This window comes from Heterodontus francisci, chromosome 7, assembly GCF_036365525.1.
Source record: "Heterodontus francisci isolate sHetFra1 chromosome 7, sHetFra1.hap1, whole genome shotgun sequence".
In the NCBI taxonomy this organism is placed as follows: domain Eukaryota; kingdom Metazoa; phylum Chordata; class Chondrichthyes; order Heterodontiformes; family Heterodontidae; genus Heterodontus; species Heterodontus francisci.
This window is the reverse complement of record NC_090377.1, coordinates 20676215-20820393: the sequence shown is the minus strand read 5'-3', so window position 1 is coordinate 20820393 and position 144179 is coordinate 20676215.

The window sequence follows — 144179 nt, the reverse complement described above, 5'->3', positions numbered from 1 at the left end:
TAGGAACAAATTGATCATACAAAGGATGATTAGAATGTGGATTGCTCCACTGCTAACTGCTGTTGAAACAGAGTCCATAAATTCTTCAAAGAGAATTAAATATTTTGCTGAAAATATTAAAGTGTGCGAGGAGTGACCAGGAGAATGTGATGACAATTGTGGGGAAAAAATAACTGCGAGGATTTGAAGGGCAGTGTGGCCTGTCTCTGCATGTTGAAATGTTCTATGATTTCTCTAAGACAGAACAGAAAGCCACCGTCAACTCGTGGTAGAAGCTGACTAGGAGCTGAATGAGATGGCTCCTGAATTACTCACCCAGTCATGAACAGACTTAAGGCAGACTTCAATAGGAAACACTTTCAATTTAGTACCTTATTATCTGATGAATAAACACAATCCCACATGTGCCTTTTACACTATAAAAAGATTTCCTGCCATTTACCCCAGTCTTATGTGAAGACTGATGGCAGTGTGCTGGATGGGTGTGGTTGGGGTCATTTTGAATGACACTGACTGGGTGGTAACCTGGAGGAGCAGATCATCTGCCATCGATAGAACCCGGTCGAGTTTTGTTCTGTTGATTTCAGGCCTTGTGTCACAGTCTCAAATGGGTTCTTGAAATGCTGATACTACGTGATCAAGAAACATTGGCTGGCAGACCATGTAAAGACCGAATGCGTAGGAGGGCAATGCTGTGGCTGAAGGAGCCTTGGCACTGGTCCTGCAGATTGCGGCTCCTCCATTGACTTGCTCGTCCGCACTTGCACAATTCACGAAGTGAGCCCTCCTCCGACTCAGTAACTGAACACTCCACAGTGCTGAACCTCCTGGAGAGCTGTATGCTGGATATCTTGGAGAGTTAAGGGTCAATAACCAAACTTCCTTGTATCTTGGAACAACAGGCTTTGCTAGATAAACAAGATAGCAGCAGGGTGCCAGGAGAAGACAGCTGGCTTATCTTCAGTTTCCAAGAGCTGAGTATTATCCATAAGAAATGTTTGAGCAAGGAAGTAAGTGACTGGGATGACAACAACTATAAGGGAATAAAGTATAACTTTAGTGGGTAGTGTAATAAACATAGGCAATGGGATCCATTAACTCTAGCATAGGAAGGATGCATAGAAGGATACGCTGTTAACAAAACTCAAAGGATTTTGAGAACAGTTAAGTAGGGACGCCTTGTTTCAGAGAAGCATCTTTGAAGTAAAAAAACATGACTGTTTATGTAAATAGAGACTGTTTTCAAACGATTCAAGATCAGACACATCAAAAGGTCTTATCTGTGACATGTGCTTTTGATGTAGGCAAAATTAGATGGAGAAGGAGAATAGTTTTCAACAGTCATTTGGATCACTCGAAAGATAGATACAGAAAGCTACTCTCTGTATACAGTTAGGCTGATCACCTGCGCTGTATATGAATAAAATCTGTTACATATACTCCAATACCATGTGTCTTATGCTTATTTGAAGTGTGTCATTGTGAGCCATAGAAGCAATGAGGTTGGCTAACCATTGAATGTTAATATATGGCTTATATTTTTGTGATGTGGCTTGTGCTGTTGAAGTGTGATGCAGGCATTTTTAGGTGGGCGGACCACTAGTGTGACTCACAACAATCGCATGTACTTTAATGTAGTAATACATCCCAAGGCACTTCACAGGAGCATTACCAGACAAAATTTGACACTGATTCACATAAGGAGATATTAGGTCAGAAGATCAAAATATTGTTCAAAGAGGTAGGTTTAAAGGAGCGTCTTAAAGGAAGAGATAGAGGTAGACAGGCAAAGAGGTTCAGGGAGGGAATTCAAGAGCTTAGGGCTTTGGCAGCTGAAGGCACAGTCTCCAATGGTGGTATAATTAAAATCAGGGATGCTCAAAAGACCAGAATTGGAGGAGAGCAGATACCTTGGAGATTTGGAGGGCTGAAAGAGGTTACAGAGACAGGAAGGGGCAAGGCTATGGAGGGATTTAAATACATGGATGAGAACTTTAACATTGAGGCACTGCCAGACCAGGAGCCAATGCGAGTTGTGACATAGACAGCAGAGTTCTGGATGAGCTAAAGTTTACAAAGGGTAGAAGATGGAAGGCTGACCAGAAGAGCATTGGAATAGTCAAGTCTAGAGGTAACACAGGTTTGCTGAGGGTTTGAGCAGCAGATAAGTGGAGGAGCAGAGTCAGCTGGAGATGCAAGTTATCCTTTAATGGGAGGTCCAGTGGATTGTCTTCAATCTGGCTTCTATCTTTGTTAATTGCCTGGCTTCAGTGGCACTACAAGCACTTATACTCCTGCCAGCATAGCTCTCAGGGACATAGGACATGTGAGTCTTGGCAACATGTCAGGGTGCAATTCCTAGCGAAGGGATACATTGGCTCTGATATTTATTCAGGACCATTAGTTGGGGGGAGTGAAGAATTTCCAGAAGGGAAACCCGGAAGTGAGGGTTTGTCAGGCGTCCTGCTAAAATTAACCACAGGACAGCTTTTAGATGTTTTTAGTCGGCTCCAATCAACACATCCTTGGGGTTAATGTTCTATTATAATTCAAAAGTAGGTAGTGTCACCACACTCAACTTAGTAACCTTTTAGAGATCAGCAAATTCCATTCCTTTCTACTCCCAGAATCAGTGAACGTGCGGCACTGCACTGACTCTGCAAATTCTGTCCAATCTACACTGCTGTTGTTTTTGGTGAGCAGGTATCTATCTCTGATCCAAACAGGAGCATCCTTATTTGGAGGACATCCAAAGTTGTATCTGGAATGTTTGGTGGAGCCATTCCTCTCTCTCTCCAGCATCAGGACACCTTTAAGACTAGCAGCTCTTTAACAGTTCCTGCTTTTGGATATGGCATCCATTGATCCTGGTGTGAACTTATGCAATTAGCCAACATTACTTCAAAAGGAAAAGCCAGCTTACTATGTTGAAAGAGTTTTGTTCCTACCATCGTGTCTGGAGCACTAATGGGCCCATCATGTAAATATTTTAACTACACGGACTCTCCATGATCCACCATAATGAAGGTCACCCCATGGATAAAGGAATCGAGCAAAACATTGAGAGTAGCTAAATTCTGTTCTTACTTACATGATATAATCACACCCCAGAGATGTGAATGAAGACAAGAACAATCTTAAAAATGACATGAATACATTTTATTTTAATCTTCCTTTTTCTGCAAAGTTGATTTATGTCGGAGAGGAATGAAATTGGTATTTGCGAGCTATGCAACACGCTTGGACCTTGTGCAAGACTTTGTCCCATGAAAATTCTGATGGATAATCAGGTTGGCAGAACATTGGAGTGTGGATAATGGAGGTTAGACTGCAGCAGTAATCTGTACAAGCTCAAATATACTTGTATTGCTCTGTGGCTTTCAGTCTGTTAGGTCTAGTCAGCTGTAGAATAACATGATTTGCTTTAATGAGTCTTTTACCCAAAAGAGATACCTCAATGCCATGCTGTGCTGTCAGATTATGCACATGGCCTGTGAATATACATGTACAAATAGGAAAAGAGTACACCATCAATAAAAGTCTTGTCTTCATGCAAAAGAATGTGTGATCTAATACTGTGAACAATTCAATTAAATTTAATGTTAAAATAACCAATCTAATTAATTCTCAAACGAATGCCCATCATTTGTTGTGGCAAATTATATACCTCGTCAGTTGAGTTTCCATTGTGTGGGGGAGTCGAAAACTAGGTGCCATAAATATAAGGCAGTCACTAATAAATCCAATCAGGAATTCAGGCAAAGCTCAGAGAGTGGTAAGAATGTGGAACTCGCTACCACAAAGTGTGGTTGTGGCGACTAGCATGGATGTATTTCAGGAGAAACTATATAAGTACTTGAGGGAGAAAGGAATAGAAGAATACATTGATAGGGTGAGATCAATTAAGGTGGAAGGAGACTTTTGTGGAGCATAAATACTGGCATGGACCAGTTGGGCTGACTGACCTGTTTCTGTGCTGTAAAATTCTACGTAATGCAATAATGTAAGTTTATTTCATACCAAAATATTTGGAGCTCTGGATGGATGTGGTGGATGTTGTCTATATGGATTTCAAGAAAGCATTTAATAAAGTACCACATAAAAGGCTGGTTAATAAAATTGAAGCTCATAAAATAGGAGGGTTAGTGTCCAATTGGCTAAAAATTGGCTGAAGGGCAGAAAACAGAAAGTTGTGGTAAATGGTTGTTTTTCAGACTGGACAATGCTAGACAGTGGTGTTCCCCAAGGGTCAGTGCTAGGACCACAGCTTTTTTTTTGCTATGTATAAATGATTTGGATCTTGGAATACAGCGTAGAATTTCAAAATTTGCCAATGATACCAAACTTGGAGGAGCAGGAAACAGTGGGGATGATACAAACCACCCTCACGAGGATATTGATAGGCGAGCAGAATAGACAGGTGGAAGTTGGAATTTAATACTGACAAGTGTGAGGTGATATAAGTAAAAGCAAAATACTGCGGATGCTGGAAATCTGAAATAAAAACAAGAAATGCTGGAATCACTCAGCAGGTCTGGCAGCATCTGTGAAAAGAGAAGCAGAGTTAACGTTTCGGGTCAGTGACCCTTCTTCGGAACTGACAAATATTAGAAAAGTCACAGGTTATAAGCAAGTGAGGTGGGGGTGGGGCAAGAGATAACAAAGGAGGTCTAGATTGGACCAGGCCATATAGCTGACCAAAAGGTCACGGAGCAAAGGCAAACAATATGTTAATGGTGTGTTGAAAGACAAAGCATTAGTACAGATTAGGTGTTAATACACTGAATATTGAACAGCAGCAAGTGCAAACCTGAAAAAAAACAGTGGGTAAGCAAACTGAACAAACTAAGATGAAATGAGATAAATGCAAAAAAAAAAAGATTGTAAAAAATGTAAAAAAGAATGTAAAAGAAAGGAAGAAACAATAACTAAAAATGAAAGTAAAATGGGGTGTTGTCATGCTCTGAAATTATTGAACTCAATGTTCAGTCCGGCAATCTGTAGTGTGCCTAATCGGTAAATGAGATGCTGTTCCTCGAGCTTGCGTTGATGTTCACTGGAACACTGTAGCAATCCCAGGACAGAGATGTGAGCATGAGAGCAGGGGGGAGTGTTGAAATGGCAAGGAACCGGAAGCTCAGGGTCCTGCTAGCGGACTGAGCGGAGATGTTCCGCAAAGCGGAGGTGATGCATTTCGGCAGAAGGGATAGGGAGAGGAATATAGTCTTAATGGCACAATTCTAAAGAGTGTGCAGGAACAGAGGAACCTGGGGACGGATATGCATTGATCTTTGAAGGTGACAGGACATATTGAGAGAGTGGTTAGCAAAGCATATGGGATCTTGGGCTTCATAGATAAATGTATTGAATACAAAAGTAGGGAGGTCATTCTAAAGCTTTTTAAAGCTAGGCCCCAACTGGAGCATTGCATCCAAATCTGGTCACCACACCTTAGGAAGGATGTGAGGGTCCTTGAGACGGTGCAGAGGAGGTTTACCAGAATGGTTCCAGGGATGGAGAATTTTAGTTACAAGATTAAGTTGGAAAACGGGTTGTTCTCCCTGTAGCAAAAAAGTTCGTGGGGAGATTTGATAGAGGTGTACAAGATTATGACAGGTTTACACAAGTTAGACAAGGAAATACCGTTCCCATTAACTGATGGTTCAAGGACTAAGGGACACAGATTGAAGGTTTTGGGCAAAAGATGCAGGGGGAAAGTGAGGAAAAACGTTTTTACACAGCGAGTGGTAATGACCTGGAACTCGCAGCCCATGAGGGTGGTAGAAGCAGAGACAATCAATGATTTCGAAAGGAAATTGGACGGTCACTTGAAGGAAATAAACTTGCAGAGCTACAGGGATCGAGTGGAGGAGTGGGACTGACTGGATTGCTCTGCAGAGAGCCAGCATGGACTCATTGGAGTCATAGCTGGCCATTGTAGTGTGTTGTTTATTTAATATTTAATATATTGTTTATTTGAGGACACCATACATGCTTGTGTGCCACGAGTGGGAGCTGATAATAAAGGTTCAGCTTACAGTAGCAATCCAGAAGGTCATGCGATGTATTTCTTCCAGAGATCTACAATTTGAGATTTTACAGCCATTGTAAAGGTATGGGTGGAGAAAATTAATACAGCCTTGGGGTAAGGGATTAAAGTGCTTTTTGCACTTCTACTGAAGCTCGGGAGGCATCTGATATCCATCTCTGCCCGGTCCCTGATCAGTTAGGTGAAACTAAGCTGATCTACCTCGATCTGAAGGTCTTACTCCTTTATTGTCTTAATGGGACAAATAAGGATGAAAAGATTGAGTGAGTGTGCATATTCTTCTTGGGCAGAATTTGCTGTGTAATGATGCAGTTCAACTTAATGCTATCAAAAAGTGATGGACAGTGAAGAGCGGGCAGCCGATCCGCACCTGGGCCCACTTCCAGCCCACTTCCTCGCCGGCAGGACAGTGTCAAGGAGCCCCATGCCCACCTCCTCCCCCACCCGTGTTTGCACCACATGATGGCCAGTAAAATTCAGCAACATTTCAAGTCGATGACCTATCGTGAGAACTCAGGCTTCCAGCATCCGCAGTGTTTTGCTTTTGCACAAGACATGCTTGACTGGTTTCGACAGAAATTACTGCCAAGTATTATTCCTCCTTCCCAAAGATTAACCCCCACCTTTCAAAAAAGGCTTAAGTACAAATATCAATTAGAAGGGAACATTCAGAATATTCATACTGCTACCATTAGTTAATAAAACACTTTCATTTCAATATTTCCAGGATAGAAAAGTTATCTGCATTCTCTAAGAAAAATCAAATGTTCTTTTATTGCTGCAGGAATGTAACTCTCATCCTGAAGGGCACATCTCCAGCAATGTCTTCTCCTCATGCACTTGCAGTGTGTCCCACGGTACCATTCATGGCCCCTCCTATCCTTGAACTACTCACTGTGTGTTTCTCAAAAGTTAATTTCATAGCAACATGATATCATGTAGGTGCTTCCATTGTTGGTATTTTTTTGAGGACTCATGTTTAAAGGATTGTGAAAATTGATTCATTTGAAAGACTGAGGAGAATGCTGGATTTGTTTTTTTAACGTTACTGGATAGACACTTTTGATTTTTTCTTTTAAAACACTTAATGGAAGAGACAACAAAGTGCTAAATAAACATAAGTAGCCTTGCTGGCTATTGGAGTTGTTTATGGAGAAGTCGCATGTCCAAGTTTATGGTTGTCAGGAGTTTTGGCTTTCTGATTTGGGCTTGGACTGTTTGAATGCTCAGTTGGTGTCCAGCTCGCGAAGACAGAAGCCACCCAACTCATCCTTTTCCTCCTGTTTTGAAAAATCTTTTGAGAATCCAGTGTGATAGCTGAACCCACTTGATGCAGTAATTCTTCTGAAAAGCCTGCAAGACTACTCCTTGACATCTCCTGAACAGAAATTCTCCAGAAAGTGACAGTGGTCTAAGTGTACCCGGATGCCAGAATAAAGGCCATCTGGAACATCCCATATCTTATCCTTTTTCTTCAAGAATTGACAATAACTTGGCCAAAGCTTTTTTTGAAGCTGATCTCTGCAGAACCAGTTTTTCATTTTTCTTCATTTCTTTCCCTTTAACTGATGTGTGTGTTAGATTATTTTAGAAGGACATATATTTATACTTTCATATTTCAAAATGTGTATTAATAAGCTTTGCATCTTTATTGAATAAGTGCTGTTTTATAATAAACCAATAATTTTGTTGTTATTAAAGAGACCTGGTTGGCGGATTTCTTTATTCTGAAACTCATATAAAGTATATAATTGGCAGTAACTGGGTAAAACATTTAAACATACGTTGTGACCAGTGGAGTAGTGGGACTAGAGAAAGACAATGCATTCCACCAACCTCGGTCGTAACAATTGGCAAAAAATCTAAGGCACTGCCCATACTGTCAGCTGTGCAAGGTGCAGGAGCCAACAGAAATTACGGAATGCAGAAAATACCCTCGAAACAGAATACCACAGCCAAAAAAAGATGAAAATGTTTTATAGTTTTGAAATATAGCCCAGCATTTATAGGCCAATAAAAAGAAAAAGAGCATTGCTGTCTCTTTAATTGCTTCACATTATTGAAGAGTTAATTTTACTTGTCCAGTAAAAATCTTTATATTGCTTCAAATCCTTTCAGCAATAAGAACCACTGGATGAAGAGGCCCAGTCGGCAAGAACTTGCAGATATAAAATAATATATATAAAGCATGACTTCTTTTTTGCTATGCAAAGTGCATCTGCGATAATTCAGATAAGGGTCTATCGGCTTAATTTATTTATTTTTTATTTTAGAGATACAGCACTGAAACAGGCCCTTTGGCCTACTGAGTCTGTGCTGACCAACAACCACCCATTTATACTAACCCTACATTAATCCCATATTAATTACCACATCCCCACCCATTCTCCGACCACCTACCTACACTAGGGACAATTTACGCCAATTTACCTCTCAACCTGCAAGTCTTTGGCTGTGGGAGGAAACCGGAGCACCCAGCGGAAACCCACATGGTCACAGGGAGAGCTTGCAAACTCCACACAGGCAGTACCCAGAACTGAACCTGGGTCGCTGGAGATGTGAGGCTGCGGTGCTAACCACTGCGCCACTGTGCCGCCCTCTATTTGCAATAGGACTCAATGTTTTGCCCTAATATGGACATTGCTAATGTCCATAAATTGGTAAAAATTACACTGACACCAGTTACTGCAATGCAAGCCAATACAAATTCAAAAAAATATTCCTTTTGCTGGAAAGGTTTGAGTCCACCTCTTTATAATGCTACAAAAGGCAAAATACTGTGGATGCTGCAAATCTGAAATATAAATAGAAAATGCTGGAAATACTCAGCAGGTTAGGCAGCATCTGTGGAGTGAGAAACAGAGTTAACATTTCAAGTCAGTGACCTTTCATCAGAACATTCTATGGCCTACAATTATCCCGTACAGTGTTTTTTGCTTAATACAACTCCCTGTCAGTATTTTTAGGAATTAGCTTCTTTAAGTCCCTCCGAGATCACTGTGTTCCTCCAATTCTGGCCTCATCCACACCCCTGATTTTGAAGGCTCCACCATTGGCATCTGTGCCTTCAGCTGCCTCAGCCCTAAGCTCTACATAGGAAGATAAGAACATAAGAAATAGGAGCAGGAGTAGGCCATTCAGCTCTTCGAACCTGCTCCACCATTCAATAAGATTATGGCTGATCTGATTGTGGCCTTGACTCCACTTTCCTGCCTGTTCCCCCACCCTCCCTCCCATTACCCTTGAGTCCCTTGTATATCAAAAATCTACCTAACTCAGCCTTGAATATATACAATGAGCCAGCCGTAACTGCTCTCTGGGAAAGGGAATTTCAAAGATTTGTGACCCTCTGAGAGAAGAAATTCCTTATCAGCTCTGTCTTAAGTGGGATGCCCCTTATTTTGAAACTGTGCCCCCTAGTTCTAGATTCCCCCACAAGGGGAAACATCCTCTCAGCATCTACTCTGTCAAGCCCCCTCAGAATCTTATATGTTTCAATGAGATCACCTCTCATTCTTCTAAACTCCAATGAGTATAGGCCCAGCCTGCTCAACCTTTCCTCATAAGACAATCCCTTCATCCCAGGAATCAGCCTAGTGAACCGTCTCTGAACTGCTTCCAATGCAAGTATATCCCTCCCTAAGTAAAGAGACCAAAACTGTATGCAGTACTCTGGATGCGGTCTTACCAATGCTCTGTAATTGCCTCCCTAAACTTCTTTGCCTCTCTTCCTCTCTCCTCTTCTAAGTTGCTCCTTCAAATCTTTGACCAAGTTTTTGGTCACTTGTTGTAATATTTCTTTATGTGGCTCAGTGTCAAATTTCATCTGATTAAGCTCCAGTGAACTGCCTTGGGCTGTTTTTGCTACATTAAAGATGCTATATAAATGCAGGTTGTTGTTTTGTTACATGAACTTGGAAGTTCAAATCAATAAGCTATAAAGATATTCAATGTCACAAATATATCATTCAAAGTAAGATCACCCTGGGAAAGGTTCAATAAGATTCTAGCTTGCCTGAATAACTTCTTCTCTATTCATAACTTGGACAGTTAAAGAAGGCAAAAGCAATTATGATGTAGGCTAGTTCAGTTTCATGACCACAGACAGCAGAAAAAGTGTTTCTATTATTCAGAAATACAAACCTTAATCTATAAACTGTTAGAAGATAATGCTTTGTGTGACAGCCAATTTGCGTGATGCGTGTGTGAAAAGTTAGGTATCATATTGCACAAAAATAATTTTATGCTTACCATTCTATTATTTTTATTGTGGGCTTTAGGGTAAATTATGATTGTGTGTCTCCTTTTGGGCAAAATGGAAAAAGTAAAAATCAATAATGTCATTTCATCACTGTTCATTGCAAGTAGCAAAATGCCTTTAGTTCTGTTCAGTTCAATAAAAAGGATATTAGTTACTTCCAATTCGATGTTCAACTGCCGTGTTTTAAATATAGGTCAAATGACCTGAGATATTTCTGTGTCAAGGCAGTTGTTCTGTCAGTGTTTGAGAGGGAATTGTAAGAACCTTTAGGAACAAATAAGATCCATTGGGAGTGGAAGGTGTATTGGTTCTTGTCCTATTTTTCAGGTGTGAAACAGGGACAACAGGGACAAATTTTGGGAAGCAGTACCCTGTACTTGCTCTGCATCTGGTGTCATAATGTTGCTGGAAACAGTTTTCCAGCTTTCAGTAGTGGCTCCCTGAATTAGGCTGCTACTTGTGTACATACATGTGCCAATAATCCCTGCATAATGGTCAATTTGTAGCCTAACTAGTGGTTCTGAAACTGGTACCAAAAATGTAATTTTGTTTTCATATATTTATCTTTTTGTGAGCCAGAAGGAGCAGGCTGATCACTGACAGCCCATGCTTGGCCTCCCCACTCCTGTTCTCCTGTCCTCTGTACCCAAACCCCTCACCCCCAGGACTTAGCTGAGAATCACTGCTGGGGAGGCAGATGACGCAAATTGTATCCTGGCAAATGAAACAGCTGCCTCTGGAGGCACGACAGGCACCGGTCACCCAAGGGCACCCAAGGCCCAATTTCTCTCAACACCCTCCCAGTTCAGGCATAGCCTGGACGCCCACCGCTGGCTTACTGGCTGAAAATGGGCCATGGTGAATTTCTAGCCCACAGGTTCATCAAGTACTTTGCTTTTTGATAGATCAAACACTCTGCCTCACACCGCACCATATTTATCAATCCCTTGTGTCGAATTGCCTCCTGGACCTATTTATACTATTTGTTTCAATACAACTTCCATGGAGTTCATTCACATTTCTAATAACCTCTGAGTAAGAAAATTCTGCTTGACTTCCCTTCTTGTACTTAACATTTTAATCTTAACTCATGTTAACTCATGTTAACACTCCGGTAGTAACTTGATTATTTTTAGAATTGTTGATGGTTCATTTTATGATGGTTCCTTTAATGGACATTCAAAACAATGGATTGCACATGGAGAGATTCATATGTTGACACAGTAGCTCGGGTTCAATTATTGTGAAGGGGTCCTGCAGTGGGCCGGAAGGCGGGGGAAGACCCCACCTCGGCCTTCCTTCAGGCCCCCATTGCTATCACACAGCGGGTAGCCAATTAACTGCCTTCTGTCGGGGACAACATCCCTTTAAAAAATGAGCTCCTGCCTCCAGAGCTGCTGCCAGTCGGAAGGCCAGCAGTTCTGAAATACTGGCAGTGCCACCGGGGTTGGTCAGGAACATGGGGGGTCGTCCAGGAGGAAGGGGTGTGGCCATTGCTGCAGCGGGGTGGGGGGGGGGATCCCTCCAGGGGCCCTGGATTGCCCCCAAAGGAGGGACCACACCCGACCCTGTTAGGAATGCCGCCAGGCTTTACCTGGCAGCTTTTCCCCACTATGGCAGGCTCCTCTGCCTTCAACAAAATTGAAGTGGAGGTAGGAAGGGGCCTTTAAGTGGCCATTAATTGGCTACTTGATGCCCTCAATTGGCCATTTTGTTTGCCCCCCCCCACACCTCTCGCCTCCAGGCCCGTCTCCAAGAGCAGCACAAAATCCTGATATTTGTTATGAGATCTGGGGAATCAGATTCAATAGGACTTGCATTTATGTAACATCTTTCATGACAACAGGATGGCCCAAATCACTTTACAGTAAATAACACTCTTTTCAAGAGTCTTCATTGTTGTAATGTGGCACACAGCAAGCTCCCACATGTGATAATGACCAGCTAACCTGATTTTGTAATGTCAGTTGCGGGGAGAGCTCCCCTGTTCTTCGAAATATTGCATTAAGATCTTTTACATCTATCTGAGACAGCAAACAGGGCCTTGATTTAACGTCTCATCTTAAAGACAGTATCTCCAAGAGTACAAGACTCCCCCAGTATTGCACTGGAGTGTTAGCTTTGAATTTTGTGCCCGGAGTATGACTTGAATCCACAACCTTCTTAGGCTGGGGCAAAGGGCTGCTAACTGAGCTACAGCTGGCACCTGACTTGACATCCCTGCAGTATTGAGGGCATACTGCATTGTTGGAGTTGCTGTCTTTCAGCTGAGACATGAAACTGAGTCAGAGATTAGCTGGTTGGCCTGATTTCTCTTTGTGGAATTCTGCTATGTGCAAATGGCTGGCATGTTTGCTATGCCAGAGAAGTAACTGCACTTCTAAGTAATTAGTAGTATGTGAAGTGCTCTGGGGCATTTTTTCTTTCTTTTTAAATTGTGTTGCTGAACAGTATCTGTGGTCCATATGAGCTGGTTGATCCACATCCACTATAATAATTGGGACAGAAAAATCGATGATTTTGAGAGAGTGTCATCAAGGAAACAAATGTCAGCAAATAATAGGTGATCCTAAAACCTTTCTTTAGAACACTTGATGACTAAGGAGAGTTTACAAAATGCAATATTCACTTATTGATCTGCAGCTTTTCAAATGAACTATTATATTTTTCCCATGAATTGATACTATCACAATCTCAGTCAAGGATAGTAGAAGACTTGTACGGGAATAGCAAGGACACCAATATAGAAACTCAAATGGAAAAATCTAACAAACAAGCAAATAAATCAAAATTTATGTTTCGAATGAAGAATCAAAATGCTTCAGAATGGGTTTGTTACAGACAGTTGGTAAGCGGTGTGGGTGGTTCTCATTGTTCACCTCCCAACTGACCGCAATCAGGCTTGCTTAAATTATGCTTTAGCCCCTGAGTGTCTTTAGGGGCAAGTAAACAGAAAAATGACAGGTTCTCTCGAAAGTAAAAAAAAAATCTATTTACTTTTAAACAAATCCTGAAATTATTGCAACCTCACTCACCCATACATTCACAGACACGTACATCCACATGAATAGAGAGATAGAGAGAAAGGGTAACAGACAGTTTAAAGTCCCAAGTGAGGTAAGTGTTTGTGGTTTACGGAAGAAGTCTTCTCGGGAGGAAAAGTCATTTTTTAAAAGGTTGTAGGCCTGATTATTCGCAGTCTTGAACTTGTTGAGGTATTGTAGAGCTCTAAGGTTGTAATACAGTGGTATATAGTTTGTTACCTTCACAGGGGGTTAATCCCAATCATTTGTGATGTCTCTGCTGTGGTGTCTGTTCTTGGTCAGCAGAGTTCTTCTCTTCTGCTGGATCCTTCTCACAGGCTTTCTGTGATGTTGGATTGATCTCCACCTCTCTCTCACCAAAGAGCTACTTTTTAAGGTAAACATATCTCACATTAGCTTCTGTTAGGAGATGCATGGCCCTCTCCCCTTTTGTGACCACATAATGGGCCAAGATATGATAACCATGGCCATCATTTGATGTTTGAATGGGAATAATTCTGTCATGATGTTGGTTCTTCACAGTTTATTCAACTTGGTTTGGCTATGAGTCAGACTGTCTCCAGCATCCTTTGTTAATCCATTCATGCTGATCAGAGTTATTAATATGCAATAGTTCCTTTCAATTTCAAAGGGGTTCTCCCCAGAGCTATTTCAGATGAGGTTAATGAGCCTCTTCTGTGCAGATGAGTTTGTGGATTTCCAGTACAGGAGGGGTCATGTGGCCGCTATTCTATTTTTATTGTGTATAAGTGTCCATGTTCATAAGATTTTGTTTAGCAGTTGATTGTTTAAAAAAAATCATAATTCTTTCATTTCATTGTTTATTTCATCATGGCTCCTTCCGGCATGATAGGTTCAAGGCTGTAAAATGTAATAATCTGTTATTGTCTATATAATAAAAAGATCAATATTTAAGATTTCTTCATTGTCTCCTCAGCTATTTCCAGTTTATTGGGTGTAAAACGACTTCAGGTATTTATTTATCATTGAGCCATTGATGATGAATGCTGCACTCCTCTATATTTAATTACTGCCAGTGAGAAGTTGCCATCTAATAAGATGCTAGATGTAAATGGCTCCAATTCTGTTTTTCAGCGAGCCTGTGAAAATAGAAAGACATGGATCATTGCTCTTAAAAATAAATATCATGGAACTCCTTTGAAAGCTGATGGGTAAATGTACCATCTGGCATGGCACTGAAGTGAAATGTGTGAGGTTTGATTCTTGGTCTATGCCAGTTAATCTCAGCCAGGTAAAGATTCAGCTCAGGTTCTTGCTGCAAATTGCCATCCAGTTAAGTCTGCTGGACAGCACATGTCAGGTAAGGGCAGAACTAGACTCATCTGTGGTAACACCCACAGCTTGGCAGTACTCACTGCATAGCTCACACTTGAATGGTCACTTGGTAACTCACATCTCCTGGTGAATAGCTAGGTCTTGGCAGAGACCTTGGAACAGATTGCCTGTCCAAGCTCTTGGCTGCATGTCTTGGCAGAAGCAGAGCAAGAATTTATTGATCTTTTAACTTGCCAAAGCAGGAACATTTTTTGAACATGTCTCCCAGATGAAGAGAGAAGGATTTAATTAATATTAATGAAACATAAGGGCTGTGTAAAACAAAACAATAAAGTGTTATGTCTTGTTATAAGGAAGAACATTACATTTGAGGGAGGCATTCCATTTTCATGGAGAGAATGGTGATGCAACCTAGTTTGGACAAGTAGTTTTGCCATTAAGCTACAGGTTAATTACTTGTTATTTGTTAAAGATTGCCATATAAGGTTGCACTTGTTATTTGTGTTCTAAAATGAAAATGCCTTGACTACTTGTTTTCTCAAAAAGGATCACAGTTCAGCACAATACCAAAAGAGAGCGCAACAGACAGTGAGATAAAGCAAGAAGTGATGGTTTAGTTTTGCCATTAAATGAATTTTAAATGAGGGTAGGATTGAGGGATATGAAGAGTTTCACCGTTTTGAGATCCTGGGAAAGTTTGAGTAAGAGAGGTCAATGAGCCTCAATTATAACAGTCAGAATACAGGAAGAAGGAAGAGCTTATAAGATGGTATAAGAACAAGAGATGAAATATGAGAGTTTACTAATTAGAAAAATAATGTTGGCAGAAGGAACACCAAGAGATGATATCATCAATTTACCAATTAGAACACATATACAGTAGTTGAAAGCAGAAAGGATATATGTTGACATTCTCATGGTAATAAAGCATAAGTGATCCTGAGCTTTATAAAATAGAGGCATTGAGTACAAAAACAAGGAAGTTATGGTGAACCTTTATAAATCTCTGGTTCAGCCTCAACTGGAGTACTGTGCCCAGATCTGGTCGTCTCACAACCAATGAATAACTTTTGAAATGCAGCAATTTGTGCATAGCAATGTCCCACAAACAGCTGTGAGATTAATGACCAGATGATTTATTTTGATGGTGTTGGTAAAAGATATAATGTTGTCCAGGATGCCAGAAGATCTCCTTGCTTTAAAAATAAATGAGACCTTTGATATTCACCTGAGGGGGGAGGCAGAGCCTGAAGTTAACATCTCATCCAAAGGAGAGATTCTATGACAACATAGCACACCCTCCGCACTAGCCTCAGTATCCACTCTGATTATATTACAACCTTCTTATGTTACAAAATTGAATACACTTCAAAAGTACTTCACTGGCTGTAAACCGCTTTGAGATGTCCTGAGGTTGTGAACGGCATGATATAAATTCAAGTCTTTCTTCATGGATTATCCAATAAACTGAGCCCACTTTGTGAATGGGTAGTATAGTGTTCAATGGTTTAATTGATCTGTGTTTGATTGTGTTAGTCTGTTCACTGATCAATGCTTACTGTGCTTAATTTCTTAAGCCTGTAGGTGGAGCCTAAGAGTGAAGGAACTAAAAACCTTTGAGAAGGTACCAGACAATGAGACCTGAGTTCTGGTAGGGGTAGAAATCTTGTAAGTGCTGAGATATTGTAAAGTACTGTAAATAAACATGTTGTTGGCTTAGAACTAGAGTCATCTTTGCATTCCTGTGAGATAAATCAGATATATAAAATATCCAGTAAACCAGTGAATACATAACAGAAGTGGCTACGAGGATGGTTGAGAAAAGTTTAACATTATGAGCTCCACAACCATTTCTTTCATTGCCGGGGGATCCTCCCATGTCTTGGGAGCAATGGATTTTGGGGTTCAAGACCTACTTGTTTGATATGGGGATGGACAGTCCACATGTAGTAGTGATCTGCAAGAAAGTGATACTTGTACATTGTCTCGGAGCAGAAGGCCAGCAAATATTCGAACAGCTCACAGAAGTTACGTCTACATTTGACACACCAGTAAGTGTTCTCAAAAAATACTTTGGGCCAAAGAAAAGTGTGATGATCGAATGATATATAATCCGCCAGAGATCTCAGGGACAAGGTGAGCCCATCAAACAATATGTGACAGTGTTGTGGCAATTGGCTTCTACATGTAAATTCGACACTGTTACGAGCAGATGAGAATTAGGTCGCGGGAACAGACAGGAGAGACTTCTCAGTCCAGGAGCAAACAGCTTTCTGCCCAAACCGTTTGTACAAATTCAATAAACTCAGGTTGCCCAACAGATTAGTCATGTGACCAGCTGGTTTGATCATGTCTGTTTGTGTATTCAGCCGTCTTAGCAGTCAACCTGGAATGCGAGCTCCCCACCTTCGATGTCTGGTGATCAAAAGTCCATTGTGGGTTGAATGTCAGGGAATGGCTGCTTTGTCCTTCCAAACACCATCTGTTAATATGCAAATATCTTCTCCAGTCACGGCTGATCTGTTCAACAAGTCCTCCCTTCACTTCAGTAGCAGTTTAAAATCAATGTTCATGATAAAATTAATGTGCCTCATTCTTGGCAGGTGGGGGCCTAGCATGACACCTTCACACCCAGCAGAATGAAATGCGACTTCAGAAAAGGCGCATTTCATTAAAAAGGTTGAGAAAAATGTAAGATACAGAAAAAACATGCATTTCTCTCACTCATTCCCATTCATTCATAAATCCTAAAACTTATTACAGCCTGTCTTCTCTTGTTGCTTTAATTGCCCTCTTTTTGGCATCTCAATAAGCATGTGCTTTTTTTGTGGGGGGGGGGGGGTAGTTTCCCTTCCGTTTGCCCATTTCCATGGCTGCCTAGGGTGTTTGTTCCTGCTGAGGTAATTTTTTTTTACAACAGTCATTAATGGACGGCACTATCCTGAACTCTCTTTCAGTGCTTTGCTGAGTCATGCAAAGGTTTTTGACTTCAGGGGATGGGTGGTTCGCTTATTTTCTGACCCGGGATTCCTCCCGGGCTTCCTTTAACGTGCCCTCTTGGTCACTTTTTCCCTTTTCCTGTCTAACCTTTTGCCAGCCTTGTGCCTGCCTGTCCCCTTTTGCTCTTGATGGGCTCCCTTACAGTTCACCAGCCCTCTGCTGGAGGGTCCTCCAAACACTGATACGGGACTTAGGGGTGCAGGCTCAACTGTAGCTTGGGGTTCCCCTCAACCTGGCACATATGGCAACTCCTGCAGTACTCAACCACATCTTTGCGCAATTTTGGCCACTTAACCTGCTGTCTTATGCGGGCTTTGGTCTTTTGTATACCAGCATGTACAGGCACTGTAGTCTCATGGGCCCTTCTTAATATTTCTCTCCGGTCCTCTGTGGCACCACTAACTGGAGAACTACTGTCCACTCCTTGCCCTCAGGTCTGTGAGGAGAACTCCATTTCCTCATCAGTACCTCATTCTTTAAAAGACTCCCTCTGCTTCACTTTCAAACTGGGCAGCCTGGGCTAACTTGCAATACTGGGTCAGCTCACTGAGCCTCAGCTAGGCAAAATCCATTTAATTCATTCCCTGGGTCTCCCAACTTTCCAAAGAAAGTCTCGGACAGGCAGATCTCATGGTCATCAGCCTGCAGTGCCAATGCAATCTCCTCTGGGGAAGCTGGTTTGATCATGGCCTGATCCACTACACATTCAGGGAAACTGCAGGGTCCATCTCCCACCACGGCCCTGTCTCTCTGACCTCCTGCAGTCTTTCTTTCACTACTGGTGGGGGGGGGGGGGCAACCACCTTCACCCCTACCAGATCATTACCTAGGAGCAGGTCAACCCCATCCACGGACCCGAAACTGGGTCACACTCCAGGTGCACCTGGTGTACAGGTACAGACATACACTGCTCTCCAATACCATTCACCACCATTCAGGTGTTCACTGCACTCTCTGGGGGAAAGGTCAGGCCATTTCCCAGTGAAAGGGATCTAGTGGCCCCTGTGTCCCTGAGAATTACTATGGGCTTGCTTGCCCCACTCGAGGGGTACAGGGTTACTTTCCATTCAGAGACAAAACCCTGATGACTTTCAGGAATCCTATTAAATCTTACTGCACCTGCAGCTGTAAGCTTCCTGAGTCTCACTCTTACTGCAGTTAAAGCCACAGTTTCTTCTGCTGTGCTTTCCATCAGGTTCCTGTCTTCACTGAGTGGGTGCGCATTGATTAACCCTACCAGTTTTCCCTTTAGTTTCCAGCAGTCAGCTTTTAAGTGCCCTGCTTTATTACAATGGAAGCACACAGGTCTCTGGGTCACACTCTTTCTCATAGCACCTTCCTTTTTGGTTAGAGGAGGGCCCTCTGTGTCTCCTGCTTTCCTTTCTCTCCCAGGACTGCTTCGGCTCCTATTACCTTCCCACCCTTTGTCCTTTTCGGATTTTTGGGGTGACTAGGAAAAGTTCTTCCCTGGGAAATTGATTTATAAATTAAAGCAAGCTCATTGGCCAGGACGGTCGCTTGTCGGGCTCTCTGGCCCCCCGGTCCTCTACATGGGTCTTTATAGAGAGTGGGAGAGAGTGTTTAAATTCCTCTAATGGAATTACTTCTCTGAGATTTTCATAGCTGAGCTGTACTTTAAGAGCCCTCAGCCACTGGTCAAGAGCCAGCTGCTTACTTTTTTCAAACTCCATGTAAGTTTGATTAGCTTGCTTCTTGAGGTGAGGGTTCTAAACTTTTGGCGATAGGCTTCGGGTACTAATTCATATGCCCCAAAGATAGCATTTTTGGTCGGTTCATAATTTGATGAACTCTCATCTGGCAACAGGGAATAAATCTCATGGGCTTTCCAGTTAGCTTGCTTTGTAATAATGGAGGCCAGATCTCAACTGGCCATTTTAGCTGCCTTGCCAGTTTTTCAAAAGACACAAAAAATGTTTCCACATCTTCCTCATTGAATTTTGGAATTAGAAGAGCTAGTTTTAACAATTCTGCACCCAGCCCTGAATTATGCTCCTGCATATTGGCTATGTTTTCACTGGGATTACTCTGTTGCCCCCAGTTAACTCAAGCTGTTTCAACTTTCTTTCTTTGCATTCTTTCTGTATTATTCTTTCTCTCTCTCTCTCTCTTTCTCTCCTGCCTTTCATTTGCTTTACGTTCCTTCTAGAAGGCTCTTTCTCTCTCCCTCTCCTGTCTCTCTTTTTCTTTCTCTTTCCTGTCTTCTAATTCAAGTTTCCTTTGTTCCAATTGTATCTTTGCTACCAATACCCTGTCGGAGTCTGCTTCTAACCCTGTTTGTGCTTCTTCAGATTCAAGGGGAAAATGGTTGGCTACTAGTCTTAGGAGTTCAGACTTCCTAGCCTTTCCATGTACAGTGATCCCACACTGCTCATCCATTTTCCTCAACTCCTCCATAGACAGTGCTTTTAACTTATCCCAATTTACTTCACCCTGGTTTGGGGAGCTACTAGCTTCAGTTGCAGACATGTTAGTATTCAAGCTCACAAAACCACAAGAAAACCTGGAATAAAAACAAGAAACGCTGGAAATACTCAGCAGGTCTGGCAGCATCTGTGGAGAGAGAAGCAGAGTTAATGTTTTAGGTCAGTGACCCTTCTTCAGAACCCTGGATTTAAATCTTGCTCTTTTTAATTGGGAACAATTTGGCTTCGGACTTCCAAATTCTCTTGTTTGTCTGTGGGTAAAATTCCAAATGCGAACCTCCAAATTTCTGTTACGAGCAGGTGAGAAAGAGATCTCGGGTTCCCTTTCAGCCTTCACCTGGTCTTACTGTAACAGGGTTTAATTTTAAACACACTGTGTTTTAGCTCCCCCTTGGTGAATCCTTGTTGACTTCTTTCCAATTATAAGGCAAAGAAACCAGCACAAACAGGCTTTCTTAGGTTTAAAGAAGAAAAATTGAAATTTATTAAACTTAAACTCTAATTCAGTTAATGCCTACGGATACGTGCCACGCCCTATGCTAGCATGCATACACGATACACACATGCAAATAGAGACAGAAAAGAGCAGAAGAAAAATAAAGTGGAAAGGTTTGAGCCGATATCTGAAGAGTTGTTGCGATGGTTGTCAGGCAGACCCCTACACGTCAAGACTGAGGAACACATTATTTCGCCATATGAACATTAAAACTTTAAAAATTACAATCTCTGATTGGAAAGACATTTCCAAAGTAACAGACAATGTTGAAACAATGGAGACTCTGCAGTTGCTCTCCAATACACAGAAGTGGCCAGACTAGTTTTAGTCACATGGCTAGCTGGCTGGGGCAGAGAAATCTCCAACAAGGGATGTGAAGAGACTGTTCCAAATAAGGAACGAGTCCCATGACTAACCTGCTGAGCACCCTGGGATTTTTTTTGAATTTGAACCCCCAAACAAAGGAATTGCCAGGCAGAATGCCATGTGCTTTCCTGGAACTAAGAACACCTCTTGCCTGCCTGCTGTCTGTCTGCCTGCCTATCTCTCAGGGAACTGAAACCATTGAAGACACATGAAACGCAAAGAGAGAAAGTTTTGCCACGTGAACAAAGTTTTAAGATTACTGGGCCCCAACAAAACGCAAGGATATAACTTCAGTCAAGGACTACAGTGAGCTCGAGAAACAGTAACAAAATATTGCCTCAAACAGTTCTACTTATCTCTGCTACTCTTTTCTGTCCCTATCTTGCATGTTTATATCGCGTATGCATGCTAGCGTGAACGCGTTATATATCCGCAGGTGTGAACCGTATTCGAGTTAAGTAAGGTTTAATAAATTTCATCTTTCTGCTTTAAACCAAAGAAAGCTTGTTAGTGCTCAGTTATTTGCCTGATAATTGGAAACTGTGAACACGGATTCACAAAAAGGGGAGCTAAAAACACAGTTTGTTTAAAATTAAACCCTGTTAAAATAAGACCAGGTGAAGACAGCATAAGACTCCAAGACATCGCTCACCTGGTCGTAACACAATTCTTTCAGCTCACTGTAGAGTTCTTGATTGTAAGTAGATCTTGCTTTTCGTTGGGACCCAGTATTCTTCTTAAACCTTGTTCGCTGCAGGAGACTTTTCTCTCTTGTTGTTCATGTGTCTTCAGTGGATTCACAGGCTTGTGAGAAAGAGATGTGAGCAGACATGAAAGAGATCTTCTCAGTCCAGGAGCATTCTGCTTTCTGCCCATACTATTTGTACAACTTCAAAAAACTCAGGTTGCCCAGCAGATTAGTCATGTGACGAGCTGGTTTGACCACGTCCATTTGTGTATTCAGCCATCTTAGCAGTCAACCTGGAATGCGAGCTCCCCCACCTTCAATATCTGGTGATCAAAAGTCCATTGTGGGTTGGATGCCAGGGAATGGCTGCTTTGTCCTTCCAAACACTGTCAGTTAATATGCAAATGTCTTTTTCAGCCATGGCTGATCTGTTCAACAAGTCCTCCCCTCACTTCAGTAACAGTTTAGAATCAATGTTCATGACAAAATTAATGTGCCTTGTTCTCGACAGGTGGGGGCCTAGCATGACAGGCACACGAACCAACAAATTAATTCCTGGTCAATTAATTGAAAAGACTTCAAATCCTCATGGAGGATGATGATTTAACCTCGGAAAAAACCACAACCTTGGCAGTCCAAATCGAATCTGCAATATTAGTTTCGAAGAGGTTCCACACACATGCACCCTGAGACTCAGGGTTGCAGATACAGCTTGCCCAATCAGCTTCAATGCAAAGGTTACAGACAAGGAGACCTCAGCAACCTCATCAACACCTTCCAAACTGCGCCTACATTGTAGAAATGCTCATCAAGTCACAACACCATGTCCAGCTTGAGGGAAAAAGTGCAACACATGCTTAAAGTGGAGCCATTTTGCAAAATGTACATGTCATTGAAGAAAAAGACTTCACTGGTTCATCACATGGGGGAATCTCTTCCTGAGAGTGAGGTAGAACATGTATATACCATCACAAAAGGTAAAACACCAGGTCATTTTAAGGACTGCTCAGTCGAGAGCGCAGGCATCTCAGTGTCATTTCTTATCAATGTTGGCGCAAAAGTATCAATTTTGAATGACAAATTCTACCATCTTTATTTTTCACAATTCTCTCTCACTCCTGTGACACACTTCAAGCTTATGACAACTCTATCATTCCAGTTTTGGGGACGATCACAGTTTCAGTACGCGACAAAAATGTCACCCTGGACAGGTTCAATTTCTATGCAGCCAAAGGCTGAAGCTTTATGGGGGTAAACATTTTGATTGATTTGGATTCAAACTTGCAGACACCACTGGAGCACACATAAACGAGATTGATAATGCAGATTATACACGCCAGTATCCTCCCTTATTTACTGGATTTGGGGAGATCAAAGGGTATTGTCATTCTCCTTGTGTTGACACATCAATTCACCCAGTTGCACAAAATTTGAGATGCCGTTCGCAATTCATGCTGAAGTGTCACAGGAGCTGAAACGACGAGAAGCAGGCTGTATCATTGCGAGAATCAACTCATCAGCATGGATACAAAATCTAGTCATTGCCCGATGGAAAAATGGCAAACTTAGTCTATGTATTGACATTAAGGCAGTCAACAAAGCTATCATACCAGACAAATAACCGCTTTCTACAATACAAAGAACAAAGAACAAAGAAAATTACAGCACAGGAACAGGCCCTTCGGCCCTCCAAGCCTGCGCCGATCCAGATCCTCTATCTAAACCTGTCGCCTATTTTCTAAGGGTCTGTATCTCTTTGCTTCCTGCCCATTCATGTATCTGTCTAGATATATCTTAAAAGACGCTATCGTGCCCGCGTCTACCACCTCCGCTGGCAACGCGTTCCAGGCACCCACCACCCTCTGCGTAAAGAACTTTCCACGCATATCCCCCCTAAACATTTCTCCTCTCACTTTGAACTCGTGACCCCGAGTAATTGAATCCCCCACTCTGGGAAAAAGCTTCTTGCTATCCACCCTGTCGATACCTCTCATGATTTTGTACACCTCAATCAGGTCCCCCCTCAACCTCCGTCTTTCTAATGAAAATAATCCTAATCTACTCAACCTCTCTTCATAGCTAGCGCCCTCCATACCAGGCAACATCCTGGTGAACCTGCTCTGCACCCTCTCCAAAGCATCTACATCCTTTTGGTAATGTGGCGACCAGAACTGCACGCAGTATTCCAAATGTGGCCCAACCAAAGTCTTATACAACTGTAACATGACCTGCCAACTCTTGTACTCAATACCCCGGCCGATGAAGGAAAGCATGCCGTATGCCTTCTTGACCACTCTATTGACCTGCGTTGCCACCTTCAGGGAACAATGGACCTGAACACCCAAATCTCTCTGGACATCAATTTTCCCCAGGACTTTTCCATTTATTGTATAGTTCACTCTTGAATTGGATCTTCCAAAATGCATCACCTCGCATTTGCCCGGATTGAACTCCATCTGCCATTTCTCTGCCCAACTCTCCAATCTATCTATATTCTGCTGTATTCTCTGACAGTGCCCTTCACTATCTGCTACTCCACCAATCTTAGTGTCGTCTGCAAACCTGCTAATCAGACCACCTATACTTTCCTCCAAATCATTTATGTATATCACAAACAACAGTGGTCCCAGCACGGATCCCTGTGGAACACCACTGGTCACACGTCTCCATTTTGAGAAACTCCCTTCCACTGCTACCCTCTGTCTCCTGTTGCCCAGCCAGTTCTTAATCCATCTAGCTAGTACACCCTGGACCCCATGCGACTTCACTTTCTCCATCAACCTACCATGGGGAACCTTATCAAACGCCTTACTGAAGTCCATGTATATGACATCTACAGCCCTTCACTCATCAATCAACTTTGTCACTTCCTCAAAGAATTCTATTAAGTTGGTAAGACATGACCTTCCCTGCACAAAACCATGTTGCCTATCACTGATAAGCCCATTTTCTTCCAAATGGGAATAGATCCTATCCCTCAGTATCTTCTCCAGCAGCTTCCCTACCACTGACGTCAGGCTCACCGGTCTATAATTACCTGGATTATCCCTGCTACCCTTCTTAAACAAGGGGACAACATTAGCAATTCTCCAGTCCTCCGGGACCTCACCCGTGTTTAAGGATGCTGCAAAGATATCTGTTAAGGCCCCAGCTATTTCCTCTCTCGCTTCCCTCAGTAACCTGGGATAGATCCCATCCGGACCTGGGGACTTGTCCACCTTAATGCCTTTTAGAATACCCAACACTTCCTCCCTCCTTATGCCGACTTGACCTAGAGTAATCAAACATCTATCCCTAACCTCAACATCCATCATGTCCCTCTCCTCGGTGAATACCGATGCAAAGTACTCGTTTAGAATCTCACCCATTTTCTCTGACTCCACGCATCATTTTCCTCCTTTGTCCTTGAGTGGGCCAATCCTTTCTCTAGTTACCCTCTTGCTCCTTATATATGAATAAAAGGCTTTGGGATTTTCCTTAACCCTGTTTGCTAAAGATATTTCATGACCCCTTTTAGCCCTCTTAATTCCTCGTTTCAGATTGGTCCTACATTCCCGATATTCTTCCAAAGCTTCGTCTTTCTTCAGCCACCTAGGCCTTATGTATGCTTCCTTTTTCCTCTTAGCTAGTTTCACAATTTCACCTGTCATCCATGGTTCCCTACTCTTGCCATTTCTATCCCTCATTTTCACAGGAACGCTAATCAACCTCTCTTTAAAAGCCTCCCACATATCAAATGCGGATTTATCTTCAAACAGCTGCTCCCAATCTACATTCCTCAGCTCCTGCCGAATTTTGGTATAGTTGGCCATCCCCCAATTTAGCAATCTTCCTTTAGGACCACTCTCGTCTTTGTCCATGAGTATTCTAAAACTTATGGAATTGTGATCACTATTCCCAAAGTAGTCCCCTACTGAAACTTCAACCACCTGGCTGGGCTCATTCCCCAACACCAGGTCCAGTATGGCTCCTTCCCGAGTTGGACTATTTACATACTGCTCTAGAAAACCCTCCTGGATGCTCCTTAAAAATTCCGCTCCATCTAGACCTCTAACAGTAAGTGAACCCCAGTCAATGTTGGGAAAATTAAAATCTCCTATCACCACCACCCTGTTGCTCCTACATCTTTCCATAATCTGTTTACATATTTGTACCTCTATCTCACGCTCGCTGTTGGGAGGCCATCTAGTACAGCCCCAACATTGTTACCGCACCCTTCCTATTTCTGGGTTCTGCCCATATTGCCTCACTGCTCGAGTCCTCCATAGTGCCCTCCTTCAGCACAGCTGTGATATCCTCTTTGACCAGTAATGCAACTCCTCCACCCCTTTTACCTCCCTCTCTATCCCGCCTGAAGCATCGATATCCTGGGATATTTAGTTGCCAATCATGCCCTTCCCTCAACCAAGTCTCAGTAATAGCAATAACATCATACTCCCAGGTACTAATCCAAGCCCGAAGAGGGCCGAAGGGCCTGTACTGCGCTGTAATGTTCTATGTTCTATAATAGTTTAGGTCAGATGGTTTCACAGGTCGGCGCAACATCGAGGGCCGAAGGGCCTGTACTGTGCTGTAATGTTCTATGTTCTATGTACTATACTTCTTGCATTAAAACAAATGCACCTCAGACCACCAGTCCCTTTGCGTTCATCATCTACTCCCTGCCTACTCTTCCCTTTAGTCACGCTGACTTCATTATCTAGTTCCTTACAGGCTTTAGTTACTACCTCCTTACTGTCCACTGACCTCCTCATTTGGTTCCCATCCCTCTGCCACATTAGTTTAAACCCTCCCCAACAGCGTTAGCAAAAGCACCCCCAAGGACATTGGTTCCAGTCCGGCCCAGGTGTAGACCATCCAATTTGTAATAGTCCCACCTCCCCCAGAACCGGTCCCAATACAACAACTGTTAGCATCATTTCATGACTCCTGCTCTGCACATTGGAAGTGAGATGATACAACATTCACAACCTAACTCAGAAGAGTTATGAAAGAATGGACTGTGTCTTAAAGAAATGAACCTTTATTTTAAAAAGTGAACAATGATCCAAAATGGCCACTGAAGAAAAAGAGGATTAGCCCATTGTGAATCCAGTCTGACAAAGACAAAGGACAAATTTTGAAAGCCAAAACGTGTTAATGAAACCCATCTTAAACCTATCCTAAAAACATTCCAGAACTGAAGTCTTCTTCCAAAATAAAGGAGGCCAAATTCTGACCATTGTGTGATCACCATGGGGATGAAACCAGAATGTCTCCTAACAAGAGGTGAGAAGTGACATAGTTTTACCTTAAAAAAGACAGACAGAGAGAGAGAGAGAGACTGAAGTAGAAGGTAATACTGCCATTCCAATAAGCCAGAAAGCACATGTCCAGCTGGAAAAAATATATGACATTTACATGATACAGCAGAGAGAGAGCTAGAAGTGACCCACCATCTTTAACTGAATCAAGAGAGAAATCTACAATTATCTCAGGCCTGCAACCAGCTAAAACTTGAGTCTCAAGCGTATTCAACAGTTTTATCGTAAGCTTTCTGCCCCACTAAAAAACACGTTTCTCCTTCTCCAGCTGTTTCTTCTTGTGTGTTTGTGCAAGTGAATGCATAAGTGAATGCAGTTGCGACAATTTCAGGGCAAGGCCTATTGATCAATAAACAAGTGACTTACTGTTTTTTAAAACCTGCAAGAAAACCTGTCACTGTCTGGTTATTTGAAAAATAAAACACCAAGGGACTAAACTCTAATACAAGTGCAATTGTTGTGGTCAGGTTGGGAGGTGATGAGGTGAGAGTGACTGCCCTTGACATCAAGGCAGCATTTGACCGAGTATGACATCAAGGTGCCCTAGCAAAACTGGAGTCAATGGGAATCGGGGAAAACTCTCCGATGATTAGAGTCATACCTAGCACAAAGAAAGATGGTTGTTGTTGTTGAAGTCAATCATCTCAGTCCCAGTACTTTACTGCAGGAGTTCCTCAGGGTAGTGTCCTGGGCCAAACCATCTTCAGCTGCTTCATCAATGACCTTCCCTCCATCATAAGGTCAGAAGTGGGGATGTTCACTGATAATTGCACAATGTTCAGCAGCATTCGCAACTCCTCAGACACTGAAGCAGCCTGTGCTCAGATGCAAGACCTGGACAATATCCAGCTTGGGCTGATAAGTGGCAAGTAACATTCGGGCTGCACAAGTGCCAGGTAATGACCATCTCAAACAAGGGAGAATCTAACCATCTCCCCTTGACGTTCAATGGCATTATCATCACTGAATCCCTCACTAGCAACTTCCTGAAAGTTACGATTGACCAAGAACTGAACTGGACCAACCACATAAATACTGTGGCTTGAAGAGCAGGTCAGATGCTGGGAATTCTGCAGTGAGTAACTCACCTCCTGACTCCTCAAAGCCTGTCCACCATCTACAAGGCACAAGTCAGGACTGTGATGGAATACTCTCCACTTGCCTGGATGGGTGCAGCTCCAACACTCAAGAAGCTCGACACCATCCAGGACAAAGCAGCCTGTTTGATTGGCACATCATCCACCAGATTCAACATACACACCCTTCACCACTGACGAACAGTGGCACCAATGTGTACAAGATGCACTGCAGCAACTCACCAAGGCTCCTTCAACAGCACCTTCCAAGAATGTAACATCTACCACCGAGAAGGGCAGTAGATGCATGGGAAAACCACCACCTGCAAGTTCCCCTCCAAGCCACACACCATCCTGACTTGGAACTCTATCGCTGTTCCTTCACTGTCACTAGATCAAAATCCTGGAACTCCCTTCATAACAGCACTGTTGGTGTAGCTACACCCCAAGAACTGCAGCGGTTCCGGAAGGCAGCTCACCACCACCTTTTCTAGGGCAATTAGGGATGGGAAATAAATGCTGGCTCAGCTAGCAATGCCTACATCCTATGAGCAAATAAAAAAAAAGTTGAAAAGTGGGAACCACCCACGTCACACATGGCCGTAACACACCCCAATCTTCACAAAGCTCGATATTTGAGGGAATTATGTTCAGATACCTCTAAAACAACAAAGCTGATATCTGACAGCTTGTGTTACCTATGAAAGATAAGGCTGAAGCATTTGCAACAATCTTCAGCCAGACGTGCCGAGTGGATGATCCATCTCGGCCTCCTCCTGAAGTCCCCAGCATCACAGATGCCAGACTTCAGCCAATTCGATTCATTCCGAGTGATATCAAGAAACAACTGAAGACACTGGATACTGCAAAAGCTATGGGCCCTGACAATATTCCGGCAATAGTACTGAAGACCTGTGCTCCAGAACTTGTCGCGCCCCTAGCCAAGCTGTTACAGTACAGCTACAACACTGGCATCTACCCTGCAATGTGGAAAATTGCCCAGGTATGTCCTGTACACAAAAAGCAGGACAAGTCCAACCCGGACAATTACCGCCACATCAGCCTACTCTCAATCATCAGTAAAGTGATGGAAGGTGTCATCAACAGTGCCATCAAGCGGCACTTGCTTAGCAATAACCTGCTCAGTGACACTCAGTTTGGGTTCCGCCAGGGCCACTCAGCTCCTGACCTCATTACAGCCTTGGTTCATACATGGACAAAAGAGCTGAACTCAAGAGATGAGGTGAGAGGGACTGCCCTTGACATCAAGGCAGCATTTGACCGAATATGGCATCAAGGAGCCCTAGCAAAACTGAGGTCAATGGGAATCAGGGGGAAAACCCTCCGTTGGCTGGAGTCATACCTAGCGCAAAGGAAGATGGTTGTGGTTGTTGGAGGTCAATCATCTGAGCTCCAGGACATCACTGCAGGAGTTCCTCAGGGTTGTGTCCTAAGCCCAACCATCTTCCGCTGCTTCATCAATGACCTTCCTTCAAACATAAGGTCAGAAGTGGGGATGTTCGCTGATGATTGCACAATGTTTGGCACCATTCATGACTCCTCAAATACTGAAGCAGTCCGTGTAGAAATGCAGCAAGACCTGGACAATATCCAGGCTTGGATTGATAAGTGGCAAGTAACATTCGCACCACACAAGTGCCAGGCAATGACCATCTCCAACAAGAGAGAATCTAACCATCTCCCCTTGACATTCAACGGCATTACCATTACTGAATCTCCCACTATCAACATCCTAGGGACTACCATTGACCAGAAACTGAACTGGAGTAACCATATAAATACTGTGGCTACAAGAGCAGGTCAGAGGCTAGGAATCCTGAGGGGAGTAACTCATCTCCTGACTCCCCAAAGCCTGTCCACCATCTACAAGGCACAAGTCAGGAGTGTGATGGAATACTCTCCACTTGCCTGGATGCGTGCAGCTCCAACAACACTCAAGACGCTCGACACCTTCCAGGACAAAGCAGCCTGCTTGATTGGCACCCCATCTGCAAACATTCACTCCCTCCAGCACCGACGCACAGTAGCAGCAGTGTGTACCATCTACAAGATGCACTGCAGCAATGCACCAAGGCTCCTTAGACAGCACCTTCCAAACCCACGACCTCTACCAATTAGAAGGACAAGGGCAGCAAATACATGGGAACACCACCACCTGCAAGTTCCCCTCCAAGTCGCAACATCCTGACTTGGAACTGTCGCTGAGTCAAAATCTTGCAACTCCCTTCCTAACAGCACTGTGGGTATACCTACCCCAAATGGACTGCAGCGGTTCAAGAAGGCAGCTCACCACCACCTTCTCACGGGCAATTAGGGATGGGCAATAAATGCTGGCCTGGCCAGTGATGCCCACATCCTATGAATGAATTAAAAAAAAGGTGTGTTTCAGTACCGCAGAATGCCATGTGGACTAAGTTCAGCACCTAGCACATTCCAAAAGATCATTTCTTCAGTCTGATTGGATGTTGAGGGGAGGCTCAAGCTACTGGATGATGTCATTCTCCACGGAAGGGACAAAGCTGAACATGATCAACAATTCTCAGTGGTACTCACTCGGCTTGCAGAACACAATTTGAAGCTCCACCAGGACAAATGCACATTCGCAGCACCCAAGATTGATTTTTTAGGTTACAGAGTGAGAGCAGCTGGAGTAAAGCTTACACACGACAACGCCAAAGCCCTTCATGCTCTTCTAACAGAGTCTAATGTGAAAGAGTTGGCATTGTTCCTCAGTACTATCCACTTTTATAATAAATTTGTTCCTAAGTATGCAGAGGTCGCGGAGTCTCTTCGGAAGCTACTGCGCAAAGATGCACACTGGGAATGGACAATCGCACAGCAAACAGCATTTGAAGCATTAAAGGCGATGAGAGCATCTCCACCAGTCCTCGCACATTTCAGCCCATATAAAGAAACGTATGTCACAACAGATGCTTCCGGAACTGCAATTGGAGCTGTACTCTCACAGTCCATTGAAGGAAGCGAACGATCAATTGCTTATGCATCACGCTTGTTGTCGGAAACTGAACGTAAATACTCTGCTGGAGAGCGGGAAGTACTAGCATGTGAACATTGACACATGTCCCTTTTTGTTAGCAGGTTCACTCTCCGCACCAATCAGCAAGTGTTGGCTACATTGTTAGCTATTTCAGGATCAGGTCATTGACCTCTAGGCATCTACAGATGGTCTGATTGTCTACATCAGTATAAATTTGAGGTCAAGTATCTTGCAGATTCACACAAGCAAGCAGCTGATATGTTTAGCAAACATACAAAAGCGAGGGTAGCACAATTTAAAGTTGAAGATTGGGTTCAAATCAAATGGCCAAATCGCGCCCACAAACTTGCTTCATCAGTATCAGGTCCGAAGCAGATCAAGCGTTTACTAGGTACCAATTCTTACTTGTTGGAAGACAACAACAAGTGGAATGCAAGACGCTTGATAAGGAGTAGACCAGGATATTTTGAGGATGGTGGTTATGTGGATACATTTCCTTTTCCTATGAGTGATATTGATCATCCAACTCATCAAGCAGATCAAACAGGATCTGAACCTTAAATGCTTAAATCTAATCACAGACCTAAGAGACCTTTGTATCTTGAAGACTATTTCTGTACTTATAGCAAACAGACAAGTTGAACACTAAGAAATTATTGATGTATATCTGTTTGTTGTTCAGAATGCTTTAATTCAAAATGTCCTGAGTCAAAAGAGGGAAAAGATATAGTGTTTAATGTTTTAATTGAGCTGTGTTTGATTGTATGAGTCCATTCACTGATCAATGTTCACTGTGCTTAATTGCTTAAACCTGTGGGTAGAGCTTAAGAGTGAAGGAACTAAAAACCTTTGAGAAGGTTCTGGATAAAGAAATCTGAATTCTGGTGGAGACAATGGGCTGGATTCTATGTTGCTGCCGCCAAACCCGGCAGCAGCCGTAAAAGATGGTGGACCGCACGCGTGGGTTTCACTCCACACTGCCGCTGTGATCTTATACGCGTTGGCTCAGTAACATGGCCGGGGCAGACCCCCCCCACCCACAATGACATGGAGGGGGCGGGCGTACCGTCCCCTGCAACGGCTTCCGGTGCCACTGCACAGGCGCTGGCGCCATTTTTAAAAGGCTTAGAGCCCTTACTGACAGTTTAAATTATTAAAGAGACAGTGCATGTGAACATATTGAAAATCACTGCAGAAATATTCCCAGCCCCTCTCCCATTCCCCCACCCCCCCCACCCCCCAATAGCATTTCAGGTCATTCCTGCCCTTTCCCCCCGAAATACTTACCTTGCATATATGACCTTTCCCCCCACCCCACAAAGTTCAGAACCTTTTACCTTTACCCCTTTCCATCACCTAGACCAATCAAGTAAGTTTGATCCCGCTGCCCCCCTCCTGCACTGATAAACTTACCCCCTCTCCACAGGTGTCAAGCCTTGGTTCCCTGGACGAGGATCTAAAGGCGTGTCAGTGCTGGCTGTCAGGATGAAGATCGTGGCAGCACATGAGGAGGCAACAGGAACTTCACTAATGCAGGCAAGTTAATTATTTTACACATTTAAATTAAGGATCCATCGCCGAGTGACGATGGGGGGGTGGGGGGATGCGTGGCGCCGCCGGCAAGATTGGGATGGGCCTTGCTGGCTCAAGGTCCATGGCAGGCCTCATCCGGGGCAATCTGCATGCCTCTCCTGCCACAGATCCCGACATTGAGGCTCCTATAAAATCCAGCCCAATGTGTAGAAATCTTATAAGTGCTGAGATATTTTAAAGTACTGTCAATAAACCTGTTGCTGTCTTAGAACTAGTGTCATCTCTGCATTGCTCTGAGATAAATCAAATATATAAAATATCCAGCAAACCAGTGAATACATAACAGGTAGGAAACTAAATCGATATGATAATGAGAATATTTTCTGGTTTCTCTTGGGTCAAAATTCATATGAACAAACACACACTGCATTACCATTACTATTAGCATCAAACTTAGATGCCTTGAAGCATTTTTCTCTTAAAGCACTAGTGAATTACTTATATTGTCTCAAAGGAGTTTAATTGTTACAGAGATTAATCTAAATGGACATAAAGCAACTGAAGCAAATACAAAATTATTTTCCCAGGCACTTTCAGACACTGAATAGAAAATGGATATTGGAAAGAAAAGTTCCTCTCCAAGTTGCACAGCATCCCAACTTGGAAATATATCACCATTCCTTCATTTTCACCGGGTCAAATTCCTGGAATTCCATACTTAACAGCATTGTGGAAGTACCTTCACCAAACGGACTGCAGCAGTTCAAGAAGATGCCTCACCACCTTCTCAAGGCAAATTATGGATGGAAAATAAATGCTGGCCTTGTCAGTGATGCCACATCCCCTGAGTTATTTTTTTTAAAGGTATTCAAATAGATTAGGAGAGAATCACTGACAAAGCCTGTGACCAGGTATTGCTGAAGCAGATGCATTCCTTAAGGACTGAAGAGGAGCAAGTATCCAAAGCATGGAGTGAAATAGGGGGAATCAGCTGAAGGAGGGGAGATAATAAGATGTTTCCCAGACATACCAAAGATTGAACATCAAGGGGATCATTCTGGTGAACAGAAGTTTCAAAATGACAGGGCTGCACCCATGTATTTAAATTGCTGAAGGCATTGCAAAAATGAAATTTAAATTATTTCTTGAAATAGTGAGAGTCTGGATCAGTAATCCAACAGTGATTTGGGGGAATGGGAGGGCAGGGGGAGAAAAATAATATGCTTCAAGGTCTCTAAGCTTGATATTGGTAGTTATTTTGTGAAGAGTTCATCTACCCGATATGATTGCTGTGTTTCAGACAAACCAGAAAATATCCTGATTGTTGAGTCACTTTGGTGCCTTACCCTATACTTTAATGGGATTCTTTAATGTATCATTTTGGGAATTGGAACCATGCACAGTTCCTGAAATAAGAAATTAGCTGCTTTGAATATTGTGATGGAATATCATCACACTGGCCATTGTAACAAGATTACACTGCCACATCTGCTGTATCTTTTGTATTAAGGTTCTTTGATTGGGTTATTTGCATTTTAACCTAATCGGGCTACTGGCTGAGAGGCTTATTTTTGTTTAGTAATTTTATTGGCCAATGGGGGAACTTCTTGAAAGGATTAATTATTTGAGGTTTTCCATTTGTTATTTCACCTTTTACAACACCCGAGAACATATGTACATTTCTGATAAATAATCTAACAAAGTACTCAATAAAAATGTATTTGTTTTATTCTTATTTTCAAATTAGGGACATAGCAAAAAAAATTCCTTTAAGAGTTTTTTAATCCTTTGCCTGGTAGCAGACTGAACAATCTTTTTCCTAAAATAGAGACAGAAAATGGTTAGAAACACTCAGCAAGTCAGGCAGCATTTGTGCAGAGAGAAACGAAGTTAACGCTTCAGGTTTCCCAGAAATAATAGCATGCTGGTCATGTTACTAGACTAGTAATCCAGAGGCCTGCACTAATGATCCATGACTTCAGATCCCACCATGGCAAATGGGGGAATTTTAATTCAGTTAATTAAATAAAGCTGGAACAAAAAGTTAGCATTAACCATGAAGCTACTAGATTGTTGTGAAAGCTCATCTGGATTCACGAATTCCTTGAATGCTGTCCTTACCTGGTTTGGCCTATATGTGACTCCTGGCCCACTGTAACATCATTAATTTTTAACTGCTCTCTGAAACGGCCAAGCAAGTCACTCAGTTGTCAAGAATTCAGTTTACCATGACCTTCTCAGTGGTAATTAGGGATGGGCAATCGATGCTGACCTTTGCCACTGTCACCCATGACTCTTGAATGAATAAAAAAAGTCAATGATCATTCATCAGAACTGCTATTTTGGTTCAGATTCCCCGCATCTGCAGTATTTTTGCTTTTTTTTCTATTCATTTCTCTTACTTTCATAGGGAAAACTTGACTCTTAAATCTTAGCCTGGTCAACGGAACGCTATTGCAGTGAAAATGTTACTAGACTCGTAATCCACAGGCCTGGACTAATGTTCCAGAGACATGAGTTCAAATCCCATCACAGCAGCTGGTGAAATTTAAATTCCATTAATTAATAAATCGGGAACCCATCTGGTTCACTAATATCCTTTAGGGAAGAAAATCTGCTGTCCTTACCTGGTCTGGCCTATAGGTGACTCCAGACCCACAGCAATGTGGTTGAGTCTTAACTGCCCTTTGAAATGGCCTAGCAAGCCACTCAGTTTTATCAAAACCACTACAGAAATAACAGCATTGTGGGTGTACCTATAGCACATGGAAGCAGCGATTTAAGAAGGGGCCCACTACCACCTTCTCATGGGCAATTAGGAATGGGCAACAAATGCTGTCCTTGTCATTGATACTCGCATCCCATGAATGAATAAAAAAAGAAACCATATGTTTGTCACTGTTCCTTCCTGCCTATAATGTCCTCCTGCCTCTGGGAATTGAACAAAATTAAAATTACCAGCCAGGAATTGTAATTGCCTCTTAGAAAGGGGATAGGTACACCGCAAGCAGAGGTGGGAAGGTGGAGGTTAGATGTGTCCTCAAGGACAGATGGGGACCAGGGCCAGGCTTGCATTATTGATTGCAGAAATGTTTCCTTTGTCTTTAGTTGTAACCAAGGTCCTTCCAAATAATATAACCACTGTCATGTAAATACTGTGATGGCAGCGTCCAGCAAAAATGCCACATCCTCAAAGTCCTTTACCAGGCCCTGTCCTAACCTTACTTACTCAAGACTGGTGTATTTTGTCTCCTTACTTCAGAATGCCTCCCTCAAATATGGTCAATGATCATGTAACCCAGGTCAGTGAAAAAAGGCAGGCCTGACAGACTCAGATCTTCACTTTGACCATTCCACATAGTTTCTCAACCGTCTCCTTGAGCAGCAGAAGAGACAACGAGGCAGTTTCTATAATGAGCAACCAATCTACAATGCCAGTTTCACATCGGAGTGAAAAGGTGCTCTGTCTCCAGATAGATTAGATTAGAGATACAGCACTGAAACAGGCCCTTCGGCCCACCGAGTCTGTGCCGACCATCAACCACCCATTTATACTAATCCTACACTAATCCCATATTCCTACCAAACATCCCCACCTGTCCCTATATTTCCCTACCACCTACCTATACTAGTGACAATTTATAATGGCCAATTTACCTACCAACCTGCAAGTCTTTTGGCTTGTGGGAGGAAACCGGAGCACTCGGAAAAAACCCACGCAGACACAGGGAGAACTTGCAAACTCCACACAGGCAGTACCCAGGATCGAACCCGGGTCCCTGGAGCTGTGAGGCTGTGAGTAGTGCTACCACTGCGCCACTGTGCCGTCCTTCATCAGGTTCTCCTTCATCATCCTCTTCACCCTCATGACTGCAGAATGAAATGCTGAACAAAAGGAATTCAGGATCAGCATCAACTTCTGAAAGATCAGAATTATATCCATAGCCTGAGGACAATGGAAACGTGAATGAAGAAGGCATGACACTGAGTAAGTGAAAATAGTATATTCAACAAAAATAAATATGAAGAAGGGTTCATTGCTCTGAAATCATTCTGGAAGGAGAGTCAGTCACTATGATGTATGAAAATAAAAGTGTATGGGACGATCATCCAATTGATATTTCTGACAGGTGGATGAAGGAGAAAGAAGATGCTGGATGCTTTAGGGTGGGGGGGGTGTACAAGAAGAAACTGGAAGTTCTGAGTGAAGTTGGATTAATAAGAGGTAGCCTGTATGGAACAATGGAATATGCTATGGTGAGAAGATTGCAACCTAATGGGTGGATGTCATGTGGCTACAGGTTAGTATCTTGGGAAGGTGATTGGATAGATCCAAATTGGAAAAAAAAGGGTCATATTACAGTCTAAAATTGAGAAGGTGGGAGAGTGCATGGAATGCCTTGAATGGAAGGAAAACAAAGTAGAACGTTGAAAGAAATGGGAACAGCATAATGGCAAGGTCTTGTGGCAGCTTGATAATGATCATTGTTTGACTGACATGGTGACTAAAAGGGCAATATATTCACTGGGCCTAGTTACAGTAAGCTGTACTTTTTTCATTTATCTAACAGCCATTTAGTATTACAATTGTAAGTGCAACATAGAAGCCACACATTTCTTGAACTGTTCCCCTTTTTTGTTGTGATTTTCTCGTTCTTTTAAAAAGCTGGAAAAAATATATTGCTTTTCTACAGATATGTCATTCAAAGCTCATTCAAACACAGTGCACTTAGATTAAAAAATAACTTGTTGCAAACACTGATTACTAGGACCAGTTGGATTTCAATAATTACCTGAGTATATGATAAACTTCAAATGATCTATGAGCAGAAAGGAATAAATTGAGATTTGTCAGCAATGGCTTTCAAAGAAGCAATGATAACAACAGGATTTTACTCATCAAAGAGGTCAGTGATACACCATGAAAATTTCAATTACTCTGATTGTGAATATAATAAATAGATTCACAATGTTGTTGCAGAAATTATCATTCAGAATCATAACATCTCTGAAAGACTCAAATATGTTCCCATCAGGTCCGAACATAACACTATACTGACGTCTTGCTGTTCAAGACAGCATCACTTCTAAATGTACAAACATTCCAACACACACTTCTTCACTGACACCATCTGCTCTTTCTAAGCTTGATGCTGATCTACACAACAGTCTTGGCCCTTTTACCATCTATTTATTTACATTTCTCAATAATGGAAAGAAAGGGCCCTTGAAATTCAGAATGTACAGATAAATTCCTTATAGTATGCAGTGCACAATCTATGTAAAGGGATTTAAGGGCACAGAAAGGTCTAGACCAAGAAAAGGCTCTGCAGCCCATCAAGCGCATCTCTTCAACAGATTATGTATAATCTGCTTTATGCTTAATTCAATCCAATTTCTTAATCTCTTTCAGGAAATAATGTAATCACAGTAAATCATGCAAACAGATCACACTCTATCAAATGTGAAACTTACCAAATGATGTAATGCAACCGATGTCCAGGATAATATGTTTAATATTTTCATCTACATTATTCAACACTGCTCAGTTGCACTTCATGTGAAATATCTGCATATTCCCAGCAATACAAGAATCAATATGTTCCATTAGGCAGTCCCTCGGGAATGAGGATGACTTTCTTCCACTCCAGGGTCATGTGTCCTTAGGTGACTGAATAGTTCAATTCTGGATCTGCATACTCTGCCACAGGTCAGGAGGTGGTGTTTGGTGAGGCGAGTGAATGGGATGCTTGAATTTTCGAATGCTCCTTCCACTGTTTGCACTTGGTCGCTGCCTGGGCATGTTGACGTTGTTTGAACTGGCTAGCACCTTCGCGTATGCTTCTTTTTCATCTTGGGTGGTCTCGGGCAAGAGATTCCCACGAATCAGTGGAGATGTCACATTTTTTCAGGGAGGCTTTAAGGACATCCTTGTACAGTTTCCTCTGCCCTCTTGGAAGCCTCTTGCCGTGATGGAGCTCGGAGTAGAAAGCTTGTTTTGGGAGTCTTGTCAGGCATGCAGATGACGTGGCCTGCCCAGTGTAACTGACTAGCCATGACCAGTGTCTTGTGACTGGGGGTGTTGGCCTGAGAGAGGACATTGATATTGGTGCCACTGAATCTGCAGGATCTTGTGGAGGCACAGATGGTGATGTCTCTCCCGAGCTTTGAGGTATCTGCTGTACAGTGTCCATGTTTCTGACGCGTACAGGAGGGCAGGTAACACTGCGGCCCTGTAGACCATGAGCTTGGTGCCAGGTTTGAGGTCTTTGTCGTCAAACACTCTTTTCCTCAGACGACCGAAGGCTGTGCTGGCACACTGGAGACAATGCTGAGTTTCATCGTCGATATTTGCTCTTGCTAAGGGAAGGCTCCCAAGATATGAGAAGTGATCCACATTGTCCAATGGTTCACTGTGAATCTTGACAGTTGGGGGGCAGGGGCAGTGTTGATTAACTAATTAACAATTACCTGATTTGCCTCATCTTCCCTTTATACAGGAAATTGAATGTAACCATGATTGTGAAATTGGAGCTTGCTTCTTCCAACACAAACTACAAAATCCTACTGTGTCATTTAGTATTTCAAACATGAACAGACCTCCCCCATTGGCAACAGATACAATCTCCAGGCTTTTCCACATTCACTTACTGATACATGACTGGTTAAAGAGGAAGCTTCACCAAGAGCATTAATATTAAATAGTTACAAAGCATTATGATTGCCATTTGTATTTTCTTGTTTCACCTACTTTACTAACTTCGTGTTTCAGTGATGAATGATGATTACATTGGTGGGGTTACTAGGTTTAAGGAGTTAACTGAGCCAACAGCATAAAAGGAGGTGATTAAACTTTAGTAAAGAAACAGACATTAACACAATGGTGCAGAGACAATAATAGTTTATGTTAATTCAGTAACCCCTTCAGGCTAATACTCCCAATTATATGAAGACAAATAATACAGGAAATGCAAAGTTAGTTTCTCAGTACTGGAAAGAAACTGATTGAATTAAAATTTGCGTATTAAATTTGTGGCGTTTCAATCGAGTTGTAGTGGGCATGGAACCACTGTGCCCCTAATTTACCATTGTATATCATACGTGGGTAATCTCTGTTTACAGCATAAACTCTGTTGAATCTGGTAGAACTCTTGCCTCTCAATCATTGGCTGGAGTCCCACTCCAGAGACCTGAGCTCATAATCCAGGCTGACAGTACTGAGGGAGTGCTGCACCGATGGCGATGCCATCTTTCAGATGAGCCATTAAACTGAGGGCCGTCTACCCTTGCAGGTGGAAGCTAAAGATCTCATGGAACTATTCAAAGAAAAACTCCTGGTGTACTGCGTACTATTTATCTGGGGGTTGTGAAAGGTATTATATAAAATGAAAGTCTTTCTTTCCCTCCTTCCTTCTCTTCCCTTCTCTTGTAATGTGTGTAATTGCATTTGACTCCATTGGAGAGAGCTAATAATTGATGTAATATTGTTATTTGGTAAACTCTTGGCTCTAGGGTGGCCATTGATGTACTTTAAGAATACTGGACACCCCTGCCAACCCCCATGCGCACTTTTTATATTAATAATTATAACTATTGATTCGAATCTTTTGCTCAAACAATTGAGAATACCTTGCATAATTAACCCATGTCTTACAGCAAACTAAACTTGGGGAGGTTGTACATTTCCAGCTGATAATGAACCTTGGAGGAGCTAAAGCAGGTTAAAAAAAAAATTGAGTGATGCTTTTCATCAAGAACTGTGTGTTCAAGTGTAGAGACTGTCCAGTAACCCAATCCATTTGATGGGTAGCAATCTCCAGGTTGAGAATAGCGGCGAGGCGCAGACAGACATGGAGAGTTTTTACCAGACTTCTGTTGTGTCTCTCCTCATGGCAGCTACAGGAGATCAGTGTGGCTCGACGTCTACGTTAATCATGGTGTAAGCAACATAGTGACATTGTGTGAGGGCGTCATAAAGACACACGCACGGATTTGTCCATCTTTGCAGAGCCGCTATGGTGGCCCTGGGCTGGGCTTTCGCAGGCACTGGCCGGACCAATAACTTTGATTTTAAATGTTTCCCTAGAGACTGGGCACTTCAAAATAAAATTACCAGACAATAAGGTGTTCGGTTCAAATCGAGAAGGGGACAGGAAATAGAACACCTGAAAACCGGACTATAAAACCAGACAAATGGTCACCCTACACTGAAACACAAAAACAAAAACAGAAAACATTCTAATTGCAAGAGGGTGATCTTTCAGCATTCAGTTCCATGCAGTTCCATTCCCTGCAAGCCAACTTCTTGGAGTTTACCATGCTTCTGATTGTTTTCATAGTATCTTGTAATCAACACCACAATGTGACGGCAGTGCTTTAGAAACTGAAGAGGCCCAGGGACAGTATTTCATATGTGTGTGCCCATCTTTCAGATGTGAAATGGGCACACCCATGATGAACTTAGCAGTGGAACTGCCCATGCTCAGTCTGTGAGTGTGTTCTGGCCACTGCTAAATACATTGGGCCTATTTTTTAGGCTTCCAGGGTGGCGCCTGAAACATGTTAACGAGGGGCCTAATACCTGTTTGAAGACCCTCTGGAAGTTTGTTTACCAATGACCGCAAGTACTGGGCCTGATCCACTCAGGATTCTTCATTGGCTGGCAAGGCCTAAGATGTGGCCGCAACCAGCAGGTCAGCATAAACTTAAAAGAAAAACTGAAAAAGACAGGAGAAATAGGAAAGCTCTCGTAACTCCACAGCCCTTTCTGTGATTCCCTCCACCCCAGTCGACGCTGCTCTAACACCAACCCCCCACCCCCCCGCCATGGATTAACTTAGGGCCGTTACCTGCAAGTCAAATGGACCTATATTCATCTTAATAAAATGCACGAGCTGCCTGTGGAAGCACGATAGGAGTCGGTAACTCACATAAATAAAGTTAATGAAACTTGCGGACCAATTTTGGGCCGGCTTCAAGCCTCCCATATGTCAGCATGCCGACAATTATAGGACCCGAGAAGATGCCGTAACCCATTCCCACGCCCATAGACTCCTCATGCCATATGGCACAACTAGCTAATCAACTCCACCTAACTGAAGGGCGGGGGCAGTAAGTTTGACAGTTATATTGTATAATAACTATTGCCTTTCAGAAAAGTAAGGCAGTGTGCTAACTCGTGTAGTTTAGTGACTTTGCTGTGGTTTGCTTTCATGTGAATGATTCATTGGGTTGAAGGAAGCACTGAGAAGTGATTCTCTCTCCTCTTCTCTCACTTTATATTTTTTTAAAAATCACCTGATCTTCTCTCTGGATCTTTTGTCAATTACCTTAAATCTGTGTAATCTTTGATTACCTCCTGCCAATGGAAATAGTTTCTCCTTATTTACTCTATCAAAACCTCTCATAATTTTGAACACCTCTGTTAAATCTCCTCACTGATTCTCTGCTTTATTCCATTTGTAGCTGGTACTTTGGAACAAACCTACCTTAAAATGTTTCATGCCCTAGGAAAATACATTACCAGACTCACCGAAGCTGGAATGCAATCTGAAGGACTTCACAAATGTAGTAAAGACTGAAAATATACTGAATAAAAAATGGAACTTGCTGACCAGTGCAATGCGTTAACCTAATTTAAAGGCCAAATATGTTCGGGTAATAAAGTTGGAGCCCAGAGTGCAGAAAGGCAGAATTTTGTTGGAAAGATGTTTCATCTAAGTCAGCAAACACGAAAAGTTGGTTGCATTAGAGAATTAAAAAAATGGCTGGCAGAGGCTGCCTTGTAAACAACAACAGTTTTCTATTATCCTTTGCCTCTAATGTAGAAATAGGATCCCAAGGCACTTAGTGGCATAATCAGACAAAACTGGACGCTGAGCAAAAAAGGTTATTGCTTGTGATTGGTTCTTGGAAAAGAGGAATTGCTGCTTTTTTCATAAAATAAATACTACCTTAAATAAATGTGCAACTTTCAAATTCTGTACCTTTGCCTCTCCACAAGTGTAAATCAACGCGTGGCTGCTTTAATATAACAGCAACTTGCATTTGTGTAGCCCCATTAATGTAAAAAAAGTTGCAAGATTCTTTACAGGTTGCTGAGCCCAAAATGGAGATATTAGGAAGGGTGGCTAAGAGCTTGGTGAGGATGTTGGCTTTAAGGAGGGTTTTAAAGGAGGAGAGAGAGCTGGAGAGATTTAGGGAGGGAAATTCCAGGGAGTGGAGCGTGGATGGTTGGCGGCATGGCCATCAGTTGGTGAAGCGAAGGGCAGGTTGGGGATGCACAAGAGGCCAGAGTCAGAGGAATGAAGATTTCTGAGTGAGTTATGTAAGTAGAAAAAGATTGATCCACAACAGTACCCAAAAAAATTGTATTCTGGTAATTTCCATTGGATGAATTAGCCATTTTGTCAAAAGAAAAGAAGGACAAATGAAGAGGAATTGCAATTATTTCTGTCACACACAGGCATTTGTAGTCTGAAATTATGACCTTAAAATAGTGACTAAGCATGAAAGAAGGTTCCATTTGTTCACTGAAACACATTCTGTCATGCCCTGTATTATAGAGATTGCTAGGATACTTTAGTGCTATGTAATAGAGATGATCAAGGAAAGAATTAACCTGAATACTGTATTGAAAGTCACCTTTCAGTAAAAACGTAGTGGAATTCACTGTTTTGATAAGAATACAGCCCGAGCAGCAGCCATTTTCTATTCATTGATAGCTTATCTGTCCTGCAGTTTGCTGCCTCATTGGTTTCTTTTGAATGTCATTCTGCTTTACTGACAATTGCAAATTTAATTAATCTATTTTTCTAAAGTACCTCACACTTCAAATGAAATCAGCTCAGGTATGTTTACTTCGCACTGTGACCACAGTCCCGCTGAATGAAAAAAATTAAGCATAGCTAGCTGAGCATTATCCATCAAAAGGCTCTTTCAGTGCATTGACTTTTTTTTTACCATCAGCGATCACTTGGAAATAAACGTTCCCTCACAACTTTAACCTTCAAATGCAAAGCATCACTATCCTTGAGAGATGTGCTGGGGCTTTACTACAGAGAGCTCCATCAGACTGAAGACTGGTGTGCTTGATGATAACCTTGGAGAAACATTGGATCCAATTGTATCACTGTTCTGCTTGCATTCTGGGCAGGTGTATAGGTGTCATTGGCCTTTATTTTCCAAGATCCAGCTGGTCTCTTGCCTTTCACATGCATGCCAAACAAATGCCAGACAAAGGCCATCTCCAACAAGAGTGAATCTAACTATCTCCCCTTGATGTTCAATGGCATTACCATTGCTGAAACCCCAACCTTAAAACAACCTCGGGGTTACCATTGACTTCACTGGTGCTGTGTCAAAATCCTGGAACTCCATCCCAAACAGCACACGAGCAGCAGCAGTTCAAAAAGATGGCTCACCAACACCTTCTCAAGGAGAATTAGGAATGGGCAACAAATGCTGGTCTTGCCAGCGATGATCACATCCCATGAATGAAGAAAGAAAAGATTGAATTGCATTGTGGACAGCCAATAGCAACTTGCATTTATATAGCTCATTTAATAAAGTAAAACATCCCAAGGTCCTTCATAGGAGTATTTCAGTCAAAATTTGACATGGAGCCACACGGGAATTATTAGAACAAGTGATCAAAAGCTTGGCCAACAAGGTAGGTTTTAAGTGTTAACAGTAGGTTAATTATATTATTAGAGATAAGCAGGTGAAGGGCATTGTTTAATTAAGGCCCCAGAGCAACTATCAGGAGAGCCTGCTGGGGCAAGGGAGAACAGAAGGCAGGGATGTGTACTGCTGCATTCTGAAAATAAAATGACTATTAAGGAAAGGATCTGTGTCTAGTTTAATTCTTCACTGTTAGGCTTGGATCATTTAACATTAAGGAGTTCCTTAAAGGAAGAGGTAGAGGGGCAGAGTGTTTCAGGGAGAGTGTTCAAGATCTTGAGACCAAGGCAGCTGAAGGGATGGCTGCCAATATAGGGGGGAAGGAAATCGGTGATGCACAAGAGGTTAGAATCGGAGGAACGCAGAGTTCTCAGAGAGTTGTAGATCTGTAGAGGTAGGGAAGGGTGAGGCCATGGAGAGATTTGAACACAGGTATGAGAATTTTAAGTTTAAGATATTGCTGGTCTGGGAACCAACAGCAATATAAAGAAATCACTGCTAGTTCTTGGAAAAATTAACATTCACATGTTAGAATTACCCATTGAAGATGAAACCATTTCATAAAACACAAGCACAGTTGGCTACCCTATAAGCTGGTGGCAGTGTGATGGGTGTGACTCAAATGGCAGGCAAATTGGGCTGCAACTTGCAGAAAAGTTACCTGGTGGCTTCCCTTGTGAAGCGAAGCCACCTCATGCACTGCTATTGAGGTAGAGATAGGACTGAAGAGTTCTGCAAATACAGAGGTCTGGATACCTCTGGGTAATTCTGAAATGTCGCCTGGGCAGCCAACCATATCTTTATTTGCTCTGATCTCCCACAATTCACCTTGTAAGAAAGACAGGTGCAGTGGTATCTCCAAAGGCAATGTCTGTAGTTCCTGGGTTAGAATGGGTCAGGGTATCATTTGTAGCTTAGGCAGAAGTAAACCCCAAGGCAAATCTTCAACAGCCTGACAAAGCTTTAAACAAGTTAATGGTTTAAATACTGAGATTTGCCAGTACTTTCCAAACCTAAATGCCATGGCAAATAAAAAGAGCTTCCGACTTGACTCCTGAGCTCAACATCTTTTCCATAGAAAACTGAATATACACAAACTAGATGAGGACCTGGTAGAGTGTGCCCCTGACTCACTACTTACACCCGTACTAGGCTTGAATTTCTTTGACTATAGAAGATTAAGGACTGATCTAATTGAGGTATTTAAGATGATTAAATAATTAGATCAGGTAGATAGAGAGAAACTATTCCATCGTGTGGGGAAATCCAGACAACGGGGCATAACTTAAAAAATTGGAATTAGGCAATTCAGGAGCACTTCTTCACACAAAAGTTTAATGGTAATATCAAACTCTCTCCCACAAAAAACTGTTCAGCCTTTCAAAATTTCAAACCTGATATTGACAGCTATTTGATAGGAAAGGGTATTAATCATTATGGAACCAAGGTGGGTAAATGAAATTAAGATACAGATACATGATCTAATTAAATGGTGGAACAAGCTCGAGGAGCTGAATGGCCTACTCCTGTTCCTATGCTCCTAGCCCCTGACTCCACCAATTGGCAGAGGAGGGGCAGAAAATCTTGCCTGATTTGTGTAAGTGTTGCTGAAATCTCCAAGTTAGCAGAAGGTTGGTTGCGCTCCTGGATCTCCTCAGTGAATGGTGAGAGGTGTTAACTCATGGGGCATTTCACTATGGCCAAGATGAAGCCTTCCAGGACAGATGTTGTTTCGTTTAGATGCAGGTCAATGATGCTGGCCTTGCAATTTCTGAAGAACAATTCTTGCTGTACTGGTGTAATTTTTTTAAATATTCCTTGCAAGTCATAGAAACAGTAGAAGACCATTCAGCCCCTTGAGCCTGTGCCATCATTCAATTTAGATCATGGTTGATCTGCAGCTCAACTCCAATACATACCTTAGCTGCATATCATCTGATACTTTTGCCAAACAAAAATCTATCAATCTCAGTTGGGAAAGCACCAGTTAACCCAGTATCCACAGACTTATTGGCAAGAGAGTTCTGGATTACTACTACCCTTTGTGACTTAAAGTACTTCCTGATTTCATCTCCTAAACGGTCTGGCTCTAATTTTAGCATTATATCCCCATCCTTCTTCCTCAGCAGAGGAAATAGTTCATGCATCCACACTTTCTAATCCTTTTAACATTTTAACAAGGCTGTGAGTGAAAACAAATCCAGTTGTGTGTTTTTCATGGCCCTAAGGCCAGCGAGATCCCATAAAATTGCAATGTTTTACATTGATAAATTTCAAAGTGCTCCCCTGCCTCCTTCTTCCCTCAGCAGGGCCAAAACTGAAGAACTCTTCGTAACAAATGAAGACCTAACCATGAACTCACTTTTATTGTTTGTCAGGTTAGAATTCCAGAAAGCATTTCACTTTGCTTCTTTACGTCCATCAGAGAAATAATCTCATCAGTTTTGACTCAGTTATATAACGTGGCCCCACAGTTGAAAACCAGGCACATTATACCAGAATGTGGAAATAATGAGGGTCGGAAAAAGATGACTTGAAGCTTATCCCACTAGTATATTAACTTCCCTAAGATGGCATCAAATTATGTTTGAATCAGCCGTTTGCCTCTTCTACCTTGCTGAGTAGGTTATTTCCAACATTTATCATTCTTCAAAGATAGCAATTTTTCCTGGTATCTGTTCTAAATTTACACTTCACTAATTTTCTAATATTGGAATGAACAATGTTTCCAGTCTTTACATTCTAATTGCTCACATATTCAGCAAAAGTAATGGTTGGGGTGGAACCGATGCATATGGATTCAATCCCAGCTTTGATTGTTGGACTTTTCTGATGAAGTTCACCTCAGCCAAGATTGCAGTAGGGATGTTACAATTGACCTCAGCATTTCTGAACAAGGGATGGGGAGAAATCACACAAAACCCTGTTCCTCATTGCTATCCAGTGACACTTGCTGGATTGTGTGTACGTTAAAACTAGATGAAGGCAGAATCATGCCTGTCATGATGGAATAGCTGTTTGTCAAACTCTTGATTTACAAGGAACTATGATTGGAAATTTGGGTGGGGTATTAAAAATACTTTTGTCATAACAAATTATTACTGCGAAATGCAACTAGGAAGTAACTTCTAAAATAGCCAAAGTATGTACGGGGAGAGAGAAGAGTTACAATTGACTGAAAAGGTGCAAAGTCAACGAGAGAGCAGAAAATGAAGCAAAGAAAAACTAGAGACAAAGAGAGCTATCAATATTTGCCATTAAAAAAATCAGTAGCTTTGCTTTTCACCTCAGAGTTGGTAAGAGTTATTTTCTTGCTGTGATGAAATCTTTCAATGAGTTTCATCAAATGTGATGATGGAAGTCATTTCCGATAGTAAGGATTGTTTTTTAAATTATTTTCGTGACGTGGGCACCACTGACAAGGTAATATTTATTGTCTATCCCTGGTCATCTTGAGGCCATTAAGAATAAACCATGTAGTCACATGTGTTCCACTAGGTATGACAGACACTCTTCATGGTAGGACCATTAGTCAATCAGTTGGGTTTTTATTACAATGCAACAGATTTTTTCTGATGCCAGCTCACAAATGACCAGATATATTGAATTCACTTTCACCATTTAGCATCGTGAGATTCGAACTCATGAACGCTGAGTTGCTAGTTCGCCATCCAGGACAAAGCAACTCGTTTGATCGGCACCCTATCTACTACGTTAAACATTTACTCCCTCCATCACTAACACACAGTGGCAGCAGCTTACACTGTATACAAAATGCACTGCAGCAACTCGCCAAGCCTCCTTCGACATCACCTTCCAAACCCTTGACCTCTACCACTTAGAAGGATAAGAGCAGCAGATGCATGAGAACACCACCACCTAAAAGTTCCCCTCCAACTCACACACCATCCTGACTTGGAACTATATGGCCGTTCCTTCACTGTTGCTGGGAGAAAATCCTGGAACTCCCTCCTAACAGCACTGTGGGTGTACCTACATCCCAAGGACTGCAGTGTTTCTTTTTTCTCACCACCACCTTCCCAAGGGCAATTTGAGATGGGCAACAAATGCTGGCCTTGCCAGCAACACTCACATCCCATGAATGAATTAAAAAAGTCACAACTGCTAGACTATCTTGAGTTTTTCCCAACAATAAAAGAACAATAATTATATGCATTTCTCTTTAACTAAAGGAATTGTGCTGCATGATACTTTTCTTCTAAGAATACACATCACTCCCATGAGTATACTCCTGAGGTAAAGTCATGTGCATAGAAAGTTATGCAATCCCTTGTGAGATCCCATCAGCCACTGATTCAGCTTAAAATACAGAAAGGTGACCGATCAGAAGCAACTGTGAGCTCTATTCTGCTGTATGAATCGTGCTTATCTATTAAAGATATTGCCCAGTATTTACTGTAATTATTAATCCTTGATTTCTACACACCAGTCAATCTGAGCAGGTGTCCACTGAGAACTGTAAAGTACTGCAAAAAAAAATCTGATAATTTAAGGTAATGTTTCATTTCAACTTTGAAACATGGGAGGAAATGTGCAGATTAGTTTAAAACCATGGACCTTGGATTTGCAATTACTGGCAATAAATAACCCTACTCTGTGAACGGCTTGCACTTGTTCTTTCAGTTTTGCATCAATTATGTTTAGAGACTCAGATGTTGTAGTTGTTTGGTAGCACTTTCTCTGTTGATCAAATGCAGACTCAGAAGATGCAAATATGTATGACTCACTGTGTATGATGAAGAGCCACTTGTAAGATTATTAGGTTACCAAAAGTTACTAACCAGTGTATGAATTGTTAAAATCCAGCTATTATAAACTAACAACTAACTTATTATCATAAACTAACATTTAGCTTTATTAGAGCCCTTCTTTGCAGTATGGTAAAGTGGGAAAATGTAGGAAATAGGGCACAGTATGGTCAAGAATCAAGGCAGAGGGATTCTGGGAGACTATGCCAAGTTTTAAAAAGCTTACTTGCAGCAAAAGGGTGAGACCTTGAGAGCAGACGGAAAACCGCTTCTGTGTAGATTTGCTTTGTATTGAAATAAGGAACCTCGAAATGTAAAAGCATTGAGATAAAGTAATCAACACAAAGGGGTACTACTTGTGCAAATCTGAAAGGTTAGCAACCATCACAAAACGATCCTTGGTTGTTTAAGAAAGGCATTCTTTAATACAAGACTGATGACTGATTTGGAGAAGGGAGGGTTAACTGGAAAGCTATCAGGATAAAAGAAGTCCTGACTTTGACACAGTACAGCAGAGGACAACAACAACAAGAGACAAGAGAGAGAGAGAAAGAGAGACCACAAGGGAAACTTGAAGACCAAAAGCTGCAAAAGAAACTCGTCTTGCACTCTGCCGTCCAGTCTCTAATACTATATATCTGTGTTAGACTGTTAATTGCTGCCTGAGTTTGTGACTATGGTTTATCTGAAAATTAACCAGCTTGTCCTTACTTTATCTCAATAAAGTCGATTCATAACAAGCTGTTGTACTGCCAAGTCTGTTCCTACCATCGAAGGGAGTATAAAACACTGCTCTCTTATCAAATCTTACGCTTTAGAAAATGGATGTGTAGGAAGGACATTATACCTTAAATATGTTTTTGTTTTGTATAATATTCAGAAGTCACTAAAACACAGTAAATACTGGAATGGGAAACTGAAACAGAAAGGCTTGGGGAAACACTTCATTGAAACTTCTGATGAAATGCCTCATACAAAATATTAACCCATCTCTCTCTCTCTCTTTCTTTGATACTGACTAACCTGTGGTGATCTTTCCAACATTTTCTGCCTTAGCTGAAGCTGCCATACACTGCCAATAGTCTCAGCTGTTATTTAACAAAAGAAGGCTTCATTTGCAGTTCCATTTAAAAAGATCTGCAGCAGAATAGCTTTGGTTGTATTTAATTGATCAAGATCAACTAATCTTGTTACTTGATGGCTGCAGTGCCAAGTATTTGATCAATCTGATTCTCTGCAGCAAACATGTCAAATTTTGCACCAACTTTTGATGTATGGTGGACACATGATAAACTTGTAGCACGAATCACATTAAGACTGTATAGTCACAGTGCATTTAATGTGATCTGAGAAAGTGATTAGATCATGAGTATACTGCCAACATTCCTTCTGTAAATTTTAGAATAAGCAGAATTTGAATGTAATAAGGATGGGTACCTTCCTGAGCTATCGCCATGTGAATTTTATTGTTTCCAAGTCTTTTTATCTAGATGTTCTTCATATATCACTCAGTAGCTTTTCATTTCTTTCCGGCTTTTTGGAAAAACAGATTTACTAAGCAATTGACTATTTAACGGATGCAGCAACTTGCTTTGGCTTCTTCAACAGCACCTCCCAAATACACGACCTCTATCACCAAGAAGAAAACAGCAGAAGGTGCATGGGAACACCACCACCTGCAAGTTCCCCACAAATCTCACACCATCCTCAAGCATAATACATATATGTCTCTTTCGCTTCATCATCACTGGATCAAAATCCTAGAATTCCCTACCTAACAGCACTGTGGGAGAATGTTCACCAGACAGACAGCAGCAGTTTAAGAATGCAGCTCGCCACCAGCTTCGCAAGGGGAATTAGAGATGGACAGTGAATGCTGGCCTTGCCAGTGCTGGCCACATCACATGAATAAGCAAAAAAAAATCTCATGCCAGCTTTTCAAAGAACAATAGGGCTAACGTTTATCCCTCTACTAAACAGATTAAAAAGAAAGAGAGGCTTGTGTTTATATAACATCAATCAGGACCATAGGATGGCCTAAAGTGTTTTGCAAGCAATGAAGTACTTTTGAGGTGTAGTCTCTGTTGTAATGTAAGAAGCCAATTTTCACACAGCAAACTCCCACAAACAGCAACATGTCAATGATCAGATTTTATTTTGTTGATTAAGGGTTACATATTTGCCAGGACACCAGGGATAACATCCCTACTTTCTTCAAGATGTGGCAAGGGATCTTTCATATCCACCTGAGGGAGCAGATAGACCCTCAATTTAAATTCTCATCCAAATATCAGCATCTCCAACAGTGCAGCACCCCCTCAGTACCACAGTGGAGATTCAGCCTTGATAATTTTTTTACACTCGTCAAGTGAGCCTTGAACCTATAACTTTCTGACTTAGAGAGAACAGTATTGCCAACTGAACTAATTAATGATTCAACTTACTGGTACTTGTGGGAACTTGCTGTGTGAAAATTGTCTTGACAATAAAACATTTGTGACTATACTTAAACATAATAAATTGCCTTTGAGGCTCTTTGGGGAATCCTGAGCTTGTGGAAGGTGCTATACAAAAGCAAGTTGCTTATTTCTTTGCTATAAAGACCCTTTGTGATGGTGCTAACCATCACCTGACTCTTGATTTTTATCTGAGCCCAGAACTTACTGCCAAAATAATGTTGAGTTTAATGGTGCTCACCCGCATTTTTCTCAATCCTTATATTGCAAAGTTAAGGAAATAGGCTGTTGTTCCACCATTGACTAAGATCCCAGATGCTTCATTGATCTTGCCATGCCATTGTTAACTTGTACTTCCAAAATCTTCGAGCTGAACAATGAGGGAAATAGGCTAACTATTATAATTGACAGATGCCCTGCTCCAGCAAGTTCTGGGCCATGATCCCCCCCTGCCTCATTTACTGCTTTTAGTCTTATGAAAAAAGGCTTTGCTTGTCATCCAGTTTCTTGTACTAATGGAGGGTTGCTGCCCAAAACATTAACCTGTATTTTCACTTGCTGACAAATGGGCTTTATTTTTTCAGTATTTTATTTAAAAAAAAGCTCCTTGTCTAGGTCTTGCAATATTATCTAGTTGAGTACTCAGTTTCACAGTCAAGCAAGGACAGGTTTTTTCAAATCCAGGTGGACAGGCTCCATCTTAACCAATATTGTTATGGTAGATAATGGTTGTTAAAAAATTCTTATTAAGAGATTTATGAAATTTCACCATCAATATGTAGTTACATTTTTTACTTGAATCTTTTCTTGTAACTTCTGGCTTGTAAAAAGAAAAAACTAGCATTTATATAGCACCTTTCACAACCTCAGGATTTCCAAAAGTGCTTTACAGCCTATGAAGTACTTCCAAAGTGTAGTCACGATTGTAATGTAGGAAATGTAGCCGTCAACTTATGCACAGCAAGCTCCCAAACAACAATGTGACAATGACCTGATTTTGTTTTTAGGATGTTAATTGAGGGATAATTTGGGCAATGGCACAGGGATAACTCCCCTGTTCTTCAAAATAGTGCCATGGGACCTTTTATGTCCACCTGAAGGGGCAAACGGGGCCTTGGTTTAACTACTCATCCAAAAGATGGAATCTCTGTCAGTGCAGCACTCTATCAGTACTACACTGGAGTATCAGCCTTGATTTTTGTGCTCAAGTGGGACTTAAACCCACAACCTTTTGACTCAGAGACAAGTCTGCTACCCACTGAGCAACAGCTGACACAAAGGGAGCAATTTTTAAGAAGAAATTAAAGACATATTTAAGAAAAAATCCACACTAATCAATCCCATCACACCACTGCGATCAATCATTAGCAGAGAGACACTTACATTGTAGGCTGGAACGGAACTCCCAGAAAAAATACATTCTGTTTCCATGGCAACTCTCAGACCCTAGTGCTTAGTTCCAGTGATTGAGAACATTTTTCAAAATCTTCTCGAGCATTTAATTTGTTTAGCCAAAGGTTAGGACTGTTTGAATAATTGTGAACCAAGTGGTTTTAAATATTTTTAATCTATAAATAGTAAGCATGGTGGGGTCTCTTTCAGTTCTGCCTAAGTAATGGTTTGTAATAATTTCAGAATTTTATCATGTTGAGTTCTTTCTCAACTGTGTCCCATGTAATAGAACTGCTCAGTTAATCACTCATTTCTCAAGTACAAGAGGTGGTCTGAACATGGCATGTACTGTTAATGTACTATTTCAGAACTATGTAAGTAATCAAATGATGACAATGAGTAATTCTGCTCCTCCAACTCCCCCTCAAACAAGTGTGAGAGTTCATGGACCTCTTTGTAACCAAGATGGAAACGATCCATTTAGATGCCTCTGGTGCTTCTCCCCTTTTCTTTGGCCACTAAGTCTAATCTCCCACTAGGCTGCCTCCTGCTCTAGCCTCTGAACCCTCATTTCTCTCTCCAGTCTCACGTTCCTCTCCCCATGCCCTCTGAGTAAAATGCCACCTAACTTGCAGTGAAATTAATAATCTCTCTCAAGTTTAAGGTCATCCAAAACTCTGCTGCCCATATCTTACCCCAAACCAAATCTGACTGATCCATTGCCCTTGTACTGGTTGATTGTCATTAGCTCCTAGTCTGCCAAAACTCCTGTTCAAATCCCTCCACAGTCTCACCCCTCCCTATCTCTGTAACCTCCTCCAGCCCTTTGAGAAATCTGCATTCCTCCCATTCTACATCCCTGACTTTCTTCACTCCATCATTGGTGGCTGTGCTTTCGATCATCCAGACCCTAAGCTCTGGAATTTACTCTCTGGCAATGCTCCTTAAAACCTACCTCTTTGACCAAACTTTTGGTCACCTATCCTAATATCTCTTTCTTTGGCTTAGTGTCAATTTTTGCCAGATTACACTCATATAAAGCACCTTGGGACGTTCACAATGTTGCAGGTGCTATATAAATGCATGCTGCTATTGTTGAGAACCATCTGAATGATCAAAGTGTGAAATAGAAAATGCCCCACTTGTCAGTAGAATAAAGGTTGGTGCTAAACTTTGTTGTTGGCAGAATTAAAGTAGCATTACTTTGTATTTGCTGTGATATATTTGATCTTGGAATACTTGACACTGACATTAGGGCTGCCTGATTACACTGTCACACACATTCCAAGCTTTTCACCAAAATAACAGCCTATAACCTTGACTTCAGAATTCTCAATCAAGTTTTCCATTTCCCAGATATTTTCTAATATCTCTCATCTTGATAAATACAAAAAATCACTGAAAAGGTAATGTTACTTCTAGAATACACATTTATTCTAGACATCTTAATAACAGCAGTAGATAATCAAATGTTCAACTTACAATTTTGTTAATTTACTTTTCCCCCCTTTTTTCTACCACTTTCTCCTCTTCCATTCTTCTCCCAAAAATATTGATTCCATGCGAGGTTACAAGTTCAAGAGTGTTGTCTGCCATTTGATGCCTCTTTATTCTTAGTGTCTGAGCCTTGCCAGTGAGAATTGGAAGATTATACAACTGCAAGGTACGTCACTGATGAACCCAATCTTCTCCTTGTCTAATATCTGCACACGGTCGATCCCAGAAGCAGGAGCCCATCCTTCTCCCCATCTGTGCAATGGCCAATTATAACCAAGTACCATCTTGACTGACATCAAGTCATTCAGCAGAAATTGGGGAATAAAGCTTGTGATCTTCCTGGTCTCCATGGCTCAGTTTTAATCATCTGTACATTCTGAGGTCACCATTTTATTTCTAGGTGGATCTCAAAGAATAATAATTGAATGAAATATCTTTGCCACAACAATGTTGGATATGTTGAGGTTGAAAGGCTATGCTGTAATGATCCACTTCAGACAATGGCTGTAATGTCAAAATTAACTTGTGCTTCAAAAGGAAAAGGAAACTCAGTTGCCTAGCCACCAAATTCATCCCTCTCCCTGGTCACTGTCTGAGGCTGAACCAAGCCATTAGTGACCTTGCCAGCCTTTTTGACTCTGAAATGAGCTTCCGACCACATATCTGTTCTAACACCAAAATAGCACACTTATATCATTGTAACATTGTACCTCTGACCCTGCCTCAGTTATTCTACTACTGAAACTCTTATCCATGCCTTTGTTACCTCTACACTTGACTATTCCAATGATCTCCTGGCTGGCCTGCCATTGTGCCCTTTAGGCAAGGAAATCCACCATCCTTACCTTGTCTGGCCTACATGTGACTCCAGACCCACAGCAATGTGGTTGACTCTTAAATGCCCTCTGAAATGGCCTAGCAAGCCACTCAGTTCAAGGGCAATTAGGGATGGGTAATGAATGCTGGCCTAGTCAGTGATGCCCACATCACACAAATGAATAAAAAAAAAATTCACCTCATCCAAAATTTTACTGCCTGTATCCTAACTCACACCAAGTCCCGTTTACTCATCACACCTGTGCTCACTGACCTGAATTGGTTCTTGGTCCAACAATGCCTTGATTTTAAAATTCACATCTTTATTTTAAATCCCCTCTATGGCCTCCACTTTCCCCAGCTCTGTAACATCATAGCCTCAATTTTGAGATTTCTTCTTCTTCGTTGGGTCAAAATCCTGCAACTCGTTACCAAACACCATTGTGTGTGTACCTATACCACATGAATAGAGTCATAGCGCATAGTCATAGAGTTATACAGCACAGAAACAGACCCTTCGGCCCATCACATCTGTGCCAGCCATCAAGCACCAATCTATTCTAATCCCGTTTTCCAGAACTTGGCCCATAGCCTTGTATGCTACGGCATTTCAAGTGCTCATCTAAATACTTCTTAAATGTTGTCAGGGTTCATGCTTCTACCACCCTTTCAGGCAGTGTTCTCCAGATTCCAACCACCCTCTGAGTGAATTTTTTTTCCCTCAAATCCCCTCTAAACCTCCTGCCCCTTAAATCTATGCCCCCTGGTTATTGATCCCTCAGCTAAGCGAAAAAAGTTTCTTTCTATCTACCCTATCTATGCCCATCATAATCTTGTATACCTCAATCAGGTTCCCCCTCAGCATTCTCTGCTCTAAGGAAAACAAGCCTAGCCTATCCAGTCTCTCTTCATAACTGAAATTCTCCAGCCCAGGCAACATCCTGGTGAATCTCCTCTGCGCCCTCTCCAGTGCAATCACATCCTTCCAAAAGTGTGGTGACCAGAACTGTACACAGTTCAAGAAGGCAGCTGAACACCATCTTCTCAAGGGCAATTACGGGTGGGAAAAAATGCTGGCCTTGCTAGTGATGCCCACATTTTGTGAACGGATAATAAAAACCTCAAAGATGCTGAATGAATTGTAGCATGCTCATTACTGCTCCCAGTTGAATCAATTGACTCAGCCTCAACCAGGAATTGTACCTGGGATCTTCCTGTGTCAGTCACACACTGTTGTGACTAACTGAAGCATCACAAAGGCCCCACGTCTATTTTTTAAATTAAAATGTTTCAAGGTCAAAGTCTTCTGAAAATTGAACTCTCTCATCCTACGATTCGTAACCACATTGCATTCATGTGCAGTAACTGAGAATTTTTAAACAGTTATTATTTGGAATTACAGACAGCTATTGTTTCATTCAATGCACAGAATGTTGCTTACTGATTTTATACTTGTTCTGATTAAAATGAGTAAGGTGATTTTTATTTTAAGATTGTCAAAAATTATCATGTTATTACAAAGGAATAGCTGCCTGTAATTTTAATAAAGGAACGTTCAAAACTGAGCTGGGTGAAGTTAAGAATAGCAGTTTAAAAAAATGCTCCACATTAAAATTGGAAATAATAATTGCAGGTTTTCTTTTGCTGAATAATAAAGCTGCTGTAGGCACTTAGTTGAAGTAGTCCTTCAGTTTGTCCAGGCTGTCTTTATTGTATATGGTTGCATCACTTTGATTAAACATGTTGGCCAGTGGTCCCAGTATTTGTTTGGCACAAGGGCACAATTGGCACATTTATTTACTCTTGCGCTCCTGACAAAGCAGGTCATGTATCTCCCATTCAGCTTGTTCAGCAGCTTTGAAGGTCTGTGCGTGATCTGTATTTGAGTTCCAGATGTTCTGAAGACTTGGCAGTGGTTTACAGTCAATACAATGAATGATATAGTGGAATTAAATGGTTCAGTGCCTGATAAATTATAGTCTGGTACAAGCATCAAAAGAGACATCCATGGCTTGCCCCTGAAACAGGCATTAGGCTCTTTGCATCTGCAAATAAGTGGTTAAGTACCAGTTTGATGTTTCCTTTACCAAAATAATTTGCCCTGACTACAGCTGGCCTGGTCCACAAGTAACCTAGCTCGTGGACCCTCTCCCAATCCCGACCTGGGCAACCCCATCCTGATTGTGACCTTGGTCCACCGCCAGTAATGACCTCTACTCCCTCCCAAAATTAAGCTTGACTGTCTCCCGATTTGCAATATCTGCTTCCCCTCCTGATCATGACCTCAGCCCCGTCCATCTTGCTGATTGTGACCTCGGCCTCTCCTCCCAATGACGACTTTGGCCATCCGCCCTCTATCGTGATGTCGCTCCCGCGCCGCCCCTCCCAACTCTGATCGTGACCTCAGCCTCTCTCCATCTCCCAAATGTGACTTCAGTCCCCCCTCCTGATTGTGACCTCACCTCCCCACTTGATCATGACCATACTCCCATTTCGCGATTGTGAGCTCCCGTCCACTAATCGTGCGAAATCGCACAGTCCTCCGGATTGCGACTACTGACATAGAAACATAGAAAATAGGAGCAGGAGTAGGCCATTCAGTCCTTCGAGCCCACTCCACCATTCATTATGATCATGGCTGATCATCCAACTCAGGAACCAGTTCCCACTTTCCCCCCATACCCTTTGATCCCTTTATACACAATTTTTGTGTCATCAGCAAATTTCCCATTCATGCCTCCCACATTTAAGTCCAAATCATTAATATATACCACAAACAGCAAGGGACCCAAAACTGAGTCTTGCGGAACACCAGTGGAAACTACTTTCCATTCGCAAAAACATCCGACGACTACTACCCTTTATTTCCTGTCACTGAGCCAATTCTGGATCCAATCAGCCACATTCCCCTGTATCCCATGGGCTTTCATTTTACTGACCAGTCTGCCATATGGGATCTTGTCAAATGCTTGTCAAACTCCTTCTTGAAAACATACAATGTTTTGGCCTCAACAGCTTTCTGTGGTAGCAAATTCAACAGGCTCACCACTCTCTGGGTGAAGAAATTTCTCCTCATCTCAGTCCTGAAATATTTTGACTATGAGCCCTGGTTCTGGACTCCCCCACCATCGGGAACATCCTTCCTGTATCTACCCTGTCAAGTCCTGTTAGAATTTTATAGGTTTCTACGATATCCCCCCTTACTCTTCTGAACTCCATTGAATATAATCCCAACCGACTCAATCTCTCCTCATACATCAGATCTGCCATCCCAGGAATCAGTCTGGTAAACCTTCGCTGCACTCCCTCTATAGCGAGAACAACCTTCCTCAGATAAGGAGACCAAAACTGCACACAATATTCCAGGTGTGGCCTCACAAAGGCCCTGTATAATTGCAGCAAGACATCCCTGCTTCTGTACTCAAATCCTCTCGCTATGAAGGCCAACATGCCATTTGCCTTTTTTACCGCCTATTGCACCTGCATGCTAACCTTCAGCGACTGGTGTACGAAAACACCCAGGTCTCGCTGCATATTCCCCTCTCTCGGTTTTTAGCCATTCAGATAATAGTCTGCCTTCCTGTTTTTGCCACCAAAGTGGATAACCTCACATTTATCCACATTATACTGCATCTGCCATGCATTAGCCCACTCACTCAACTTGTCCAAATCACCTTGACGCCTCTCTGCATCCTCCTCACAACTCACCCTCCCATCCAGTTTTGTGTCATCTGCAAATTGGGAAATATTACATTTAGTTCCCTCATCTAAATCATTAATATATTGTGAATAGCTGGGGTCCTAGCACTGATCCCTGTGGTACCCCACTAGTCACTGCCTGCCATTTGGAAAAAGACTCATTTATCCCTACCCTTTGTTTCCTGCCTGCCAACCAAATTTCTATCCATCGCAATACACCACCCCCAATCCCATGTGCTTTAACTTTACACGCTAATCTCTTATGTGGGACTTTGTCGAAAGCCTTCTGAAAGTCCAAATAAACCACATCCACTGGCTCCGCCTCATCAACTCTACTGGTTACATCCTCGAAGAATTCTAGTAGATTTGTCCAGCATGATTTCCCTTTCGTAAATCCATGCTGACTCTGCCCGATTCTACCACTGTTCTCCAAGTGCTCTGCTATAAAATCTTTGACGATGGGCTCTAGAATTTTCCCCACTACCGACGTCAGGCTGACTGGTCTGTAATTCTCTTCTTTCTCTCTACCTCCCCTTTTAAATAGTGGGGTTACATTAGCTACCCTCCAATCTGTAGGAACTGTTCCAGAGTCTATAGAATCCTAGAAGATGACGACCAATGTATCCACTATTTCTAGGTCCACTTCCTTAAGTACTCTGGGATGCACATCATCAGGCCCTGGGGATTTATCAGCCTTCAATCCCATCAATTTCCCCAACACCATTTCTCTACTGATACTGATTTCCTTTAGTTCTTCTCTCTCACTAAACCCTGTGTTCCCCAACATTTCTGGTATGACACGATGGGCCTGGTCCTGGGCCTCTTGTAGTAGTGACAGCAACCGCCACTCTTAGTGGCGCTGACAATTCAACTGAGCTGCCAGCCCTCTGATTGGCTGGCAGCTCTTAGGAATGGGGACCACGGTACTGGGCAGTTAATTGCCCGAGTGATGTTGAAGAGAGGCAAGGGTCTCTCCAAAGGGCCTAGGCAAGGTTAACCTCGCCTTTTAGGCCTGGCATCAGGGCCCCCGCCGGAACCACAAAATTCAGCCCATGGGCTGGGATTTTATTCTTACGACGGGAGTCTCAAAATCTGGAAAAAGGGACTCTGAGTACCCTGTGTCACCTCTTCTGTGGGAGGCCTGACAAATCTAGCGCCAATTAGGCACTTAAGTGGACTGCGGCAGGCCTTCCATTGGATCAAGGATCCTGGTGATATATGTCCCACCTTCGGAGAACTTCCGGATAATCAGAGGTGGAGAACCTACCCAAGGCCCAGGAGCGGCGCTGGACCCAGGCCTTAGGTAGATCAGGCCCGGAGGAGTCTCGTGGGCTGGGGGCTGTAGGGGAAGGAGTTATGGGGGATTGGCTCTCAGCAGGCCTCAATCATGGGTCATGTGCAGGCACTGTGCCTTTTAACGAGGAACACCCCACCCCAGAGCAGGGAAGCAGCTGCACGGTTTTTCACGCCATGCTTCCCATATGGCGACAGAGCCACCCGCCGCATAGCTAATTGCAGCGAGAATGGAAAGAGGCCCTTAATTAGGCATTAATTACCCAGTTAAGGGCCTCAATTGGCAGCTGGGCGGGAAGGCTGTTCACAGGCCTTCCTGTCCCGGAATAAATTTTGGTGAAGGCGGGAATGTGGCGGGAGCCCCCACCACCATAGCCCCTGATTTTATGCTCTCCCATGTCGAAATCCACCACGAGGGAGGGCGTAACGTTTTCCCCATAGAGTCATTTATGGCACGAAAGGAAGCCATTCGGCCTACCAAGTCCATGCCGGTTCTCTGTGGAACAATCCAGTCAGCCCCATTCCTGCACTCTAGCCCCGTAGCCCTGCATGTTTATTTCCTCCAAATATCCATCCAATTTCCTTTTGAGATCATTGATCATCTATGCCTCCACCATCCTCTTAGGCAGCGAGTTCCAGGTCATTACCACAAGCTGCTTTAAAAAGTTCTTCCTCACATTCCCCTCTGCATCTTTTTCCCAAAACCTTATCCCCCAGTCCTTGTACAATCAGCTAATGGGAACAGCTTTTCTTTGTCTACCCTATCCAAATCTGTCATAATCTTGTACAACTCTATCAAATCTCCCCTCAATCTCCTTTGCTCCAAGGCGAACAAGCCCAGCTTCTCCAATCTAGCCTTGAGCTAAAATCCCTCATCCCTGGAACCATTTTGGTAAATCCACTTCTGTACCCTTTCAAAGACCCTCACAACCTTCCAAACATGCAGTGACCAGAACTGGACAGAATACTCTAGTTGTAGCCTAATCAGAGCTTTATAGAGTTCAGCATAATTTCCCTGCTTTTGTACTCAATACCTCTATTTATGAAGCCCAAGATCCCTTATGCTTTGCTAACCCCTCTTTCAGTATGTTCTGCCACCTTCAAAGATCTTTGCACATGCACCCTAGGTCCGTTTCTCCCTATACACTCTTTAGATCTGTGCCATTAAGTCAATATGACCTCTTCCCATCCCTTCTGCCAAAATGCATCACCTCATACTTTGCTGTATTAAATTCAATTTGCTACTTGTCTTCCCATTCTATGTCCAGTTGCAGATTGTTTGTATCATCCTCACTGTTTGCCATTCCTCTTAAGTTCATATCATCGGCAAAATTTGAAATGTTACTCTCTATTTCAATATCCAAGTCATTTATATATATCAAATAAAAAGCAGTCCTAGCACTGAACCTTGGGGAACACCACTTTCTACCATCCTCCATTCTGAAAAAAAGCAATTTACTACAACTCGCTGTTTCCTATCCTTAAGCCAATTTTTTTTTAATCCAAGCTGACACTGACCCTCCTGTTCCATAAGACTCAATTTTATGAACCAGTCTTTTATGTGGTAATTTATCAAATGCTTTCTTAAAATCCATATAGACAACATCCATCGCATTCCCTTCATCAACCTTCTCTGTTACTTCATCAAAAAATTCAATTAGATTAGTCAAGCACAGTCTGCCTTTACAAATCTTTGCTGGTTGTCCATAATTAGCTCAACCCTCTCAAAGTGCCTGATGATTTTTTTCCCTGATTATTGTTTCTAAAACCTTACACACCATTGATGTTAAACTAACCGGCCTGTTGTTACGAGAACTGTCCTCACACCCTTACTTGAATAAGAGTGTCACTTTTGCCACTCTCAAATCCTCTGGCACATCCCCCATATCTAGGGAAGATTGGAAGATTATGACAAGCGCTTCCACTATCTCCACTCCCACGTCCTGTATCAGCCTTTGATGCAAGCCATCCGGACCAGGCGACTTATCCACTCTAAGCATTGGCAGCCTTTCCAGTACATTCTGCCTATCAATTTTCAGCCCATCCATTACCTCTACCATCTCTGCTTCAACCAACATTTTGTCAGCATCCTCATTCATAGTAAACACTGATACAAAGTATTTTACATTAAGTATTCTAGTCTTGCCTTGCACTTCTAAGCATATATCAGCCTCTTGGTCCCTAATAGGCCTCACGCTTATTACCCACATGTAATTTATCTCCGGTAGAAGATTTTGGGGTTCCCTTTTATGTTGACTGCCATTTTATTCTCATATTTTCTCTTTGCCAGTTTTATTTTCCTCTTCATTTCCCCTCTCAACTTATTGTATTTGACCAGACTCCTGCTTGAAGAATTTACCTGCCGTGTATCATGCAACTTTTTTTTGTTTCATCATATCCTCTAACTCACTCGTCGTCCAAGGGGCCTTGACTTTGGTTCCCCTACCTTTCGCCCTTGTTGGAATGTACCTAGCCTGTACCTGAAACATTCCTCCTTAAATATCATCCATTGTTCTGTTACAGTTTCTCCTGTAAATCTCTGGTTCCATTTTACCCTAGCTAGATCCCTTCTCATCTCATTGAAGTTAGCCCTGTTCCAATTTAGAAGTTCTACTTTAGATTATTCTATGCTCTTCTCCATTTCTAGTCTAAGCCTTATGAAATGATGATCACTCTTTGCCAAGTGTTCCCCCACAGACAATTGGCCCACTTGGCCCACCTCATTCCCCAACGCCATATCCATCAATCCTAGTTGGGCTGAGAACATTCTGGTCAGGAAGTTCTCCTGAACACATTTCAGAAATTCTTTCCTCTCCTTACCCTTTACTCTAACATTATCCCAATTGATATTTGGGTTATTAAAGTCCCCCAATATCACCATTCCATAGTTCTTGCACATCTCTGTCATTTCCCTGCAGATTTGTCTTCTATCTCTCTCTCACTTTTTGGAAGTCTATAGAAAACACCCAGGGGAATGATCATCCCTTTTTGCCTCTCAACTCTAACCGAATGGATTCTGTCCTTGCCCCCTCAAGGACATTCACTCTTTCCAACATCACAATTTCTTCTCTGATCATACTGCCACATACATACCCAGTCCTCACCATTTTTAAGCCACGTTTCCAATACTGCCACCAAATCATATTCTCACATGGCTATTTGTGCTTGTAGCTCACCAAACTTATTCAACACACTTTGTGTGTTTACATGCGTGCATTGTAAATCTGTCTTTCTTTGTATTCCTGGAAGCCCTTCATCCGCAGCTTCATCCTAGGGGCTTAAAAGAAATGGCTAATGAGGTAGTAGATGTGTTGGTGTTAATTTTTCAGAATTCGCTATATTCTGGAGAGGTTCCATCAGACTAGAAAATAGCAAATATAACCCCTCTAATCAAGAATGGGGGGGTGGAGGCAGAAAACAGGTAACTATAGGCCAGTTAGCTTGATGTCCGTCATGGGGAAGGTGTTAGCTTCAATCATTAAGGAGGCTATAGCTGGGCATCAGAAAAACTCAAGATAATCGGTAATAGTCAGCACGGTTTTGTGAAAGGCAGATCATGGTTAACCAATTTATTGGAGTTCTTTGAAGGAGTAACATGCGCTGTGGATAAAGGGGAGTCCATTGACATACTGTACTTGGATTTTCAGAAGGCAATTGACAAGGTGCCACATTAAAAAGTTATTGCACAAAGTAGGAGCTCATGGAGTGGGGGTAACATATTAGCATGGATAGAAGATTGGCTGGCTGGCAGAAACCAGAGTATGTATAAATAGGTCCTTTTCTGTGGCAGGATGTGACGAGTGGATTCCCACAGGGGTCAGTTCTGGGGCCTCAACTTTTTACAATTTATATCAATGACTAAGAACAGCAGCAGGGATAAGCCAGGGAACTACAGGCCGGAGAGCCTTACGTTGGTGGTGGGAAAGTTATTGGAAGGGATTCTGAGAGACAGGATTTATATGCATCTGAAAAGGCATGGTCTGATTAGGGATAGTCAGCATGGCTTTGTGCGTGGGAAATCATGTCTCACGAATTTGATTGAGTTTTTTGAGGAGGTGACCAAGAGGATTGATGAGGGCAAGGTGATGGATGTTGTCTACATGGACTTTAGCAAGGCCTTTGACAAGGTCTCGCATGGTAGGCTGGTCCAGAAGGTTCGAACACATGGGATCCAGGGTGAGCTAGCAAATTGGATACAAAATTGGCTTGGTGACAGGAGGCAGAGGGTGGTAGTGGAGGGTTGTTTTTCAGATTGGAGGCCGGTGACCAGTGGTGTGCCGCAGGGATCAGTGCTGGGCCCTCTGTTGTTTGTCATATATATTAATGACTTGGATGTGAATGTAAGGGGCATGATTAGTAAGTTTGCAGATGACACTGAAATTGGTGGTATCGTGGACAGTGAAGAAGGTTGCCTAAGGTTACAACAGGATATAGATCAACTGGGAAAGTGGGCAAGGGAGTGGCAAATGGAATTTAATGCAGACAAGTGTGAAGTGATGCATTTTGGGAAGTTAAACCAGGGCAGGACATATACAGTAAATGGCAGGGCCCTGGGGAGTGTTATTGAGCAGACAGACCTTGGGGTGCAAGTACATATTTCTCTAAAAGTGGCAACACAGGTAGACAGGGTGGTGAAGAAGGCGTTTGGCATGCTTGCCTTCGTCAGCCGAGGCATTGAGTACAAGAGTTGGGACGTCATGTTACAGTTGTACATAACGTTGGTTAGGCCGCATTTGGAGTACTGTGTGCAGTTCTGGTCGCCGCACTACAGGAAAGATGTGATTAAGCTAGAGAGGGTGCAGAAAAGATTCACAAGGATGTTGCCTAGTTTGGAGGGCTTGAGTTATAAAGAGAGATTGGATAGGCTGGGTCTGTTTTCCCTGGAGCGAAGGAGGCTCAGAGGGGGCATGATAGAGGTATATAAAATTATGAGAGGCATAGATAGGGTAGATAGCCAGAGTCTGTTTCCTATGGTAGGAGTGACTAAAACTACAGGGCATAGATTTAAGGTGAGAGGGAGGAGGTTTATAGGGGATGAAAGGGGTAAATTTTTCACACAAATAATAGTGGGTATCTGGAATGAGCTGCCAGAGGAGGTGGTGGAGGCAGGAACAGTAGCAACATTTAAGAGGCATCTGGACAAGTACTTGAATGAGCAACGCATAGAGGGATATAGAATTAATGCAGGGTGGTGGGATTAGAATAGATCGGCGTTATGGTCAGCATGGATGCGGTGGGCCGAAGGGCCTGTTTCTATGCTGTACGACTCTATGACTCAGATGAGGGGAGCGATGCCATGGCAGCTAAATTTGCAGATGACACAAAGGTAGATAGGAAAGTATGTTGTGAAGAGGGCTTAAGGAGGTTGCAGACTGATTCAGATAGGTTGAGTGAGTGGGAAAAAAGCTGGCAGATGGAGAATAATGTGGGAAAATGTGAAGTTCTTCCCTTTGGCAGGAAGAATAAAACAGCAGAGTATTATTTAAATGGAGAATGACTGCAGAACTCTGAGGTGCAGAAGGATCTAGGTGTTCTAGTGCAAGAGTCACAAAATGCTAGTATACATGTTTAGCAAGTAATAAAGAAGGCTAATGGAATGCTTTCCTTTATTACGAGGGGAATGGAAAATAAAAGTAAGGATGTTATGCTTCAATTACACAGCAGTTCAGAGGAGGTTTACTAGATTGATAGCTGGAATGAGCGTGTTGTCTTATGAGGAAAAGTTGGACAGACTAGGCTTGTTTCCACTGGAGTTTAGAAGAGTTAGGGGAGACTTGATTGAAGTATATAAGATCCTGAATGGTCTTGATAAGGTCGATGTGGAAGGGATGTTTCCTCTTGTGGATGAGTCCAGAACTAGGCGACACTGTTTTAAAATTAGGGGTCACCCTTTTAGATCAGAGATGAGGAGAAATCTTATCTCTCAGAGGGTTGTGTGACTTTGGAATTCTCTGCCTCAGAAGGTGGTGGAGGCGGGATCATTGAATAATTTTAAGGTGGAGGTAGATAGATTCTTATTAGGCAAGGGAATCAAAGGTTAGCAGGGGTAGATGGGAGTGTGGAATTCGAGACACAAACAGATCAGTCATGATCTTATTGAATGGCAGAGCAGTCTAGAGGAGTCGAATAGCCTACTTCTGCTCCTAATTCGTATGTTCATATGTCTGCTCCTATTTGTTTTTATTTAGAGATACAGCGTTGAAACAGGCCCTTCGGCCCACCGAGTCTGTGCCGACCATCAACCACCCATTTATACTAATCCTACACTAATTCCATATTCCTACCACATCCCCACCTGTCCCTATATTTTCCTACCACCTACCTATACTAGGGGGCAATTGATAATGACCAATTTACCTATCACCCTGCAAGTCTTTGGCATGTGGGAGGAAACCGGAGCACCCGGAGGAAACCCACGCAGACACAGGGAGAACTTACAAACTCCACACAGTACCCAGAATTGAACCCGGGTCGCTGGATCTGTGAGGCTGCGGTGCTAACCACTGAGCCATTGTGCCGCCCTCCCTTCTCTCGTACTATCCAACACTCTTACTTTGTGCAACTTATTCCTCTTTTCTACTTCTATATGCTGGTGCCCATCCCCTTGCCAATTTAGTTTAAACCCTCCCCAACCATGCTAGTAAATCTTCCCCTGAGGATGTTAGTCCCAGTCCTGTAGAGGTGCAACCTGACCCTTTTGAATAGGTGCCTCCTGCTCCAAAACTGGTCCCAATGCCCCAAGAATCTGAAGCCCTTCCTCCTGCACCATGCTTCAAGTTACTGATCCCTATCTTCCTATTTCTACTCTCACCAGCACACGGCAATGGGAGTAAGTCAGAAATTGCTACCTTTGAAGTCCTATTATTTAACTTCCTCCCTAGCTCCTGAAAATCTGACCATAGGACCACAGCACCTGCTCTCTCTATGTCATTGGTACTGACGTGCACCACAATTTCAGGCTCACTCCCTTACCCCTGCAGAATATTCTGCATTCTCTCTGTGATGCCATTTAACCTGGCACCAGCGAGGCAACAGACCATGTGGGACTCACGATAATGATTACAGAAATGCCTGTCTATCCCCCAAACTATGGAATCTCCTATAGTGACTGCATTTCTACTCTTTGTTGCTCCCTCCTGTGCAGTCCCTTGCCCATTGGTCCCATGGCCTGAACTGCACTCCTTCAAGGTGTCATCACTCCCAATAATCCCCGAAGCTGAGTACTGGTTTGAGAACGGCACACACCCCGAAGACTCCTGTACATCCTGCCTCCTTCTACTCTTTCCAGATGGCCACCCATCAACTATCCTGAACTCTCACTCTACCATCCAAGAAACTCTCCTGCTCCTTGATGCTTCGCAGTGACTGCAGCTGCCTCTCAAGCTCAGAACTCCGGAGCTCGAGCTCAAGCTCTGGGGGAGGCAGTGGTGTAGTAGTATTGTCACTGGACTAGTAACCTAGAGACTCATGGTATTGCTCTGGGGACAAGAGTTCAATTAATAACTCTGGAATTTAAAGCTAATCGAGTGATAATCATGAAACCATTGTCAACTGTTGTAAAACCCATCTGGTTCACTAATGTCCTTTAGGGAAGGAAATCTGCTGTCCTTACCTGGTCTGGCTTATATGTGACTCCAAACTCACAATAATTTGGTTGACTCTTACATGCCCTTTGAAATGGCCGAGCAAGCCACTCAGTTCTAACTGCTAAGAAGTCAATAAAAAAAGAATGAAACCGGATGGACCACCCGACAACGGCAAACCCAGCCCTGTCGAGCCTGCAAAGCCCTCCTTAAGATCATCTGGGAGCTTATGCCAAAGTTGGGAGAGCTGTCCCACAGACTAGTCAAGCAACAGCCTGACATAGTCATACTCACGGAATCATACCTTCCAGCCACCAGCATCACCAGGCCCGGGTATGTCCTGTCCCACCGGCAGGACAGACCCAGCCGAGGTGGCGGCACAGTGGTATACAGTCAGGAGGGAGTTGCCTTTGGAGTCCTCAACATCGTCTCTGGACCCCATGAAGTTTCATGGCATCAGGTCAAACATGGGCAAGGAAACCTCCTGTTAATTACCACCTAACGCCCTCCCTCAGCTGATGAATCAGTATTCCTCCATGTTGAACACCACTTGGAGGAAGCACTGAGGATGGCAAAGGCACAGAATGTACTCAGGGTGGGGGACTTCAATGTCCATCACCAAGAGTGGCTCAGTAGCACCACTACTGACCCAGCTGGCCGAGTCCTAAAGGACATATCTGCTCGACTGGGTATGCGGCAGCTGGTGAGGGAACTAACAAGAGGGAAAAACATACTTGACCTCGTTCTCACCAATCTGCCTGTCACAGATGCATCTGTCCATGACAGAATTGGTAGGAGTGACCAGTCCTTGTGGAGACGAAGTCCCAAGTCCCGCCTTTACATTGAGGATAACCTCCATCGTGTTGTGTGGCACTACCACTGTGCTAAATGGGATAGATTTCAAACAGATCTAATGACTCAAAACTGGGCATCCATGAGGCACTGTGGGCCATCAGCAGCAGCAGAATTGTACTCAACCACAATCTGTAATCTCATGGCCCGGCATATACCCCACTCTACCATTGCCATCAAGCCAGGAGACCAACCCTAGTTCAATGAAGAGTGCAGGAGGGCATGCCAGGAGCAGCACCAGGCATACCTCAAAATGAGGTGTCAGCCTGGTGATGCTACAACGTAGGACTACTTGCGTGCCAAACAGCGCAAGCAGCATGCGATAGACAGAGCTTAAACAATCCCATAACCAACGGATCAGATCTACGCTCTGCAGTCCTGCCACATCCAGCCGTGAATGGTGGTGGACATTTAAACAACTAACAAATAGCCCCATCCTCAATGATGGGGGAGCTGAGCACTTCAGTGCGAAAGATAAGGCTGAAGCATTTGCAACAATCTTCAGTCAGAAGTGCCCAGTTGCTAATCCATCTCTATCTCCTCTTGAAGTCCCCACAGATGCCAGATTTCAGCCAATTCGATTCACTCCATATGATACAATAGTTCAGGAATAGTACTGAAGAGCTGTTCCAGTACAGCTACAGCACTGGCATCTACCCAGCAATATGGAAATTTGCCCAGGTATGTCCTGTACACAAAAAGCAGGACAAATCCAACCCAGCCAGTACTGCCCCATCAGTCCAATCTCAATCAACATTAAAGTGATGGAAGGTGTCATCAACAGTGCCATCAAGCGGCACTTGTTTAGCAATAACCTGCTCAGTGAGACTCAGTTTGGGTTCCACCAGGGTCACTCAGTTCCTGACCACATTACAGCCTTGGTTCAAACATGGACAAAAGAGCTGAACTGGAGGTGAGGTGAGAGTGACTGCCCTTGACATCAATGCAGCATTTGACCACGTATGGCATCAAGGAGCCCTAGCAAAACTGGAGTCAATTCTGAATCAAGAGGAAAACTCTCCACTGGTTGGAGTCATACCTACCGCAAAGGAAGATGGTTGTGCTTGTTGGAGGTCAATCATCTCATCTCCAGGACATCAGTGCAGGAGTTCCTCAGGGTAGTGTCCTAGGCTCAACCATCTTCAGCTGTTTCATTAATGACCTTCCTTCAATCATAAGGTCAGAAGTTTGGATGTTCGCTGATGATTGCACAATGTTCAGCACCTTTCGTAACTCCTCAGATTTTGAAGCAGTCCGTGTAGAAATGCAGCAAGACCTGGACAATATCCAGGATTGGGCTGATAAGTGACAAGTAACATTCACGCCACACAAGTGCCAGGCAATGACCATCTCCAACAAGAGAGAATCTAACCATCTCCCCTTAACATTCAATGGCATTACGATCGCTGAATTCCCCCACTATCAACATGCTAGGGGCTACCATTGACCAGAAACTGAACTGGAGTAGTCATATAAATACCATGGCTGCAAGAGCAGGTCAGATGGTAGGAATCCAGGGGTAAGTAACTCATCTCCTGACTCCCCAAAGCCTGTCCACCATCTACAAGGCACACGTCAGGAGTGTGATGGAATATTCTCCACTTGCCTGGATGGGTACAGCTCCAATAACACTCAAGAAGCTTGACACCTTCCAGGACAAAGCAGCCCACTTGATTGGCACCCCATCTACAAACATTCACTCCCTCCAGCACCGACGCACAGTGGCAGCACTGTGTACCATCTACAAGATGCACTGCAGCAATGCACCAAGGCTCCTTAGACAGCACCTTCCAAACCCGTGACCTCTACCACCTAGAAGAACAAGGGCAGCAAAGGCATGTGAACAGCAGCACCTGCAAGTTCCCCTTCAAGTCACACACCATCCTGACTTGAAACTATATCGGCGTTCCTTCACTGTCGCTGTGTCAAAATTCTGGAACTCCCTAACAGCACTGTGGGTGTACCTACCTCACATGGACTGCAGGGGTTCAAGAACGCAGCTCACCACCACCTTCTCAAGGGCAATTAGGGATGGGCAATAAATGCTGGCCTAGCCAGCAATGCCCACATCCCATGAATGAATAAAAAAAAAACAGCTGGAGACACTTCCTACGCACATGGGGCTCAATTTTACTAGCTCGCCACCAAGTTTCAAAGATGGCATGGCGCAAGCAGGATTTGCTTCATGTAGCTGCCACGATATTAAACGCAATAGCTCATTTCCGATGACATGGAGAGGGTGGGTTGTCCCTCTCCGGCAATGGCATCCAGCTCCACCGCACAGGCGCCAGCACCATTTTTAAAGGGCTTCAAAGCCTTCCAACGAATGTGAATTGTTAAAGTTATAGGCAGTGTAAATTTAATGTAAAGAAATTAATATAAGATTCAATCCCCTCTCCAGCCCCCTCAATGACTAAACAATTTATTACTTGCCCTCTCGCCCACAAAAAACTTACCTTGCGATCCCGACCTTCCCCCTCGTCCAAAGTTTATAAACTATGAACTTTACCCCTTCCCACCACCCCCTAGATCAATCGAAAATGTTTAACCCCACTCTCCACTGTGCTAAAAACTTACTTGAAGGACAGTGGCACTTCCAACCAGTGCTCCGCATCGGATCTCTGAATGGAGATCCGAAGGTCCAGGAGTCCCGTCAACCTACCTGAATATCGCAGTGGGACGGTCAGTGGGAGCAGGTAGGTCATTAATTAATTAATTTACATTCATTTAAATATTTAGATCCTGCTCCCGGCACCGATGGGGGCGGGTGGGGGGGGGTGGTGGCCGCCACGAGGCCTTGCTGCCGCCGGTAATATGGGGCATGGCCTTCCCGGCATCAAGGCCCTTGGCGGGCCTCTCCTGGAGGCATTTTCCGGGACCCTCGCCTGCCGCACCCCCCTCACACCCCTGCCCCGACATCAGGGGGCCAGTAAAATTCAGCCCATGGCTTCCCCAAGATACATGAAGCATCCTGAAGTTCCCACAAGCTGCAGGAATTGCAAGGAACAGGGCTCAGCTGCCCATCCATGATCTAAAATCTCTGTTCCCTCTTTTAGAGTCTAGCTGGTACCTTGTTTAAACTATTAATTTTAATTAACGTCGGAAGACCAGCTCTGTGCTACTACTCTTCCCAATTCACTCACTGCTTTACTCACCCTGATTGAGGTTATTAATTTCCTGGCTCCTAATTTGAAAGAATGCCCTAGCTTAGAGAGAGAAGAAGAGAAATACTCACCAACTAATTACTTACCTGTGACATAACACTGATTTTATTTTTCAAATGCAGTGGGTCCTCCCCAGCCAGTTTGGCTGTGCTCTCACTTTCAGGACCGCTCTTTTATCCTTCCCACTGCATTAAGAGAGACTTGGGACTGGATTTTCAAAGCAAGGTTGGGAACCCGACACCTGGATGAATTCTGGGTGATGACCCCATGCACGAGCTGTGTCGCTCTCTGACACTATTTTTAAATGCAACTTCCCTAATTGGGCAGAGGGTGAGCTCAGCACCCAATTAGAGGCATTGAGTGTCTCCAGGAGGCAGGTGCTGCCTGCCTGGTGCCAGGGCTGCTGCTTCTTTGCCAAAGAGAGCAGGCAGTTCCTTACAGGGCCAGCAGCATCCCCAGGGATGGAAGTGGCCATGCGAGCAAGATGGCGGTAGAGTGCTCGAACCAGCAGAAGTAGCTCCAGGAAAGGTCAGCTTAAATTAAATGGAGAGAAATTTTCTGATGTCCCCAAAGTGAACCCAACAGCTGTGCACCAGACTGTTCAGGTTTGCCAAATTAAGGATTGACAATTCTAATCGCAACATCACAGGCCTCTATAACAAAACTTCTTAAGGAACTTAAGAGGCTGCTAATTGGAGGCGGGCACATTTCCCATTCCTTCCGCCGCCGCCTCCCCCCCCCACCCCACCGCTGGCCCTTTGAAAGTCCTGGAGGTGTCGAGATATCCCGAGTTGACCTCCGGGACCATGATTTTGAAATCCCGGCTACACCAGTTCCCAACCCCATAGCCCTCTGAAAACCGGCCTTTGGTCTTTATAATGGCATGCCTTAAAAGGAAAACTCAAACATTCAATACCCAAAACATGTAGGTTTGCAGCACTCCAAGACATTGTTAGACCTGTTACGGGGGTCTAGGATTCTTCCCATTTGACACCAGAAAACCCTGCAAGCCAGTGATCTAATTGCTCAGATGCCCTTCCCTCTAGAAGCAGAATGAAAGTGGCGCAGTGGTTAGCACCGCAGCTTCACAGCTCCAGTGACCCGAGTTCAGTTTTCCCTGTAACTGCGTGGGTTTTCGCCGGGTGCTCTGGTTTCCTCCCACAGCCAAAGACTTGTAGGTTGATAGGTAAATTGGCCATTATAAATTGCCCCTAGTATAGGTAGGTGGTGTGGGGATGTGGTAGGAATATGGGGTTAATGTAGGATTAGTATAAATGGGTTGGTCAGCACAGGCTGGTGGGCCGAAGGGCCTGTTTCAGAGCTGTATCAATAAATAAGTGTATTAGTGCTGGTGAGCTGTGCGGTTTTAGCTGAGTAAACTCCAACAGTGCTTTTCCAAAACTGTGCCGAGGTCCTGTGGGTATGGATAAATCAAGTTGAGAGACAGTGAAGAAACTCTGAATCAAGCAAACAGAATAACGTGGATTTTTCATTCATTTGATTTGGAGATGTATAAATGTTGAAAATTTTTAAACATGTAAGTTTCAGATAAGTATGGTCAAAAGATACCAGTTGTATCAGAGATGCAGGTGACCAATAGAAAATATTTATCTGGGCTGATAGAGACATATATTGCTGTGGAGGACCAGAAGGTACTGCGCTGTGAAATTTAGTTCATTTGGAACTGGTGAAGGAAGAAAAGATCATGGATTTTGATCTCTCTCTTAGGGCTGAATTATATTGGTGCACTGCACATCGTGGAGCGGGCTTTGAACTCTTCCGACACGGAAGCGCCGCCGCTGAGCCCCCGTGATATTTTAAATGGGGACTCATTTAAATGGATGGGGCGGAGCAGCCAGCCCCAATGACGTTGAAGGGGCGGCCGATCCGTCCCCGGCAACGTCGTGTGGCGCCACCGCGCAAGCGCCAGCGTCATTTTTAAAGTGCTTCAAGCCCTGAGCAAAAATTTGAATTTTTAAAGGTATTTTACTTTTCATGTGATTACAAAAATAATTAGAAGATGGAGACCCTTTCCCAACTGCACCACAATGGTTTTTTTTATAGCCCTATATTCAGAAAATTTATTTATGCCTAACCCGAACTTCCCCCACCCCAACCTTCTCACATTTGCCCTTCAACCCCTTCCCACCATCCCCACAGCCAATCAAAAGTGTTTTCTCTTCTCCCTCTTCTCCCCCCCCTCACGATAATTTTCCTCCTCCCCCCACTCCCCACCTTGGAGATGTGGCTGGCGGCCGTAAAATCGGCATGGAATGGCCGCCGGGACCAGGTACATTTATTTGCATTTCATTTTAATTGATCTAAATATGTAAATTAAGGTCCTGCCACCAAGCGGCGGGGGATTCGCACCGAGGCCTCGCTGCCGCCAGTAAAATGTGGTGCGGCCTTCTCGGTGTCAGGGGTCGTGGAGGGCTACTCCCGCAAGTATTTTACGGGCCACCCTGCCACGGCCCCCGACTTCGAGGGGCTGGTAAAATTCAGCCCTTTATCTCTTAGGTTGGAGCTTGAGGATTATCCTGAATTGTTAATGCACCAGCAGGGAATCGAAGAGCACCTCTTGTTAGCTAGACTTGCCCCTGCATCCTTCAGCTCAGAACATTTTTGCCCATTACGTTGCTGGAAGTGTGAGCTGATAACAGAGCAGCAAGGGAAATCGGGCATCTGGGACCTGAGTGAACAGGGCAACCAAGGGTATCTCCTTACCAATGCGATTTAGCAATTGGGAATAAACAGCTGAGATGGAGGGTGAATTAGACTGGGTGAATTCAATGTCAAATCAGGTACGGAAAGAAAAATAAAGAGAGGAAAAGTAAGATTAGATTAATAGAGAAAGAAAAAAAAAGACAGAAAGGAAAGGAAAAAATTAAACATTGTAATGTTAAAATTTCACCGAAAAATTCAAAATCTGAGGGAATGAGACTCTATACTCGTGATAGTTAATTTTCAATGCCAGAGAGATTGATTAGTAGTCATTAATGCTTATCAGTTTGTTAAAAAGGCACCTGCCCTTGTAATGACAAGAATTAACTTTCTGTTGTGAGTTTAATGGTAATTAATGGGCAACTATAGCAAGTTCCTAAAAACAAAACAAAAAGAACGAGATGCCTTTTTCGTCATGCTGATGGCGGAGCATCGTACCTCAAACACAGACTTTTGGATATTCACATTTAACCTCTCCTCTGCTCCTTGCCTAACGTTGCTGCATGATTTACCCATAAGTAACAGCGAGCACCATTAGCTTTGCCCTTATATTGACAGAAAATTCTGTTCTTTACAGTGTAAAAAGATTCTGTTTCTTTAAGTTTTGCTTCATACAACATTGTGGAAACTGCCACTTAGGCAATGAGGTTGGTATCTTTTTTTAGAGATAGGATCAGCGCAGGTGTAAGTCAAAGAGCAACAGACACTGAAAGAGATTGAAAAGCAAAGGAATTGGGAGTTTGGAAGCAAGGGAATCAAGTTACAGAGGAATGGGACAATCAGTAATAGAGACTAAAAGTGTTGGGAAGGAACACAGGCAGAGTTCGATGGAATGGAACACATTTAGAGACAGGATAATGTAAACCAAGGTTAATAAAAAAAAATTAAGGAAAAAGGATCAGAGATCAAGGGCAGAATTTTTGCCACTGAGGTAGGAAACAGGAGCCAGATTTGTTTTCAGGTCAGAAACCTGCCTCTGGTGGGCAACTGATTAAAGTGGATTGTCATAGCCTTGATTGATATGGAGACAGGTTTCCTGCCCACTCAGACAGTGAGGTCAGAAAGGAGGTGGGTCAGGTAAAGTGTGAGAGTTAGGTAGATGCCCCCATGGCAGCCATCACTGAGGCTGCTGGTTGTCCTGAGCCAAAGCCTTCCATTGCACCAAATGGAAGCAAGATGTTACAGGAGAGCTGGAGGCCCGGACAGGGCAAACCCTCGCTTCATCAATGCTGATCTGATTCTAATGCTGGGGGCCATGAGGAAGAGGAGGAGGGCCCTCTTCCCAGAGGGTGGCAGGAGCAGACTATCTCATCATGCAGCAGGGGCACCTCTCTGTTCAGTGTCAGCTGCCTCCACCTCCACTTCCTCCTCCTCTCTCACCTCCTGTTCCTGATCCTCCCTTGATTAGCTATGTCTTTCAAGGCCCTCACCATCTTCAAGATCCATATCTCTCTGGAGGGCCATGTTATGGAGAGCACAGAAGACCACCACAATGACTGAGACCCTTGCAGAAGGGTATTGAAGGGCATCACCTGACTGGTTCAGGTACTGGAACTGCATCTTCTGAAGTTTGCTCGATGGTGGTCCTTTTGAGCAGGTGGCATTAGTTGTATTGCTTCAGTGCCTCTGGGGCTCCCACAGAGGGGTGAGTAGCCATCTTGAAATTGACATGCCGCCCACTGTCAGTATTTTCGGGGCCCTCCCGGCCTCTGTTCCTGACATCGGTGACCCCGGAAAATTCAGCCCCAAGAGTCAGCACGATCTGTCAGGAAGGAATATAACTGAGTTGGAAGAAATTGAGATTAAAATAGGTGGGGCTCCTTCCCTTATTAACTATTGAGCTGGAAAAAAAAAGTCATTTGCTGTCATTGTCAACTTCAACCATTGGAGGTATTACTTTGTTTTTAATTTAGTTTCTAATGCAAGGATTTAAATGATAATTTGGATTGTAATTCAAATATATTCTAAGTTAACTAAAAGAAAAAACGTGCAATAGAAGTGGTTTGAGAAAATTTATAAATCACTTATCCAAAGGTCAAATTACAATTATGCCAACAGAGCCATTTGTAAATCATGAGTTAGCACAAAATCATGAAAAATAATAACAGAAAAATGTGGGAAACACTCAGCAAGTGCAGGGAACAGACAAATGAATGTTTCAGAAAAAGATTCACCCAGCATTTTCTGAATTTGTTTTTTGATATTTTGTGTATAAAAATTAATAATTTTTGTAATCAAGAATAAATTAATTTATAGAGTACCTTTCACGGCCTCAGGGCATCCTAAAATGCTTTACAGCCAATTAAGTATTTTTCAAGAACAAACTGTTGTAATGTAGGAAATGTAGCAGCCAATTTGAGCACAGCAAGAGTCCACAAACAGCAAACAAAAGGTAATATGTATTTATTGATTTTGATTCAGGAATAAATATTGGTCAGGAGATTGGGAATAACTCCGCAACTTTTCTTTGAAATTGTTCTGTCCAGCTGAGAGGCAAGGTGCCATTTTGTTCTTTCCACATATGCTGCCTGACTTGCTGAGTGCTTCCGGAATTTTCTGATTTTGTTTTGGATTTCCAGCATCCACAGTTTATTTAAATTGTTCAGAAAAATTTATACTCCAATATTTGTGTATATCTGTGTACCAGTTATGTCACAAAGTAATATGGGTAGGTAATGAGTAGAATGGAGATTGACTGTTTTGAGAGAGTTTAGGCTAATTATGTGGACATTTTAGAGATGTAATTGTGAATCATTTTTGGGTAATACACATAAGAACAAAACAGCTTTCACTGGCAAAGTTTGAGAAGGATTAGGATACCCTAATATCACGCGCCAGTCATGATTTATCAATACTGGAATACATCTGAAGGTCAGTGGATCATTTTGTCGAACAATTATTCTGGCATTGTACAAGTTGTACAGATCATTTTAGGAGGATGGATTGGTCACACTACGTCAAAAAAAGGTAGAAATGCATTAGAAAGAATTGAAAGAAGAGTGAGCAGGATAATTGCAGACTGCACAGACTAGGTCATGAGGAAAAGCTCAAGCATTTTGATTTAATTTCATTTCAGCAACGACTGAGGGTTGAAACATATGATAATAACATTGTTCAGCTTGAATTGAGCAAACTATTTAAACCTGGACAATGAGCATAAGATTTGAGGAACCCAGTAAAAAATTTCCAAGCTTGAGCAAGATTAGCAACTGGAAAAAACTTCTTTCCCCCACAGGATAGTGACTCTCAGAGAAGATTTCAGGGATAATTGACATCCGTATTAGATAGCTGGAATGATATCTATCAGGAAGGAAAATTGAGAGTTACGTATGCATTCTGTGAGGAAAAGGAAGGAACTTCATATTTCGTAGCGTAGATGATCAACTCAACATTGACTCTGAACCCTATGCAGTCTCATGGCTTCAGGTCAAATATGCTCAAGGAAACCTCCAGCTGATCAATTACCATAATCCCAGTCTGGCAGCTATCTCCTTGTGTACTTAACGCGCTCAGCCAGTGCTGGTACGACTGAGTCACTCTTGATTCTGTGACCTTGCTGCACTCAGTGTTTCCTCCAAGTGGTGTTCGACATGGAGGAGAATTGATTCATCAGCCGAGGGAAGACCAGAGATGGCACTCAGCAGGAGGTTTCCTTGAGAATATCTGACCTGAAGCCATGAGACTGTATGGGATTCAGAGTCAATGTTGAGGACTCACAGAGACACTTCCACCTTACCATCACTGGTGGTTTGTTCTGCCAGTGGAACGGGAAATATCCTGGGTTGTTGATAGACGGGTCTTGGACATTCTCTGATAGATATGATTCTGTGCGAATGACTACACTGGCCTGTTGTTTGACAGCACTCTCAACTTTAGCACAAATCTCCAAATATTAGTGAGGAGGTCTTGGAAAAGTCAACTGGGCTGAGTATGTCTTTGTCATGCCTGAATCCAATGCTCAGGTCACAGTTCAGTGGTTTATATGTTTTCATTCTTCTTATCATCTTTTTGTAGCAGTTTGATACAACTGAGTAGCTTGTTAGGCCATTTCAGTGGGCAGTTAAGTATCAACCATATTAATGTGCAACTGGAGTCACATATAGGCAGACCAGGTAAGGACACCAGGCTTCTTTCTGTAAAGGACATTAATGAAGCAGTCAGCTCCCCTACCCAGCAATACGAAACACAACCAGTTTGTCCATCTCCACAGTTCAAGCGACTAGCACTTCAGAGTCATCCAGCATGCCAGTTGGCATTGGGACTCAGTTCTATTTCCACATCAGTACAGCTCACAGCTGACTGAAATGTTTGTAGGATTGGGAGATCTCTGAGCTAGGAGGGGAGACAAACCATCAACTCTGAGCCTCAGCTTTTGTGCAGCACTACAACCATCTATTCTCATTTCAATCAGCGATGAGACTCAATAGCTCTACCAGTACTCAGACAGAGCCTCAAAGCTGTTTGGGCTTTCCTCTGACCTCTCCACTCAGGCAGCTTCTTGAACAGCAGATATTGCCTCTTGGGGTGGGTGGGTAGGGGCTTATTCTGATCTGTTAAGTCAGCTGGCTGTTAAGTCAGAGTTCACAGGAACTCCATTCAGTGTTCAGATCCCTCCGAGACCTCACCCCTCCCGACCTCTGTTACCTCCTTCAGCTCAACAACCCTCTGCGCTCCTTAAATTCTCACCTCTTGTGCACCATTGGCAGCCATGCCTTCAGATGTCCTTCCCTAAACCTCTCCGCCTCTCTCTCCTCCTTTAAGACATTCTGTAAAACTTACTTCTTTGACCACCTGTCCTCATTTGGCTGGTGTGACTTATTTGTCCGATTACACTCCTGCGAAGTGTCTTGGGGCATTTATTATGTTAAAGTTGCTATATAAATACACATTTTTGTAAGGGAAATCAGCTCTTTGTGGATCATCCCTTTAAAACAGGCATCCATCTTATCTTCATCCTCTTTAAGTGTTTTCTCATGTAATTCTGAAATTAAAGGAAGCTCCCAGTAATGAACTTCTCATGTTCTGTTCCTGGATGCATCACGTAATTTCATTAACATGTATCCTAGATTCATCTGCTTTGACCAAACAATGAGGGACTAAAAGTACAGAGGTTATGAGTTACTATTTATGTGTCGAATAAAACTTTGACCTAGTTGTGCTATTACAATTGCATTTCTTAGATTATTTCTGAAGTTTCATTTATAATAGTCCTTTTCCTTGTGGGTGGATAATATTCAAATCAATCAAAATATTTCAAGTTTTTGTGTTAAGGTAATCAATCTATGCAAGGCTAGAAAATGAAAGAAGAATTAAATTAGATGTAAAAAGAATCTACGATTTCCTTTACTGTTTTGAATTTCTATTTCAATAGCAATACCCTTGGTACATGTTCAGCAATGTTTATCCAGTGATTACTAAGCCAATCAGACTAATAATATATGTAGTTCAATCAAGATTCGGATTGAAGTCAGCTGGTTTTGGCTGGGGAAGTGGTAAGAATGCCATAATTGGCCTCAGCATCCTTCTGGCTTAGAGAGGGGAAAAGAAATCAGCCAAGGTGTGCACTCCCGACTACGTATGGATATTAATGTTGTGATATTGGTTTAACTGTTGAATATGTAATTAGTCTAACATACATCATCACAGGAAGTGATGTAGCTGACACATGATACAGCAGTTGGAGTAGTGTTAGTCAACAGTTAACACGTGTATCTTAGAGCTCTCCTGTAAGCCTGTTATTTTGTAATAAAGAACATTTCATTCAACTTACCATTCAGCTTCAGATTGTTTGCTGTGTTTGTGTTGAGAAATAAATAACACAATTCGGACTTGATTGATATACTGGAGGGTTCCTGATGGGTCTGGAGTCCAGCAAGGGAGCCAACATCCAAAGGGCAGGTAAAAATTAGTGGGGAAAATAAACAGAAGGGTTGATGATGCTCAACGGCTTTCTGTGCATCTGGGAGAGTAGATAGGCTTGCTTTTCAAATCTGGTCAGTGTGGATGAAGAGTCAGATCCAAAACCTTAACTCAAAAGCCATTCAACCTGCTGCATTTTTTTCTGTGTTTATTTCAGGTTTCCAGAAGTCAATTTTTTTTATATTTGCTCTAATAAATGGACAAGATTTGATGAGGAAAATACACCCGATATCAGGAATATTTTCACCTGGAATGGAATGGACTTTGTTTCCAACTAAAGGTAATGGCACCTGAAAGACTGATTTTAAGGAATAAATAATAAGCCTCTGGAATTTCTGTGATGGTCCTCTGAGAGGAGATCAGTTGAAACCTAGGAAGAATGCTGGGAAGAATGGTTAAAACAGCAAATATTACAGCAGAAAGGAGTCTTTGAAAGAAGTCTTTGGAAATTCAGTGCCCATTTATTCAAGGTAGTGAATATTCCTGCAATTTAGTATAAATAATAATCCATTAAATTTGCAGGAAATTTTTTTTTATAAGTCCTGTATCACAACCTCAATAATCCTTCAGGGCCTGAATTACACATAGGCTGGGATTTTCAATCACCCATAGGGGCGAGAAAAGGAGCGGGCGGGCTTTGAAAAGTCTTCCAATGCCTCCGAGATGCACTGATATTTTCAAAGAGGGGGTGGGGGGACTGGGAACCCTCTTGCCTCCAATTAAAGATCTGTTAAGTACTGGGGAGGACCAGAAGGCGATTTTCAAATCACAGATCACCAAACCTGAACAGTCTGGTGCTCATTGGTACACAGCAGTTGGGTGCAATGCGGGAAGCCATCAAGCAATTTTTTCCTGATGAAAAATTTTTGGCACTACGGGTTTTTGTCTCAGATCAGGTGCAGTACCTTTTAGTTGGCCCCTTGGCCATTTCTCTTCGCCGTGAGGCTGCTGGTCCTCTGTTCCGCAAGACAGAAGCAGGCCCTGTCATGGCTGACGTCTACCTTTGAGAATTGAGCTTAGCAGGCAGCTCCCATCTCCTGCAAGAGCTTGGTGCCACTAATTGGGTGCTGAGCTTGCCTCCGGCTCAAGTAGGGCATCCTCATGCGAAGATAGCGTTGAATGAGTGACACAGACACTACGCAGGGGCGAAAGCTGGAAATTACCTGGGTGTCAGGGTCCCAACCCTGGTTTGAAAATCAAGCCTATAGAGGTGAATAATACAACAGAGAGTGTGCAATCTCCAAATTAGCAGGTGGAATGTGCCTAATGAGTTCAGCACAGCCAGTTAACATGAAGTGACACTGGGACCCTGCATATAAAGTATGCAGAAGGCTCATTGATGCTTTTAGAAATATTTAAATTTGGAGGCCTCCCATAGTTTGACTGATGCACCTCAGCTCCAGCACTGGTACACAGTGGTTACAGTATGTGCTACAGCATGCACTGCAAGCAACTCATCAACGTTACTTTCGCAGCACGCCCCTCACCTGCGACCTGTACCACGAGCAAGACAACATTCAGGGAACACCATTACCTCTAAGTTCCCCCCAAGTCACACGCCATCCTGACTTGGACAGATATTGACAGTCCTTCATTGTCACCAGATCGGTATCTAGAATTCATTGTAATGGGACCACCATCACTATAAGGACTGCAGCAGTTCAAGGAGAAGGCCCACCACCATCACCTTCTTGGGCAACTAGGGACGGGAAATAAGTTCAACCTTTCCGGCTTTGCGCACATCCCAAAAGCAAATAAAGAAAAGCGAAACCTTCCACACAAACCTACAATAATCACTTCACTGTGCCAACAGTGTCTCCAGAGTTTTTGCCTCCACTAGCCCACCTGGAAGATCATTCCAAGTACTATTTACTCTTCATGTGTAGAAGTGTTTTCTATCATCAGTCGTGAACTAGCCTTTTACAAGTTTGTACATTTATCTCTTTGTTCTTGTGTCTATGTCCCCTTGCCCTTTTTCCCAAACAATCAGTCATTACCTTTATGCCTATATTAGGTTACTTCTGCCAGTCAATCACACTCAATGCAGCCACCGCACCAAGGTATTAGTGAAAAGAAAATAAGCTTTATAAAGAATTATCAGCATATTCCATGTAGCAGCAAATAGCCTGCCCTGAGCTTTAGGCTGTAATACTTGAATCACAGGTCTGTATTGGTGATCACAAAATGCAGAGGGGGTTATTTTGGTGAAAGGATGAAAATAGGTGAAATGCTAAGAAGAAATGCCTGTTTGAATGTTTGTGTCTTTGGGCAATTTTGGTTATAATTGATGATGACCATAATTTAAACTTGCCCAAAGACACATGCAGGTTTCGCATTCAAGTGCTGATTAAACACAATTATCAGGGAGCAGTATATATGGGCTGCACTCGCCGACTTCCACTGAAGGTGTGGAATGTGCTAGCTGACACACAGAGGGACATTTCAGGATTGCTCAGGATAGAGTGAGAGGGTGCGCAAGTTCTCAGACACAGCACTAAATGTCCAGGTGGAGGACATCCAAAGGAGCAGGGATATCCTGTATCCACACTGGGGAAGGGGACCACCTCACTCCTCTGTCCCTCTCTCCTGCAGCAACTGGTGCTGCTCTGCCTGGCCTCAGATCCTGCACTCATTCTTCCTGCAGACCAAGGGGACCCCTAGTGAGATGCCGATGAGAAGCATTCTCTTTCTCCTTGTAACTCTTATAAGGTGGCCAATAAGGTAGCTTAGTACATTTTTAAATTACTCATTTTAGGTTAAGTCTTCAAAGAATTTCCAGAATAACTGTTTGTCAGTGTTGATGGGAGTATTGGTGTAGTCTTGACAAATTGGGCTGGGGGCAGGCTTTGAAAATGACGGTCCGCCATCATTAGCGCCGCGGCTCATTATCATCATGGTGAAGCGCCGTTTCCCCTGCCACCCCCCACTCCCCCCAAATTATGTGGCAGGGGGTGGGACATCTGGCACCGTGATCGGCATTGGCTTAGCTGAGGAGCAGGTGCTGGGGCCCTATTTAAAGTGCCCCAACACCTACTTCCTGATGCTGCCAAATACTTACCTCAGCACAGAATACTGTGGATGCTGGCAATCTGGCAGAACAGCAGAAAGTGCTGGAGAAGATCAGCAGGTCTGGCAGCATTTGTGGAGAGAGAAGCAGAGTTAACTTTCAGGTCTGTGACCTTGGTCAGGACAACAGCACAGATTTCCTCACTAGCTGTGTATTAGTTTTAAAACATGTGCAAAAAAGTCCTTGCAGCCAGAAGTTAGAGCAGTTACACTTAAAGGACCAGATCAAAAACCGAAATGGCAGAGGGGCACTCCAGGGTGGCTCCACGGTTCAACGATGTCTCCTTGCTCACTCTCCTTGAGGCTGTGCGGGCAAGGTGGGAGATCCTTTTTCACTTAGAGTATTCCTCTAAGAAGAGGCCCCTCTGCCTGACCAAGGCAGCCTGGCTGGAGATGGAAGAGGAGGTAAGTAGCCATGGGGCCATCAGACATCAAAGGGTCCAATGCCAGAAGAGGATAAATGATCATTCCCCCAGCCAGTCATGGCCCTCCAGTCCTCTAATCAACAGAGGACAATTGCCAAAGTCAGCCACAGCCAAAGCGCAGAAGTGGCACCGCGAAGGAGTACCCGCAAGCATTTGCAAAAACCTCCGTGATACAAATGGATCTGCATGGGTGACACAACACTGTAAAAAGTTCGATCTCTAAATCTCTTCACTAACATTTGTGTTGTTTTTACTACGTGAATGAAGTGTGGCTCCTCCCATTACATCATTGGCCTGTCAGAACTACCAATGTATGCAATAACATCATTGCCATGCCACTATTACTCATGCATCTCTCCATGGATGCAATAACATGGACAATGGCTCAGTCTGCAGCTGCCAGTAATGGTGGATGCAAAGATGTTGCAGATGCGGACTGCTGCACAACAGGTGAACGAGAGTATTATGTAGCTTGCAGAGCCCATGGTGATTCCAATGGGGTGGGCAACTGTTGATCAGTAAGGCATTGCCGTGCATCTCTTGCTTGCTGCTCGCCCTGCATGCAGCGCCTGGATACTCTCTATCCTCCCATGTACCTTTCCTGCTGTAAGTCCTCAGCGTCTTCATCCTCATCCGAGGATGAGTCCTGCTCATGTCTGCCTCTTCTAGCAAGGCCTCCCCCCTATTAAATGCGTGGTTGTGCAGAGCACAGCAGAGAGCAATGATATGAACTACCCTTTCAGGCTCGTACTGCAGGGGACAACCGATCTATGCAGGCAGCGGAATCGTATTTTCAGCATGCCGATCACCTGCTCAATGGTGGCTCTTGTATCTCTGTGGCTGGCATTGTATCTTTTCTCTGCAGCAGTAGTGGGGTTTCTCACTGGTGTCAAGAGCCATGCTTGCAAGGGGTAGCCCTTGTCTCCCAGAAGCCACCCCTCCATCTGAGCCAGTTCAGTGTACAGCAAGATGAAAGTATCATGGCAGCTGCCTGGCAAGTGGGCACAGATTTGCATAAAGTGGTTACGGTGATCACATACTAACTTTATGTTGAGCAAGTGGAAACCCTGAGGGTTTATGAAATCAGCTGTTTGCTCGGCAGGAGCTTTGATGGCCACATGGGTGCAATCTATGGCCCCTTGCACCTGTGGGAATCCTGCAATGGAGCCGAAACGGATGGCCCTCTGGGCCTGGCTCCAGGGTCCATCATGAAGTGGTCATAGTCACCGGCACTCTGGTACAGGGCATCGGTGACTTCCCTGATGCTGACTCTGTGACCCCACAAAGGTCTCTAGTCGGCCCCTGAAATGATGCAGAGGCATAAAGATAAGAACTGCTGTCACTTTGATGGCCACAGGCATAGCATGTCCACCAAAGCCCATGGGCTGCAGGTCATCATTGAGCAGGGCACAAAGATGTGTCACTGCCTCTCTCGACATCCGCAGGCGCCTCTGACAGCTGCAGGTATGTCATGCGGAACCTGTAGATGCATGGCATTCTATTGTGGCGAGCTCTCCTTCGGTGCTGCTGTTCATGACTGGGGGCCTCTACGTGGGCTGCACCTGCCTGTTGGTTTTGCCTGCAGCACATATGGATTCTCACTAGAAGCGGATCAAATAATATAGGATGAACTGTACCCATCTCCAAGTTACAATTAAACTCAGTTCCTTCACTTCTTTGAAGGTTAACAGGGCAGCCATTGTTGTTGACTTGTACATCAGGTGCTTTCATGCACCAACTATGTGGCATGGCATGGCCCACCTTAGCACCCACTAAGAGTGGCATAGCATGATCACATTCAGATTGTAACAGCTGCATTGATTGCTTCACAAGCCAGATAACCTTTACACACCTACCATTTCTGGCACCATCCCCACACACAGGGTGACTGCAGTGCCATTGCTCCTTCACTCACAGAAACAAACAATGGCGCAGAGTGGCCACCATTTATGGAAAGAGGGTACGCATCATGCCTGCAGAGCTGTGCCCCCAGTAATACCAGCTCCCCCCTCACCTCCCTTCATGCCTGCAGAGTTGAGATCCGTCTATCCAGATTTACCTGCACTGTGTCCGATGACTCCTCCTTCTTCTGTCTTGCCGTCTTTTATTAGTCGTGAATGGGACGGCACGTGGCAGCCGCCTGTTCACCGAAAAATGCAGAACTGTGGAGTGAGAGGCAGCAGGGTGCATAATCAGGCAAGGTAAGTAGCACTTTACATATGTTAATTTGGGTGCGGCCACCGAGCGGCGTGTGGGGTTGGGTGGTGTGCTGCACCGAGGTCCCGCCACTGCAGGTAAAATGGGGCGGGACCTACATGGCGTTGCAGATCTTGGCGGGCCTCTCCTGGAAGTATTTTCTGGGCCTCCCCGCCACGACCCCCAACGTCGGGGGGCTTATAAAATTCAGCCCACTGTCTCAGAAAGTCTCCTGATGTGTTTCAGAGGCTCTCTTCAGACCTCCAGCAGCAAGTGAACAGTAACAGATGATATAACTTTAAGTAGTGCTCAAAATCCTCTGCAATGACTAGTTTATTCCCAATCAGTTGGTCGCTGTGAGGAGAGAGAGTTAGTTCAAGTGCTAGCCATCAAAATGCTATGCAGCCTCCTTAATGGACACTAACAGTCAATTGAAGTGGTAATCAGCTGCTTAATATTCTCTGCATTGCTGTTCCTAACACAAGCATCAACTCCTTTACCAAGATGGTGCTTTGCACTAAGTGGGGGCTACACTAGCGTTCCAGTTTAAGATTCCACCTTAGCCACCTCCGAGGTTCCAGAGTGCCTGAAGTATCTGGGAAAATCCCACCGTCCCCCAGATTTGCTTTCGCAGCTTGAGTTATCAGAACTATTCAACTGATATGCAGATAGTCACTCAAAGAACAAAGAACAAAGAACAGTACAGCACAGGAACAGGCCATTCGGCCCTCCAAGCCTGTGCCGATCTTGATGCCTGCCTACGCTAACACCTTCTACACTTCCGGGGCCCATATCCCACTTTCCCTTCCTATTCATGTATTCATGTACTCAACAGCTAGTGTCCTTTATTATCCTACAGATTTTTTAAAAATGAAAGATAACAGAATGTACATCATAACTTTCCTCTCTACAAGTCTACTGACGAATGTCAGTGTTATGGTCATCCCAAACACACTATGGGATAGTAACATGAATAATAAGAAATAATAAGACATGCATTATATGTCATGCAAAATAAAATATAGCGTATAAAAGATATCATAGCAACTGAACCTCTTGTTTTAAACCGATGTTAATGAACTCTTAAGTTTCACAAGAATGTCTTGATGGAATTATTGCCTTATACCTTAAAGCCTGGCTCGGGTAAAAAATTAAAACCAACCCGGGCCCGACCCAACCACAGCCAACCCGAGCCCGACCTGGGCCCGAGTCCTTTAATTTTTTTTCATGCCCGACCCGACCCGAAAATATCAAACACGTTATTAGTACAGAAAAAAAATCACGTCAAAACATGGATTAAAAAGAAAATAATGCAAAACAAAAGAATACAGTCCAGCCGAACCCGACCCAAGCCTGAATGCTAGACACAGAATATAGACCCCACCCGACCCGCACCCAACACATGTAGTCGGGTTTGGTCAGGTTCGGGTAGCCAAGCTTTAGTGTACCTTACTCTCTGATGCCAATAATTTAGTAATATATAATTCATCACGTAATAAAGGTTCTGTCAAATTCATCATAACCACATGACCCTCACCAGTTAAGCTCTTACTTGGACTAATAAATATATAGGCTTGGAATGTAGCCAACTATGTCATTCATAGTTCTTGAAGGGTTGCAAGGTCCTTTGCCTGCAGATAAGACTCCCAAATGGATTTAAGGTTCTGTAATTTCAAGATTGCTACAGTCAAGCTTGTAACAGACTCTCTTAAATGATAGAGTTAAACATGGTAATAGAAGGAAGCATGTGCAGAAAATGACCTGACAACTCGTGAGGAACAAATGGAAATTTATTTCCAAAAACAATAAGTTGGGAAATTTTGTAGTAGTAAATCTCAGGCTAACTGCTGACTACAGTAAGTACGATATAGTTACACTAAGCTTACAACTCTGGATCATCCAGCATACAAAAAAGCACTGATCTTCAGTTCCTGCAACACTTTGTATAGTAAAGGATATTAGATTACATGACAAGTATTGCACTTTCATTCAATAAAATCCTTCTCATTCTGGCTCTGTATAGTCTGGTTTCTTTCCTTCTCACTGTCTGTCTCCTCAACTCTATTGCTGTCTCAGGGACCTATTGCTGAATACATTAACGGTGACCGCAAACAAGAACTAGAGTCAGCAGTTATAGGATACTATTTTAGCTTCAGCAATTGTCCTTCTCTCCCAAATGTGAGTGGTGACCCATTATTTTTTCCACCTTCTGTATATTGTCAGAGATATCAAGTACCAGTGTAGGGCCTGGGATTGAGGAGTAAAGGTTGGTGCTCTTTACCCAGATGCTGAGATTGTTGCCTTTACTCTTAGCTCCCACTGTTCGTAGCCTTGATGACTTTGACAACTTCTTCAAGCTCCTCTTTTAAAATCAGAATTGCATCCAATCAAAAAGGGCTACTGTTAGTCCTTGCACAAATCAGTTTCAAGATGTCAAGTCTTCATCAAAATTGGCTTCTCTAGCTTCCTAACATTTGAATCTTCCTAACATTGACCAAAAATTCATGGGGAAATAATGTCCAGTGGAATCTTTATCAATCCAACATCTGAGCTGATACTGCAAAGCTCTCCACTGTGTCAGTGTCATCCAACCCCACAATGCAACTACTGATTTTGAATCAATTCTATGCATTATCCATATGATTTAACAATGACTCTCAACAATACTACTAAATGCACATTCTGTTTCCAAGAAAATAGATTCTATAGTCTTCTAAATATTCTTTAAGCATATTTATGGTGGCATAAAACTGAATGCTGGCAGAGATTACTGTAATACACACAAACATATCTCTTGAATTTGACCTTGGTAATTGCCATGGTCCAGAATGTCTTGGAAGAATTAAACGAGAATACCTTTGAGGAAGTCCCAAATTCCCCATAGGTTAATGCATTCCACAACAAACCTGATACAGGAGTGAGGATTCACAAACAATGCTTTCCAAGGTAAGACATACTTCCAACTGAGCAAATTTTTTTTTTAAGTGGGCTTCAAGAGGGGTGTGAGGAAGAACTTTGTTACACAGCAAATGGTAATGACCTGGAACTCGCTGTTTATGAGGCTGGTGGAAGCGGAGACGATCAATGATTTCGAAGGGAAATTGGATGGGCACTTGAGGGAAGTAAACTTGTGGGGCTACAGGGATGGAGTAGGAGAATAGTACTGACTGGCTCTATTCGATGGGCCAAATGGCCTCCTTCTGTGCCGTAATGACTCTTCTTCTTTTTCTTTCTTTTGGGCCTCCTTATCTCGAGAGACAATGGATACGCGCCTGGAGGTGGTCAGTGGTTTGTGAAGCAGCGCCTGGAGTGGCTATAAAGGCCAATTCTGGAGTGACAGGCTCTTCCACAGGTGCTGCAGAGAAATTTGTTTGTTGGGGCTGTTGCACAGTTGGCTCTCCCCTTGCGCCTCTGTCTTTTTTCCTGCCAACTACTAAGTCTCTTCGACTCGCCACAATTTAGCCCTGTCTTTATGGCTGCCCGCCAGCTCTGGCGAATGCTGGCAACTGACTCCCACGACTTGTGATCAATGTCACACGATTTCATGTCGCGTTTGCAGACGTCTTTATAACGGAGACATGGACGGCCGGTGGGTCTGATACCAGTGGCGAGCTCGCTGTACAATGTGTCTTTGGGGATCCTGCCATCTTCCATGCGGCTCACATGGCCAAGCCATCTCAAGCGCCGCTGACTCAGTAGTGTGTATAAGCTGGGGATGTTGGCCGCTTCAAGGACTTCTGTGTTGGAGATATAGTCCTGCCACCTGATGCCAAGTATTCTCCGAAGGCAGCGAAGATGGAATGAATTGAGACGTCGCTCTTGGCTGGCATACGTTGTCCAGGCCTCGCTGCCGTAGAGCAAGGTACTGAGGACACAGGCCTGATACACTCGGACTTTTGTGTTCCGTGTCAGTGCGCCATTTTCCCACACTCTCTTGGCCAGTCTGAACATAGCAGTGGAAGCCTTACCCATGCGCTTGTTGATTTCTGCATCTAGAGACAGGTTACTGGTGATAGTTGAGCCTAGGTAGGTGAACTCTTGAACCACTTCCAGAGCGTGGTCGCCAATATTGATGGATGGAGCATTTCTGACATCCTGCCCCATGATGTTCGTTTTCTTGAGGCTGATGGTTAGGCCAAATTCATTGCAGGCAGACGCAAACCTGTCGATGAGACTCTGCAGGCATTCTTCAGTGTGAGATGTTAAAGCAGCATCGTCAGCAAAGAGGAGTTCTCTGATGAGGACTTTCCGTACTTTGGACTTCGCTCTTAGACGGGCAAGGTTGAACAACCTGCCCCCTGATCTTGTGTGGAGGAAAATTCCTTCTTCAGAGGATTTGAACGCATGTGAAAGCAGCAGGGAGAAGAAAATCCCAAAAAGTGTGGGTGCGAGAACACAGCCCTGTTTCACACCACTCAGGATAGGAAAGGGCTCTGATGAGGAGCCACCATGTTGAATTGTGCCTTTCATATTGTCATGGAATGAGGTGATGATACTTAGTAGCTTTGGTGGACATCCGATCTTTTCTAGTAGTCTGAAGAGACCACGTCTGCTGACGAGGTCAAAGGCTTTGGTGAGATCAATGAAAGCAATGTAGAGGGGCATCTGTTGTTCACGGCATTTCTCCTGTATCTGACGAAGGGAGAACAGCATGTCAATAGTCGATCTCTCTGCCCGAAAGCCACACTGTGCCTCAGGGTAGACGCGCTCGGCCAGCTTCTGGAGCCTGTTCAGAGCGACTCGAGCAAAGACTTTCCCCACTATGCTGAGCAGGGAGATTCCACGGTAGTTGTTGCAGTCACCGCGGTCACCTTTGTTTTTATAGAGGGTGATGATGTTGGCATCGCGCATGTCCTGGGGTACTGCTCCCTCGTCCCAGCACAGGCATAGCAGTTCATGTAGTGCTGAGAGTATAGCAGGCTTGGCACTCTTGATTATTTCAGGGGTAATGCTGTCCTTCCCAGGGGCTTTTCCGCTGGCTAGGGAATCAATGGCATCACTGAGTTCCGATTTGGTTGGCTGTATGTCCAGCTCATCCATGACTGGTAGAGGCTGGGCTGCATTGAGGGCAGTCTCAGTGACAGCATTCTCCCTGGAGTACAGTTCTAGGTAGTGCTCAACCCAGCGGTCCATCTGTTTGCGTTGGTCAGTGATTATGTCCCCCGATTTAGATTTGAGGGGGGTGATCTTCTTGATGGTTGGCCCAAGAGCTCTCTTCATGCCATCATACATTCCTCTGATGTTTCCGGTGTCTGAGGCCAGCTGAATATGACTGCATAGGTGTTGCCAGTAGTCGTTTGCGCAACGCCTAGCTGTTCTTTGTGCAGTACTTCTGGCTGCTTTAAGTGCTGCGGATGTTAAATCGCTGGGGGCTTTCTTGTAGTTCAAAAGTGCAATGCGCTTAGCGGCTATGACAGGTTCCAGCTCTTCATTATGAGATTGAAACCAGTCTGCATTTCTCTTCGCACTTTTGCCGTAGGTGGTCAAAGCTGACTCATAGATGGCGTCTCTGATGTGGGCCCACTTGGTCTCAGCATCCCCTGTGGGAGTGTTTTGAAGGGCTGTTACAAGTGAATTTAGAAATTTTTGTAACAGCTGTGGGTGAGAAATTCTGCTCGTGTTGATGCGCGGGTGGCCCTTCTGCTTGGAATGATGCAACTTCTTTGGTCTGAGTCTAACCTTGCTGCACACCAGGGAGTGGTCGGTGTCGCAGTCCGCACTGTGGAAGCTGCGTGTGATTTGAACACTGTTTAAGGCGGCTCGCCTTGTGACAATGAGGTCTAGCTGGTGCCAACGACGTGATCTTGGGTGCCTCCATGAAACCTGGTGACAGGGTTTAGTGTGAAAGAACGAGTTGGTGATGCAGAGGTTATGATAGGTACACAACTCAAGCAGTCTCTGCCCGTTCTCATTCATCCTTCCAACGCCATAGCGCCCAAGGCAGGAGGGCCATGAGTCATGGTCATGGTAATGACTCTATGCCTCTATTAAACCAGGTAGGTAATAGTGCAGCATCATAAGAAAAAAACTGTGTTGCAGATGTATCAAAATGTACAATTTCAAAAACCATCAGGACTTTTGCCTCTCAAAACAATTGCAGACTATGAAAGAACAAAAAAATTGAAACGGAAGTCTGTAATATTTAAAATAAGGATATGATAAGCAGGTTGAGATGAGCTTGAAGTAAGAGCAAATAAAATTCCAGAAAATTTAGTGCCCATTCTGGTTAATATATCTGTACTGGCTGCAATCAGAATTCTATGTAAAAAAAAATTGATTAAGATACTGTTCACTGGATCATTCTTGAGCAGTCCTATTTTCTATATCATTCCAATTCGCTCAGTATATTTTGTTTCTTGAGTATATTTACATGTCATATGCTGCAGGTTTTGTGGTTCTTTATGTCAGGAAAGTAAGGGGAGAGATAGTGTGTAATGTTTAACTCTCTGGTTCTTTAAACTGTCAAAGTTATGTTAGAGCCTGAGTTTTTAACATGAACACTTCATTTACAAGAGCCTTTGCTGCTTCAGCTCATGCTTCCAACTATCACAATGATGAGTGCTGTAAGCATATGACGTTGCATGTAATTGATCAGCCAATACATCAAATTGTGCTCTTCTGAGAGTTTGTAGCTGAACAATTTGTTAAATGCTTCAGCAGAGTCACTCAGTTTACCACTGGTGGAATGCCTAGATCAACAGTATTCATTGGGAGTAGCAGCATAGTAGTCATGTTATGGGACTACCAATCCAGAGGGCTGGAATAAAAATCCAGATATATGAGTTCAAATCCCCCCTACTGGAGAATTTCAATTCTGTTAATTAAATAAATGTGGAATATTTTAAAAAATGCGAATATCAATAACAATGACCATCTATGAATGGACTGTCATAAAACCAATGTGGTTTACTAATGTCCTTAAGGGAAGGAGATCTCCTATCTTTACATTGTTTGGCCTGTATGTGAGTGCAGATCCACAGCAATGTGGCTGACTCTTGACTGTGCTCTGAAATTACCTAACAAGCCACTGAGTTGTCTAAAAGATGGCTCGCCACCATCTTTGTAAAAGGCAATTGGGGAAGGGCATTAAATGCTGGTTTTACCACGCCCTGTGAATGAATTTAAAAAGAAAATCAGTTTAGAATTGTATGTTAGTATTTTACTGACCATTAGATCTTGCATCTGGTTGATCTTTGATATCTAAATAACATACACTTTTTTAAACACATTTTTTGGATTGTACTTTTTTCATTAGCAGGGGAAAGGTATCCTTAATTACTTTAAATATTTTAGTTACTTTAAAAAAGCTGGTTCTTCATATAAAACCTGTGAAATGAACTGGGTGCATTTTGATTTCCTCAAGAATGCTTTTATTACAAGAAACATGAGGGTTAATATTTCTCCACTGTGTTTGATAGCTCTGAGTAAATATTGTTGATGAGGAGCCTTTCTCAGTTGCTGTCATAGTTATACAGCCTCCATAGTCTGATACTTTGAAGGACAGTTTGAAAAATTGAGTCACAAAATGCACCCAAATATACACAACTTTTGCCACAAAGAAAATAAGTCACAAAGAAGGTTGCATTAATGTTTTGTCAAAGCTCTCAATACTGGTAAATTTTTCTGGCAATTTGAGAACTGTACGAATTTTTATTCCTCTTTGCCTCCTGCGCATACATGCACACGCATATATTTGAAACTTCACATTGCCTTTTGCTGCTTTGTTACTCTTCCAGGAAGTGCCAATCCATAAAATCCTTTATTTTTTGAGATATTGAAGGTAGAGATTCTGAGATGGGACCTATTAAATGTTACAAAATGGACTTCAGACCAAACAATAGCTCCTTGCTGTGACCAATTTGAATGGGCTATTTCCCTGTTTGTGTTCGTAAGCCTGAAGTGTTCCCAACGTCTTCAGTCCATTTCCATTCTTCTTCCTCCCTTTTCCAAATCTTCTTCTTCTTTGGCCTCCTTGTCTCAAGAGACAATGGCTAAGTGTCTGGAGGTGGTCAGTGCTTTGTGGAGCAGTGCCTGGAGGGGCTATAAAGGCCAATTCTAGAGTGACAGGCTCTTCCACAGGTGCTGCAGATAAAATTGGTTGTCGGGGCTGTTACACAGTGGCTCTCTCCTTGCACTTCTATCTTGTTTCCTGTCAACTGCTAAGTCTTTTTGACTTGCCACTCTTTAGCCCCGCCTTTATGGCTGTCCGCCAGCTCTGGCAATCACTGGCAACTGACTCCCACGTCTTGTGGTCAATGTCACAGGACTTCATGTCGCGTTTGCAGACGTCTTTAAAGCAGAGACATGGACGGCCGGTGGGTCTGATACCAGTGACGAGCGCGCTGTACAATGCGTGCTTGGGGATCTTGCCATCTTCCATGCGGCTCACATGGCCAAGCCATCTCAAGCGCCGCTGGCTCAGTAGGGTGTATATGCTGGGGATGTTGGCCGCCTCGAGGACTTTTGTGTTGGAGAAACCGTTCTGCCACCTGATGCCAAGGATTATTCGGAGGCAGCAAAGATGGAATGAGTTGAGACATCGCTCTTGGCTGATATATGTTGTCCAGGCCTCACTGCTGCAGAGCAAGGTATTGAGGACACAGGCTTAAAGCACTCAGACTTTTGTGTTCCGTGTCAGTGCGTCATTTTCCCACACTCTCTTGGCCAGTCTGGACATAGCAGCGGAGGCCTTTCCCATGCGCTTGTTGATTTCTGCATCGAGAAACAGGTTACTGGTGATAGTTGAGCCTAGGCAGGTGAACTCTTAAACCACTTCCAGAGCTTGGTCGCCGATATTGATGGATGGATCATTTCTGACGTCCTGTCCCATGATGTTTGTTTTCTTGAGGCTGATGGTTAGGCCAAATTCATTGCAGGCAGCCGCAATCCTGTCGATGAGTCTCTGTAGACACCCTTTGTGTGGGATGTTAATGCAGCATCGTCAGCAAAGAGGAGTTCCCAGATGAGGACTTTCTATACTTTGGTCTTCGCTGTAAGATGGGCAAGGTTGAACAACCTGCCATCAGACCTTGTGTGGAGGAAAATTCCTTCTTTTGAAGACTTGAATGCATGTGAGAGCAGCAGGGAGAAGAAGATCCCAAACAGTGTAGGTGCGAGAACACAGCCCTGTTTCACACCACTCAGGATAGGAAAGGGATCTGATGAGGCACCGCTATGCTGAATTGTGCCTTTCATATTGTCATGGATTGATGCTGCAGAAAAATTTGTTTGTCGGGGCTGTTACACAGTTGGCTCTCCCTTTGCGCTTCTGTCTTTTTTCCTGCCAACTGCTAAGTCTCTTTGACTCGCCACACTTTAGCCCCGCCTTTATGGCTGGAAGGAATTACCTTGATTTGGTTTGGCATTTACTACGATGGTGTGACAGCGAGGCAAGAAATTGTTACTGAAGCCATATGAAAATCAGCTGCCAAATCTACTGACACAACAACAATGGTTACACTTCAAAGGCACTTTACAGGCTTTGAAGCACTTTGAGTCTGGAATGCACTGTGTGAAAGGGTGGTGGAAGCAGATTCATAAGTGGCTTTCAAAAGGGAATTTAATGTATGACAGCAATAACTGGCTTTTGCATAGCTCTTTTAACATAATAAAACATCCCATAGTGCTTCACAGGACCGTTATCAAACAAAATTTGACACCAAGCCGTATATGGAGGTAATAGGACAAGTAACCCTAAGCTTTGTCAAAGAGGTGGCTTTTAAAGACCATCTTAAAGGAGGAGATGGAGATAGGGAGGCATAGAGGCTCAAGGAGTGAATTCCAGAGGTTAGATAGCTGTAGATACAGCTGTCAATGATGGAATCATGAAAATCGAGGAAGTGCAAGAGTACAGAATTAGAGGAGCGCAGAGATCTCCAAGGGTTGTAGGACTGGAGGAGGTTACAGAGACAGTGCCATGGAGGGGTTTGAAAGTAAGGATGAGAATTTTAAAATGCTTGAAATATACATGAAAAAGAAAGATTTGCAGGGCTATGAGGAAAGAGAAGGGGTTTTGATTCTAATTGGCTAGCTCTTACAAAGAACTGGTACAGAAACAATGGACTGAATGATTTCCTTCTGCTGGTATGTTCTATAAAAGGAGCTGTATAATTGAAAGTTCTTTTTTTGCGAGTTTCCATGCTGCAAGTAAAGTTGATGATTTTGGAAAAGTCAAAAACATTTATGATTGGTCAAAATTATAAAATAGGGGACTACTTTAAACAAAACATTTCTGCCTCTATACTTTCACCCCTGTTTAACAATTTTCAAGAATTTGGTTTAAATGTTTAGACTTTCAATGTGAAGAATGTGTGCTACATTTGTGCTACACTAAATGGGATGGTTGGAGTACAAGGTGGCTGGGGAAAATTATTTGGATCCACTGAAAAAGGCATGAGGCTGAAGAAAGAGACTGCAAAGAAACACTATATTGGCAGTGGGTTTAGCCTTGGTTTTAATTTAATAGAGATGGCAACCCTGTGTAAACAAGAGTGGATATTGGCATGTAAACTGTGAGTGTAGTGCATGACAATTGTGCTAATTGCTATGGCGTTGTAATATGAAATTTGGAATATTGACAATAACAGTTACAAACATATGAAATTGATGGGCATGAAAAGACCAGCTGGTCTATCAAGCCTGTCCCACACCATGACGTTTGGGGCATTATGAGTAAACACTTCATCCCTCCCATGGACATGTAATCTCCTAAGAATGTGTTGAAGGTGATATCCAGTGGGTTTTGAAAGTGGATCACTAACTCAATTTGTCTTCTATTAGATGGTTATATTGTTAATATTTTTGGTTGTCACCAGTGAACAACACTGACAAATTCCTGGCAAAAGAAGTAATTAGATTCAGTGTAAACAATATTTAAGAGCTGGTCCCAGATCTTGAATGGTAAAGCATCTCGGAGGAAAATAATTACAGCAGATCTTGTCAAGTTCTAAAAACATCACATGACAGAATCTTAGATAATAGATAATTGTTCTGAGATAAGGTCACGGACCATCATAGACTTGACTATGGAGTTTGTTGTGTTATCGATTAAGCTAATTGACTTGGCTGTGAAGCACGAAGTGACAGTGCAGTCAAAACCATCCAAGCATAATTTCTTGCACTTCTGGGTATATATTGCAGCCATACTGTTAACTCATTCAGTGGTAGGGGAAGCAAGGGGAATGGTCTGCTGCTGATTTGGAAATCTTATGCAGGGAGGTGCTGTGTTCTCCTTTCTTTCGAAGGAACAAAGCCTTAAAGTGTTCTGCTTTCAGGTTACTTTTGACAGGGTTATTATAAATCTGCAGCCTCTCATGGCTTTTAGATCTATGCCTGTGTAGCAGCTCTCCATCTTACAACAGTTACATAAGTTATGATCCCTGTGGAGATCACAACCAAAATAATACAATCCACTGACCGACCCCAATTTAGAAAAATAAGCAAACAGACAAGCTGTTACTATTATAAATTTTACTTTAACACTCAAACCAAAACCAGCAAAAATCAATTATTGTTGATATACATAACTTAAAGGTTATATGTTAATTATCAGATGCATCAAAAATAGATCTCACAAGTCTTTTTGGCAGTCTTCTCATCAAAGATAGCACCAGTTACAGCTACAAAGTCCTCAGGTCTTTGAACTTTTCAAGTAGATCTCCCAATCCCATCTTCCAAGATACAAACACCGATTTCCATTCGCCTGCTATCCGAACTCCACCGATACTGTCTCCACCAAAACGGTGCACCCTTCTGGAAGTTTCGTAGTTTTGTTCACAATAGTACTGATTGCATAGTTCCACTGGTGTCACCTTAAATAACTCTTTATATCACCAAAAACTGCAATAGTATCTTGTAATTGCCACGGGTCAGCTCCCAGACAAAACAGGTTCCATTTACAACAGCTTGTCTCTTTAAAACAACCACACCTTGCTCCTTGCTTCAACACACTGTAGACTGTAATCTGGCAAACTGAAACCCGAGCTCCAGTCACATGTGTCTGGTCACACATCTAATCCTATGACTGAAATAAAAACAAGAAATGCTGGAAATACTCAGCAGGTCTGGCAGCATCTGTGCACAGAGAAGCTTCAGGTTCAGGTCAGAAGTTTCAGGTCAGAGACCCTTCTTCAGAACTGACAAATATTAGAAATGTAAAAGGTTTTAAGCAAGTAAAGTGGGGGTGGGGCAAGAGATAGCAAAAGTGAAGGTGTTGATAGGACAGGGTCACAGAGAATAACTGACCAGAAGGTCATGGAACAAAGGCGAACGGTATGTTAATGGTGTGCTGAAAGGCAAAGCGTTAGTACAGAGAGGTTGTGAATGACTGTTAAGCACAGAGCACTCCAAGCACATACATAAATTTAAAAAAAACAATGGGTGAGCACAGTGAAAAACAAAGTAAACAAACCGAAAAACCTAAAATGACCAAATAAAAAAGGAAAAAGAAAAAAAGAAAAATTACCTAAGCATAAAAAGGGGGGACCCATCATGCTCTGAAATTATTGAACTCAATGTTCAGTCTGGCAGGCTGTAGTGTGCCTAATCGGTAAATGAGGTGCTGTCCCTCGAGCTTGCGTTGATGTTCACTGGAACACTGCAGCAATCCCAGGACAGAGATGTGAGCATGAGAGCAGGGGGGTGTGTTATAATGGCAAGCAACCGGAAGCTCGGGGTCATGCTTGCAGACTGAGCGGAGGTGTTCCGCAAAGCGGTCACACAATCTGCATTTGGTCTCCCCAATGTAGAGGAGACCACATTGTGAGCAGCGATTACAGTATACTAAATTGAAAGAAGTACAAGTAAATCGCTGATTCACCTGAAAGGAGTGTTTTGGGCCCTGGATAGTGAGGAGAGAGGAGGTAAGTGGACAGGTATTACATCTCCTATGATTGCAGGGGAAGGTGCCATGGGAAGGGGACTGGGTGGTGGGGATAATGGAGGAGTGGACGAGGGTGTCGCAGAGGGAATGATGCCTTTGCAATGCTGACAGGGGAAGGGAGAGGAAGATGTGTTTGGTAGTGACATCAGGCTGGATGTGGCGGAAGTGGCGGAGGATGATCCTTTGGATATGGAGACTGGTGGGGTGGAAAGTGAGGAGAAGGGGAACCCTGTCGCGGTTCTGGGAGGGAGGGGAAGGGGTGAGATTAGAGGTGCGGTAAATTGGCCGGACACGGTTGAGGGCCCTGTCAACCACAGTGGGGGGGATTCCTCAGTTGAGGAAAAAGGAAGACATATTGGAAGCACTGTCATGGAAGGTAGCATCATCAGAACAGATGCTTCGGAGACTGTCCTATGACTGTTTGTTTTAACTGTCCTAACCAGTTCTGTCTTCTCCAGAACTCTTTCAGTTTCCTTTTCCAAAATGACTGTCTCAGAAAAAAATACAAGCTTTGAATTCAAAGTCTGCGCACCTAGCAGTACATTCAGCAGGTCAACTGTTCAGATAGCAGTCTCCTCATGTGGTCTCCATCACACATAGTACTGTTCACATAGACAGATCAGCAACATAATTATCTGAGATGATGGCAGGTAAAATTCATTGTAACTAAGTGAAGCAGAATAGAAGAAAGCAGAATAGTACCAGAACAATGTTATTTAAAAAAAAAATCTATTGTTGCCTAATTATCTTCTTTTGGGCCTCCTTATCTCGAGAGACAATGGATACGCGCCTGGAGGTGGTCAGTGGTTTGTGAAGCAGCGCCTGGAGTGGCTATAAAGGCCAATTCTGGAGTGACAGGCTCTTCCACAGGTGCTGCAGAGAAATTTGTTTGTTGGGGCTGTTGCACAGTTGGCTCTCCCCTTGCGCCTCTGTCTTTTTTCCTGCCAACTACTAAGTCTCTTCGACTCGCCACAATTTAGCCCTGTCTTTATGGCTGCCCGCCAGCTCTGGCGAATGCTGGCAACTGACTCCCACGACTTGTGATCAATGTCACACGATTTCATGTCGCGTTTGCAGACGTCTTTATAACGGAGACATGGACGGCCGGTGGGTCTGATACCAGTGGCGAGCTCGCTGTACAATGTGTCTTTGGGGATCCTGCCATCTTCCATGCGGCTCACATGGCCAAGCCATCTCAAGCGCCGCTGACTCAGTAGTGTGTATAAGCTGGGGATGTTGGCCGCTTCAAGGACTTCTGTGTTGGAGATATAGTCCTGCCACCTGATGCCAAGTATTCTCCGAAGGCAGCGAAGATGGAATGAATTGAGACGTCGCTCTTGGCTGGCATACGTTGTCCAGGCCTCGCTGCCGTAGAGCAAGGTACTGAGGACACAGGCCTGATACACTCGGACTTTTGTGTTCCGTGTCAGTGCGCCATTTTCCCACACTCTCTTGGCCAGTCTGAACATAGCAGTGGAAGCCTTACCCATGCGCTTGTTGATTTCTGCATCTAGAGACAGGTTACTGGTGATAGTTGAGCCTAGGTAGGTGAACTAATTATAATATCTCTATATTCTGCCATATTCTATAAATATTTTGTAGTGCATGTGCCTTCAGGATGTTCCAAAGTGCTTCATAGCCAATGAATTACTTTAGAAGTAACTTTATTTATCGGCAAACATAGCAAATGGTTTGCATGTCCCAAAAGCAGGAACCTGGATTATAAATCAAATAATGTTTTGGTATTGTTAGTTCAGGGATGAGTGTTGGTCAGGGGACTGCATCAATAGAAAAAGATAATGTGTATAATTAATTTTAGTGTTACTACAGGATACTGCAGAATTGACAAAGTGTCATTCACAATCGCAAATAATACTTTGCTTTCACTAAACCTCTGACTAAATTTTGAAAGGAACTCAGGGCAAAAAGATGGTGCCACAGGTAGTCCAGGTTGATGATAAGGGCATATTCTACTGGATTCAGTGGAGCAGGATGAAAGTCTGTCTTGTTGAAACCCAGGATAATGTACAGTATCTCATTCATTAACAGTCCCTCCTTCTCGTTAAAGAAGAACAAAGTTGGAAAACCAACAGGTTATGATAAAGCAGCTTTAGCTTGCACAAAAAAGTCCCATCAGCGCCAAAAGGTCAGCTGACCTCCCCCCAAGAGCAAACTTAAAATGTACTGAAGTTCTCTGCAGCTGCCACCATCCTGCTCAGCCTCCACCATTTGCTGTCATTCCAATGTGCTATGACTGCAGTAGTTCACGTTCAGGTGGACAAGTGGGTACTTGGAATTTTAATTGCTCCACCACTGGTGGCCATACTTTCAGCTGCCAAGGCCCGAAGCTCTGGAATTCCCTCCCTAAACTTCTCCACCTCTCTTTGCTCCATTAAGCTGCTCCTTACAACCTACCTCTTTGACCAAACATTTGGTCATCTGCCCTATTATCTCCTTATGTGGCTCACTGTCAAATTTTGTTTGATAACATTCCTGTGAAGCACCTAGGGGCATGTTACTACATTATAGATGCTATAGAAGTACAAAATGCCATTGAATGCAGTGGGAAGTCAGGTGTTATCAATTTATAATGGCTTCTGTTCTATGTCTCCATTGCAAACATCTCTGGCTCTGAAATCTAGTGATCGGCAGACATCCCTGAAGCCTAGGCACGCCGTGGTGCAGTCAGTCAAGTCTTAAAGATTTTTATACTGACCGCTAATAGCATAGCTTTTTTGTTATTATGTGCTGCAGGGAGTTGGGGGAGGCGGCACTGGTTTAAGACAGTTGAGAATGTGGATCACAGTAAATGCACAATGACAGCATGACATCTGAAACATTTTAAAAATACAATGCTTCAATGCCACAAAAATCCTCCCAAATACAGCAAACCCCTTCATAAAAACATCCTATTTTTCCAGGGACAATTTTCATTACAAACAGAATGCTCTCTTCGCCACTTTACAAGGTAATTTTACAGGCATTGGACGTTTTACAAAGATTTGTCGGACAGCGTGTAGTTTACAATAAGTTTCATTCATACTATTTAAGAATTAGACGCTCAGACTTTACAGTACTAAAACAGTTGTTTTAGGATATGTATTTCATAAAGGAATCCTATCAGGTTAGGAAACCAAAAGGCATAAATTCTATTTAAAACAAAGTGAATGATGATGAACACCAATATGTTTTGGAAGATAATGACCCAGGACTGAGTGTGAGTTGTCTACCAGAAGGTAATAACAATGATTCTTCTGGGTTTTTCCATCTGATTTCCTTCACTTCTCCCCTCTTGAAAATGCTGCCTCATGCTGGCACATAGTTCCATGTTTCTTGTCCAAGTGACGAATTTTCAAATGTGAGATTGGATAGTGAGAACTAAGTTTTCATCTTCACCCTTTGGTGGTAATCTGGCAGAATTGGCCATCCACCCTCCTGCTGGATTTTATTCCTTCAATATCATGGGAATGAAAATAAAATGTGTGGCTCCTCTAACAGGCGGGCAATTTGCTCCCTCAGGTAATGGATCAGGCGATAGAGAATTCGCCCCGAGTGTTGCCGAAGAGGGCAGCATAGCTGAGCCCAATCCTATTCACATTTCATGCTTACATTCCAGTAGGGTCACCAACTGTGATCAGGGTCAGGGGTTTTGGCTGTCTTGATCTCTCAGATGTGATTAGCTAATTGAGCATTGATTTGGGATCAAATCCAGTACCTCTCTAGTCAATATTCCTTAATGTCACAGCAAGCTGTGCAGTTATCCAGTAAGCAATAAGGGGCGTTTTGATAATTGCTTTAGGTGGACCAAGTCAAGGATTTGAATGCAACATTTACAATATTGATTTTGAAATGACGCACACAGACAGAATATGCTTTTAAGGTGAATTCACCAATCCCATGGTCGTGGTGGTGGTGCCTTGTTCAAAAGGAGACATAGAGTGATACAGCACTGAAACAGGCCCTTCAGCCCACCGAGAGTCAATGTTGACCATCAACCACCCATTTATACTAATCCTACATTCCCTCAATCCTTCTACCACCTATCTACACTAGGGGCAATTTACAATGGCCAATTTACCTATCAACCTGCAAGTCTTTGGCTGTGGGAGGAAACCGGAGCACCCAGCAGAAACCCACATGGTCACAGGGAGAACTTGCAAACTCCACACAGGCAGTACCCAGAACCAAACCCAGGTCACTGGAGCTGTGAGGCTGCAGTGCTAACCACTGCACCACTGTGCCACCCAGACTTCAGGTCAAAATAATATTATTGTAGCCCTGTCTCCAATTTCCCTCTCCTTTCAAGGGTGGCTCCTTGCTCAGAGTGTGGAATCAGTGAACTGACCCTGTACTGGCCATTCACACTGTTTTCTGTCCTAGATTTGAATATGACTGGCCATGCATTTCCAATTAATCAGGTCTATGATAAAGACATGAGTTACTGACCAGAGCACTGATGCATTTTGTAACCTTCTGCAAGTCCACCTGTCGTGGAGTAATCTAATAAACCCTTTAAACTTCAGAAAACAAAATATGTTCCTCTCCTTTCACTTTGACTCACTTGAGTTTTTTGTGGAGCTGCAGTATTGAACTTTGAAAAATACCATTAAGGCACCATGTTAGTCAGTACTTTTTTTAAGTGTTGCCATTGCAGCCCCGATAGACTCAACCAGACATGTTAAAGGGGCAGAAATATCCCAAAGACCTTATAGCCTGCAACACAGGCTCAGGCCTACACAGCAAGGTACGTTGGTCTCAGTGGAGGACGAGGAAGGCACTACAAAGTTCTATGCCTTCACTGGGGACCTTGGAGCTGCTATGTCTGCCATCTTCCCTATTGCGGTCCTGGGAAGTGGCAATAACGCAGGCATTTAGAAAGGAAATTGTCTGAGGGGCTGGTGTCCCAACCGCTCTACTGCCATTTGCCTGCAGCGGGCAGGGAAGGAGAGGCTAGTGCCAATCCCAGTAGTTGGCAGGGATGGGGGCAGAACAAAGGGAAGAAATTGTTGGTGAGGAGGCGAGGTGACCACGGTCCTCACCATATTCATTTGTCACTGATATCAATATCCGAGCTTTGAAAGCAGCATGATTGTGAAGAGCTCATAAATACTTTACTGACAATGGATAGAAGTGATGGCATTTAGTGTACATAGCCACATTTTTCTGATAGTGATCAGAAAATGTTGCTATAAACTGTATATTCTTATAAATTATTCATATGACAGAGCCATAAAACAGACAGGTTAATGGGGAGAAGAATTGAACTTCTAACAAAAAAATCATTGCAAAAGTGGTGCTCATAAGTGGTGTTCATGCATAAAATGCTCTTGATTCTCTTTTCATCTGACAGGACCATTAAGGTCAATGGTAAATGGACATCTATTCCACTGAATTACTACTTTTAGCCCTAAGACACAATTTCTCGATCAGCAATTGTGACTCTAATGGCAATAGAATTTAATGAAGTTCAATGGAGGCAAGCCTCAATTAAACAGTTGTATGTCTTGCATATCATATTGATGAGCTACTTGAGTAGTTAAATTAAAGAGATTTAATACTATCCATGGATAAGTTATTGGTTTCCAATCATGGTTACGGTAGTGTAGTGGTTCTAGTAGTAGACTTACAACTCAAAGTTGGCAAGTTGTGTTCAATAAATCTGGTCATTTGTGAGCAAATGATCATTAAAGACTGATTGCCATAAAAAAGTCCAACTGGTTTACTAAAGTCCTTCCAGGAAGGGAACCTGCCACCTTAATCAGTCCTGACTATATATGACTCCAGTGCCACAATAGATGGTTCACTGTCAATGTCCTCTGAAATTACCTGGAAAGCCATTCATTTGTAAAAGAACCTCTGAAATATAGAATAGTGAGAAAAATATTGGACAGTCATATTGCCACTTACCCAATTATTGCATCAGGCACATGCCATGATGCGGACAAACATCTCCATTTCTTTATCGTTATGTCAAAATACGAGAATTCCCTACTTGACACTATAGTGGGTGAACCGTTAATGGATCAAGCAGAAGGTCCAGCACCACTTCTTAGGGCAACTCAAGGCGAGTGACACATGCAACAATACAACTAAAATGCAATAAGTTTGCATAGGAAACAGATTTGTGAAAAGTAGACAGTAGAGCTATGAGTCCAATGCATCTGAGTTTTAATTTTACAGCAAAACCTTCCCATGAACTGTGAAAAGCACATTCCCTCCAAACATGGAAGAGTAGCATGAATGCTATTCTAATGAAATTATTCAAACTCAATACAGCACTAAACTGACAGTTCACTAATCTCCTCCTTCCAAAATATCTTTAGCCTCTATATATCCCTTGGTATATATTCACCTTGGATTTTGCAGTCAGTTGTGAATTGCACTTATGGCTGCCGAGAGAGTTTTCATGGGCTTTTGAACGGCTACTCGTAGTCATCGGGAGTTTGATATGCGGCGGCTTCTACCAGCAATTTGGGAGCTGCGTGAACAAGACAAGCAATAGTGTGACTCTTCAACCAATCAGATTAAAGAATTCTTACTGTGGCATGCAGTGTCTAAACCAGGAAGAGTAAGTTAGAATATTTAATTCATTGTAAAATCACATACGAACATACTATTTAGGAGCAGAAGTAGGCCATTCGGCCCCTCGAGCCTGCACCACTATTCAATAAGACCATGGCTGATCTGCTTGTGTTTCGAATTCCGCACTCCCATCTATCCCCGATAATCCTTGATTCCCTTGCCTAACAAGAATTTATCTACCTCCACCTCAAAAATATTCAATGACACCACCTCTACCACCTTCTGAGACAGAGAGTTCCAAAGTCGCACAACCCTCTGAGAAAAAAAATTCTCCTCTTCTCTATCTTAAAAGGGCGATCCCTAATTTTAAAACAGTGCCCCCTAGTTCTGGACTCACCCACAAGAGGAAACAACCTCTCCACATCCACCTTGTCTAGATCATTCAGGATCTTATAAACTTCAATCATATCTCCCTCACTCTTCTAAGCTCCAGTGAAAACAAGCCCAGTCTGTACAACTTTTCCCAGAGTCATGGAGTCGTAGAGTCATACAGCATATAAACAGGCCCTTCGGCCCACTGCGTCCATGTCGACCATAATGCCTATCTATACTAATCCCACCTGCCTGCATTAATTCCATATCTCTCTATGCCTTGCTCATTCAAATACCTGTCCAGATGCCTCTTAAATGTTGCTACTGTTCCTGCCTCCACCACCTCCTCTGGCAGCTCATTCCAGATACCGACTATTTTCAAGGGCAATTAGGGATGGGCAATAAATGCTGGCATAGCCAGTGACGCACACATCCCATGAATGAATAAAGAAAGCAATTGTTTGTGTGCAAAATTTACCCCTTTGATCCCCTTTAAACCTCCTCCTCTCACCTTAAATCTATGCCCTCTAGTTATAGTCACCCCTACCATGGGAAACAGACTCTGGCTATCTACCCTATCTATGCCTCCCATAATTTTATATACCTCTATCATGTCCCCTCTCAGCCTCCTTCGCTCCAGGGAAAACAGACCCAGCCTATCCATTCTCTCTTTATAACCCAAGCCCTCCAAACTAGGCAACATCCTTGTGAATCTTTTCTGCACCCTCTCTAGCTTAATCACATCTTTCCTGTAGTGCGGCGACCAGAACTGCACGCAGTACTCCAAATGCTGCCTAACCAATGTTATGTACAACTGTAACATGACATTCCAACTCTTGTACTCAATGCCTCGGCCGATGAAGGCAAGCATGCCATACGCCTTCTTCACCACCCTGTCTACCTGTGTTGCCACTTTCAGGGATCTATGTACTTGCACCCCAAGGTCTCTCTGCTCAACAACACTCCCCAGGGCCCTGCCATTTACTGTATATGTCCTGCCCTGGTTAAACTTCCCAAAATGCATCACTTTGCACTTGTCTGCATTAAATTCCATTTGCCACTCCCTTGCCCACTTTCCCAGTTGATCTATATCCTGTTGTAACCTTAGACAACCTTCTTCACTGTCCACTATACCACCAATTTTGGTGTCATCTGCAAACTTACTAACCATGCCCCTTACATTCACATCCAAGTCAGTAATATATATGACAAACAAGAGATGGCCCAGCACCGATTCCTGCGGTACACCACTAGTCACCGGCTTCCAATCTGAAAAACAACCCTCCACTACCACCCTCTGCCTCCTATCACCAAGCCAATTTTGTATCCAATTTGCTAGCTCACCCTGGATCCCATGTGTTCGAACCTTTTGGACCAGCCTACCATGCGGGACCGTGTCAAAGGCCTTGCTAAAGTCCATGTAGACAACGTCCATCGCCCTGCCCTCATCAATCCTCTTGGTCACCTCCTCGAAAAACTCAATCAAATTCGTCAGACATGATTTCCCACGCACAAAGCTATGCTGACTATTCCTAATCAGACCATGCCTTTCCAAATGCATATAAATCCTGTGTCTCAGAATCCCTTCCAATAATTTTCCTACCATTGATGTAAGATTCACCGGCCTGTAGTTCCCTGGCTTATCCCTGCTGACCTTCTTAAATAAAGGCACAACATTAGTTATCCTCCTGTCTTTCGGTACCTCACTCGTAGCTAACGATGATACAATAATCTCTGCCAGGGCCCCAGCAATCTCCTCCCTTGCTTTCCATAGCATCCTAGGATACACCTGGTCAGGCCCTGGGGATTTATCCACCTTAATGCGCTTCAAAACCTCCAACACCTCCTCCTTTGTAATGTTGATATGCTCCAGGATATCGCTGTTCCCTCCCTTGAACTCACTAGCTTCCATGACCTTCTCCACGGTAAATATGAAAATAAGTAAATAAGAAAACCTGCTCATTCCAGGTATCAATCTAGTAAACCTCCTCTGAATTGCCTCCAATGCATTTGCATCCTTCTTTAAATAAGGAGACCAAAACTACACACAGTATTTGAGATGTGGTCTCATCAATGCTCTCTATAGCTGAAGCATAACATCCTTATTTTTATTTTCAATTCCTTCATGTAATAAAGGATAGCATTCCATTAGCCTTCTTTATTACTTGCTGTACCTGCATACTAACCTTTTGTGACTCCTGCACGAGAACACCTAGATCCCTCTGCAGCTCCGAATTCTGCAGTCATTCTCCATTTAAGTAATACGTTTCTTTTTTATTCTTCCTGCCAAAGTGAACAACTTCACATTTTCCCACATTATACTCCATCTGCCAGATTTTTGCCCACACACTCAACCTATCTGTATCGTTCTGCAACCTCCTTATGTCCTCTTCACACTCAACCTATCTGTATCGTTCTGCAACCTCCTTATGTCCTCTTCACAACATATTTTCCTACCGACCTTTGTGTCATCTGCAAATTTAGTTACCATGCCATTGCTCCCCTCATCTAAGTCATTGATATAAATTGTAAAAAGTTGAGGCCCCAGCATAGACCCCTGTGGGACTGCACTCATCACATCCTGCCAATCAGAAAAGGACCCATTTATGCATACTCTCTGTTTTCTGCCAGCCAGCCAATCTTCTATCCATGCTAATATGTTACCCCTATACCATGAGCTCCTACTTTGTGCAATAACCTTTTATGTGGTACCCTGTCAAATGCCTTCTGGAAATCTAAGTACAGTACATCAACGGGTTCCCCTTTATCCAGAGCACATGTCACTCCTTCTAAGAACTCCAACAAATTAGTTAAACGTACACAGCAAGTGAAATAAAGAAAGGGAAAGAAAGATAGAAATAAGAGAAAGAGATAAAGAGACAGAAAGAAAAAGTTTAAAAAAAATCATTTTTACCTTTTTAAAGATCTCCAACAATAATTATAATTTGAAGGAATGAGACTCCGCACCAGTAAAATGCACTCCTAACTCGGTTAGACTTTTTAAAGTTTATGACTAGTAGGGTGGGTAAAGGGGAACCAGTGATTGTAAGGTATTCGATAAGGTGCCGCACAAGACATCATTAGATCAAATTAGGGATTATGGGATTGAGTAGGTAATATGCTAGCATGGATTGAGGATGGAATGAGGATTATTAATGGACAGAAAACAATGATTAGGAATAAAGATGTCATTTTCAGGTTGGCAAGCTGTAAATAGTGGGGTACTGCAAGGATGAGTGCTTGGGCCTCAGTTATTTACAATCTATATCAATGACTTAGATGAAGGAATAAGTGTCATGTAACTAAGTTTTCTGATGATGCAAAGTTAGGTGGGAAAGTAAGCTGTGAGGAGGATGCAAAGAGGCTACAAAGGATTTACACAGGTTAAGTGAGTGGGCAAGAACTTAACAGACAGAATATTAATGTGGAGAAGTGTGAAGTTATCCACTTTGGTAGGAAAAATAGAAAAGCAGAACATTTTTTAAATGGTGAGAGACTGGCCAATGTTTGTATTCAGAGGGTATGGATATCCTTGTACATGAATCACAGAAAACTAACATGCAAGCAGTTCGGAATGCAAATGGTATGTTAGCTTTTATTACAAAAGGATCGGAGAAGAAGAATAAAGAAATCTTACTGCATTTGGTGAGACTTGCATTTATATAAGGCCTTTCATGACCACCAGATATCCCAAAGCACTTTACAGCCAATGAAGTACTTTTGAAGTGTAGTCAGCTTTGTATATAGGAAACATAGCAGCCAAGTTGAGCAGAGCAAGCAATGTGCTAATAACCAGAAAAACTGTTTTCGTGATGTTGATTGGTTGGGACGTTGGGGATAACTCCCCTGCTCTTTTTCAAAATAGTTCTATGGGATCATTTATGTACACCTGAGAGGGCAGACAAGGCCTCAGTTTAACACCTTAGCAAAAAGGTGGGGAAATGGTGGTGTAGTGGTAATGTCAGTTAGCTAATAATTTGGCGGTCTAAGTTGATGTTGTGGGGGCATGGGTTCAAATTCCACCATGGCAGCTACCTGAATATAAGTTCAATTAATTAATAAAAATAATCTGGAATTGAAAGCTGGTCTCAGAAATAAAGTCATGAAACTATCATTGATTGTCTTTAAAATCCATCTGGTTTAATAATGTCCTTATGGGAAGGAAATCTGCTGGTCGACATGTGACTCCAGACCCACAACCATGTGGTTGACTCTTAACTGTCTCTGAAATGGGCTAGTTGTCAAGGGCAATTAGGGATGGGCAACAAATGCTGGTCTTGTCAGTGGTGCCCACATCCCATGAAGGGAGGAACCTAAAAAAATCTGCAGTGTGCCCTTAGTACTGCACTGGAGTGGCAGCCTTGATTTTCATACTCAACTCCTGGAGTGGGACTTGAACCCCTGCCTTTCTGATTTACAGGTGAGTGTGCTACCAACTCAGCCACAGCCAACTCACAGAAGTCTGTTTCTTAATAACAGTGAGTGTTGAAAGTGTCGCCATTATTCTGACTTCAAAATCAGGGCCATATTTTAAAACAAATTATGCTGTAGATAGTACACAGCACGATGTACCATTGCTGAAGTGTTTAATGCATACAGGATGCACTGCAGCAAGTCAATACCCCCACCGCCCAATCCCACAACTTTCATCCTCAAGACGGACAAGAAAAGCAGATGCACGAGAACACTGTCACTTCCAAGTTCCCCTCCTATTCACACACCATCTTAACTTCGACATATATCATTGTTCCTTCATTGTTGCTAATCAGGAACTCACTAACTAACACTCCTGTGGGAGTACCTCCATCACATCGGCTGCAGTGCTTCCTGAAGAAGGCCCGTCATTACCTTCTCAAGGGCAACTTGGAATGGGCAATAAATTCCAAACTTGAAAGACATCCCCGGATTAATAAATCATAGGTGCTGATGTAATGTCACAGACCTGAACCGTTAACGCTGTTTCTCTCTCCACAGATGCTGCCTGACCTACTGAGTATTTCCAGCACTTTCTGTTTTTATTTCAGATTTCCAGCATCCACAGTATTTTGCTTTTATTTACTCCATCTATTCATATATTTTTTTATATTTTTTTGAAATATTGATTTACCATGATCAGCAGTCATTAATCCCATTGTTGCCTACTCTCTTTGTGGTGACTAACTGCAATAATTGGGCCTCCACAGCCAATGAAGTTTACCCAGTTGGAAATGTTGCCACTACTCACTTGTTTAAAAAGTTGGTAATTTATACTGTTGGCAAAGAGGATATTACAATTTTGGACAGTGGTAAATTTATTCATTGCAGAAGTGATAATAAGCGATTTATTCCTATAAAGACAGGTAGCAACTCCAGGGCTATAATTTTAACCCTAGCCAGCTGTTCGAAGCCAGGTGGGGTGAGCAGCTCAAATAGAGAAGGTTACTTGCTCACTCAAATGCCAACCATTTTTAATATTAGCCCATATGGTTTTGCAGGTGGATGAAGTGTCTGCCAGCAATTATGCAAATCAAGTCCTTTAGGATCCAATTGATCCTAATCTGGGCCTGAGCAGGAAAGTGGCTTTCACAAATAAACAGAAGCTGGTCTGAAAACCAAAGAAACCCTCCAGCTAAGTCTAAAATATTATTCCTTCATGGGTCCTCTGGGCTGCACTAGGAAAGTGGCGGTCTCCCCTGCCCAACTCTACTCCCCCTTCCCTCCCATGAGACCCTTCTGAACCTCTTCCCATCACCTACCTGGCAGGCTACAGGAGGTCCTTGGCCATCCAACCTGCTGACAACTGCCCTACACTCTCTGGGCTGAAACAGGACCCATAATACTTAATATTTCTGCAGCCTGCTGCTGCCTTCGTCAGGCAGGGAGTCAACTCACCTGGACAGTTCCCCACTGGAAACCTGTTCCAAATTTAAATCTGCCTTCAATACCACCTGCCCTAGAGGAAATCATGGTTATGAAGGAATTAAGTAACCATCATTTTGAGCATCCACATTTGGCTTAAGGATCCCAGGGCAACTCACTCATGCTCATTCCAGACTTCAGTGATGGTCAGGCTTGATTTCAAGTACATTAAAACTGCTTGATGTAGACATAATTTACTCCCCACCTCCTCAATGTGAATGATTACTTTGGCTGACCCTCTGAATCGTTTAACTTTCTCCCTTCTAATTTCAAATAGGAATGATTTCTTAGTTCAGGCTATGCTTTCCCGAACAGAGTAATGTGTAACTTTCACCTATGCAGAGAGGAATAGACAACAGGCATTATCTAAAACACATAATTCTTCCCTGACCAATTAAATAGATCTGCATAAATTCTAAGAGTTCAATAATTAACTTCTAAGTAAACTTATCTAAGCAGCAGATATGCTCATTAACAATGACCTAGTCTGAATGTTCTTTGGAATGAAGAATAACGTATAAAATTGGATGAGTGCAATCTAAGTCTAATGATTCTCACTCCCTTCTCTTCTATGTGTCATAAAATTAATTCTTTAATCAGCTGTGATTTATTTGCAGGAAATACACTGCTAAATTTGCTGAATTTTTCATTCTGTTAAAAATGTATCTATGCCAGCAACATGCACACCCAAGTTATTACCAGTGCATTACTGTAGTGATTACGCTACTGGACTAGTAATACAGAGGTCTTGTCTGATAATCCAGGGGGATGTGAAGAAGAACTTTTTTATGCTGCAAGTGCCAATGACATGGAACTCGCTGCCTACGAGGGTGGTGTAAGCGGAGACAATCAATGATTTCAAGCGGAAATTGGATGGACACTTGAGGAAAATAAACTCAGTGGGCTACATGGATAGAGTGAGGGAGTGGGACTGACTGGATTGTTCTACAAAGAGCTGTATGGACTTGATAGGCTACGTGGCTTCCTTCTGTGCCATTCTGTCTCTATGTGAGTTCAAGTTCCATCCAAAATAGTTTGCGAATTTGAATGCAGTTTAAAAAGTCTGGAAATTTAAAAATTCTGGTATGAGCAAAAGTGACCATGAAATAGATTGTTGTAAAAACCCATCAATTTCAGCGTTATCTGATAGAGAAGGAAAATTGCTACCCTTACCTGATTGACCTTGCCCTCTTAAGTGGCCTAAAAAGGTACTTAATTATATTAAAAATAGAACAAGGAAGTCTTGCAACAATTGTATATGGTTTTGGTGAGACCACACCTGGAATACTGTGCACAAATTTGGTCTCCATATCTAGGAATGAATATACTTGCCTTGGAGGTCACCACCATCAACACAAAGACAGCAGACTTGATCAGGCTTACATGCACTACGTTGGTCTAAAATGCTCCTAAGAACATAAGAAATAGAAATATGAGTAGACATATGAACTTACGACCATACACATTAGGAGCAGGAGTAGGCCACTCAGCCCCTCGTCCCTGCTCCACCATTCAATAAGATCATGGCTGATCTGATTGTAACCTCGACTCCGCACTCCCGCCTATCTCCGATAACCTTTCACCGCCTTGCTTATCAACAATCTATCTGCCCCTGCCTTAAAAATATTTAAATACTCTGCTTCCCCTGCCTTTTGAGGAAGAGGGTTCAAAAGACTCACAACCCTCTCAGAGAAAAAAATTCTCCTCATCTCTGTTTTAAATGGATGACCCCTTACTTTTAAACAGTGACCCCTAGTTCTAGATTCTCCCTCAAGGGGAAACATCTGGCCCCTTAAGCCTGCTCTGCCATTCAGTATGACCATGGCTGATCTGCCTCAATTGCACTTTCCTGCCCACTCCCCATATCCCTTGATCCCCTGAGAGACCAAAAATCTACCTCTCTCAGCCTTAAATATATTCAACAATGGAGCACGCACAAACCTATGGGGTAGAAAATTTCAAAGATTCACAATACCCTGAGTGAAGTTTTTTTTCATGCTTTCATGGAATAAGGGCATCACTGGCAAGGGCAGCATTTTTTTCCCATCCCTAATTGCCCTTGACAACTGAGTGACTTGCTAGGCCATTTCAAAGGGCAGTTAAGAGTCAATCACATTGCTGTGGGTTTGGAGTTACATGTAGGCCAGACCAAGTAAAGACAGTAGATTTCCTTTCCGAAAGGACATGAATGAATCAGATGGGTTTTTACAATAATCAGTGATAGTTTCATGGCACCATTACTGAGACTGGCTTTCAATTCCAGATTTTTTTTTTAGTTTATTGAATTTTAAATTCCAACAGATGTCATGGTAGGATTTGAACCCATGTCCCCAGAGCATTAGCCTCGGCCTCTGCATTATTAAATTAGTAATATTACCACAACACCACCATCTCCCTTATTTTGCTTCATTTCAGATCAGCTGTGGCTAGAAAAAAACATTTGCATACTTACAGATGGTGCTCGTGTAGAGAAAGGGCCATTCCCTGACACATTCAACCCACATTGGATGTTGATCACTAGACAGTGAGAAGGTGGGAAAGTGCATGCCAGGGCCTGCTGGGGTGATGCAATCCACAGGGGCCAGGACTCGTTGGACCAGCTGGTCACATGACTAACTGGCTGTTCCAGGGTTTTTGAACTAGCCACAGAGAGTTTGAAAAAAAGACTGCTCCTGGATTGAGAAGACCTCTTCTGTCTGTTCCTGTCTCTTTCTCACAAGCCTCTGAATCAACTGAGAACACATGAACCCCAAGAGAGGCAAGTCTCCTACAGTGAACAAGGTTTAAGAAGAATACTGGGCCCCAACAAAAAACAAGAACTACTGACAATCAAGGACTCTACAGTGAGCTTGAAGAACCATAACAAATTTCTTCAGATATTGCCTCAAACTTTTCCATTTTATTTTTCTTCTGCTGTTTTCTGTCTCTATTTGCAAGCATGTATCGTGTATGCATGCTAGCGTGGGCACGTTGTGTATCCGTGGGCATCAACCCTAATTAGAGTTTAAGTTTAATAAATTTCAACTTTTCTTCTTTAAACCTAAGAAAACCTTGTTTCTTTGCCTTATAATTGGAAAGCAGTGAACAAGGATTCACCAAGAGAGAGCTAAAACCACGGTGTGTTTAAAATTAAATCCAGTTACGGTAAGACCAGGTGAAGGCTGAGAAGGACCCCCAGAGACCTTTCTCACTGGGTTGTAATAATATAGATTATAAGTAGCTGAGGTCCCAGCACTGATCCTTGCGACACTCCACTAGTTACAGTCTGCCATCTTGAAAATGCCCCACTTATCCATGGTCTCTGCTTCCCAACCATTAACCAGTCCTCCGTCCACGCTAATATATTACCCATTTGTGTGGCATGGTATTGAATGCCTTTCGGAAATCCAAGTATACTACATCTACTGGCTCCCCTTTAACTGTCCTGCTAATTACATTGCCAAAAAATGATTACATTTGTCAAACACAATTTCCTTTTCATAAAACCATGTTGGCTCTTTCTGATCATACTATGATTATCTAAGAGCATTGCTATGACTTCCTTGATAATAGATTCCACCATTTTCCAGTCTAACTAGCCTGTAGTTCCATATTTTCTCCCTCCCTCCATTCTTAATGAGTGGTATTACATTTGCTAATTTCCAATCTGCTGGGACCATTCTACGATCTAGGGAATTTTAGAAAATCAAAACCAGTGCATACACTATCTCTGCAGCTATCTCTTTTAGAACACTAGGATGTAGGATGTCAGGTCTTTTATTGTGAAGACAGGACAAAATATTTGTTCAATGTCTCAGCCATTTCCTCATTCCCCATGATAATTTCTCCTGTCACTGCCTCCAAGTGCCGAATGTTTAATTTAGCTACTCTCTTGCTTTTTATATACCTGTAAAAGCTCTGACAATCCATCTTTATATTCCTGGCTAGTTTTGTCCCTTTTTATATGTATATAAAGAGCAAGAGGGTAACCAGGGAAAGGGTTGGCCCACTCAAGGACAGAGAAGGGAATCTATGTGTGGAGCTAGAGGAAATGGGCGAGGTACTAAATGAGTACTTTGCACCAGTATTCACCAAAGAGAAGGACTTGGTGGATGATGAGCCTAGGGAAGGGAGTGTAGATAGTCTCAGTCATCTCATTATCAAAAAGGAGGAGGTGTTGGGTGTCTTGCAAAGCATTAAGGTAGATAAGTCCCCAGGGCCTGATGGGATCTACCCCAGAATGCTGAGGGAGGCAAGGGAAGAAATTGCTGGGGCCTTGACAGAAATCTTTGTATCCTCATTGGCGACAGGTGAGGTCCCAGAGGACTGGAGAATAGCCAATGTTGTTCCTTTGTTTAAGAAGGGTAGCAAGGATAATCCAGGAAAGTATAGGCTGGTGAGCCTTACGTCAGTGGTAGGGAAATTATTAGAGAGGATTCTTCGGGACAGGATTTACTCCCATTTGGAAACAAACAAACTTATTAGCGAGAAGCAGCATGGTTTTGTGAAGGGGAGGTCGTGTCTCACTAATTTGATGTGGTTTTTTGAGGAAGTGACAAAGATGATTGATGAAGGAAGGGCAGTGGATGTTATCTATATGGACTTCAGTAAAGCCCTTGACAAGGTCCCTCATGGCAGACTGGTACAAAAGGTGAAGTCACACGGGATCAGAGGTGAGCTGGCAAGATGGATACAGAACTGGCTCGGTCACAGAAGACAGAGGGTAGCAGTGGAAGGGTGCTTTTCTGAATGGAGGGATGTGACTAGTGGTGTTCCGCAGGGATCAGTGCTGGGACCTTTGCTGTTTGTATTATATATAAATGATTTGGAGGAAAATGTAGCTGGTCTGATTAGTAAATTTGCGGACGACACAAAGGTTGGTGGAGTTGCGGATAGTGATGAGGATTGTCAGAGGATACAGCAGGACATAGATCAGTTGGAGACTTGGGCGGAGAAATGACAGATGGAGTTTAATCCGGACAAATGTGAGGTAATGCATTTTGGAAGGTCTAATGCAGGTGGGAAGTATACAGTAAATGGCAGAACCCTTAGGAGTATTGACAGGCAGAGAGATCTCAGCGTACAGGTCCACAGGTCACTGAAAGTGGCAACGCAGGTGGATAAGGTAGTCAAGAAGGCATACAGCATGCTTGCCTTCATCGGTCGGGGCAGAGTATAAAAATTGGCAAGTCATGCTGCAGCTGTACAGAACTTTAGTTAGGCCACACTTAGGATATTGCATGCAATTCTGGTTGCCACACTACCAGAAGGACGTGGGGGCTTTAGAGGGGGTACAGAAGAGGTTTACCAGGATGTTGTCTGGTCTGGAGGGCATTAGCTATGAGGAGAGGTTGGATAAACTCGGATTGTTTTCACAGGAACGACGGAGGTGGAGGGGCGACGTGACAGAGGTTTACAAAGTTATGAGCGGCATGGACAGAGTGGATAGTCAGAAGCTTTTTCCCAGGGTGGAAGAGTCAGTTACTAGGGGCAATAGGTTTAAGGTGAGAGGGGCAAAGTTTAGAGGGGATGTGTGAGGCAAGTTCTTTACACAGATGGTGGTGAGTGCCTAGAACTTGCTGCCGGGGGAGGTGGTGGAAGCAGGTACGATAGCGACGTTTAAGAGGCATCTTGACAAATACATGAATAGGTTGGGAATAGAGGTATACGGTCCCCGGAAGTGCAGAAGGTTTTAGTTTAGGCAGGCATCAAGATCGGCGCAGGCTTGGAGGGCCGAATGGCCTGTTCCTGTGCTGTACTGTTCTTTGTTCTTTGTTATCAATTTTTGGTTGCCTTTTGATCTTTTTGAAAGCTCTCCCAATCCTGTGGCTTACTAGTATTCTTCACAACCTTATAAACCTCTTCTTTTAAACTAATACTATTCTTAACATCCCTCGTAAGCCAGCAATGGATCTTTCTTGCTGAGTTTTTGTTTTTTATTGGAATGTATTTTTGTTGAAAATTTGGCATCATTTTTAATTGTTTCCGATTGTTTATTTCCCTTCATACTTTTTAATCTATTTACTAAACAACCTTAGCCAGCTCTCCCGTCATACCTACATTGGCTTTGTTTAAGTTTAAGATTCTTGTTTTGGACTGTAATATGTCACAGTCAAAATTAATATGGGATTCAAATGTATTCTGATCATTTTTCTCAGAGAATCTTGGTTTACTGGCCTCAAAGTTGCACCAGTTGCTTAAGTTCCAAAAACCGGTCACAAGCCACTTTTATGTCAATGAGCTTTTAGGTTTCGGGTTAGGGTTAAGGTTAGTGAGCCCCTTGTCACTTTCTTTCCACTAGTCAAGTGAGGACTGCAGGTGCTTGGCCCCTATGACTTTATCTTCCAGTTAAAGTGCCTACGCACGATGATTGAGTTTTAAAGGGGCCGCTACGAAACCAAAACAAAGACAAAAAAACCTAACATTTTGTCACACTTATTTGTAACTTGAATCTTAACTTTGTTACAGGCAGTTGGGAAATGTTATGAGTGACTTCCAATTTTCACCTCTCAACTAACCACAGTTAGTGTTTTTGAAGGGAATAATGTTTTAGTCTCTGAGTGCTTAACAGTCAAATAAAAAGACAAATCACAGATTTTCTCATAGGTTTAACAAAGAAAGTTAATTATTTATTAAACAATATCTAAAAATGTTTGCAACTTCACCCACTCATGCATTCGCACACATGCACACACACAAGAATAGATGGAGAGTAGAGAGTAGCATGCAATTAGATTCCGATTGTTGTAAAGAGAGTTCACTTGTAAACCCTCTTGTTTTTTTGGGAGGAATCTTTAACAGTGTTTGCAGGCCTGAATGTTCCTTGTCTTGTAATAGATGAAGTGCCACGGACTCCTTTGGTTAAAATTCAGTCCAAAATTGGTGGTGGAAGTCCTGATTCAGTTTCTCAAATGGGAAGTTTTCAAAGTCATCTGGAAAACTCTCTGTCTCAGTAGTTTAAAGATGGTGTTGGCAGTGTTCCTGGCTTAGCTGGATTGATCTCTTCTCTGGCTGGAATGCCTTTCTATCTCCCTCTCTCAGAGCAGTTACTTCTTTTAGGGTAAAAACTTATCAAGTTTTTGTTTTAGTCAGGTGAGTCCCCCTGGGGTGTTCATGCAATGTTCCAGAATGTGGAGACCATTGTTACATAATGGCGTCTGAATGCAGTCCATTTTGATAAATAGGTGTTATTTCACACCTATTATCCTGGCCGTGGCTTCAGAGTCAGTTTTCAGAGCCAATTTTTGATGATAGGAGTTGTTAGCATAAAATGGGCTGTTTTACATATCAATGTGCCTTCTCAAGGCGATTCCAGATGTTAATAATGGTCCTGTCCTCAACAGATAAACATGTTGATTGACAGTACAGGAGGGGCTCACCTGACCTCTCCTTCCATATTGCCGGGTAGCAAAATGTTCATTTTCTTGTAGTTAACTCAACTGTTTACTTTTATTGCATATTTTCACCAGTTCATGCTCGATGAGCATGACAACCCAGTTTAAAAACTGTCATTTGTTCTTAACAGAACAACAGAATAAACAAAATATGGAAACTATTCAGTAAGTGTCAACCTTTTTGTGTTTGTAATGTGTGTCTAAGAGAGAAGTCAACTACACAAGAAAACCAGAGAGCGGATTAACTTAGACAGTAAGAAAGAAATGTCATTTCTATAGTGCCTTTAATGTCTTCAGGATTTCTCAAAGTACTTCAATGCCAATGAATTATTGTTGAAATTCAGTCACTGTTGTTTTGGAGACAATGATGACAACCAATTTTCAAACAACAAGGCTACAGACAGTAAATGAGATAAATGATCTGTTAAACTGCTTTGCTGGTGTTGGTTGAGGGATAGTGTTACGACCGAGTGAGAAAGAGGTCTAGGGTTCCCTTTCAGCCTTCACCTATCTTACTGTAACAGGGTTTTATTTGTTAAACACACTGTATTTTTAACTCCCAGTTGGTGAATCCTTGTTCACTGCTTTCCAATTATAAGGCAAAGAAACTAGCATGCACACACAGGTTTTCTTAGGTTTAAAGAAGAATGATTGAAATTTATTAAAACTTAAACTCTGATTCGGTTGATGCCTACGGATACACAACGAGCCCACGCCAGCATGCACAGACGATACACACGTGCAAATAGAGACAGAAAAGAGCAGAAGAAATAAAGTGGAAAAGTTTGAGGTAATATCTGAAAAGTTTTTTGTAATGGGTCTTCAAGCTCACTGTAGAGTCCTTGATTGTAGGTAGTTCTTGCTTTTCGTTGGGGCTCAGTATTCTTCTTAAACCTTGTTTGCTGTAGGGGACTTTTCTCTCTTGTGGTTCATGTGTTTTCAGTCAGTTGTTGGAGTTCTGTGAGAAAGAGAGGGGAGCAGACAGGAGAGGAGGTTTGCTTCAGTCCAGCAGCAATGAGCTTTCTGCCAGTTCAAACACTGTCTCTACAATTTAAAACTCCCCAAGTTGGCCAGCAGGGTAGTCATGTGACTGGTATAACCACTTCTGGCTTTGTGTATTGGGTGGATCAGGGAATGGTCCTTTGTTCCAGGCAGTGTCTGTTAATACGCAAAAATTTCCTTCCAGCCAGGGGCTGGGCAACCCCTTGTATCAGGCCTTCTCTTCTTCCCAGCAATGAAATTTAATGTCCATGTGGCAAAATTAATATGCCTCCTTCTTGGCAGGTGGGGGCCTGCATGACAGATCGACATTGATCAAATTGTTGGGAGAACTTCCCAACTCTTCATTTAATTGTGCCATCAGCCTGACCTGGCAGAAAGGCCTCTAAAAATATTAAAGCTCCCACAGAACTGGTTTGAGGTATTAGTTTATTCCTTTAGTCATGACTGAATTAGAGCATCCTGTGTTAGAGAAAAAAATCCTATTGCTATGCCCAACTGATACTGAAGCTACATCTGAAATGATTGCACCATCATTCACAGATTGCCTTTAGATGCAAGAGTTCTTCAGTAACAATGGGGTGAATTTTGTGTGGATTCTCCTGGTTGTCTGCTGCAAGTTTGGCAAAAGATTTTTTTTTTAGATTTAGAGATACAGCACTGAAACAGGCCCTTCGGCCCACCGAGTCTGTGCCAACCATTAACTACCCATTTATACTAATCCTACACTAATCCCATATTCCTACCACATCCTCACCTGTCCCTATATTCCCCTACCACCTACCTATACTAGGGGCAATTTATAGTGGCCAATTTACCTATCAACCTACAAGTCTTTTGGCTGTGGGAGGAAACCAGAGCACCTAGAGGAAACCCACGCAGACACAGGGAGAACTTGCAAACTCCACACAGGCAGTACCCATAATCGAACCCGGGTTGCTGGAGCTGTGAGGCTGCTGTGCTAGCCACTGCGCCACTGTGCCATCCAACTTTTTTTCCAGGATCTCATTGACTCTTCCACTCAATTAGGTACAGCAATCAAGCAGGAAAAAACCCATCAAAATGCAGCCCAATTACTCCTGTTGGGGAGATGTTTGGTGAGGAATGAAAGCTGGAACTTTTATTTAATATTTTCCTAAATTTTAGATGGGTATATTGTTGGTATAAAACCGCATCTAGTCTAACTGAACGATTTGATTGAAGTTACTTCAGTGGCAAATGAAAGTTGTTGTTACCATATTTGATGACTCCTGTGGTCAGTTGATACTGAGAAGGGGAAAGATTGAGAGAGAGCAAATAAGAAATGAGAAAATGAATCACAATGCAGAGTACCAGTTAGAACAGGCTAGATTCACATTGGAATGGCTGAGTGCTTTTCCTGCTGTGACATAAATTGTGAAAATGTGCAGTGATTTGATGCTTATTTTCTGCCTATATTAGGAGGTAGAAATGCTGCTTGTAATGAGTTACCCTGAGATCAACTTGAGTTAGAGAACCATTGATCACTTATCCCGAAATGACAGAGAATGGAATGCTTCTATTGCTGACATAGCCATCTTAGAAGTTGGGAAGTCTTAGAAAAGAACACACATTCATCCCCAAGATAATTTATTTTTAGTTGTTTTTTATGTCCAGAATGACCAAGTATTTTACCTTAATCTGATTTCTCGATAGTTCTGTAAAGTGTAATGTAAACTAGAATGCTGAAACTTGCACAAATCTTTTTATTGTTGAACGAGCTCCTTTTGCTCCTGTAAATTTCAGAATAGGGGACAATTCCATTGTAAACATGGCATCGTTTTGTAACTTAAAGCAACTTTGAGAGGGTGATACAGCAAAGTAATATGATCATTCCACACATCCGGAATTTAAATATGACAGGACGCTATGGAAACAAAGCTTCTATCCAAAAGAAGACTTCTGAGGACCTAATTAAAGTTTTAAATAATACGTCCCATCGTTCAGCTGCTTTAAACACCCAACACCACCCCGCCTGATCTGGAATTCCCTCCCTAAACCCCTCTACCTCTCCAAGTCTTTAAGATTCTCCTCTTTGAGTAAGCTTTTGGTCACCTCTCTGAATATCCCCTTCTTTATTTTATTTTTTTGATTATGTCATGTAAAGCACTTTGAGATGTTTATCTGCATTAATGGTACTATATGATTGCTAACTGTTGTTCCCCTTCTTTCTTTTTTTAGGGAATAGAAGACATAGATGTAACCAAACTGAATTATTCAAGATTACGCAGAATTACCGACCAGGATTTAAATTCACAGATGCACTGGGGGCCCAAAAGCACGTGAAGAAACCCAAAAGTGTCCTGTTTCTTTCAGTGGCTTTTTAACTTAGTCACCTCATTATCACTTTACTTCTGAGTTTCCTGTCCAATAGGCATCAGCCGTGATGACGACTATGACAGAAATCACACCTGCCAAATGGAAACATATTAATTTTGTCATATGGGACACTACTTGAACCTTGCACATAACTTGTTTAAAAAGACCACAGAGCTGAACAGCTGAAAACTTCGTTAGCATTCTGAGAGACAGTTGAATAGAGAGACAATGGGAGTGCTCACTGAATAGAACATAGAACATAGAACATAGAAAAATACAGCACAGAACAGGCCCTTCGGCCCACGATGTTGTGCCGATCCTTTGTCCTCTGTCAAGGACAATTTAATCTATACCCCATCATTCTCCTTTATCCATATACCTATCTAAAAGCCGTTTGAAAGTCCCTAAAGTTTCTGACTCAACAACTTCCCCAGGCAAGGCATTCCATGCCCCGACCACTCTCTGGGTAAAGAACCTTCCCCTGACATCCCCCTTATATCTCCCACCCTTCACCTTAAATTTATGACCCCTTGTAACGCTTTGCTCCACCCGGGGAAAAAGTTTCTGACTGTCTACCCTATCTATTCCCCTGATCATCTTATAAACCTCTATCATGTCACCCCTCATCCTTCTCCGTTCTAATGAGAAGAGGCCTAGAATGTTCAGCCTTTCCTCGTAAGACTTATTCTCCATTCCAGGCAACATCCTGGTAAATCTCCTCTGCACCCTCTCCAAGGCTTCCACATCCTTCCTAAAATGAGGCGACCAGAACTGCACACAGTACTCCAAATGAGGCCTTACCAAGGTCCTGTACAGCTGCATCATCACCTCACGGCTCTTAAATTCAATCCCTCTGCTAATGAACGCTAACACCCCATATGCCTTCTTCACAGCCCTATCCACTTGAGTTGCAACTTTCAACGATCTATGCACATAGACCCCAAGGTCTCTCTGCTCCTCCACATGCCCAAGAACCCTACCGTTAACCCAGTATTTTGCATTCGTGTTTGTCCTTCCAAAATGGACGACCTCACACTTTTCAGGGTTAAACTCCATCTGCCACTTTTCAGCCCAGCACTGCAACCTATCCAAGTCCCTTTGCAGACGACAATAGCCCTCCTCGGTATCCACAACTCCACCAACCTTTGTATCATCTGCAAATTTACTGACCCACCCTTCGACTTCCTCATCCAAGTCGTTAATAAAAATCACAAACAGGAGAGGACCCAGAACTGATCCCTGTGGCACGCCACTGGTAACTGGGCTCCAGGCTGAGTATTTACCATCTAAGACCACTCTCTGCCTTCTATCAGTTAGCCAATTCTTAATCCAACTGGCCACATTCCCCACTATCCCATGCCTCCTTACTTTCTCCATAAGTCTACCATGGGGGACCTTATCAAATGCCTTACTAAAATCCATGTACACCACATCCACTGGTTTACCCTCATCCACTTGCTTGGTCACCTGCTCAAAGAATTCAATCAGGCTTGTGAGGCAAGACCTACCCCTCACAAAACCGTGCTGACTGTCCCGAATCAAGCAGTGTCTTTCCAGATGCTCAGAAATCCTATCCCTCAGCACCTTTTCCATCAACTTGCCTACCACCGAAGTAAGACTAACTGGCCTGTAATTCCCAGGGTTGTTCCTATTTCCTTTCTTGAACAGGGGCACAACATTTGCCACCCTCCAATCACCTGGTACCACCCCCGTCAACAGAGAAGATGAAAAGATCATTGCCAGCGGCTCTGCAATTTCATCCCTTGCTTCCCATAACATCCTTGGATATACCCCGTCAGGCCCGGGAGACTTGTCTATCTTCAAGTTATTCAAAAACCCCAACACATCTTCCCTCCTAACGAGCACTTCCTCGAGCTTACCAGTCTGTTTCACACCGTCCTCTTCAGTAATACACCCCTTCTCATTCGTAAATACCGAAGAGAAGTACTCATTCAAAACCTCACTTATCTCTTCCGGCTCAACACACAGTCTCCCGCTATTGTCCTTGACCGGACCTACGGTCCCCCTAGTCATCCTCATATTTCTGACATACGCGTAAAAGGCCTTGGGGTTTTCTTTTATCCTACCCGCCAAGCATTTTTCATGCCCTCTCTTAGCTCTCCTAATCCCTTTCTTCAGATCCTTCCTGGCCATCTTGTATCCCTCCAGAGCTATGCCTGTGCCCTTTTTCCTCAACCTTATATACGCATCCTTCTTCTTCCTAACAAGACTCTCAACCTCTCTTGTCAACCACGGTTCCCTCACATGACCATCCCTTCCCTGTCTGACAGGGACATGCTTATCAATGGCCCCTACTATCTGCTCCTTGAAAAAGTTCCACATTTCGACCGTGCCCTTCCCTGCCAGCATATGCTCCCAACTTATGCTCCTCAGTTCCTGCCTGACAGCATCATATCTACCCTTCCCCCAATTGTAAACCTTGCCCTGTTGCACATACCTATCCCTCTCCATTACCACAGTGAATGCTACAGAATTGTGATCACTATCTCCAAAGTGCTCGCCCACCAACAGCTCTATCACTTGCCCTGGTTCATTACCTAGTACCAAATCCAATATTGCCTCCCCTCTGGTCGGGCAGTCTACATACTGAGTCAGAAAAGCTTCCTGGACATACTGCACAAACACTACCCCATCCAAACTATTCGATCTAAAGAGTTGCCAATCAATATTTGGGAAGTTGAAATCCCCCATAATTACTACCCTGTGACTTCTGCTCCTTTCCAAAATCTGTTTCCCAATCTGCTCTTCCACCTCCCTGCTGCTATTGGGGGGCCGATAGAAAACTCCCATCAAGGTGACTGCTCCTTTCCTGTTCCTGACCTCAACCCACAGTGCCTCAGTCGGCAGATCCTCCTCGAAAATTCTTTCAGCAGTTGTTACACTATTTCTAACTAACAATGCCACCCCCCCACCTCTTTTACCACCATTCCTAATCTTATGAAAACATCTATAACCAGGTACCTCCAAGAACCATTCCTCCCCCTCACCTATCCACGTTTCAGTGATGGCCACAACATCGTAGTCCCAAGTGCCCATCCACGCCTTCAATTCACTCACCTTATTCCTGATGCTTCTTGCGTTGAAGTATACGCACTTTAACCCTTCTCCGTGCCCATCTGTCCTCTGCGACAGTGCTACCTTCCCCAATACCTCACTACACTCTTTGTCTTTCTGAGTGGACCCACTGGTCCCTGGACTACAAGTCCGGTTCCCATCCCCCTCCCAAACTAGTTTAAACCCTCCCGAACAGTACTAGCAAACCTCCCTCCCAGGATATTGGTGCCCCTCTGGTTCAGATGCAGCCCGTCCTGTTTGAACAGGTCCCATCTTCCCCAGAATGCAGTCCAATTATCCAAGAACTGGAAGCCCTCCCTCCTACACCATTCCTGCAGCCACGTGTTCAGCTGTGCTCTCTCCCTATTCCTAGCCTCACTATCACGTGGCGCCGGCAACAAACCAGAGATAACAACTCTGTCCGTCCGAGCTTTCAGCTTCCAGCCTAACTCCCTAAACTCACTTCTAACATCTGTGCCACCCTTCCTTCCTACGTCGTTGGTGCCAATGTGCACCACGACCTCTGGCTGCTCCCCCTCCCCTTTAAGGATCCTGAAGACGCGATCACAAACATCACGGACCCTGGCACCAGGGAGGCAGCAAACCATCCGTGCGTCTCGCTTGCGCCCACAGAACCGCCTGTCGGTACTCCTCACCATCGAGTCCCCGATGACTAGTGCTCTCCCGTTCTCCCTCCTTCCCTTCTGAGCCACAGTGCAGGACCCCGTGCCAGAGGCCCGTTCACTGCAGCCTGCCCCCGATAGGCCATCCCCCCCAACAGTATCTAAAACTGTATACTTGTTGCTGAGGGGAACGACCACAGGAGATCCCTGCACTGACCTCTTCCCACCTCTAACTGTTACCCAGCTGCCTTTGTTTTGTGGAGTAACGACATCCCTGTAGCTTCTATCTATCACCCCCTCAGCTTCCCGAATGATCCTCAGTTCATCCAGCTCCAGCTCCAGTTCCCTAACACGGTCTGATAGGAGCTGGAGACGGATGCACTTCCAGCAGGTGAAGTCGGCAGGGTCACCGGAGGTTCCCCTTACCTCGAACATACTGCAGGAGGAGCACTGCACTCCCCTGGCTGCCATTTCTTTTACTCAATTACCCCTTAATTAAGTACAAATATAGATATTAACAAAAACAGTGAAATAGCTTACCTGTTCAGTCCTTTTTGGTTAGAGGAGGAGGGTAAAAAGGGTCTTATTATTAGGTTAGAGGAGGAGGATGGGTGGGAACAAGATTGGTCTGGGCAATGGTGATAATCAACAATCTTTGTCTATGTAAGAGCCAGAACTCCACCCCCCACCGAGTGTCACTGAAGCGCTTTGAAATTCACCAACCCTCCTAGAAGATACTGTTTCAAACATAGGTCACATGACTTACCTGCTGGCCAGACTGGGAGCTTTTTTGAATTGTGCCACACAGAAAGGAAACAGACTGCAAATTGAGAACCAAGGAGGAAGGTCTCCCACTCTCTTTCTCTCTCTCCAGCAAAGTCCCAGGAAAGCCATGGTGGAAGCCTCAAGACTACAGAAATCGCAGGCGACCACCAAGAAGACAATTGAAACCTCTCTTTGGCCTTCTGGTACCAGAGAAGCATGTTTGAAATTGTGAACTGGGCCCCAGTGCGAAGGCCAAGACCTCAACTTCAGCCAAGGAGTTTACATCAAAAACAAATGACAATAACTGAATTCCATTTATTGCCAACCTTACTTCAACGCACCACCCCCCCCCCCCCCCCCAATTCTTTCCTCCCATCTGTATCTATTTGTGTGTGTGATTATCTCATATACATGCTAGCGTGGTTATGTCATGTGTTTTAGTAATTTTAACTGAGTTAGAGTGGTAAGGCTAATAAACTTACGTCTTTCTTGTTAAAACCTAAGAAAACATGTCTGACTGGTTCATTTGCAATTATAATTAGAGAACAGAAAGCAAAGACTCACTGACGTGGGAAGCTAAAACATTGCGTTTTAAAAAGATAAGCCCTGTTAAGGCCAAACCAGGAAAGGGGCAAAAGGGGAGCCTGAGACCCCTTCCTCACCCGGTTGTAACAATAACCCACATGATGCAATCTCAACTCCAGTATTTAAAGGGACACTTCAAATATGCAAATTGAAGCAGTTGCCATAGAGGGAGAGAGAATTAATACAACAGAATCGAGACGGGAAAAGGTTTCACCCCGCTTCAGCAAAACCTCCCTCGGAGGGAGATACTCTTCCCTACACATGGGAGGAAGAAGCCTTCTAGTGGAAGGACAGCAGGAGCAGCATGGTGACACATGCCTGGATCGAATGCAGGAATTGTTTCAATGACCTAAATAGAGCAAGAAAGGTTAGAGCAATGGCACACTGCCTTACATCCTGATGTATGCATGGTCCTAACCCCATCAAGTTTCCTTCTCAAGCCTACTCCTGCACATCACTGCTGACACCAACTTACCATGCAGGTGCACTCAGATTTCTTTATCTATGCACTTCCTCACATCCCCATCCATCCATCCACCACTGACACTCACCCTCATCCTTATGCAATGTCCTGCCTATCCCTCATACTCACCTTCAACAAGTGCTCCACATGCCATGATTCACACTTATAGGTCTCTTCTTTCCATCCTTGCAGAAAAAGAGAGTAGAGAGGTGGCCCATTTTGCAACTAATACTTGCAGAGGAGGAGGGACTGGTGATCAGTGGAGTCTCGGTGTATGTGACCGTCAGAGATGGGACCTGCCAGATACCTGATGACACAATTAAATATCAGGAAGCCATATGGCATATGACAGTCAGCCATGTTGACCTGATGTCAACAGTGATTGAAATATGATCACATGTATTGTGATAGCTTTAAGAATTCTTACCTTGACAGTACTCAATCATGTCTTTTATCTCCCACAGGGCCTTTACGCATCCATCAGAATGTGGTCAAGGTCATCCGGGATGACGCCAAAGCCAAAAAGGTGCTCAATCCCTCTAAAGGTGCACTATTACAAGTGTTACTACCCAGTTAGGGACTGTTAACTTTTAAAATAAAGTCGAATTCCCAGTTATTACTGAAAGAATTACACCAGAAGGTTTCACATTTTAAACAAAAAACCTTTACTGTACAAGAGTTCAACAAAGCAAAACACTACTAGCAACACTACAATTTGAAACTTATACTTTAAACTTAAAATTTTAATAACATTGTTGCAACCGAGGCAGGAGGAGTGCACTGTTAATTCAATCCTTCATCTCCACAGGTCACAGCATATCAATAAATTTTCCCTACTTACCAAAACAGCCAATTAAATACTCTATGTATCCCTGAATAAAGCATACCAACCAGGTTCCTTTAATGAACAACAAAATTAACAGTTTATTATAAAATCAAGTCTTAACCAATAATGAGGTAAATCTATATGTGAATGGAGATATTAAAGCTCCTCATTTCCCTCACCCTCATGCACACCCACATACATCCAAAAACCAATTAAACGGGTAAAAGAAAAGGATTTTGGTTTACAGCTGTTTCATAGGAATGAAAGGAATCAAAGAAACTCTGACTGTCATGATCTGGAACGAAGTTCTTTGGGTTGACGAGGTGTCCCAAAGTTGAATAGTTGGATGCCACTCAAAGTCTTTCCAGGCAAGGTTGATGAACAGTCTGTGTTGGGCAGGCATTCAAAGAACTTCAGTAGCAGACAGCTTCACATAAGGCCTTCCATAAGGTGTGCAGCAACAAGGGTTTTTTTTTAGGTTTTACAACAGCAGTATAGCAGTAAATGGTTTCCTCCAATATTCAGGATCACTTAAACACAGGAGGCAATGGGAACCACACTTGATGCAAGGATTCTTTAGACACAGGAGGCAATAGAAATCTGCCACATTTGAAATACAGGGTTTCTTCTCAAGAGATGCAGGATTCCTTTGCAGTGAGGTAATCCTTTTTCTGGGTTTTCTTTTGATCTCCAGGCAGGTCAAAATCAAATTTCAAATGCCTGTTTTTGTCCAAACTCACTGGCTTTTAAAAGTTCCAAACTGAAACAACCTTCCTGAAACAGGTTACATGCCCTGTCATAAATTCTCTCTCGTTATAACAGAAAACAGCTCTGAGGTCAACCCCCTGTTGGTTTCCTTGAAATTACCAGTTCAGCTTTTGTTGAAACTCCTTTCAAAACATCCATAAAGTTCAAGTATTTGCTGGTATCTCAATGTCTACTGAAATCCTTTTTCAGTTTTTAAAAACACAGAATCCTAAGTTTTTATACAAAAAAGATCTTCATAACAACATAAAGACACATACTTTAAATTCTAAATCTCAACAGAACACTCCTGTTTGACTGTTACTTTTACCCCAAGAGTTCCCCTATACTTTACAAGATCTTGGTGGTTTGTTCGCTTCTCTTGGGACAGTTCCAAAGTGTCTCACAGCTCTTAGGATTTTGCCTCGATTTTCCTTAATTTCTCAGTTGTTTTCTGAGGTATGAGATCTCCTGGGGATTCTCCCTCTTGCTGTGGCCAGGCAAATCCACCAGTTCTCTTCCAACACCTCATGAATTTGGACTTCCAAGCTTGAGAATAGACCTGCATCAAAACAGTATCACCCCGGTTCCCGAAGACCTCTTTGTGCCTAAGTCCAACTGCCTTCCAAAAGCCAATTTCCTTCTCTGTGTCCAACTGTCTCTCTGTGTCAGCAAGCACCCAAAAAAACACCTGATCAAAAAGGCATCTCCCTGTATCATCGATCTCCATAGCAAGTGGTACATATAGGATGCCCCAGATAGCAAATTAAGCTAATTACCTCCAAATTCAAAAAACATTTTGATTCTTGATACCCACATAAATAATTGATATTGCTAACAATGTCAGAGCAACCTCTTCCAGACTTTCTGGTTCCAAATTCTAACTAAACAAGCCCACCTGCTGTTATATAACTCTCACCTTTATAACTCTGTCTCCACAAGCACTCATGAAACTTTAAATCTTGTGTGGTCTGCAACCTTTTGAAATTCTTACAGCTACACAAATAATTTTCCAAAACTAAAAGTGACCTCTAAAATATTAATAGAAACCATGAACCAGGTGACTGCAACACAAGATGTATGCAGACTGTGCACCAGCTCAGATACTCACACTTTAGTGGGACAAGCAAGAGAGATAGTTGGGTTTCCTCATGGTGACTACACTTCACAAGTGAGCAAGAGCAGATGGTGGAGGCAGGGACAGCAGTGGAGAGTCTATGTCAGAGGGCACAGGAATCTCCAAGATCTGCTCAGCTGGACACAGATGCTGTTCTCCAGGGTGTTACAGACAGGTGGGGAATGGTATGGGTGACTTCCACTTTTCACCTCTCAACTGACTGCAGATAGTATTTTAAAAATAGTGTTTTGGTACCTGAGTGTTTTAAGGATCAAATAAAAAGACAAACAATAGGTTTTCTTGTAGGTTAAAAAAGAAAGATAAATATTTATTTTACACAATGTTCGCAGCTTCACCTACATACGCATTCACACACACACACAAAAACACACACACATACAAACACACACACGAGAACATAGAGTAGAGCAGATGAAATTAGAGTCCAATTGTTGTAAAAGAGTTTGCTGTTTTAAAAAACCTTTAGAAGCTTTTCGGGAGGAAATCTTTTAACAATGCAGCCCTGTATGTTTTTTTTGTCTTGAAAGTGATAAAGTGTCAGGCTCCTTGTGGTTAAGCCTTAATCAGGAGTCGATGGTAGAAATCCTGGTTCACTTTCTCAGGTGGGGAGCTCCAAATTCACCTTGCAATGCCTCTGCAGTAATCGTTAAAAGGTGTTATTTGCAGGGCTTCTGCTTAGCTGAAATTGTCTCACAGCTGTTCTGGCTGGAAAGACCTTCTCTGGCTGTTCTTTCTCTCTCTTTCCAGAAAATTGTCAGGTTGGGGTGCTGGTCAGATGACTAAGGGCTCATTCCCCTGGGGTGATTCATACAACTCTCCAGGATATGGGAACCATTGTAATATGGTGGCATCTGAATGTGGTCCATTCTGATAAATAGTTATTACTTCACACCTATTATTTTGGCCTTGGTTTCAGAGTCAGTTTGGCTACAAAAGTCTTTATTAGCTGCATTCCTGCAGATATGAGTCATGAGCATGGAATGGGCTGTTTTCCATTGCAATGTGTTTTCCCCAAAGCTAATTTAGATTGGATAATGTTCATTGACAGTACAGGAAGGGCCATCTGAACTCTACTCCATTTTGTCTGCGGCACAAATGTGTCCATTTTTTGTAGATCAGTTAAACAGCTGATTTTTATTTTATATCCTTCAGTTCATTTAATATTTTGTGACTGCTCCCTTCATGAGCGTGACAAGGGAATGAACTGGATACTTTTTGAGTAGCAGCAGAGGATGTGCAATGAACTGGCAGGTGTTCCAGTTATGTTGCGCATGATGCAGAAAGAGTGGAGGAGTCTGTCTCAAGCATGAGTGGAATGACGTTGCAGACTTTTGCACTGATGTCTTCTTCCATGGAAAGAGCGGCCAACTGCATGACGCATCAAACACATTAATCACACAAGTATCTGCAGACTTTCACCAATGCCTTGAACATAATGAATACCATTTTAAATAGGTAAATGATATACTAACCTTTGCTGTTCATTGCCCTAATGATCTGCAGCAAAGTGCTCTCCATATTGATGCTAGCAGATTAGTGGGGCTGGGCCATGAGAGGGATGATGGTGAAAGGAGACATGGAAGGAGGGACTCGACTCAAAACATTTCCAATTCTTACCCATTGCCGCTCCACTTCCCCCCACCAGACAGTACACCATGCGCTGCCTCGTGTCACAATGGCCGTGTCTGTCCCTGCACAGGTGCAAGTACAGCAGGCTTTGGCAGGGTCCTGCAGGCATCAAAACCCAAGAGTAAATCAATGATCAGAGCAGGGATCTGAGCAACCTACCTCTACCTCTGCCGAAGACACAGAGGTTGCACCATGAAAAAGTGGTAGGAAGAGGAAGAGTAAAGATGTGTAGTTGCACAAGGATATGTACCTGGCTGCATTACACAATGTTAAATTGGCAAGTTTATGTTCTAGTTTTGAGTCACATCATTATTTCTTTCCACCACTTTCCCTTCTTGCCCATTTTTGGTTGCTGCCTGGCAAGTGGCCTTTCACTTGTGATGAATGGTAAGACATGAATTGATGCTGAGCAATGAGAGACTGTGAAAAGGACTGTTGATTATTTTCAGCACTGATTTGTGTTAATGGCATTGGCGAGGGGGTGCAAACATGGCTTTTCCATGTGGTTGTTAGATAAGTGCACTGGTGGAATGTAAATGAACCTCACATTAATAAAGGCATCCCAGGCATCCTGGGCAGCAATGTGTGTCGCTGGTGGTACATTTCCCACATCACCTGCCCCTCTTTCTCTTCTTCCTCCTTTTCCTGATCTTCCTCCTCCTCATCCTCTTCCTCCTCAGAATCCTCCAAAGGTGTTCTATGCTCTGTGCTTTGTTTCTCCTGCAGGTCCAAACCTTGCTGCTGTGCAGTGTTGTGCAAAGTACAGCACTCCATGACCATTCTGGAGTCCTTGACTGTTGTACTGAAGCATCCCTCCAGATCTGTCCAGGCACCTGAAGCGCATCTTCAGCATGCTGATGGTATATTTGATTATGCATCTGGTGGTTATAAGGCATTCACTGTAATGCTGCTGGGCCTTTGTTGGGCTTCTGAGAAGTGTCAGCCAACAGGTAACTCTGCTTCAAGGAGTAAAGGGTCTGAGAGGGCAGACGGCCACAAGACAAGAGCATCATGGCAGTTTCCCAGGAGTCTTGCGCACATCTGCATAAGGATCTTTTTGTGGTTTCACCTCAACTGCACATTGATAGGTACAGTAGCTTAGGAGTATGATAATCTGGCCATCCAAAGTTTGTGAGTTCAAATTCCTCCATGGTAAATCGGGAAATTAAATTAATTAAATCTGGTGGATTGTGGGGTTATCAGGTAAAATATCTGCCAAAACTGCCAGATTGTTGTAAAAGCCAACCGCCTCACTAATATCCCTCAGTGAAGACAAGTTACCTCTCCTGCTCAGTCTGGCCTACTTGTGACTGCAGTTCCACACTGCATGATTGACTCTTAATCCCCAAAAAGGAGAAAAATCTAGGAAAACTGAAACAATAATGGCTCCAGCCACAGCCCTTAAAACTTTTCAGATAGGTGAAAATTTTGATCTCCAAGCAAATTGCCTGCTATACTTACAGATCTCCAAACTCCCAGGGTCCTGGATGTGATATGAGAATCCCTGGTGCAATCAACAGTTAGGCTGATAGCCCATAATGGTTCTCTATTCAAGTGCATTGGAACAATAACCTTACAGTGCAGCTATGGGAATGCTAAATGGCTACTACAAATGTTCTTCATTGTAGACACGACTGGATCAGCTATCACAGGACTTCCAGCAAGCTAAAGTTTATGAATCGTCATCATACTTGAATTCAATAATGCACCAAAAATGGTAGAATATGTCCAGGTTGAGTGTGTCAGATCAGTCCATGTAAAGGATGGCACCAAGTCTGGCAGTCTTGGTATGAAGAGGCGGGATACCGTGAGTCTCTCCTGAGACTTCAGTTTGTTGTGGCAAGTACCCAGAGGTCAGAGGGATTGTCGGTGATTGGCTATGTTGCCAGTTTCACTTCTCCAAGCTTTCTAAACAACGGAAGAGATTCACAATAAAAGGATCTGGATGTACATTTTAGAGACTGTTAAAAAATGTTTTGTTAAAACATGTAGAATTCATCTGAACCACAATATTGTTGTTTCTTGTACATATGTTTTTATCTTTGGAAAGAAAGGGGTTGTTGTGGGACAACCTTAAGACCAAATCACCATAAGGACTGCAAGTGAACATCTTCGGAGGAAGTGACGTCGAGTCACACATGACCGGTTAGTTATGGGTGGAGCCTGACATAGTAAGATGTGTTCAAAACTAGCTCATATAATTACTATTGTGCATATATGTTCCAGTTCTGTTACAATAAAATACCATGTTTATTTTGAATATTACTTGCGTTCCCGTGACTCAACAACAGATCATACACCAAGGGACAAATAATATTGCACAGCCAGCTTCCCAATGCGCTGTCAATTTTACTGCACTCAAAGCCATCAGCTCCTGTACATTAAAATTCAGCCCACAGAGTCCCCAGCACAGAAACAGACCATTTGGCCCAACTGCTCTCTGTTGTTGATTATGCTCCACACAAGCCCCCTTCTACCCTCTTCATCTTAGTCTTTCAACAGGTCCTTCTATTCCTTTCTCCCTTGTGCTGATCTAGCTTCTCTTAAATGCACTCTGAAGGCAACTGATAAAAGTTACCCAAACACATTCTACACTCTGATTGTTATGAAGATGCTTCTTTATTTTTTGTTAAGTGTTTTTTTTTGATTTGTCTAGGATGTAACTTTGCTTTGAGTTATCTGAGTGCAAAGATGGTACAAAGCAGAACTGTATTAGCTACAGGTAGAAAGAATGAGAATGAATGTGTAAATGTGTTCTTTTTTTTCTTCTGTTTTTTCACTCTTTGTAATGAAACACATTTAAAAATGACATTTCATTCCTCCAAAGATGGAGGTGTTATGAAGATTCTTCTATATTTTTTGTTAAGTATTTTTGAGGACTCATATTTAAATTGTGGAGATGAATTCATTGGAAGGCTGAAGATTTTATAAATGCTGGACTTTGTTTTGTTGTTGGCAGTTCTCTGAAAGGACACTGAGATGTTGTTTGAAAACAACCTTTGCTGGAAATCATGTACTTTAAGATCAATAAACAACAGAAAGCTTGGTGACCTGGGGAAGAAACATGCAATTCAGGTGTGTGTTGGCTGAAACTCATGATGCCACATGTCTCCTGGAAAGCCGACCAGATGATTTCTCGACATCCCCAGAGCGAATTGCTTCTGAAAAGATGCCAGTAACCCATCTCTGGGACACCAGACTGAAAGGGACAACTGACTTCTTTCCATATCTTCTTGTTTTGTCTTCATGAATTAGCAAGTATTTCGCCAAAGTATTGTTTTTTTAGCACTTTTTTGTAACAGACCTCTGCAGAGAGAATTTATTTTTTCAGTGTGTGTTTGTTGGGGGGGGGTGGTGGGGGGGGGAATGGAATTTAGTCATAGACATCGAGAGATACAGCACTGAAACAGGCCCTTCAGCCCACCAAGTCTGTGCCGACCAACAACCATCCATTTATGCTAATCTTACATTAATCCCATATTCCCTACCACATCCCCACCATTCTCCTACCACCTACCAACATGAGGGGCAATTTACAATGGCCGATTTACCTATCAACTTGCAAGTGTTTGGCTGTGGGAGGAAACCGGAGCACCCGGCGGAAACCCACGCGGTCACAGGGGGTAGGCGTGTGGCGTAGTGGCATTATCACTGGACTAGTAACCCAGAGACCCAGGGTATTCCTCTGGGGATATGGGTTCAAATCCCACCACAGCAGAAGGTGGAATTTGAACTTAATAAAAATCTGGAATTAAAAACTAGTCTAATGATGGCCATGAAACCATTGTCGATTGTTGTAAAAACCCATCTGGTTCACTAATGTCCTTTAGGGAAGGAAATCTGCTGTCCTTACCTGGTCTGGCCTACATGTGACTCCAGATCCACAGCAATGTGGTTGACTCTTACATGCCCTCTGAAATGGCCTAGCAAGCCATTCAGTTGTACCTAACCGCTAGAAAGTCTATAAAAAGGAATGAAACCGGACGGACCAAAGAGCATCGACCTAGGCACCGGAAACGACAACGGCAAAACCAGCCCTGTCAACCCTGCAAAGTCCTCCTTACTAACATCTGGGGGCTTGTGCCAAAGTTGGGAGAGCTGTCCCACAGACTAATCAAGCAACAGCCTGACATAGTCATACTCACGGAATCATACCTAACAGACAATGTGCCAGACACTGCCATCACCATCCCCGGATACGTCCTGTCCCACCGGCAGGACAGACCCAGCAGAGGTGGTGGCACAGTGGTATACAGTAGGGAGAGATTTCCCCTGGGAGTCCTCAACATTGACTCCGGACCTAATGAAGTCTCATGGCATCAGGTCAAATATGGGCAAGGTAACCTCCGACTGATTACCACCTACCGCCCTCCCTCAGCTGATGATTCAGTACTCCACCATGTTGAACACCACTTGGAGGAAGCACTGAGGGTGGCAAGGGCACAAAATGTACTCTGGGTGGGGGACTTCAATGTCCATCACCATGAGTGGCTCGGTAGCACCACTACTGACTGAGCTGGCCGAGTCCTAAAGGACATGGCTGCTAGACTGGGTCTGCGGCAGGTGGCGGGGGAAAGAACATACTCGACCTCGTCCTCACCAATCTGCCTGCCGCGGATGCATCTGCTCATGACAGTATTGGTAGGAGTGACCACCGCACAGTCCTTGTGGAGACAAAGTCCCGCCTTCACATTGAGGATACCGTCCATCGTGTTGGGTGGCACTATCACTGTGCTGAATGGGATAGATTTCGAATGGATCTAGCAATGCAAAACTGGGCATCCATGAGGCGCTGTGGGCCATCAGCAGCAGCAGAATTGTACTCAACCACAATCTGTAGCCTCATGGCCCGGCATATCCCCTACTCTACCATTACCATCAAGCCAGGAGACCAACCCTGGTTCAATGAAGAGTGCAGGAGGGCATGCCAGGAGCAGCACCAGGCATACCTCAAAATGAGCTGTCAACCTGGTGAAGCTACAACCCAGGACTACTTGCATGCCAAACTGCAGAAGCAGCATGCGATAGACAGAGCTAAGCGATCCCATAACCAACGGATCAGATCTAAGCTCTGCAGTCCTGCCACATCCAGCTGTGAATGGTGGTGGACAATTAAACAACTAACTGGAGGAGGTGGCTCACAAATATCCCCATCCTCAATGATGGGGGAGCCCAGCACATCAGTGCGAAAGATAAGTCTGAAGCATTTGCAACAATCTTCAGCCAGAAGTGCCGAGTTGATGATCCATCTCAGCCTCCTCCTGAACTCCCCAGCATCACAGATGCCAAACTTCAGCCAATTCGATTCACTCTGCATATATGAAGAAACGACTGAAGGCATTGGATACTGCAAAAGCTATGGGCCCTGACAATATTCCGGCAATAGTATTGAAGAACTGTGCTCCAGAACTTGCCGCGCCCCAAGCCAAGCTGTTCCAGTACAGCTACAACACTGGCATCTACCCTGCAATGTGGAAAATTGCCCAGGTATGTCCTGCACACAAAAAGCAGGACAAATCTAACCCAGCCAACTACCGCCCCATTAGCCTACTCTCAATCATCAGTAAAGTGATGGAAGGTGTCATCAACAGTGCCATCAAGCGGCCCTTGCTTAGCAACAACCTGCTCAGTGATGCTCAGTTTGGGTTCCGCCAGGGCCACTCAGCTCCTGACCTCATTGCAGCCTTGGTTTAAACATGGACAAAAGAGCTGAACTCAAGAGGTGAGGAGAGAATGACTGCCCTTGACATCAAGGCAACATTTGACCGAGTATGGCATCAAGGAGCCCTAGCAAAACTGAGGTCAATGGGAATCAGGGGGAAAACCCTCCGCTGGCTGGAGTCATACCTAGCGCAAAGGAAGATGGTTGTGGTTGTTGGAGGTCAATCATCTGAGCTCCAGGACATCACTGCAGGAGTACCTCAGGGTAATGTCCTAGGCCCAACCATCTTCAGCTGCTTCATCAATGACCTTCCGTCAATCATAAGGTCAGAAGTGGGGATGTTCGCTGATGATTGCACAATGTTCAAAACCATTCGCAACTCCTCAGATACTGAAGCAGTCCGTGTAGAAATGCAGCAAGACCTGGACAATATCCAGGCTTGGGCTGATAAGTGGCAAGTAACATTCGCGCCACACAAGTGCCAGGCAATGACCATCTCCAACAAAAGAGAATCTAACCATCTCCCCTTGACATTCAATGGCATTACCATCGCTGAATCCCCCACTATCAGCATCCTAGGGGCTCCCATTGACCGAAAACTGAACTGGAGTAGCCATATAAATACCGTGGCTGCAAGAACAGGTCAGAGGCGAGGAATCTTGAGGCGAGTAACTCACCTCCTGACTCCCCAAAGCCTGTCCACAATTTACAAGGCACAAGTCAGGAGTGTGATGGAATACTCTCCACTTGCCTGGATGGGTGCAGCTCCAACAACACTCAAGAAGCTCGACACCATCCAGGACAAAGCAGCCCGCTTGATTGGCACCCCATCTACAAACATTCACTCCCTCCACCACCGACGCACAGTGGCAGCAGTGTGTACTATCTTCAAGATGCACTGCAGCAATGCACCAAGGCTCCTTCGACAGCACCTTCCAAACCCGCGACCTCTACCAACTAGAAGGACAAAGGCAGCAAATACATGGGAACACCACCACCTGCAAGTTCCCCTCCAAGTCACACACCATCCTGACTTGGGTCAAAATCCTGGAACTCCTTTCCTAACAGCACTGTGGGTGTACCTACCCCACATGGACTGCAGCGGTTCAAGAAGGCAGCTCACCACCACCTTCTCAAGGGCAATTAGGGATGGGCAATAAATGCTGGCCTGGCCAGCGACGCCCACATCCCGTGAATGAATAAAAGAAAACTTGCAAACTCCGCGCAGGCAGTACCGAACCCGGGTCGCTGGAGCTGCAAAGCTGTGGTGCTAACCACTTTGTCACCCGTTTAAAAGGGAGCTTTCTTATTTCATTCTGTGTGTTAATGCTATTCTTTGTTACAGGATAAGTCTTGTTTGATAATGAACTGATAATTTTGTTGTTTATTAAAGAAACCTGGTTGGTGTATTTTATTATGGGATAAAGAGTAGTGTATATGATTGACTGAATCAGCGTTTTAAAAATCTATGTTGTGACCTGTGGAGAAGTGGGATTAGAAAAGACATTGCACTCCTTCCACCTTGGTCATAACATGGTGAAAAGTCCAAATATACAAGTTAACAATTACAAAGGAGGAGTAAGTAGGTAAGAAGAAAGTTTACAGTAAAAGGATAATACAGCTGTGGAGTAGGTCACCAGGGAGGATCATTCAAACTGACTGTGTAAGTTGTGTGCAGGTGGAACCTGAAAAAAGAAATACTTATGTTTATCATTTATTTTTCATCATTCATATGGGAACATCTCCAAGCACTTTATACAATGACATTTTTGAAGTTTTTACATAAGCAATTGGATCTCTAGAGGGAGAACGGATTGAGGACTCTGATGAGAAGGTGGACAGGCAAGATTGATCTATAAAAATGGATTGAGCTTATCTAAGCCTAATAGCTTTTTCCTGTTATGCTTAATTCTTCCACATGTGGTGCAATATATGTTCGAACAAGTTACATGCCGATATTCTCTGTATAACTGGAATCTTTTCCCTGGATTCCTCCATTGACACATCTCTATAAATTAATTCACTTTGCACCTGGGAATGTGAGCAGCTCCATTCCAATACCTATAAAAAGGGGGTGGCATTCCCTGGATACTTTAAGCATTAAAGAGCTTCTGAGGTGGCGAAGCTGGGGTCTTCCCGGTTTAGCCCATGTTTAATGAAGGACACCATCTTGCTGAAGGAGTTGTAGCGCGTGCTAGGAGTGTTGCTTGGAGGATCACTAAGGGGCTAAGGTAAAAAGGGAACTTTAATATTTCAATCTGTGTGTTTATGCTTTACTTCATTACTGGTTAAAACTTGTTTTATAATAAACTGATAATTTTATTGTTTATTAAAGAAACCTGGTTGGTGTGTTTAATTCTGGGATAAAAATGGAGTCTATGATTGACCGTATTGGTAAATGGGAAAAAAATTAAATATATGTTGTGACCTGTGCAGAAGTGGAACTAGAATCAAACAGTGCACTCCTCCTGCATCGGTCATAACACAGCCAACACACTCCACACCTTCCATGGAAGTGGCTAATTTCAGGCTACATATACAGCTCCAGGAAATTTGGGCTGAATTTTCCCTGCACATTGGTGACAAGCTGAGGGGCGGGAGGGTTGGCAATCTGGCAGGGGAAGGGGTCGAGAGGGGAGTCAGGCATCTTCCCACTTTCGTACCATATTGCCAGCGGTGGGATCCTTGGGCGCAGTCGCCCATGGCGTGGCTAATTGAACAACTTAGGTGGCCAATTAAGGGTCACTTCCCACCCCACAGACATTTTGCCTGCATCAGGAGGGCCTGCCACCGTGTCAAGGGACTGCTAGGTCGACTCTGGTGGCCTCCCAGTGGGCTCTGGAGAGGGGTTGTCCCGCCTTGCTGTGGGCTCCGTGGTCCATGGAGGCACTGGCCACTCCCGCGGTAATGGCACCGCTGATGCATCATGACTGCCCCTTCCCCATCGCCTGGGTCTGCCTCCCTGGCCCTGGCTTACCCCAACCAAACTAACCTCTCTTTAAGGCTGCCCTGCCATTGAGGCACCCTCTTGTTGGTGATGCAGCCTCAGCAATAGCCACCGGTAGTGGTAGCGGTGCTGAGGCTGCTGAGCTGCCAGCCCTCTAATTGGACTGGCAGCTCTTAGGGCGGGCTGCGTCTGGCAAAACGCCGCCCCAGGGTCCTGCTGTCTGCTGAAGCAGGGTCACCTTCACTTTCGTTCCCAGCAGCAGAACCTCCAGGTAAGCAGAAAAATTCAGTCTATAGTGTTGAATCACTGCTTGAGTGCTAAACCTGCAGCTGTTAGCTCCAGCATCAATAGACACATTTAAATCATGAGAATCACCAACTAGCTCAAAATCCACACCATCAAACAAACGTGTTTTTTTTAACACAGCAGCCATTTAATGCCTGTTTTTGCACTTTGGCCAAAATTACCCCCAAGCCTCTTGACTTAAACTGTCCCTCTTATAGAGATTTCAGATGTTTAAATCATTAAAATCTAGTTCCCAGATACAGAAGATTATCAAGAAGGCTAATGGATGTTGATCCGGTAAAAACAAAGAAGTACTAATGCAGTTACAAACAGCACGGGCCAGACATCATTAGAGTGTTGTGCTCAAATTTGGAAACCCCAAATTGTTGGGCATCCAAGAAAATGCCCAGAATGAAGAGATGTGCCACTGAGTAAACTCAGGTATATTTCCTAGCAATGAGGAGGTTAAAACGTGCTGTGATTGATAAATTTAAAATAAAGGTATCCCAAATAAGGGGAAATAATTGACCTAAAACTGTTAAACTGCATCTTGAAAATCCAGAATCAATTAATGTGTTTGAAGGCAAGACAAATGCTTACTTGGGAAGCAGAGGCATTACGGGATATGAAAATAGGGTGGGAAATTGGTAATAAGAAACAACAGCTGCCATGGCTGATAAAATGCTGGTGCAGACTCGAATATCTTTAGGTCCTGAGGGTAAAGGAGCATTACGTTTCATATATCTCTTCATGACACCTGACCTGACTGAAATTAGATGTTGAATAGAAACATATTCTAGTTTTCTTTCCGATTAACCTAATCTAATTTACCTTAACCTTTGTGGTTAGATGTTAAACTAAGGCCCTGTTTGTCTGCTCAGGTGGACGTAAACGATCCATGGCAAAGCACTCCTGGTGTGCTGAGCAAAATTCCTGCTTCAACATTGCTCTACAAGGGATTTTCTTTTCAATTAATTCTTGGGATATTGGCATTGCTAGCAAGGCCAGCATTTATTGTCCATTCCTAGTGGCCCTTAAGATGGTGGCCGCGTTCTCGAATTGTCGCAGTCCACAAAGCCGTTAGGTAGGGAGCTCCAGGATTGAAAGAACAGCTGATATATGCCAAAGTTGAGATGGCGAGTGATTTGGAGGTGATGGTGTTCCCATACACCTGCTGCCCTTATTCTTCTATTTGATGAAGATCACAGATTTGGGAAACACTTTGGCAGGTCCAGAGGACATGAAACGCACTACATAATTACAAATTATTTCTCTTTGTTCTAACCAAACCTTCTCCAACCAAAACTCAAATTCCTCGTAAAAAGACTCAACTATCTATCTACCTTGGCAGTGTGACCAACTTTCAAAAACAATTGTGCTTTAACTGGCTGAATACTTGCTTTAAAGAACGATTTTTAAAAAGTTCAATTCCAAACTATATGAGAATTGACCAGGTCATATTGTAGCTCTGTTCATAGCAATCTTTGAGGAGCAGTGAGATTAGCTGCCCTTGACACCATTTGAACATCTATGGCATCAAGGAGCCCCTGCAAAAGAATACTCAATGGAGGTCAAAAGGAAAAATCCAGCGATTAGAGTCATACGTCCCAGGTGAACATTGTTGTGGTAGTCAGAGGCTAAACATCACTGCTCCACAATATCACTGCACCAGTTCCTCATGGAATTCTTTTGAGCCCTACCATCTCCAGCTCCTTGACTATTTACTATTCCAGGTATATGGTTGTTTTCTGTTAATTGCATGCTCCAGCTCTATTCACAACACCTCTAATAATGAAGCAGCCCATGTCAGTTTATCTGGATAATATCTAGGTTTGAGCTTAGAATCCCAGGTAGGATTCATACCACATAAGTTCCAAGTGGGAAGAAGTCCAGCCATCTCCTGTTGAAAGTCAATAATACAACCAAGTTTCAGTCCACCATCAATATCTTGGGTGTCACCATTGACCAGAAGCTGAACTGAACCAGCCATATCGATACTATGGCTACAAGAACAAGGCAATGGCTGGGTATCATGTAAGGTGGCTCACCTCAGGATTCCTTGGAGCCTCTCTGCTGCCTACGAGGCTCAAGTCAGAAGTGTAATGGAATAGTCACCACTTGCTTGGATGGGTGGACCCATAACAACAGTCAAGAAGCTCGACGTGATCCATAACAGAGCAGTTCACTTAATTGAGTACCCTACCATTAGATGCACTGGTGCACTGTGGCCACAGTGTGTACGAACTGCAGGATGCACTCCAGCAACTCACCAAGGAAACTTCAATAGTATCTCCCTCCCTTATGGCCTTGACAGCTAAGAAGGAAAAGAGCAGCAATGTTGTGAGAACACCATCACCTATAAATAACACACTATTTGATTTGAGCTTATGTCACTATTATATCATCATTGCTGGGTCCATATCCTGCTTTTCTTCACCTAGCATCATTGTGGGAGCACCATCACCAAAAGGACAGCAACATATAGAGTCATAGAATTATACAGCACAGAAACAGGCCCTTCGGCCCATCGTGTCTGTGCCGGCCATCAAGCACCTAACTATTCTAATCCCATTTTCCAGCACTTGGCCCGTAGCCTTGTATGCTATGGCATATGAAGGAGATGTCCCACCACAATTCTCTCCAGCCCTCTAGGGATGGAAAATAAATGCAGCCTTGCCAGTATCATCAATATAAAAAAGTATCAAACCAAGAACGGTATTGGAATCCAACTAGGTACACAGGAGCAGGAGTAGGTCATTCAGCCCATCGAGCCTGCTCCACCATTCAATACGATTATCCACTTCAATGCCTTTTTCCCATAATAGCTTCATATCCCTTCATGTCATTTGTATTTAGAAATCTGTCAATCTCTGCTTCACACATACTCAATGACTGAGCTTCCACAGCCCTCTGGGGTGGCGAATTCCAAAGATTCACAATGCTCTGAGTCA